General features: G+C 45.5%; 2 protein-coding genes across 2 annotated transcripts; one reads left to right on the top strand and one right to left on the bottom strand.

Moving 5' to 3' along the window:
* Positions 1-941: 941 nt before the first annotated feature.
* On the bottom strand, positions 942-61919 carry SIRT6 (sirtuin 6). Its single transcript, XM_069216174.1, has 8 exons — positions 61743-61919; positions 46929-47056; positions 46573-46755; positions 10962-11021; positions 3292-3387; positions 2809-2889; positions 2393-2516; positions 942-1705 (listed from the first exon to the last, which is right to left on the bottom strand). The coding sequence occupies exons 1-8, from the start codon at positions 61806-61808 to the stop codon at positions 1235-1237; spliced, it is 1209 nt and encodes a 402-aa protein (XP_069072275.1). The 5' UTR covers positions 61809-61919; the 3' UTR covers positions 942-1234.
* A 12340-nt stretch (positions 61920-74259) lies between these two features.
* ANKRD24 (ankyrin repeat domain 24) lies at positions 74260-136840 on the top strand. The gene is made up of 20 exons (XM_069215897.1): positions 74260-74265; positions 78377-78507; positions 81530-81618; positions 82669-82733; positions 89444-89501; positions 90800-90870; positions 90970-91076; positions 92499-92686; positions 95972-96006; positions 99082-99177; positions 101582-101698; positions 101825-101932; positions 104697-104741; positions 104962-105051; positions 107691-107748; positions 108315-108436; positions 110021-111553; positions 111703-111879; positions 116377-116442; positions 135461-136840. The coding sequence occupies exons 1-20, from the start codon at positions 74260-74262 to the stop codon at positions 135536-135538; spliced, it is 3240 nt and encodes a 1079-aa protein (XP_069071998.1). The 3' UTR covers positions 135539-136840.
* Positions 136841-144179: the final 7339 nt, after the last annotated feature.

Here is a 144179-nt window from a genome sequence, read left to right as displayed (position 1 = left end):
TGGGAAACCAATCCTCCACCACTGCGCTGGCTGACAGTGAACACTTGCATCACCCTTGAACAACTGACAATACCAATCAAGCTGTTCATGGGCCAAAGAAATACCAAAGAGCCAGAGGGATCACACCATAGGGTCCCAGAGGCATGATGATGGAATCTAGTTATGGATGCTAACAAGTGATAGTAAATCGTCAACCGGTTTTGGTTTATTTTGGTAGGTTGTGAAAATAGTGAGGGATCGGCCATAATTTCGCTACACATTTATTCAGACATACCACAGGATGGGATCATTAGGGATCGCCCTGATGACAGAACAAAACGCGTTGACTGGGCTGATCTAGTGATTTTTAAATTAAGTCTACGATTCCTAAAATGAGAAGAATTTGTCCTGATTATCGTTTTCGGAATCATACAAGAGGGATCGCTCCAAAGTGAATGATATTGTTGAAAAGGATTGACATGCAATAGTAGTGACACTTATGGTGTGCTTCTTCTACATCTTTGGTATTTGTTTGGTTTATGTGTGCACTTAGCCAACATGACCTTTGGTTGGTTAAACACCCTCAAGTGAATGAATATTCTTATTTGTGCAATGCTATAAGCACAGTTGCCTGGTTTTGTGGTTCAAATTTTATAATCATGGCCCAACTCATATTTTAAAGAGAAAATGAAAAGTAATAGCCTACGCAGGCAATGATATCACATGTAGAAAGCAACTGTCTGCGGAGGACACGCTCAATGGAACGCTATTGATCCCAGTAAACGGATGCTTCTGCATAAGGTGGTTGCCACACGGTTGAGGATTATTCTGAGGTTACAAATCCGTAAAGCATGATATACCAAGAATAGCCTGCCCCAACAGACACATGAAACTGAAATTAGTGTGTGCATGCTCCACACTCAGTTCCACAGCTCCACAAACAAACACAGCCTGGATCTTGCTACGGTTCCATTTTGTGACTTTATTCCATTCATGCAAGTTCTTTTGGGATCACCCAAAAGCAAATACTGGAAAGAGGTTTATAAAATGAGCATGAGTAATACATACGGGAACAGAGATCTGGAGCCCAGGGACAGGAGGTTCAGGGCTGTTCCCCGGAAGATCTCTAGAACCTGACATAAAGTCAAAGAACACAATATTTAAAAGTATAAAAACAGTGGCGTGAAAAATACAGTACAAAGAATGCTCCTCTCGATTGTTCAAAGACCATGAAAAGAAGATTTGACTATTGCCTTCAAGAGGGAGACGGTTGTATCCGTGCTCTCTTTGCCTGACTTTCTGAGTTGTGACAATCAGCTCCCCAGTGGGTTCCATTCTCTTGCTGTACAGGCCCTTCAACACCATTGTGGTGAGCATGGTGTTCAGGATCCCTGAAGGGGTCCTCAGAAAATGTTTTAACAAGCGGTTCAAGCTTTGTGGAATGTAATCTCTCCTCTTTTAATGCTGGTGAGTCGGCCCCGTCTTCTTTCATGTGTGCTCCAGGAAGTGGCATAATTCTTTCGACCCCATTCTTCTCCTCCTCTATCTTTAAATCTTTGGCTGAAGCATCAGTGGGCAGCCCGGTGAGCCCTGGCTTCTCCTCGTCCTTCACCGATGTTCCTCCTGGTAGCCCATCCCACTCCGGGATCTTCAACTGAAGGTGGCTCATAAGCCTGGTCATGACATCATCCACGTATCCGTGGATTCGAAGATCTGCATGCTTGTCCTGATTAAAAATGAGAATGAAATGCAAGTATGAGCTTTCATGCCAGACCAAGTCAACCTTTGCAATCAGAAAATTTCCACAAAACAAAAATACAACCAAAGGGGATTTAATTTAATCCAATCTGCCAAGGAGTACCTCTTTGCAAGAAAATCTCCTGCAAAATAGGGAATGATGAACTATGAGGAGCACTGTACTAAGAATACAGGAATACAAGGCTACGCAAAATCTTTACTTGGATAACAGAAGATGTTCGTCCTAAGATCACCCTCTAGGAGTTCAGCCTACTTTGCTCTACCACAGCTGCCCCAAAGCGCCAAGAAAACTCCTCGCCCCTTCCCTGGATTACTACTGTCCATCTTGCACGCAAGGTGTGCATATAGTGGCACCTATAGAACTGCAACATGTTCCCTTTTCCTGTACAGATCAGAGCATAGGTCAACACATTCCAGCTGCATTTCTCACAAGTAACATGCCCTCCAAGTTTTAAAGGGATAATTTAGTGGTGGGCGTAAATGGGTCAACAGCCAAAAACAATAAATGTCCCATATGCCCGCCACTGTGTTTTCGGTGTGTTGGATTATTCTCATGCACTAAGGTTTGCAGCATTGCTGCCTCCAGCCTCACACTGTAGGATGTTCATCAGTAACCCATAGCCGCACAGGTAAGCATGCAGAGTGTTCAACTCACATGTTTTGTTGGTTGCAGGTTCACAATGACCAACTTCCCTCCTTTTTTTTTGGTCATCACAGGAAGATTACCACTGGGTTTGATTTGCAGGGAGGTTCCCAGGGTGATGGAAAGGTCAGCTTTCCTGATGGAATGAACAATGACATTCACCGCATCAATGCATTGCAAACCAAAAATCACTCCAGCACCCCACCCAGATAATCGCTGCTTGTCCACCCGACGTCTTATTTGGAGACACATCCTGAAACATCACCCACTCTCTCTGATTATTATTGCAGTGGTCCCGCAATACAGGCAACAAGTCTTCCTCTAACATGTGCGCACAACCCCACAACAACTGTATTAATGGACACTTCAAGGGCCCACAAATGCCAAGAGTCCTTAACAGTGTCAATGGGAGACACTAAAAACAATACCTTGAGGCCTCTTCAGCTAAAGTGAGATCCCGGTCTGGCAGCGAGTCTTCCCAATCCAAAATGGTGTCTCTTAACTTTCCTCTAGTAACAAAAAGAAATTACCAAAGTGATGAGTTTTAAAGTGTGCTCTTCAACCCAAGACACAGAATGAACAGCACTGCTCTTAGGCCCCGCCCTCTCGGTGTTATGTGCTGGTTGCCATAATCCTATTTCTTTCCGTGCATGTACCACAAAGTTTTCTCTAGACGTGGCCCCTTAGGTTTCCCCATAACATCCCAACCACTATACCAGACAATAGACCTTAGGTCCAATTACCAGAGGTCAATGTGACCTTTTGGACTCCTTCCCTTGTATCACTGGGCCATTCACAGTTTTAAGTAGGCCTAATTATTCTTAAACTCAATTCAGACTATATCTCTTCAACTACCTCCTAGAATATGCTTTTCTACATCCTATTAGGCACTTGTATTCTCAAATTCATACCTGCAAGCGCGGAGTCCTCTAGTCTTGGGAACATCACAGAGTCTTCCTGTTGGTTTCAGGCCCATGGTCCCCACGACAGTATCCCGCACGTACTGCCTGAAAGATGAGACAGAATTATTTTTGGAAGCATGTGTCGAAGTCAAGGTTCAATACCAGCATGAATGAAAGAAAGGCTGCCTTACAACTAGAGGAAGTAAGGGCCAGATGTAGCAAAGGTTTTTCCCCATTCTGTGTCTATGGGAAAAAGTGTTCGTACATATGGCCCTTAATGTATTTAATAGTTTGATCTGTAGGATTATCAAGTGTTGTAGCTGAGCCTAGTACAGCCTGCACGAGTACGGCTTGATGAGTGAACTACCAGCAGAAGTAATGACAGACACACTTCTCGAGTCTTGGTCTTTGGCTTGCAACAAATGTGGGAGCTTTATGTCCTGACAATTGGGAGGTTTTGACTCCGATAGTTTCATGTACGTCATAATGCTGTGGTACCTGTGGATGGAGCCTGTATACATAATACAGGTGCAGTGTGATGCCTTAGATGAATTATCCTGTACATCACAAGCATTTGGTGCTGAAGCTTCAGATGGATTTTAGTTCTGCCGGCTGGAGTCTCCAGTGTGCCACGAGGGTGGGACGGGAAGGCTTAGATGGGACCTCGTGACATCACAAGGGATCCTCGTGTACTTCTTGATGGTGCCGGACTGTAGAGTTAGATAGTCTCATCTACACTACGATTGTTACCCTAAGCTAGACCCTTATATATTACGTGATTGTGGTGTTATAACCTCAAATGGTCTCAAGTACATCGCGAAGAGTGGATTTGTAGCATCACACGTAGCTTCATAAATATATCATAATGTGTTGTGGCACCCTGAATGTAGTTTCATACAGTCATGCCTGTGGATAGTGGGTCTTTGGAAGGAATCTTGTACACATGATGGGTGTTAGTCTCATGAGTCCTCGTGTACGTTTATTTTTTATATTTTACTTGGCATTTTTATGGAACTCTAACCTAGCAAATAAGAGAGATGTCAGTGTGCTGTACATATTATAAAAAAAACTACTGAGGGGGCAACATAGCTTACGAAGAAGCAGAATTATAAAACTTTCCAGTACCATCAACAAGAAAGCCCATCATGGTTACGAGAACTCACTGAGCCAAAACAAAGATTCAAGCTTGTGTCAGGGTTAAAAAAAAAAAGGTGAGAGAAAGAGATAGATTTCAGAGCATAAGTGGATTTTTAAGATAATGAAGGCCAGTGGAAATTGGAGGGTCAGGAGAGAGCTCAGGGATAGAGGAGTAAGAAAAAACGCATGGAAGCAGAGGAAGAACGACGAATGACAAAGTTCAACAGCATGGAGAGGATGGGATCGCTAATGCCGAAGAAAGAGGCTACGCAGTAGAGCGCAGAATGCCACGCGAGAAGGTAGAGAAAAGCAAAAGATGGAGGTAGAAGAAAAGAAAGACAAAAATAATCAGTGCTTAGCTTTCAAACAGTAAAACATTCGTTACTAGTCCAGAATAGATTTAAACTTGCAGATCTGTATTTTTATGACGTCTTAGCCCAGCCACAAGGGTGTTCCAAAGAGTTAGCCACATCACGTGTTCTGAATTGTTTTGTTTCGACTCTTGGTCCGACTAGCCTTTGCAGATTCTATATACTACTAGACATTCAGATTTTGGTGGTAGCGACTTTAAGGGCGATGCAGGCAAGTTTAAAGTAGATTCTTGGAGAAGCCAATAAATCCTTTACAACTGGGGTCATGTGATCGCATTTTCTAGTACCGGACACAAGGCTGGCGAGGGGCTCTAGAATGACACTGAGGGGATCCAAAGAGGATTCTGAAATTCCCATTCGCAAGGTATTCCATAGGGCAAGTTGTGATAATAACAGAGCCTGAACTATATGGCGAAAGCCATTAGATCGCAAAATATGTTTATGTTTTTATTTTTTTAATGGATGGAGTGAAGATCTTGAGGATGTACTCGAGTGTGCTCAATTTGTGTGGACATGGAAAGGTGTTGGGGGGGACCACAGGCCCACTGATGTAACAAGAATGGGGAAGAAACCATGGATGAGCACTTCTCACAGTAATCCTGAGAAAGGTGGCGCAGAAGAATAACATCTGTTTTAGGGATTGAGTGTGAAAATGGAATTAGACGTAGTGAAGATCAGGAAGGAGGTTTTTTACCATCCATATGTCACAGAACAAGAATATTTTTTAATAGGTCTGAGTATAATCTGCCCCATGCCAACCACAGTGCCCAGTAAATACATGGTGGGTGCTGAGGTTTCAGAGTATGTATGTAGCAAAGGCACAACGAAGAGCTGGAGAATCATGTAAGTCATGAGGGTCGGATGCTAGTTTGAGATAGAAAGATCTCAAGTACATGACAAAGGTGGACTATTGTGGCCTCAGAGGTTGGATCATGCGATAACCTAGGAGTTAATTGGAAAATGGCAAAAAAGTGATACATATGTAGTCGGTATTTCACCTGACGACACTGCACTCAAGTGCCATTTGCAAAAGTGATAGAAACCACAGTGAGCTGGAGTAATGATGCAGACGCGGTAAGGTGGGGCTGAAGAGAGACACAAATCCTAAAGTCTAAAGATATGTTCTGATCATTGTATGACCGTTCACAAAGGAACTGGACAGTCAGGCGCAGAGGAGATGCAGAACTGTGAATAAAAAGGTAATCAATGTATTTACAAAGCCATGGCCCATCATGAACGCATATGGCAAAGGCCCTCCATGTGACCCTCCAATAGGCCTTCTGTGGCACTTCTGAGACCGACTCCTGCATTGTTTACCTCTCGGTGCCTTAAGATTGCACATGTCAATGTTGCGGACCTCATTGGCCACTGAAGTCCGCCATAGCCGTTCTGCAACCCCCCGCTGTGCGAAGGAGCAAACAAGGGTGTTGGAGATGCCCTATATGTCTTAGAATAACTCTGCACCCCGTTATTTGCGCAATGTAGTAGCTCCTTCATTTCAATCCCGGCAATGGGCATTGTTCCTGAGGACGAAGGCTTCCAGGCAATTATGGTGTTTGGTGGGAAGTGGGGGGGGGGGGCACCTATGTTCATGCCAGGGCTCCTGAAGAACGGCTCATACACAGACCCGAGTAGCATATACATCACATACATTCCTTGGAACAGTCAGCATTATCTGACTGCATAAACCCATATATTTCCACTCCAGTGGGGGGGTATCTCGTCCATAGCAGAGATTGGCTTGACTTTTGGAAGAAACTAGAGCTTTCTGTTCTTAATTGGTGGGACGGTGGATTATGCTGGGGAGTTCTTTAACTTTCTTTGAACAGCCACTACCCCAAATCTATACTAAAAAAAAGTTGAAAGCTAAAGATGAAGAAGCCAATAGTTCGGATGAAAAAGTGAGAACCATCAAGTTCAACACAGAGCAGCCTGTGTAATTGTCAACTTGTTTGAAGACAACAGTCCATTTTTTTATTTATCTAATCTTTATATTTTTTACAAATATGCGCCTATGCTTTCCCTAAACTTCATGTTGCTCCCTAATGATAGCTATGCCACTTCCATCCAGAAATTCATTTAAAATGTGCACAAGGGAGGTCGCAGAAAAACCTACATACTACTTGGTCACAGAAAAACCTTAGAAAAGGGATAGGGCATCATCTATAAAAGGGTCTCAAAAACCTGGGTAGAGAAAGGTCACAGAATAACTTGCAGACTGGGGGTAACAGAAAATCTTGTAAAGGGTGTGATGGAAAATCCAGTACACAGGTCATAGAAACACATGCACAGAGGATCATGAAGAACATGTATGCCGAGGGACATGAGAGAACGTGAACACAGCAGGTTATGGACAAACTGGTACACAGTGGCTCATGGAAAAGCTTGGTTTTTGGACATCTTGAGTCACAATGATTTGAGGACTGTCTTTCATCCACTCAAGAAGATTAAAGCATATGGTTTTACAGACGGTGTGATTAGCTACTGCTTTGTGCTGAGTGAAGGTGCAATTTGGGTTGGTCCACAAAGGGTCCTCTCGAGAGAGGGAGGTTTCGTGGGAGGTGATTATCTTGCAGGAAGAGTTTCAGATAGGAGACTTCATGTACCAATAGTATCTACAAAGGTCTGATTAGCCGTGAGTGCAACACTATTGTACAGGACTGAGCAATCAAGTCAACCAATCAAGCAGGAGCAGATATGTCCTTACAGAGGCGCACACTGAGAGCCACCAGCATATTTACTCTTTGAGGGCTCTATTCAGTGCCAGTGTAAGAATCACTCATAGCAGAAAGATAAAATGACACAATTACTCCACTGACTTGAAAACCAGGTACTGGGCAGATGTCACTATTCCCCAGGGTTTGTGGAGGGGGGGGGGGGGTGGAGAAGGTAGGGGAGGGGGTCTAATTTGGACAGAAGAGGCTGAATCTACACTTCAAACCCCCAGTCTTATTTTTCTCTCTGAAGAACCTGCAGACAACTTCCTGGCTCTTACATCCCCTTGAGATCAGCACAATAACCAATGATAATCTACATGTTAAATTTTAGAGACACGCTAGCACTTTTCCAGACCTAATGTGCTGTTTTTTAGAGTCATGAAAGATGATTTTGTGACAAATGAATTAGAAAAGTTAGGAACACAGTGGACAAGGTGACTTGTGAAACACACTGGACAGTCGCCAGAACTAGTAAAAAAATAATAATCCTGGGATCGGTGAGGAGCTGTTCCTGCTAGAAATCAGACTAGGAATACTGATCCCTGGCTGTGGGTTCTCGAGCGCCCCCACTGGCTCCTCTGGTTCTTCCTTTTGTGGACTTATTGCATAGAGATAATGGTGGTACGATAACCTTGGCAACATGTATGTAAACCACGTTTAATGATGCATTCGACTAGCCTGCTGGCTTAGTCTTGAAGATGAAAGAAAACATGGCCAGTCCTCCAACCACTGATGAACTGAACCATTATACCACTGAAAAATCGCATGAGGCGCTACAGAAACTACAATGTCTCAGTTCCGCTGACAAGGTGACGATAACCAAAACGAAACGGTTCTCTGAGGCAGGCGAAAGATGAGGCAGAGCACTCCACGGAACTCCTGAATGAATGAATGAATGCATGAGCTTCTTTGAAATGGTAAAAGAGAGAGTCTACCTGAAGGGCTTGAAGCCTTATACCTGCTTGTTACACAGATCTCTGCAGTGGGCATATTAACGCACCGAGCACCTTTAGAAGCTGATCTGCTCTTTCTCTTCAAGGAGCACCAGATCCAAAGCTGGCATCAAGAACAGCGGCCATGCTGGGCACCTAGGAGATGCCCGAGGCCCACCCTGCGGCGAGGCCGCGCGCTCCGCTGAGCAGCTCCTCGGATATACTTCCGCCTTCATCTACCCAGATTATAAATAGCAGCTTTGTGTCCCCGGGACGGACCTTGAAACTTCTGCAATTAGTGCAGCTAGAGCGCGCCGAATGGCACACACAGCTGTCAGTTACTTCTGTCCTAGCGCGCGGTGATATCCCTCATGCCGTGGAGGCCTCGGGTTGCTTTCAGTGCCTGGGAGCAGCCAGGACACCAGAGACACCATTTAAAGTGAACAGAAGGGAGCACCGTTTGCATTCAGAGCTCTGAATTGTCCAGCCCCGGGGAGCTACCTTCTTCCAGATGTTGGTATCTGTCTAGAAAAGAATGGACGGTTGCTGAAGCCTTTTGCTTGGAAGGAAACGGGAGATCATTATCACTCACATTTTAAAGGATATTTTTAAATTCACTCAGTATGAAGGCAAATCAGTCTTGAAAGAAAATACTGAAACCATTTTTCAAAAACTCAAGCGGGTGCAGCAGGTGCAGGGCAGGGAGACAGACAGTCGTCCTTTGGCCCAGGAAGCCCTGCTTCAGCTGCGCATCTGTTTTTGACCAGTGGGGAGGTGCGCCTCTGTGAAGGTGCCCACATCTTTATCCTCAGGTACCATGCTCAGAACAGCTCACGGACGGGACCAGGGCCTTAGCCCGGAGTCCTGTGCACGTGGCGGCCTCGAGAAGGCTCGTCGCGCACGCCATCCTTTAGAATGGACGGGTATCTTGAGGGAATAGCTGATATGCTATCACCCACTGTGCGCATTTACTACAATGCCACGTCATAGGTACACGCCAAAGCTTTGTTTTCACATTAACAATATACCAACAGTGACAAGATGTTGGGAAAAGCACTTTTCATATTCACGGTATGTCGATAAGAAAATACTACTGTGACAGTACACATACCATACAGTATACATGCGGTCCCAACATCATGCATGGGGTTCATTTCCACTGAAGGATGTCCTGGTGTCACAGATCCTATCATGTTTGTTGAGGCAGCTCCCACCTGTGGAGCCAGCCTCACACTGGTGGGAGAGCCTATGTTTAGCGACTGAAAGCCGGACCAATCCCCTCTGCCAGGATCCCCCATGGCACTAGCTTGGGGGATAAAGTGATAGGAATTTGCCTTAGAGAGGGTCAGAGCTATTGTAGACCAATAATTCTAGACAGGATATGTCAGATGCAAGAAGACCACACCCGCAGTGCCGCATCTAAATCCTGTGGGGAGGGGATCACCCACGCCCTCCATACATGCTCTGACATGACAAAGTCTGTGCATGTACTTGAAACACTTCAGAAGGCGTCAGCTGTGACAGCATAAAACACAGACACAAATGATGAACTTGATATCAAATCTCTTGTCTGAGGAAATCCCAGAGATCCTTTAGGACACTACAATGGCCACCAGAATATCTGATTGGATTACCATATGCCTATGTCTCCGGATCACGAACAAAACTCGAGCCGCCCTGGACAGTGCCGGAAGTAACACATGGGTCGATTAAAGATTCAAGCCTGGTTCCATTCAGCTTAGGTATTCACGCGCCAGTCCTCTTTCAATGCACACATATAATGAGAAGCAGAAGCCTCTGAACTTCTCTGCACAGTTGTCCCAGTGACGGCACAATCTCACCATGCAGTAGAGGTGACTCCCTGCTTCACCGAAGGCCTGCAAGCTTTACAACTTAAATCAACGAGCTGTCCAGTGATGGGAACAATACGTACCCAGCATTGTGCCCGCTTGGGTAGCAGGTGCCAAGCCGCAATCAGACAGCACCGACTTGGGGATGTACTACCACGAGAAAGCGGTCATGTTTCTGGTTGTCCCTTCTTACTGTAGAGAGGGCGCGTTTGTCAGTCGCCATCTACTATGACGGTCGTATGACCGCTGCCCTGGGCACTAGTGCTGTGCTCATGTGGGCCTACTTTCTTTCCTGCCACTTTACTTACGTATGCAACTCCTAGTAAAAACAATGTATGTTCCGCTACTTCGAGCTAGTTGTACAAAATAAAGTTTTTAAAAACCAGTCACATCTGCACAGGCAGAAAGCAGTGAGGGCTGCACGCGCAGCACACCAACTCCCAGACTCTTCAAATTGCATTTTGGAAAAATCAAAAGTAAAATTAAACTTAATACACCGAGCGTCAACAAGGCGGGAGCTGCACGCACGACAGCCAGTTCCTTGGGGGCAGTACCCCTGGTTCTGAGACCCCCTGCGCCAAGAGCTGGTCTACCTCGTCTCAGGAGGACCTAGGAGTCGGCGCTCACTGGCCGAAGCTGAGGAGAGATGAAGCAGGTGCTAAGGTCACTTACTTGCCACATTTGGTGCACTCTTCCACAAACATGTTCCCATGGAGCTCCGACAGTCGCTCCCTGGAGGGAGAAAGGAAACAAAGTGTCAGGTCACCACTCATTTGACATTTTATCCCCGCCACTCAAGCCTCGGACCCCAGCGGTCACCTCCATGGCCGGCCTGGACAGACACACGTATCCCCGCCACTCAAGCATTGGACCCCAGCTGTCACCTCCATGGCCGGCCTGGACAGACACACGTATCCCCGCCACTCAAGCCTCGGACCCCAGCGGTCACCTCCATGGCCGGCCTGGACAGACACACGTATCCCAGCCACTCAAGCCTCGGACCCCAGCGGTCACCTCGATGGCCGGCCTGGACAGACACACGTATCACCGCCACTCAAGCCTCGGACCCCAGCTGTCACCTCCATGGCCGGCCTGGACAGACACACGTATCCCCGCCACTCAAGCATTGGACCCCAGCTGTCACCTCCATGGCCGGCCTGGACAGACACACGTATCCCCGCCACTCAAGCCTCGGACCCCAGCGGTCACCTCCATGGCCGGCCTGGACAGACACACGTATCCCCGCCACTCAAGCATTGGACCCCAGCTGTCACCTCCATGGCCGGCCTGGACAGACACACGTATCCCCGCCACTCAAGCCTCGGACCCCAGCGGTCACCTCGATGGCCGGCCTGGACAGACACACGTATCCCAGCCACTCAAGCCTCCGTCCCCAGCGGTCACCTCGATGGCCGGCCTGGACAGACACACGTATCCCAGCCACTCAAGCCTCGGACCCCAGCGGTCACCTCGATGGCCGGCCTGGACAGACACACGTATCACCGCCACTCAAGCCTCGGACCCCAGCTGTCACCTCCATGGCCGGCCTGGACAGACACACGTATCCCCGCCACTCAAGCATTGGACCCCAGCTGTCACCTCCATGGCCGGCCTGGACAGACACACGTATCCCCGCCACTCAAGCCTCGGACCCCAGCGGTCACCTCCATGGCCGGCCTGGACAGACACACGTATCCCCGCCACTCAAGCATTGGACCCCAGCTGTCACCTCCATGGCCGGCCTGGACAGACACACGTATCCCCGCCACTCAAGCCTCGGACCCCAGCGGTCACCTCGATGGCCGGCCTGGACAGACACACGTATCCCAGCCACTCAAGCCTCCGTCCCCAGCGGTCACCTCGATGGCCGGCCTGGACAGACACACGTATCCCAGCCACTCAAGCATTGGACCCCAGCTGTCACCTCCATGGCCGGCCTGGACAGACACACGTATCCCCGCCACTCAAGCCTCGGACCCCAGCGGTCACCTCGATGGCCGGCCTGGACAGACACACGTATCCCAGCCACTCAAGCCTCCGTCCCCAGCGGTCACCTCGATGGCCGGCCTGGACAGACACACGTATCCCAGCCACTCAAGCCTCGGACCCCAGCGGTCACCTCGATGGCCGGCCTGGACAGACACACGTATCACCGCCACTCAAGCATTGGACCCCAGCTGTCACCTCCATGGCCGGCCTGGACAGGCACACGTATCCCAGCCACTCAAGCATTGGCCGGCCTGGACAGACACACGTACCCCAGCCACTCAAGCCTCGGATCCCAGCGGTCACCTCGGTGGCCGGCCTGGACAGACACACGTACAGTGGACTATGCACGCTCAACAGAATATTCCACAATAGCAGTATTATGCAACCGGCCAAGCCCCACACTTTCTAAATCTTCAACATCTCTAGTGATCTTAGGGGGTGTGGAGCTTGCCTGGGGCCACTATGGCTGCATAGGCCGAGAGCTCCTCCGGCTGAGAAGACGATCCTGAATAATCCTGGCATTAAGGGCGCCCAAATGCGGGAGTGCGCTTCTGGGGACAGTTTAGCTGGACCTGCTGAGCCGGGGCGGAGAGAGGTGGCGCAGGCTGCTCGGCATTGGGCGGACCTGTGGAGTGTGGCGGAGAGCAGCGGGGGCCCTGCGGGCAGAGGAGGGGCCCGGCGGGAAGAGGAGGTGGAACCAGCCTTGCCCTGCGGACGCACCCGGGGGAGAGTGATCCACGCCCAGGTGGCGAGTCGAGTGCAGCGAAGGTGAGCGGACCCGGCGGTCTGACTGGGGGATCTTGGATAAGCGGGCCGGGGCGGCCCTAGGCAGAGGGTAGTGTGCAGTCGCCGGCCCCACGCGCCGGGCAGGATCGACACAAGAGAGTGCTCTGTCCGCGAATCGCCTTTTGGACCTAAGAGGTGGGCGGATAGAGTGACGCCCCATTTCTGGACCTGGAGTATCGGACGGCCTGGGGAACGAGATGCGCAAACGGCTGATGGTCTGGGGGTGGCCGCAGGAGCCTGGAGGAGCATTATTAAGAGACAACCGATAACGCTCCGAGACCAGGGGCTCAGGAGAGGGTAAATTGGCACGAGGCCTACCTGAAAAGAGCCACAGAGAGAAGTAGGACCCGCTTGATGCGAGCTGTGGGGCAGGAGCGGTCCACGGAGACTAGGGTGCCCTGGTTGTTTAAAGTGCATTGCTGTGGCCTCGCAGACAATCAATTCTTCTTGGCCCTATAGAACCGTCGTTCCCCCACATCTGTCTCTGTCCGGGGGAGCCACTGTCCACAAACGGACCGCATCACTATGGGAACCTCAGATATAGTGCAGATCAAACTACAATTCGAGTCGAGGAAGGCTCTCAAGGGACAGAGCGAAGGAGTAACTGCCTTCGAGGGGGCGTTGGAGGGAGCTTCAGAGGAGGCAGCGGACTTGAAGCAAATGTTGATATCTATAAAACAAAGCCTCACATAAATTGATGGGAAGATAGATGCCGTCATGTACCGGATGGATCGAATGTCAGACAGGCTGAATGGGCACGCTGAACGTTTAGACCAGGAGGAGCGAAGAGTGTCGAAGGCAGAAGATGAGAATAATACGCTAGCGACAGCCCAGAAGAAGGTGGATAATCTTCTCCATACCTTGCAAGCAAAAGTAGAAGACATGGAGACTCGGTCTCGTAGGAACAATGTACGCAGAGTGGGTATAGTGGAGTCGACCCGAATTAACAATATGGAGCGTTATGTGGAACAGCTACGGGCCGACCTGCTGGGCCATGAAACTTTCTCAGATATGTTTGAGGTGGAGCAGATGCACCGTTCGTTGGCCCCGCTGCACCCCATCATAACAAGACTATTAAATTACAGGGATAGAGATGCGACGCTTCGGCGGGTCCGAGGTAAAGGAACACTGCACCATGAGGGCACCACAATATCCCTCTTCCCTGACTCCACCCAATATGTGAAGGAATCCAGTCAAAGGTTTTTGCAGGGTAAACTGAAACTCCGAGATCTGAAACAAGACTATAGCATGCTTTATCCTGGGAGAGTCAGGGTGATGGTTGGTGGAAAGGCCCAGATCCTCACTGATCCATAGAAACAGCAGCAAGTTATCGCTAAGAAACTGGTCAAGGGACAACGACGGACCACACAATCAGCGGGCGATGGAGATGCAGAGGAGGAAATGGACGCTGTGGAATGAGACTAGGGGCTATGACCGGGGGATAAGGCTTTTGCTGGTATAACGATGGACTGCTGAGGCTGCCCACTCTGTCGGCCCACTCAGAATTGAGGTTGGATGCCGAGCTCAATTTTCAGGTGGTAGGGGTCTGTCATGTCGTACAAATTGTTAGGTTTCCATGGTCCTTTGCTGCTGACCAAACTGTGTTTTTTGGGAATGATAAGTCAGTGAGAAGGTGCTTTGATTGGGGAGATTGGCTAAAGGTATACTAGGGACTCTCGCAATGCTGGTGGTGGGCATATACGGCCCTAATTATGATTACCCTAATGTGTATTACACCCCTAATGCTAGGCTACGGCAATGGGCTGACATACCGCAGTTATGGGGAGAGGATCTAAATTGTGTGCTAAATCCAGACTGTTCTCCTAGTCCCCCGAGATGTCCCTCATCAGCGGCCTGGGCTCTTACTGAGATTTTAACACAGGAGAGGATGGAGGATGTCTGGGTGCATTGATACCCAATGACTCTGGGGTACACTCATTACTCAACAGTGCATGATATACACACCCACATAGATTACTAGCTATGCTCACAACAGTTAGCCCCCCAAATACAGGCCTGTGAGGTTTTGCCACGTACATATTCAGACCACTCACCGATACTTCTGGGGATTGATTTCACTGTGCCACTCCCACCAGACTTCTCTTGGAGGTTCCCGCCGAATTCGCAACGAGATGAGGCGTTTAGGGCAGAACTGGATTGGGATATAAAAGAATACTTTGCCTTGAATGTGGGGGCGGTAGAAAAATTCCCCACAGTCTGGGAGGCGTTTATGGTCTATATACGCGGCGTCACAATGGCAAAGCACGGGGGAGTCCTGCGGGCACTGCACAGTCAACTTAGTAGGTTGGAAACAGAAATAGCGGACCTGGAAAGCAAACAGTTGGAGGGGAGAGATGATGCGGTTTTGAATGAGACATGCGGCAAACTGACAGAAGTTTAGGAGGTAGCCCAGACTGAGGTGATGCACATGGGAAAGTATGTGGTGGTGTGAGTTTATGGTGAGGGTAAACAGCCGGGGGCCACACTGGCGGCGCTCCTTCACCCCGACTTGAGACTAATGTAATATTGAAAATACGGGATGATACTGGAAGAGTGTGGAGTGATGCTGGGTCTGTGGTGGGGCGGTTCAGTGATTACTATACAGACTTATACAAGTCTCTTGCAGTTTGATGAAGCTGCAGTTATGGACTACCTCACTCACATGGTCGGGCCATGGCTTACGGATGACCATAAGGAATGGTTAATGGCCCCATTGATGCCGGAAGAGGTCAGGGCTGCCCTGAAGGATATGCCGGCGGGCAAAGTGCCCGGCACTGATGGGCTCATGGTAGCCTTTTATAGGGCGTACCAGGCTGTGCTTGTACCACATCTGGTTACACTTTTTGACTAGATGGCAGCTGATGGCTGTATGACTCCCACAATGTGCGAGGCCCTGTCGGTGGTTCTATTAAAGCCAGGTAAAGCAGCTGATCGCTGTTCCTCATATAGGCCGCTGTCCCTCATGAATGTGGATGATAAACTGTATGGCAAGGTCCTGGCGAATAGGCTGGCCCCCCTTTTGCCTCAGGTGGTGGGGTTGGGGCAGACTGGGTTTGTACCGGGCGTAACCTATCATACAATTTACGTACCTTCTTCAACGCAATGCAGCACACAGATCAGAGTGTCAAAGCAGTTGCAGTTTTTCTAGATATCGAAAAGGCATTACATTCAGTGGAGTGGGGATTTATGCAAGCAGTTCTGCCCCGTGACTTGGTGCAGGAGATATATTTATTCAACTGGTCAGGGTGCTGTACACTCGGCCAGTTGCTAGACTGCAGTTGAATGGCATAGTGACTCCCCCTATCCCTGTAGAGTGAGGAACGAGGCAGGGATGCCCCTTTTCTCCCCTATTGTATGCACTTGTTGCCGAGCCATTGGCATGCGCGCTCAGGGAATACCATTCACATAGAGGGTTGCACTTTCCATATTATACCCTGATAGTGTCTGCATATATGGATGACACCTTGCTGTATGTCAGGGACCCAGATTGGAACCTTGCACTGGTGCTGCACAAAGTGGTGCTGTTTGGTTGTCATGCTGGACTCCGCGTAAACTGGGAAAAGTAGCTGGTATTCCCACTTACTTCTAGTACTGCCCGGTGCAAATGGAGTATCTGCTACATTGGGCAGATGATTCTGCCCAGAGTAGGATGGCATACACTGACTCTCCCGTATGATATGGAGGGGGGAGGGGGCTAGGTGCCCCAGATCTAGAAGCGTATTACCAAGTTGCACAGGCACAGTTTGCTCACAACTGGGTACACGGACCGGCAGATCTACCCCATGTTTACTGCGGGGGTGGCAGCACAAGCCAAACTGCCTTGGGTTCTGTTTGACAGACCGAGTCGCGATACGGGATGCAGGACTCACTCAATTCGACTACATTCGCCTGGCAGAAATGAGTGGAAACGCAGGTTTCCTTACTATACTCATCGACCAGGTCTTTGGAGTGATGTGCTTGGCTTCTGCTGTTGAAGGTCACTGTTAAAGCACTTCAGGACTTGGGCATCGCTACTATGGGAGATATGTTTGAGGAAAGTCATTTACGGGGCTGGGAAGAGATGCAACGAGACAAGGTCAATATCACTCCACTGACTAGGTTCTATTAATATAGAGCATGTGCTGCGTTGTGGGAGATACTAGGAGATCTCGGCGAGCCTCTTCCAGTCCTCGCTCTGGTGTCGCTGCAGCAACACTCCGCTCCAGGCCACGTAATATCAAGACTGTATTCTGCGATGCAGGAAGCGCGTAGGTAAGTGGTGTTTAAAGCTCGACTGGCATGGCAGAGGGACTTGGGAACCATTATAGATGATAAGCAAGGGGAATATTGTTGTTCTGTAATTAAAACCATTTCCCTTAATGGGCGCCACAGGCTGATACACTTCAAATACCTTATACCTTAACCAGGTTTATCATACCCTGTCCCGGTTGCACAGGTACGGCCTCCGTGACAACGCAAAGTGCTCTAGATGCTCAGAGGATGAAGCCGGTTTCCTACATGCGGCATGGGCTTGTCCGGGCATACAGCTTTCCTGGCAGGCAGACCTCCAAGAGTTAGGTTTCATCACAGAAGTGTCGGTGGAGCCAAACCCCATGCTGGCGTTGGTAGGCTATGATAAGTGACTACCACCCGCGACTAGACCACTAAAGCTGTGGCTATGCGCTGGGATAGGGGCCCCTTGCCAACGGTGGGGGAAATGGACAAGGGATATGATGTATTGCAGTCTGCAGTCTGATGTATCTGATGAACTCCTTCCAAGCTGCAGTCGCCCAAGGGACATCTGGGTCCCGTTTCAGACTTACTTGGAGACACAGGAGGGGGAGGTGTATTAATCGATCAAGCGAAGGGGACCATAGGGCACTGGGATCCTTAGCTGCAATTTGGTAGTCTGCCGCACCCCCACCACTGGCAAGGGTTTTGATGAGGAGGAGAAAAGGGTTTGTATTTGCAATATGTACTTGGTTATGGACCGGCTGCGCACAAGCTATAACCAAAGATGGCCTGCACTGCTCTGCATGGGTGGGGCACAGGGCAATGACAAAAACAGAGATGTTAGACGTATCATTCATTTAAAGATACAACAGGGGTAGTCCCCTGTCATGGAGCGGGGATGGCCACGAAGGAGTGATGAAAGCAGCATCACTGCAAAAGTATACTATTCATTGATATCTCATGGTTTGGAATGTGTATGCTATTGGCATTATGCTCTAAAAACTCAATAAATAATAATAATTAAAAAAACTCTACTGATCTTTTTCATTACAGAAATCGAGAGGAAGCCACGATCAAACGGGCACATACAACACAGGCAAAATGTCACCAGGAGAAGATTCTAACTGAAAAGGGCAAAATATTCTGTAAATATCCTGCTAATTCCCTGTGTTGTCTGGAGCTTCTTATCTGCACTTGGACTGTAAATCTTTTCAATTAAACCCTTTTGCTTCTAGACCGCAAATCAGAAACTGCTGTAGTCTTTACTGAATTCATGTTATTAAAACCTAGAGTATGCACCCCTGCATAGAATGTCTCATGAACCCGCTCTAGAGCTCAGACTGGTTGGCTGCACATAGTTATGCGTATCTGGTAATCTAAGTAGTTCCTTAGGATCAACCAAACACTGGCCAGTGTTACTGAAAGCGGTGAGTAGGGTGTAATCTGGTTCCGCAGGGAGGTCTTGAAAAGATCTCAGGTCTAACATATGAGGCCCGAAAATATTTCGAAAAAAAACAGGTATTACAATAGGGACCGATCCATGGTTCACCTATTAGGAAGTCTAGGACCAACCAGTTAGTAACCAAATTAATCAACCCATGGTCAGACAATACCCTGTTTCATACTCCTGTCTAATCCTTCCAGGAGTAGTACCTATGTCCCTCAATGGTCATTTACAGCCACTTTCAGTGCACTTGCAGGGTACCTCCCCTTGGATAGAGCCTTCTTTTTTCAGCAAGGTTATGTATTAATTCTGCTTCTTTAGTTGTAGCCTTGAATGATGACAGATGATTAGGCCATCCTCAACAAGGGCAAAGGAAGGGAGCAAAACTGGGGATAAATAATAAACTATCTTACTCTGTCCCACCAGAGACATTAATGTTCACTCCAACCAACTTATCAACCCCCCAGAAATTATGTGTTTAATATGTTCTTTCAGTGATCCCTCGATCTCCAGACGTAATACAATCTGTTCTTACTCAAATTCTGATTGGAGAAAAATGCCAAGAGCTATGTTTGTGCATTATCCAATTATCCCATAGCCACTCCTTAAACATGTGCATTAAGGAGAGGCTTTAGAATCACAGAAGGTCAGGATTCACCAGACACCTTGCACTGTGTGTGAAGAGCTGCAGGAATGGGGCCAATGTCTTTCTCTTGACATCCAATGTCATAGCTGGAGTCACTGCAACTTTACTTATTAAAGACATCCACCAAAATATCACAGCAGACAGGAAAGAGTTATTTCACTTCTTGGATTCTGCGGCAAGGCAGCGTGCCTGTGATCACCAGTGAAGGAGAGAGGGGCCCTCTATGGATCTTGGATTTCCCAAATCTCAAGCATTTTTGCCTTTTCTTCTCAGCCTGCTTTGGGTACTACTGTGGTTAAGGAGCCTGTGTGTACGCAAAGGGATGAATGAAAATCAAAAAGATCAGCAGCAATAAGGTCTCAGGAGTAAGGGTCCGGAAGTCCCCCAGCAGGCTCAGCTTTTTTGGACTATATTTTGAGTGAATCTCAATGGAAGTCCAAGATACAAAACTGTCAGCTTCGAAAGCAGACACTACCACTTTTAAATCAATTTGCTGGGCTTCAGAAAGTCTTGTAATAGTTTTAATCTGAAACTGTCATGGTAAGTGATAATCCACACAAATGAAGTGATGTGGGGGTAACAGCGTGCGGTAAGGAGCTGTGATAATAAGAAGTTAACTTTGCCTTATGGCTCACAAGGGAGGTATATTCCTTACCAGGACTCTTCCAATTTAGACTTCCATTTACCCTGTATGCGCTCTATCGTTACATTTCTCCTCATGCTGGTTTCACTCCACCTGCCAGACCTAGGTTTCATTTCACCCATGTGCCTAGACCTCACCTTAACTAATAATTCCTCAGCCAACACCTATAACTGCTCCTCCTTCTAGCTCTTGTCATGGCATCAAAGCATTCTAGAGCAGCAGAATAGGGATGAATCTGAAGTTGCTTCATAAAGCACACCAGCATGAAAATGCAAAGTTACAAAGTGCCATCAAATACTGTGGTTATACTCTGCCATAGGAAAAAGGCCATTTCCTGGGTGCATTAGATGTTCTTCTGTGAGGTGAAGTATACAGAGACATAATCATCTTCAGGAAGAAGTGTTGCACTGCTTCATGCTGACAACTAGCCAGTGAAAAGGCATAGCAGCTCAGGACCACAGCGATCCTAAAAAATCTCAGATTGGACAACCCAGTGCAGTAACCAGCTAAAAAGAAATACCATAAAGGGATCAGCAGAGCTGTTCAAAGCTAATAGCATAATGAAAACCAGACAACTGTGTGTCCATCTCTTACGTTTCATCACCCGACATACTACTAAGGGCTGTGTCCCATAACATGATAACTGCACCTCGGTGGTCATCACGCACAACATGGAAACACTTTCCACATAGGATTGTTGTGTAGCCATTTTTGGTATAGCTCCATGCACATTACTTTAGCATACAAGGCCTGCCGCTGTGCACTTTAACCTAGATATATTTTATTCAGCTTTGTTTTATTATTCTTATAATAGTCACTTTTGCGGTCTTGTTTTATTTCTTTCTATCTAGCTGTTTTTGCCTAGGCCAGCACTACGTTCTCAAACAAGACATTCTTGCTCACTCTGTGCTGTAGTAAGATAGGTTGCCGGTGAACGTGGTACAAGTTTTGTTTCTGACATTCATAAAAAACACACATCCTTACGTAGGGACATTTTCTCGGAACATCAGCTGTTTTATTATAAAAACGCTTCCCTGTCCCTTTCATGTTAGAGTGAGATTCCAGCCAGAGAACCACAACTGTATGCTTATTGCTGAACGCTTCGCTACAGCTGCTTATGCAGACTTCAGGCCTTTGCTCAGGTATGGGGGGGGGGGATGATGTCTTCCCAGGGGAACCTCAAGGGCTGAATTAGAGCTTAGTACGCAGTGCTCTACTATAGCCTATGGAGGAATTAGTCTATTGACTCTAGTGACAATATAGTAGCGTTATTTCTATGCTTTACTTTCCTTGTCACAATTTTAATCTTGTCATGCTGTATCATCCCGGTTATTGCAGCACATACTTTGCTATCTAAGATGCAGTCGCTTCATTAAAATCTTATTGAAACATATACTGCCTCTGTTTGTCATTGTGTATGTGAGACTAAAGTAATTGAGACAAACGGTTGAGACCTGAGTGACCACGGTTTCCATGAGAAATCAATTATGTCATGCGCTCGGCTGCCCAATCATCCTTGCCCTTGGGAAGAGATGAGGCACTGATAGCTAGCTGGAGTGAAACCCGGACTGGGGAGACAGGTGTCACCTGTAGTGGGTCAGACTCAGTCTCCCACACCGCAGGCGATTCTCCCGCTCAAAATCCAGTAGTCTCATTAGAATAATGAGAGCCTATGTGACAGTATCACAACAAAAACTTCTTTCCAAACACACACCCTACATGGTGCAGCATGCTTCTCATGTAGGCAAGTGCTTCAGTGCCTCACATAGGCCTGTAAGTGCTACATAAATGCTGCAATGCATACAAAACCACCGTCTAGGCTGAGTCTCCCTCTGCCTTTAAGACGCCTGCCTGGATAAAGTGGTGATGGAGGTTTAAGCTGCTGTTTGTCTTGTAATGCTGCTAAATATGGACGCACTCTCTTTTGTGGTGATGGATGTTTCTCCTCTGAAGGGCCACGGAATATCACTCTCTGGTAATTCTATCAGCATCAGGGACTCCACAAAATGCCACGTTGTCCTGTCGGGAAGACGCGCATTTACACCTGCTGGTTATTCATCTAAGTGGAAGCATCTATTCCTTCTTCTTCAGTCACAACATCTGATCTCATACCCTATTTATGATCCATAGTTTCTTGTGTTTGTAAATTATGGTGCGCAGGGAGGGCTTTTGCTACCACTTCACACATGAGCGCACAAACAGATAAATGTGAAAGACAGCCTCAGAGAGAAAGAGCTCCACAAAAACTGGGCCAATCTTACATCCATTCCCCACAGGCAAGAGAAGGATGGAGATAAGTGCCATGAACTCAGCAATATGGATTTCCGAGAGCAGCTTATGCGCTGAATTAACCCAAAAACGAGCAACCTCCGGTTGGGGTTGGAGTCTCTCATGCCACAAGGCTTCCAAAGGAAGCAAAGACGATTACCAGCAAAGTGTGAGGCTGGTCTTGAGAGACAAAGGCAGATCAAAAGGTCTGGGAGATCCGAGTGGCAACAGAGATCGTCTGCTATTTACATATTGTTAGAGGTCTTACTTTGCAGACACTTTCCCAGCTGCGGCTTCAACTTTTCCATTAAGCCAGGTTTAAAAAAAATTCTATAGTGACAAAAGCGCCCGGCAAGCACTGCGTGTCCCACAACAGGGCCTGGCTTGATAGATGCACTTAGCAAGGAGAACATGCTGGGTGGGATTTCTGATGACGAAAAGGGGCAAAGAGTATCAGCAAGATTAAATATACCAGGACCATACCCAGGGCAGGAAAACACTACATTGCCGTAAAGGGTAGCACTGAATCTGATTGCATTGCAGAATAACTCATCCAACCACTGACGTTACCAACAACAATTAATGTTGATTGGTACAAGAAGTCCATAAAATCTATGTTTTTCATATGACCTCTCCCACTGAAGAGTCTTCTACAAAGTGGGTCCAGACCACTGTGGGCGGCATGAGCGGTGAAGTGGTTGAATGATGGGAAAAGGCTGATCCATTATTACCCGAACCAAATCAGTACTGGTGATACCGGAGGGAGTAGGACTGTGATACTGCCAAACTTTGGTTATCAGAAGAAAGGGGAAGCTCCCAGTGGTGTAGAGTTCGTAAATGCTGAAATAGTACATACTTTACGGATTGGAAGCCAGTGGGGAATCCACCGCATCAGGGTGGTCGAAGCACATTACGAGGTCTGTGCAACATTTAGGACCTTTCAGGAAGACTCTTAAAGCCTTATTTATTTTTTAATTAATACTTTTAATCACAAGATATTGCTTCAAATTCCATCAACAGGCTCCCACAGTAGATGTGGTGCTTACCTTTAAAAGTACTTAAGGAAGGATTCATTAAATTAAAAAACAAAAATAAATCTGAATCTGCGAGGGAAAATGAAACAATGAATATTTATTTCATAGTTATGAACAGGAGTGCTGTCCATTTACAATTTCAGAGACAGTTTTAAATTCAATTAGCACTAAAGAAGATTGTTCCAAAAAATATGAGGAACAGGATATTAAAATGATGGAGGGACTCTTGAGTCTCATCATATGTAAATCGAGAAAGGAGAACCTGGCACTTGTGAAGGCACATCATGGTGGAACCCCTAACTGGAGTAGTTTATTGCTTTTTACTAGACCCTCAGGTCCTCACAGACTCGATACTCCAGTTGGAACACACTGAATTAAAGAGAGATGAGCCTATGCTTTATGATCAGAAGTGTTGCATGTGAGTATAATACAGATATAAAGCTGAAAAACTAATGCTACAGGTTAGCAACTGCCAATTTTGCATAAAGGAAAGTGAATTCACATGGGTGGCAGGTTTAAGACACTTGGAGCCAGCTGTGCAAATTATTTAGTTTCAGTATTTTATACTATAATCATCAAAGTAGCTCTACATAAAAGGAACAAATTATTAAAAGCTAAATGGATGAATGCAACAATATGCAGAGCTTTGAAATGTGGGTTTTCCATATCTGGCACGGGATATGGGCTACATATCAAGAGAATAGAAAATTCATATGAAAGTGAACAAAAACAAAGTATGAAAAAACGTTTCAAAATCACAATGTTGGTGAGGAGGTGCCTTGAAGTCTTAAAAACAATACATATTTTGTCTGGCAGTATAGTCCAAAGAGTGGTGCTTAGCAGAGGCATGAAACAGAAGATCACATTGTCACTATTCAGGCATCTACCACTGGGATGCTGCTTAGGAAGGAATGTGCTCCTGGCAAGTTTAGCAAATGCTTGTAGGCTAATTTACAGAACGAGCACATAGCTGCCACAATCCCACTGGACCAAGATCTTCTGACAGTTTGCTTTAGCTTATAGCTGCCTGAAGGTGACAAATAATTGATGAGTACTTCTAATCTCTGCAGACGCGCCGGCCTAGCAATGATCTGTGCATACAGATCGAGTATAACCAGCCAGTCTAGCCACAAATGACGTCTCTCCATGGAATAGATTAAACCACCAACACGAGAATATTTGCATCCAAGTTAGTGAGATGAAGGACTTAACCTCATTGCCTAACCACAGACTGTTACTTTAGTAAGAACCTGACACTCCCGGATAATTAGCCTGCCTATAGCCCACCTAATACTCAAATTATTTAGTGGTCCTGTAGTCGCTCATACTCGAGCCAGGCTGCAAAATAGATGATAATAGCATATAGTCCGGATACACTGACATGAGTCGGGACCACAAGAAGACATATATTGTATCCAACGAGATACTTGTACCAATCAACTGCGACTGTCCAGTGTGTAATATCTGATGCAATCCTTTAAACACTTTTGACCACTGGAGATTTTAACGTAGTCCGCCCTGCATACTGCGACTAACCTACCAGCTATATAGTCTGATCTGCACTAGGAGGGATGATTGTAACGTAGTCTGATCCGATAGATCACTAACTCTAAATCCCCAACTGTGTCAGGACAGGCCCATACGACCCTGGAGAGGGCGACCCAAGCACCACACAGGACTGAGAAGATAAAAGGAGACCGCGACATCATAAAGGAACCTGCAGAGCGGATCACAGCTGTCTGCATCACGAGTACTGCAAGCCATGAAGGGATATCTATCCCTCACACTTCTTCATCCATCACACTGGCAAGCGCCGCACCCACTTACAATAACTACACCTCAATGGTTGTCACACATGACTTCAAAACACTCCCTGCGTAGGATCAAAACAAAGACCACACACTACTATGCACACACCCTGCACGGTATATTGCGCTATCTGTGCAGACAAGCAATTCAGCATGCCACAATGGAGTAATGTGGCTATGTAAATGCTAAAATACGATGTGGCGATATAATAAGCATGTGAGGGCTTCTCTTTATAGGTGTTTGCAGTCTGAAAAAACACAGATCAATCGTTCGGCTAACATGGAAGACAGAAACGGCTTCAGGAAAAAGTTCTAGATATGGGCTTATCACCACTTTAGGGAAAGTCTTGCATGATTAGTCTCCTAATAAAGGTTATAATTCACTAGCTCCACATGTGCAATTTGTTATTCTGGTATAGAGTTCCTACTATGAAAGATGTTTCAGTTCAGAGTGTGCATAAGCTCAAACAGCGAAGAAGTAAGAAAGCTTCTAGGACAATGCAGAATGTTTGTTTTGTGACAACTAAGAGCAACTGTCTGAAAATACCACTTCGCAGGCGGTAAATGCTTCCTGCTTTACTCCACACAGATGTGTAAACGAAAAACATCTGCCACTTAATCTACTGGCTTGCTGCAAAAAAAATGAATACATTTAAAAAGATTTACGAATTCAAATATTGACACTGCACGATGCTAACTTTAGGATATCGGAATCGATCCATCAATCCAGGTCTTGCCATCACCCTGAATAAGAAGTGTCTCAATAGGTTACGTTTACAAACTGATATCTCCAAATGCACATTTAAATGCACGAAATGTGGTTTATTTGCACGCTCAAGCAACTGAGATCACCACAGGTGCACGCTCTTACATAAGAGGAATATTGTGGTGAATTAAGCAGTACACATGAAAGCTGAATGCAGTGGTCTCTACGCTGCCGATCCCCGAATCCCCACCTCCGACGGTACCTAGGGCAGAGCTATAGCATTTGCTGTTTTCACTAATTGCAAAGAGTTCTGACATTAAAACGTCCTCCTTGTAAATACGTGGTCTACTACACTGGGGTGGAATGCCCATTTGTGGCAATCCTGCAGACAGTGACATAAGCTGGCAGCTAACTTGTCTCCTTCTCCAACTTAGAACACCATCCGCAACAATACTTCCCTTCAAACTGCTGAAAGCTACATACAGTACCCTAGATCTCATGATAGTTGACAAGATGGTGTCCCTGATGTCTGCACATCCATTCCAGTAAAAAGGGGCTTTGAAGCATGTCGTGAACAACAAAATTGATTTGAAATTGGCTACTGTGGATAAATTGAACCAGCCGATGTGCAGATTTTTGTCTGCACAATACTTGCAGAAGTGCTTTCCATACCTTAGAATAAGTCAGTTGCTATGGTAACTTATTAAGATTGGTCTCTGGATGCCTAGTGATTTACCAGTTTGTCAGATTCCATCAATAAATGTGTGATTTTTCCTGCTGATCATCCAGGGAGTCATGAAGCAGTTGCATTCTCAAGCTTCCCCAGAGGACAAGGACTCATCAAGCCGAGCAATTTCTTGAAATTGTCCCTGTATAGAATGCTCTTGTGGAATGACAGTGTTAGAGTGGAAATATTATTAATAAAATTGTGTCACTAAAACATAATATGAAATAATGAAATAACATGTGTTTAAAGGCCTAACTGAAAAGAAGTATTTTGGGAAATGTGATTGCCCTGGTGTCAGCCACAATGAAGTCTGACATGAAATAATAATGTCTAATGAAAATGTATTTTGTTTAATTATAATTAAATATACTGACAAAAATGATTATTAATATGTACTAAAAGGAATAATAGTTTAATTTAAAATTAAATGTTTTATTCTTCATGTTTTAGCACTAGTTTAAAAGCCCTCACGTTTTAGTACTTTTCCAGAGGTACCATGTTTAAAAGAGTGTTAACCCTGCAAAATGATGTTTCTTCAAGCATCCTGTGTGAATTGCACACTGTGGAAAAGTTATGTTTTTTGCTTGTTGCGTTTGTTCTTCCTGAGATAATAACGTACAAACTGAACAGACTTCAGTGTCTTCATGTAGCAATATTTTGTACTTGTTCAAGTTTTAGTTTTTGGCAGGAAGCACATGTTATGTTTTTTCATGCTGCTTAAAATGTAATTTTTGTATGGAAACTGGTGACCAGGAGCAAGAGAAGTTGAGCCAATCGTGGGTGCAGAAAATGAAGAAACCATACGCAAAAGTCGCTCCAATGGAAAAGAAACATTAATTAAATTCCACCAGCAACCCTAGAAGAAAAAAAATCAGCTCACTTCTGCTGCCCTCATCTGCCAACCTCTCAACTACAGTGCTAACCACCCAGAACAACACAACTATTACATGCATAATAGACCAATTAGCCCCTATGAAACTGAAAAGAGTAAGAAACACACCGTCTACAGCCTGGTTTAATAATGATCTTAATTCAGAAAGACGACAACTGAGAGCAGCTGAAAGACTCTGGAGATCCGAACAACTCAGAAGAGAACGCAGAAACTACAAAAAACACATAACCAATAAAACAAAATAAAAAAAACACGTTCTTCCGCAATGCACTAGATAGAGCCAGAAACCGCCCAAAGGAGCTTTTCAACATCATCAAAAAACAAACTACCAAATCCCCCCAAAACCTGCCACCAACAACCAAAGACCGCTGTGATAACTTCACTAACTTCTTCAACTAAAAAATCACCAAGATTGAGCTTTCCCTAGAAACGGATACTCTACCAACCAGAGATTGGATCACCCAGTAAAGACAATAATCACTGCTTACTCCTCTTTAACTCCCCGCCTCCCAATCCGCCAATTAGAATTGAGGGTCATCATCCTACCCACAAACAAAAGTCAACTCCCAGAAGCTGGGAGAGCTTCCACCCACTCCTGGAGATGGATATTTCTAAACTACTGTCTACCTCCAAAACATCCTCTCACCTGGTAGACCCCCTCCCCTCCTCCATGGCAAAAAAAAAAAAAAAAAAAAAAAATCAACCAGACCCTCACCCCCCATCTGGTCCAAGATCATCAACAGCTCCCTGCAAACCGGTGTGATTCCTGACTACCTCAAGCTGGGTCAAATCACAACTATGCGAAAGAAACCAGGAGCAGACCCGACCAACCTTAACAACTACAGACCAGTCTACAACCTACCCTTCCTTGCCAAAACTATAGAGAGATGTGTTCTTTATCAACTAATCCAACACATAGATAATAACAACCTTCTTAACCCTCTACAATCTGGTTTCAGAAAAGGTTGTAGCACAGAAACGGCTACTCTAAACATAGTAGATGACCTTCGCAACTCCCTTGATTCTGACCAATGCTGCCTGCTGATTCTCCTAGACCTAACCGCGGCCTTTGACACTGCTGTCCACAAGCTGCTACTGGACTTTCTCCAAAAGAGAATCGGCATGGAAGGTACAGTCCTACGCTGGTTCTCTTCCTTCCTACAGAACCAAACGCAACAAGTAAAAATAAATAAAAGGACCTCCGCCACTTCAATAATCTCCAGAGGAGTTCCCCAAGGATCTGTCGTCTCACCCACACTCTTCAACATCCACATGGACCCGCTTACCACCATTTTCAACCGAGCCAACATCCCCTTCCACCTATAAGCTGACGACACAACTTTACATGGAAATAGCCTCTACAGAGGACATACACTGACTGAATGCCACCCTTAAAGACGCTCAATTTTGGATGTCCCACAACCACCTGAAACTCAACAAGGATAAGACGGAAATACTTCTGATATCAAAAACGAATCAGCTCCCCCAGATGAAAGAATGGCTAAAATCCACTGACGCTCTCAAAAGCAATCTTACCCCTACAAACACGGTCAAGTCGCTTGGAATCACTGTGGACACCAACTTGACTATGCAGGACCATCTCAGGAATAACGCTAACAACGCTTTCCACAGCCTAAAACTGCTGAACAAAATCAAATCATTCATACCCCCAGACGACCTAAAACAGGCCACACAAACACTTGTGCTCTCCAGACTAGACTACGAAGACCTCCATCCTCACCGGCACGGCTAAATCCCAACTTGCCCCCATGAGATCCACCCTACATGCAGCTGCCAGAATGGTGACTGGAATAAAAAAAAATATGACCACATCTCCCCTGCCGTGAAAAGACTAAAATGGCTCCCAATTGAAGCCTGCTGCAATTTTAGAACTGCCTGTCTAACCCACAGAGCCCTTCACACTGGGAAACCAGAATACCTCACCACTAAACTCATGAAAACAGGTAAGACAAGAACACTAAGAAGCTCAACACCTTTCTCCTCATCCCGCCCAAAACCCAGAAAGAAAAAACCCAGACATGCTCCTTCTCGAGCAACGCCCCCAAAATCTGGAATTCCATACCAGTCCACATTAGATTTAACCCCTTTCTCCAGATCTTCAAGAAGCAACTAAAAGAATTCCTCCTCAACCAACCATCATCTCAGAAATCTACATGTGTAACATTCTCTTTGAACTTGTTCTTTTGATTGCCTGTTTTGTTGTAAAGCGCTCTTCTACCCTAGGGTCTTATCAGCGCTATAGAAAACTCTCTAAATAAATAAATAAAAATACTTCTGGAGGGCAAATCAAAGTTTATTGGCTGCACACTAAAACACCCCATAGTCTCAGTAATAGAATCTTAGCTAGTTGCTTTCTAGTATTTCAATATAGCAAAGTTTAGATGATGTAAGTGCAGTTCGATTTCAGTTCTTAGTCTACAGATTCGTTGCTTCTATGCTAGAGATGATGTGTTTCTGTTTCTTAGCACTTTGCCTATGATTGCCAGTTCATTTACAATAAGGTCAAACATTACTAAATTGTTCCCTATTGTGCCATTGTCCAATAAAGAAGACCAGAAGATGCTCCGCTGATGAAGACATCGCTGCTTGCTGGTCCATTTAGGAGAGGTATAACCATGTGCATTGGTTTTTCTTGCAGATTTTTATGTTTTTTCTTTTTAGAAAATCCAACTGCTATTTTATAACAGCGCTATATAGTCGGATGTTTTCCAAATTAATTTTTGTCTTCTTTTTCTTTTTGCATGAAGCCCAAACATGCTTATCGAATTTCAGAAATAGAGATGCCAAGTTCTAAATTTGATTGTTATATATAAATTGACTGTAAATAATTCATCTGCGAGAGCTAAATGTATTCGGTTTCTATATTTTATTTGTTGTTATTGTTATTCTGCATTGTGGTTTTTGAATGTTTAATGATAAAAATGTTGTCTAGATTGATATTCTTTAGACAGTTTGGTCAGCCTGTGTTGTTTTAGTACATTTATAATTTGGTATTGCGCATGGTTTGCGTGAGCTTAGCACTGTTAATCTGAAGGGCAATAAATGTTTGATTTTTATTAAACTTGTGTGGTGATTCATGGCCACATAGGTGATTCATACGTGTGTATAAATTACTGTCTACAAAAAAATTGAATATCGATGTTTATTGATTTTAATATGTTTAATGTTGGCTGTTAGGACGCTCTCACACTCCTGTCTGAGTCAAAAGATTTGGGTCGACCTCTAAGGGTAACGGATGATTACCCTAACGTGTCACCTTATAAATAATAATAAAAGAAATATAAGACTGGACACGCCTACAACAAACAGCATTCGCTTGGCAGATGGTTGAAGCGTTGCTTAATATGCTTTTATTACTAAAAACAATTAAAGTAAACAATACATTCTCTGGGATCCTTTGGTATACTGTGCATATCTCTGTGTCAGGGGATCCCATACCATGGTCCTAATTACAAGTTGTGCAGCAAAACCCAGTTTGGTAATACAGCACTGATAATACTAGTATTTCAGGTTGTGTTAATTTCTATGTGTGTTATTACCACACTCTTAAAACATTTACACTGACAAATGAGGAATCACCTCAGGAATCTCTGTCTATGCACAGATTCCCCTTAGTTTTTCTAAGAAAAACTCAGGATCAGAGAAATATCATAATGGGGGGGGGGGGGTTTGATCACTTAATTTGTAATCTTGATTTGGCTGATAACTACATATCGTAATAGAGCAGGCATACGGTCTTTGTGTGTCACAGAGGAATGCGAAATGCCATTGTGGCAGGCTGAACGGTATAAACCAGACTGAGATTGGGTATTGCGGTAAGTAAGGCTTTTTATTATTGTTCTTTTCTTTTTCTTGTGGTTCAAAAGAGTACAGTTTACTATAGAGTCTTAGGGTTATTTTCTCTTCGTCTAACTCTGTCGTTCTCCTTCCTTTTTGCCTCCTAGATCGGTGGATTCTGGGAACTCGGGGCGGCTCCAGTGGAATACCGGCAAGAGAAACAGAAGAACGACAAGGTAAGTAAAGGGGTATTTCTGGGGTTTCTCTTAAAATAGAAAAGGGGAAAGGTAAGTAGGGAGATAGAGATAGAGTGCAGATACACCCGTGCAATGTATTAAATAAATGTGATGTTTTTTAGTTGACACACGGTGCTCCCGGGTAGGTCAAGATAGTCAGTCTCCCCTTTTGGTTATGGAGCCTGTGCCCCTTCCTTTCCCCCCCCACACCTCCCCAGTTCCCTTCCCCAGTGGCTTTTTAGCTCTACGATCTCTTGTCCCTAGGAGGGACCGTACCTTTGCAAGCCACGACCCTCCGGGGTCGTGGCTGGTTCCTTGGTTCCTTGACTCCGGCGCTCCTTCGTGTGTGGTCTCCCTCTCCTCGTCTCCGATTTCGGCTTCCTCCTTCTCAATCGCGTCACGCTGCTCCGCTCCTCCTGGATTCGTCCTCCTCTCTCCGTCCACTCCTGTCCGTCCTCCGTCGCATACTGCCCCCATTTCACCTCCGGCGGCCCGGAAGTCCTCGAGCGTTTCCCTGGAAACAGGGAAACGCGATAGTGATGCCGAGAGCGTTCCCATAGTAACATGGGAACGCGGATCTGGCGTGTCGGATTCACCCGACACGGAGTCGACTGACGCTTCCGGAGGCGTGATCGGGGCTGCCCGATCACACACCCCATCCCAAGATCGGTCCTGATCGAGGACCGGAGGAGAGCAGGGAAACCGGGACAAGTAATCCGCAGGGCCCTGTTGCGACCCAGGGAAATGGCAGACCTGGAAGGAAAAAGGCTGTAGCTCAAGGAACCAGCGTAAGATCCTAGAGTTGGAATCCTTGTGTGAGGCAAGCCAGGTAAGAGGAGCGTGATCAGTATACAGTATAAAAGGCCTACCCAAAAGATAATACTGCAAGTTCTCCACTGCCCATTTAATGGCCAAACACTCTCTCTCAATGGTGGGGTAATGACATTCTCGGGGAAGAAGTTTTCTGCTGATAAACACAATTGGGTGATCCCTACCCTCTGTGTCAGGCTGAGCGAGCACCGCCCCAAGGCCCACATTAGAAGCATCCGTGTACAGATGAAAAGGTCTAGAGAAATCAGGACCTTGCAAAACAGGCTCCGAGGTAAGAGAGGATCTTAAATGTTCAAAACTAGCCTTTTGACCTTCTGTAAAAGGTACTAACTTGTTAGGGTGATGTTTGGATAACAGATCAGTAAGGGGGGCCGCAATAGTGGAATATCCCGGTATAAATCTACGGTAGTAGCCCACTAAACCAAGGAAAGAACGCAAATCCTTTTTCGTTTTTGGGGTTGGGGCTTTTTTAATGGCTTCAACCTTCGCTATTTGCGGTTGTAGCGTACCATTGCCTATCTTATAGCCTAGATATGATATGTCAGTCTTCCCTAATATGCACTTCTTAGGATTAGCCGTCAATCCGGCTCCTGCCAGTGTGGTCAAAATTTGGTTGAGATGGTGTAGATGGTCTACCCAGGTGTTGCTAAAAATGACGACACCATCGAGATAGGCTGCAGAGAATGTGTGGAAGGGTTTTAATAACCTATCCATTAACCTCTGAAAGGTTGCCGGGGCTCCATGGAGACCAAAGGGTAGCACTGTGAATTGATAAAGACCGGATTGAGTAGAGAAGGCTGTTTTCTCTTTATCTTCGGGGGAAAGGGGAATCTGCCAATAACCTTTAGTGAGGTCCAACGTAGACAAATATTTAGCTCTTCCTAGTTTCTCTAGGACATCATCCACTCGGGGAATAGGATAAGTGTCCAACAGGGATAGTGCATTGAGTTTGCGGAAGTCAATACAAAATCGAACTGATCCATCAGGTTTTGGGACCAGGACTACTGGAGAGCACCCGGGACTGACAGAGGGCTCAATTACTCCTAAGTTTATCATTTTTTCTATTTCTTCTTCTATGATATGTTTCCTAGCCTCGGGAATGCGATAAGGCCGTAGTCGGATAGTTTGACCTGGTGGTGTTCTTATTCTGTGGCAGATCAAGGAAGTTCTTCCGGGTATGTCCGAAAAGACATGTGGGTACTGGTTTAACAGGGAGTACAACTGACCCTTCTCTGACATTGTCAGAGAAGCGTTGACACAGGGCATATTTTCCTTTTGTTGATTTCCAACGGGGAACAGTTCTATATCTAACTCCTTGCTGGGAGATACAAAACGGCCCATCTCTATTGGGCCGCTAACCTCATCCGCTGTTTCCCATTTCTTGAGGAGATTCACATGGTAAATTTGTTTTTTTTTGGGGTTGACACTTAGTTCTATGAGATAGGTGACAGGGGAGACTGCTCTAATAACCCTATAGGGCCCCTGCCATCTAGCCAATAATTTTTGTTCAGACGTGGGTCGCATGATCAAGACTTGATCATTCGGAAGAAATGTACGCAATTTACTTCCCTTATCATAATATTGTTTTTGCGTCTCTTGGGCCTTTTCCAGATGTTGTCGTACATTCTCCCATAGTTCTTGTAAGTGTGATTTAAGCTTTTGGACATACTCTAACAATGGTCGTCCTTCCTCTTCCTCTTCTTCCTCCCAGGTTTCGACGGCCATATCTAAAATAGAACGGGGTTGCCTTCCGAACACCAGTTCGAACGGGCTATGTCCCGTTGAGGCCTGCTCGTGGGTTCTAATGGCATAGAGAACTAAGGGTAGTTTCTGGTCCCAATCCCTCCCCGTCTCATCGACTATCTTCTTTAATAGTGTTTTAATGGTCCGGTTATAGCGTTCAACTAGTCCATCTGTCTGGGGATGATACACTGAAGTTTTGATTTGAGTAATTCCTAGTACCCTACATATCTGTTTCATGAGGTTGGACATGAATGGTGTACCCTGGTCAGTGAGAATCTCTCGGGGAAACCCTGTCCGAGTGAATACCGTTATCATCGCCTGTGCTACCGTTTTAGTCGTCATGCTTGCGAGGGGAATGGCTTCGGGGTACCTTGTAGCATAGTCTACGATAACCAATATATAGGTGTGTCCTTTAGATGAGGGAAGTAGGGGTCCAATTAAATCCATCCCCACCCTGCTAAACGGAATGTCGATGATGGGAAGAGGTAGGAGAGGTGCTTTCCTGGGCCGGCCTGGTTCGGTGAGTTGACATCTAGGGCATTGCAAGCAATATTTCCTAATGTGGGCAAAAACGCCTGGCCAGTAGAACTTCCGGAGGAGATATTCCTCTTTTTTTTCTCTGCCGAAATGACCCCCTCCCGGTTGATTGTGTGCTAGGAGGAGAATATGGTCCCTATAGGTTTCTGGGACTACTAATTGGTGTTTGCGTTCCCCTGTCCGGGTAGTGGTAACCCTATAAAGAAGGTTTCTTTGTACTAGAAAGTAGGGACCCACCTCGTCTGTTTCTTCAGTTTTCGCTGTTCTCCAAGCATGAGTGAGGGTAGGGTCCTCTCTCTGATGTTGGCGGAAGCTGATGTGTGCTCTACAATTCTCTGCTATAACTCTTATGGGGTGGTTGTTCTCTTTGATCACCCAAAACTTCATTCTTTTGTCTCTTTTTTCCCGACGGGAAAGTTTCCTGCGGTATGGGGGTCACTCAATGGGGCTATAAAAAAAAGGAGCCTTGTTCCACCATTCGAGGTTCTCCCTCTGGGTTTGGGTACCATTTAAGAGTTGTTGAAAATGCACGTAGTCTGTGCCGATAATACATTCTTCAATCAGTTGGTCCATAACTCCCACGGGAAGAAAGTCTCTATATTCACCCCACTCCAGCTCTACTATAATAAGAGGGTATTGCTCCTTATCACCGTGTATACAGCAGATGGTGACCCATCGACTGGAGTTCTTATAAACCGGGTCTATTAGATCTTGTCGAACTTGACTACAACCCGAGTCTATGAGGGCTGAGAGGAGGCGTCCATTGATTTTTAGGGTCTGTTTAAATTTGGCATCCCCCCCCCCCAGTACATAGGACTCTGCGTCGGGTTACTCCTATCTCCATAGGCTCAACCCCCTCTGTTTTCCTGGGGCACACACAAGCTATATGTCCCCATTCTCCACAGTTAAAACATTGAGGTCCCTGCATTGGATGACCCTCCCCTTGTTTACGTGGAAACGGGTCTTCTAAAGGATATCTCGGTACGGGTTTTGGTGGTGGTGCGAGGTGTTTTATGTTGGGTCTGGGTTGTAGTGATCTCACATTGGTGGACCTGTGGTAAGCACAGGCCAAGTCTATGGCCAGGTCTGTATCCACATTTGGATGTTGCCTTATCCAATTTTTGGTACTGGTGGGTAGGGAGTCCAAGTATTGTTCGAGGATGATTGTCTTTATAACATCCTCTCTGCTAGTTCATATCGGTCCCAACCATTTTAGTGCCAAATCTTTAACCCTAAAGTAAAAGGTTCGGGGGTCCTCATTCTGTCCCCACTTTACTTTTCGGAACTTTACTCTATAGTACTCGGTATCGTGGCCAACCAGTTCCAAAATGCTCCTTTTTATGTCCTTGTAGGACGTGGTACCGTCCGGATTAGCCGCTTGATAAGCCGCCTGCATGAGTCCTGTGAGTAAGGGAGCGATGTATTGTCCCCATCTTTCTTCCGGCCATTGGGCGGAGGAAGCTACCCGTTCGAAGTTGGTAAAGAAAGAGTCCGGGTCTTCCCCCTCCTGGTATCTTTGTAGAACCGAACTGGGGACATTAGGGTGAACTTTACTGGCGGCTATTGTCTCTGTTAACTTTTTCATCGCCGTTTCATGTACAAGTTGGTTGTTCGCCAAGATAGTGGCTTGACTCTTTAGGGCGGACTGTAAGGCCTCCCTATCTTCCTTGGCCTCTCGCTGGTGAGCTTCCCACACCAACTGTAAATGGCGCTGGCCTTCTGCCAGCTGTTTAATCATGTCCTCCAGAGTAGGACTTTCATTCATTGTCTATACCGTTCCTTAGCCGTCGCGGTCTGATCCCACTTCTGACACCACTGTGGCAGGCTGAACGGTATAAATCAGACTGAGATTGGGTATTGCGGTAAGTAAGGCTTTTTATTATTGTTCTTTTCTTTTTCTTGTGGTTCAAAAGAGTACAGTTTACTATAGAGTCTTAGGGTTATTTTCTCTTCGTCTAACTCTGTCGTTCTCCTTCCTTTTTGCCTCCTAGATCGGTGGATTCTGGGAACTCGGGCGGCTCCAGTGGAATACCGGCAAGAGAAACAGAAGAACGCCAAGGTAAGTAAAGGGGTATTTCTGGGGTTTCTCTTAAAATAGAAAAGGGGAAAGGTAAGTAGGGAGATAGAGATAGAGTGCAGATACACCCGTGCAATGTATTAAATAAATGTGACGTTTTTTAGTTGACACACGGTGCTCCCGGGTAGGTCAAGATAGTCCGTCTCCCTTTTTGGTTATGGAGCCTGCGCCCCTTCCTTTTCCCTCCCCCCTCTCACACCTCCCCAGTTCCCTTTCTCGGTGGCTTTTTAGCTCTACGATCTATTGTCCCTAGGAGGGACCGTACCTTTGCAAGCCACGACCCTCCGGGGTCGTGGCTGGTTCCTTGGCTCCTTGACTCCGGCACTCCTTCGAGTGTGGTCTCCCTCTCCTCGTCTCCGATTTCGGCTTCCTCCTTCTCAATCGCGTCACACTGCTCCGCTCCTCCTGGATTCGTCCTCCTCTCTCCGTCCACTCCTGTCCGTCCTCCGTCGCGTACTGCCCCCATTTCACCTCCGGCGGCCCGGAAGTCCTCGAGCGTTTCCCTGGAAACAGGGAAACACGATAGTGACGCCGAGAGCGTTCCCATAGTAACATGGGAACGCGGATCTGACGTGTCGGATTCACCCGACACGGAGTCGACTGACGCTTCCGGAGGCGTGATCGGGGCTGCCCGATCACAGCCATGTAATGCTATGGTGACATTTGCAAACTGCAAATAATTTTAAATACCAGCCATGGGAGAGGAAATGTGAAAAGTTTAAATAATTTGGTTCAAAACTCCAAAATTTGATATGAGATCTGAAATAACGCAATCCTTTAGAAAACTGAATGAGGTTTAAGATTTAATAGCTTATTCAGCAAATTGTATTCATAGCTAAACAGGATTTCTGAGCTAGAAGAAAATCTTATTAAGATGTTCTGATAGATTTGCCAGGTCATATTCTGATCAAGGCCTTTTTGCTCATGTCTGTGTGTTCAGAATAAGGGAAAACGCTAGTTCCTGAAATGAAACTGACCTATCAAATAATCTCTCCTTTGGATCATACTTTCTTTTGCCCTCTGTGGGACCTGCTGGACTGTATGAGTTTTCTCACTCTTACATTTTTCTTTCTTCCCCCACTCAGTCTTATTGTTCTCTCCCAAGAGCAGAAATGCCTTTGTAGTGCAAGCGGACTGAACTACTGACCCAAAATGTGGATTTTTCTAGTCCAATTGAGGCCTAGCCCACCAAAAGAGGCCTTCACATATGTTTTTAAGGAGCAAAATCTCGATTCGAAATGCAAAATGAAAAGCACAGAGACTGCAAATCTGTAGCAATGGTCATAAAAACAATGTCAATAATGCATAAAACTGGGTCATAACCTAGGTGTAAGCTCTGCACTAACTTACAGTAGTTAATAAGTTAAACCTTTTCTACTAAGTTGACAACCATTGTTCAAGACAGTGAGGATCATTATGTGTCATGCCTAGAGGTATTTCCAACATATGATGCCTAGATTTATCCACTGCAGGAAGGCACCAGGTAAAACCTAATGCATTTCCACTCAAGCACGTGCAGAAAGAGACATAGAGAGCACTAATAACAAACTACAATTTGAAGTACGTAAAGTAGTACTACTTACAAGATATGATTCACAAACCCACGGGTGGAAATTTCCATCAGCTCTTCTTCTGTATCTTCTATGGGGGGGGGTGAGGGGGGGGGATCTTTGAACATTTATGTTTACTACTTAGAAGTAAATGAGGGAGGGAGTGGGGCAAGCGGTGGGAAAATGAACATAGGCCCCAATGAATAGGAAGGGTTAAGGAAGGTATATGAATGGGCTTAGAGGTAGATAAGGGGGAGTTTAGAGAGGTACAAGAAGGAGTGGCATACTAATACACACACACACACTCACCCACAAGAGACTAAGACCATTCCTTTCCACAAACTAAACTTAAAACATTGACAAAACAGTAGTAAAAGTACTCCAGCAAAGCTTTAAAGTAAGTCTAAGACTAACCAAGGCCACTTAAGGGCACTGCAACACACTTCCATAGAAAATAAAAGGATAATTAGGACTGTGTATATTACATATATCTATATATATAAGCCAACAAGAATTGCTGCACTCCCAGAGGTAAAGATTAGTAGATTCCATTTATTCACAGAGCAGCACTTCCAACACCACTACGCATTTCGTCTTTCTCAGGTGGTTTCAGTTGGTAGGAACACATGGTTCTCATATACCTGCCTTATACAGGGAGTGCAGAATTATTAGGCAAGTTGTATTTTTGAGGATTAATTTTATTATTGAACAACAACCATGTTCTCAATGAACCCAAAAAACTCATTAATATCAAATCTGAATATTTTTGGAAGTAGTTTTTAGTTTGTTTTTAGTTTTAGCCATGTTAGGGGGATATCTGTGTGTGCAGGTGACTATTACTGTGCATAATTATTAGGCAACTTAACAAAAAAAAAATATATACCCATTTCAATTATTTATTATTACCAGTGAAACCAATATAACATCTCAACATTCACAAATATACATTTCTGACATTCAAAAACAAAACAAAAACAAATCAGTGACCAATATAGCCACCTTTCTTTGCAAGGACACTCAAAAGCCTGCCATCCATGGATGCTGTCAGTGTTTTGATCTGTTCACCATCAACATTGCGTGCAGCAGCAACCACAGCCTCCCAGACACTGTTCAGAGAGGTGTACTGTTTTCCCTCCTTGTAAATCTCACATTTGATGATGGACCACAGGTTCTCAATGGGGTTCAGATCAGGTGAACAAGGAGGCCATGTCATTAGATTTCCTTCTTTTATACCCTTTCTTGCCAGCCACGCTGTGGAGTACTTGGACGCGTGTGATGGAGCATTGTCCTGCATGAAAATCATGTTTTTCTTGAAGGATGCAGACTTCTTCCTGTACCACTGCTTGAAGAAGGTGTCTTCCAGGAACTGGCAGTAGGACTGGGAGTTGAGCTTGACTCCATCCTCAACCCGAAAAGGCCCCACAAGCTCATCTTTGATGATACCAGCCCAAACCAGTACTCCACCTCCACCTTGCTGGCGTCTGAGTCGGACTGGAGCTCTCTGCCCTTTACCAATCCAGCCACGGGCCCATCCATCTGGCCCATCAAGACTCACTCTCATTTCATCAGTCCATAAAACCTTAGAAAAATCAGTCTTGAGATATTTCTTGGCCCAGTCTTGACGTTTCAGCTTGTGTGTCTTGTTCAGTGGTGGTCGTCTTTCAGCCTTTCTTACCTTGGGCATGTGTCTGAGTATTGCACACCTTGTGCTTTTGGGCACTCCAGTGATGTTGCAGCTCTGAAATATGGCCAAACTGGTGGCAAGTGGCATCGTGGCAGCTGCACGCTTGACTTTTCTCAGTTCATGGGCAGTTATTTTGCGCCTTGGTTTTTCCACACGCTTCTTGCGACCCTGTTGACTATTTTGAATGAAACGCTTGATTGTTCGATGATCACGCTTCAGAAGCTTTGCAATTTTAAGAGTGCTGCATCCCTCTGCAAGTTATCTCACTATTTTTGACTTTTCTGAGCCTGTCAAGTCCTTCTTTTGACCCATTTTGCCAAAGGAAAGGAAGTTGCCTAATAATTATGCACACCTGATATAGGGTGTTGATGTCATTAGACCACACCCCTTCTAATTACAGAGATGCACATCACCTAATATGCTTAATTGGTAGTAGGCTTTCGAGCCTATACAGCTTGGAGTAAGACAACATGCATAAAGAGGATGATGTGGTCAAAATACTCATTTGCCTAATAATTCTGCACTCCCTGTATAGACAAAGGGGCAATCTGGGAGTTACAGTTCAAAGTGCCACTTTCAGAGTCCTTCAGAGCATAAGAGCACTGGGCATAAACAACACAGAGACTGGTATGACTTTTCATAATTCGTTTACTTGTGAAATAAGCAGAACGCAAATAAAGATCAGCAACATTTAAAGAAGGACTCTAAGAGTGGCACTTTGAATTTTAACTCCCAGAATGCCCCTGTGAGCCCTTGGCTTATTCTTCAAGGGTCCTGGTCTCAACCCTATGCTAGCACCGGCAGTCAGAGCGTGCTGCTTTTCGGACCACTTGTTTTGATCGATATCCATATCTATATCTATATATATATATATCTACCGCAGTAGAGTAAATTGCCACCAAGAGTGGGGAAATCTAAGCCTTTGCGTGAAAACTACAATTCTAATTTTACCCTCTTCAATTTGTCTCCATCTCTGGTTTTAGGGGGTGGATACATGGAAGTCTACACTTTGCAGTAAAGTTACACCCAGAAATGGTGAATAGCCAAAAAAAGTAAATTTACATCAAAGTGTAAGACTGAATTTACAGGTGTAGATTTAGCTATGGGAATAGGCCCCAGAATTAAGAACTGCATACAGTAATGGCCCTTGTAAAGGTGGGTCCGGCATGTTACTTCCCATCTGTGATCTGGTGACTGATAGTGGAAGGTAGCTGAGGTAGAGATGCGATCTGTAACTGTGGGCCATTATCTCCTCCACATTTTCCCAGCCAACTGAAAGTTGGCCGAAGTGAGGGCTATTCCTGTTACCACTGTGCAAATAAACTTAACAACAGAAGACAGATCTCTCAGAGCTTTGGTTTGTCTATGACAGGTGAGCAAAGCTGGCTAGGCCCTTCATTCTTGACAGAGCCGCACTACAGCAGAAACTTTGCAGCAGGATAACTTCTGTACCCAACACTGAGTTTGCAGAAAGCGGGGAAATTCTACTGCAAACATGTATACGATGAGCAGATTTTGTCAAACTTTGTAAACTTAGAAAATTCACAACTGGAGAATTTCTACTTGACAAAAGGCATCACATTCCCGTATCAGTTGTTGATGCAACACACGGAATAGCCTGAGCCGGCTGGCTCTACAGGTTCAACGATGGTGTCATCCAGAGGGTATCCACAAATACATACATTATGTCCTTGTACAAAAATGTATGCCTACGCTATAGAAATTTGAGCAAGGCTGCCTGTGGACAAGGGGAGCAAAGCAAATGATTGACAGGCATGTTGCATTGTAGTTAATAGAAAAGCAAGGTAGTGAGCAGGCCCGAGGGATGCTGTGCTGCATCAGAGTTTATAATAATGAGGACCCCAGAGGGGAAGAGAAAAGCAGCTATCGAAGATGTAAAAGAACACAAGCCCTACAGAGAGCTTCTTCGAAGGCATCTCAACGTTTTTTCAAATGGAGAAACCCCTCGGTACATGAATAGAGAATGTTCTTCCGGGTGGAAGCTGAAGGTCATCAAGCATTGCTGCCCTCGGGTAAACTGTGGTGGGAAGCAAACCTCTTGCTTTCCTTTCTAGCTCTCCTTGTAGCCGTTTCCTGATGGTTCTCCTTGCTAACAAGGTCTCTGGCACCCCTGCGGGCAACTTCAGCCTGCAGTACTCATTTGCTTTCTCTTCCATTCACTCCCAGTTCCTCTACCTCCAGACACACAGCTTCCCATTAAACTTCATGCAGAGATGAGATGGAAGAGTGCAGTCAGGGTGTGCCGCACAAGACTGAAACCTTTGAATTAGGATGAACACAAAATATCAGATCTCAAGAGGATGGCATACACCTACATTTCATTAGAAAAGCAATAACCCAATTTTTGCAGCTGTAACAGTACTGCACTTCGGTGCACAAAGCCTTTCTTTTGTCTAATTGCTTAACACCATACTCTTATGGGATGTGGGACACCGTATCTCCTTTCCGACTGACATGCAATTATTAAGCAGCAAGAGATTTCAGTGGAAGTGGAGGGTTCCTCGTACACTGCATTCAAATCTAAGTGGGCATTTTAAAGCCAAGATGTGGGTCCTTCGTAAAACAGGAACATGACTTAATCTATCAATGTCTACATGACCTCAACAGTACTCTGTGGTTTACAAGCGAGGACTATCAGGATTAACTCAAGATGGAAGGACCATGCCCAAGTCCCCATGAACAGGCACCGACACACTCTCATGTGACGATTCACTGATTAACAGCACCTGTGCAAACAACACAAAGCCATGCTTGATACAAAATGTGCCTGTGTGTCATATGCAATTAAATGGCACAGGAGCCAAGCAGAATACCAATATGAATAGGAATTCAAAATGAGCATCAGACCACTCTGTGTACCCAAGGACAACATATTACAGTCCAGTGTTTCGTTCTACAGACTACTGCAAATGGAGAAATTCAGTGCAATTGGTTCAAATGAGATAAACCAGAACTAAATATCCCAGAATGCATTAGGCTGACATTAAATCATGCAACACTGAACCGATCAATGCAACTCAATATCTGAATTACTGTATACAGCAACTACATGACATCATTGTGAACACAACACTGCATGCAGCACAAGAGTTGAGTGTAAGTACATATCCACTTGACCTGGCATTACACTATATGCATCTGCATTTACCTTAACATGAATTTGACTATACCCTGCTGTCATACTTTAGTCACGCTTCCTCCCTCTCGCTGCACAGTGATGAAACGCTCCCAACTCAAAAGTGCTCCCCAACACCACACCATAAAGTTAGGTCACATGTTCCAAATCATCCCATCATAGCATAGAACAGCTATCCTTCACTACGCAGGCAGACAAGATACCAGTGTGAAAGACACACATAGCTTCAAGGGCCTAATACTGATTATAGCTGAGGTATCAAGGAACATTTTAGACAATCAAAAGGCTTTGTTTCAACCTGGGTCTCTCTTTCAATAGAAGCAAAAACCACACAAATATTTCCCAGTAACCCTAATATATTGCACCTGCATCTTACTGACTGCTGAGCCTGACTGCTGGTTTTGAAAATGCATATAACTCTCAATGCACAATTAATCACAATCAAGATGTGATCACAGAGAAGCCGTGGTGTTCAGGGGGCATCGCCATGAAATCAGGCCAAGGCAAGGAGTAAAACATAAAATGAGATTTTTATCTCTAACAGCAAGAAAGGAGGTTGCTAATATTTTGGCAATAATAACCCATGAGGGAACCAATATAATTTCACTAAGGCTATCACCAGAGGTTGTGGTCCTGAACACGTGTGGCACGGTATGTCTGAGGATGGACCTGCACAGAAACCGAAGCATATTTGCGACTCGCCATCCATTACTTAACATAACAAATCATGCAAAACTGAGGAAGTTTAAATATTTTTCAACTTGTGAATAAGCATCAGTTTATCATGTTAAGTTAAATGAAAATTGGTAGCTGATGTGTGTAAATCAATACTAAATGAAGACGACAGTGTAAGGGAAAAAAGAAAGCAATACATTTACAGTTTAAGTTTCAGTATGTCAGAGTGGGAGAGAAGAAATTTGTCAGGCCTTTAAATCACCCAGGGCCATGCTTCGGAGAAAATCTGTAGCATCACTGTTCCAACTTATTTTTTTAATTCAAATTTTACAATTGCTTTCCAGTTGGACACATGCTTTTCTGCCGTACAGCTCTGATGAGCTGCAACTTAATCAATAGCAATCCTGCTTATTTTGTACCACCTGTTCCCTTTAGGATTGTGTCACTATTCGCATGTGTGATCATTTAGCTGCCAAGTGGCCTCTCTTGAACCTCATGTCAGCGAACCTTGTATTTTAGCCTCGGCTCAAAAACCCCAGCATGTAAAGTGCTATTTGAAAGACAGACCAGGGTGAAAGTGTCATACAAGACATGGGTACACTCATCAGATATGTGACCTATAGAATGTAGATGCTTCACAGTGATTCTGACAGCTGTGCAAAACTAGCCATTTATGTAAAGATCGCTTGGCGGCACAATGAGTTCAGTCTCCCTAAGAGAACATTTATTATATCCATATGTGTGAGCAGTGCTTGCACCCTTCAGGTGTAGATTGGCTTTTACTGAAGCATGATATCTGTCACTCCAATGACAATCACTCGTTGCAGACATGCACTGAGTGCAGGTGGAACAGCACTAGAGACGGAACTGAATTTGTCATTTCATTTGTTGTATTCTGACTCCCCCCTTTAGCAAGCCTTTCCCAGCTGGCTACGAACACTACAGTCTTAGAGCCTGGGGCATCATCCTTACAAATGTGCTGATTTCAAACAGAGGGATTCCAGCTACTTTCAGTTGGGTACCAAGTGCACCGGAGCCTGGCCATCATCATCTAAGTGTAAGCTTCACTCACACAGAACATGTAGCATGTGAAGTAGATGGGCATGTACAGCTGATCACCACCGTTAGCAGCTGTCCCTACTCCCCGCACACAAACAAAGTAGGGGTAGAGCTTAACCTCAGGTCTGCAAGATGTTCTAGCACAGAACAGGCAAAGCTAGCAAATGGACCCATACCGCATGACAACTTTACTATGGTCCTATAGCCACCAATGCTCTTATTCTGTGACTTTCTCTAATAACACTCCAAGCATGGGCTCAAATCCCAGGAGCCAAACTGCTGGCTAAAAAAACAGAAATGGCTGAAAATGTCACACACCACTTGTTGTATGTGAACAATTCACCTGTACAAGACTTTTGGAAACCAAAAATCTTCTCTTTACGGTTCTCCAGCAAGAAAATAATTTATTGGGAAGGTGACAGGAGGTAGGGGTGTGGTTAATGCCTTCTTGTGTCCCGAGGGGATTGTGACCCGTGGCTGAATGATGGACTAGGTGCTTTGTGGTACCTTGTGCAGGATTAAGGGACTAAGGTTCTGTGTCCTGGGTTTTGTGAAATTGCTACATTCCAGGAGCCACAGGACTGCTAAGCAGCTGCTGAAGAATGTTGCTGCCAGATTCAAGGAGGCTGGGTACTGATGAATAGTTGATATTTTAACACATCTTGATGTTCAACTGCTGAAGAATTCCAACCCAGACACTGCTTGGCAGCAGACGCAGGTATGGAGGGCTGCATCATAGGCTAGTGCACAAACTGTGGTTCAAAAACAATGCGCTAGGCTGCTTTTCCTCAGAACCAGGGGAGCAGGGTTTGCTTGCAGAAGCAGTGGATGCAGTCTCTCAAAGTACTGCTGAGAGGTCTTGGGGTCAGAGATTGTGGTATTAATTTTCCTGTTCTACAAGATCTTGGTTGCAGATGAATGGTTCACTTACTGGTCTGTGGCTAAGTAAGGCTAAGGGTGCTACTGTCAGGCCTTGGGTGCAGGCTGTCAATGTGCTGAAAGTACACACGCGATTGAGTCTGTGATCCATACTGCAGCTGGGGAAAGTTATAGTACATTTTACGGAGGCAGAGATGTCTGAGGCACCTCTCTTCTGCAGTGATTGGCTGATGGCATGCACTAGTGGCCAATGATTGGCCATACGTTGCAGAGCTGGCTTGCCCACTAACCCCCAATGCAGTGTGTCTGCGATTAGCATTTTCTAGCAACCTAGACAGAATCTTATTCAATTATATTAAACATGGGGAGACAGGAAGGCCCTGCGCAAGGGAATGGGAAAAATCCTCCCAAGTGCCTAAAGCATGGTGCCTGGCAGAGAGACAGCTTTAGCTTTTTTCTCTTTATACGGAGCAACATACAACCCAACCGACACTCTGAAAATGCTCACCTCAAATGCCTGCTTTTCTAGCAGAGTTTTTAACTACAGGATTAGCATAGTGCCACTCACACAGAGCTAGAAAGCTACAAAGGCTTTTACCATTTTTACAGCTGCTTTGAGGCAGTCAACCAATACATTACAGACCGGCTACTATATTCAGTTACTTAATGTGAGTACTGAGTGCATACATTACCCACAGCCTTCAATCATGGACGGTCAAGCACAATTAGTGGCGTATACCAGTGTAAGCACAAGGTACAGCAGTGCATCGTTAGCAGCTGGAGTGACCTAGGTTAGAGGCAGGGACCTGTGTTTGCAGAAGATGCAGCAATGTATTATAGAAATGGAAGAATAGTAGGTTCAATGCAGTGACCAAGCATTCCCAGCACAAGCAGCTTCATACCGTGGGAAACCAGAGCGCACATGCAATCCGTCGACATTCTGGCTGACCAAGAACTTTAGGATGCCGACTCTCTCCAGCTGCAGCAAGGCCATGTGAGTTTTCGAGGGACGTGCGTTTTCAAAGGTGGTGTCAAACTTGGGGTTCAAGCCCTTCTCCTCCATCGTCCATACGCCTGTTGGTCCCCTGAAAATAAAGAAAAAACCTCATTACCCTGAAAGGACAGGATGTAGAATGTGGAAGAACACCATTTATGGGTCAAAAGAAGATAAAAGAAACCTACTGAGAAATAGCAAATCCGTGCTTTCAAATGCCAAGGCTCAGCACAACTAGTCACCCCACGCTGAATGTACACTCACCTGAAATCAGGTATGCCTGAAGCTGTGCTGATGCCTGCACCGGTGTGGAAAACAGTGTAAGAGGAATTCTTGACCAGTTCTGCAAGCTCCTGGACTTTTCTTTCTAGTTCATCTTGGGGATCAAACACCTGACAATTGAATTACAATGAAGGGAGTAAAAAAACAAAGAACAGCTGACATAAATATGGGCAGCACATGCCTCTGAGCAGAACAAAACAAAACATCAGTGAAACAAACTGCTTCCCCACTCTCTCTCAGAAACCACAAAGCTCCTACATGCAACTCGTGAAATTTCAGATTTGTTCTGGAATGGCAGCAACTTATTACATCATACAGGGTCACACTACGCTGAGACCCCATTAAGTTCACAACAAGATTAAGAGCCCTATGCTTATTCTCCAGGTCAGTCCGATAGGCCATAAAGAACCAATGCTAACTCTAGAAAGTGGTTTGGAGGTCTATAAATACCTAATCTGCCACACCAGACACCTTATAAGCCACAACCTTTTGCTCATTTACTGGCAAAAGTACAAAAAGTTGAGGCAGCAACAGCAATAGCACGAAGGATGCCCCAAGGACAGCTATAATGGTGCTGCCCCCATGCTCCTCTTTCACTGAGGCAATCATGAAGAAACTTGTGACATACTTAACTTCAGATTCAGTGAAGACTGCAGGCCTCTGCCCTGACGCCATTGCTGAGTTACACATGGAGGTACTAGAAACTCAACAAAAAAAAGGCGAGAAAAGTACCCACAGTGCAGAAGCGCACCCTGATATACCCTCCTCAAACAACAACCCTGAACCCCACAGATTCAAACAATTGCAACCCAAATGCAGGACACCCATAGTTCCCACAAATAATGGCGAATGTAGTCACTGCTCGACGTTAAGTCCATGTAGAATCAGGTCTTGAAAAATCATTAAAATGTTACTAGGCCTGCAGGTCGAGTAACTTATATAATCTACTCGACCTAACTGTAATGTGCTTGACCCATAAACGGGTCTCAAATTGTGTGATCCTAGGCAAATAGTTTGCAGTTGCCTTTTTTTTTTTTTTAAGTCTCACATATGATTGCACCTTCAAATATGTGAGCTCAGCATTTCTGCAGTACAAAAAACCTCCTTTGCTTGATTAAGTAGACTAAAGTTTGCTGCCTGCATCATAAGAATCTAGCCCACATACCCATGAGGTATAGCCTACATAACCTAGGACTTCTTTTAGTTTACTAACAACATTGCAATCAGGGCAGGAGTGTTTCTCAGTTTGTTTAAACACTCAATTTTAATAAATATATTACTAAACCATGATGCGGGCACTTTTGTCATCTACACACAGTAACTTTCCAAGAAATGTCCAAAAACCTCTCCACTAACTTGCAGCTTTACTGATAAAACTATATAGTGTATTCACAATCTGTGAATATTGGGTTTCAGAAAACACATCCTTTGCACATCAACATGTAAAGTATTATGATTTGTTTTCATCCTAATAAAATATGTTTTCATCACACAGAAATATAAAAAAGGGCTTTCACAGCTGCTGAGATATATTTTGAAGTGTTTGCACAGTTGACTTAGTCATTTAAATGTTGTGTGTTAGGAAAAACCGGACACCCTGTAGCCTTTTATGTTACATTCTAAGCAGCAGGTCACACAGTTCAACTTACAAATTCCTGGAACTCTGCAGTCAGCAGGAAAATTAATTGTACGAAAAACTGACTTTTGACTTCTGTCTGTGAGCACAGAGCAAATAAGACACAAGAACAAGATTTCAAGGATTCTTTTATTGCCCCTCCACTTTTCAAATGAACAGAACACCTGTTCAGTGCCAACTCAGAAGAAGGGACGAGTAATTATTAAAAATAGCTCGACCTGATCAAATAAGACTCACCAATGCAAGTGGTTGAGTGGATTTTTTGAGCCCTGAGAAACTTTATTCAGGCCCTGGAAAAGATATGCTGCAGTATGTATGATGCCCTTAAAAGGTTCGGGTGTGTAGTCTGAAGGCCATGAATCAGGGAGTTCTCACCATAAAGATGCAAGAGTACAGTGGGTCTGAAGTTGCTTTATGGAAGAAGCAGGTTCAATTTACTTTAAAAAGAGAGCTGGTACCAGGTTGTCTTTGTCTTTTTTATTTGTGGCAACGTGTTACTTAAGGGAGAGGTTGGTGTCCAGGGTGAACCCAAGTGACTAAGCATCTAATGAAAGTTTGTGATCTAAGCTGTCAAGGTTCAATTCATTGAGGCAGTTTTGTACTGTGTCTTATTTTTAGTAAATAACAGGAATTCTGTTTTGTTTTAGTAGTACTTCATGTAGGAACTGAACATTCAGTTTTAGATGATGTGCAGGCAATGCTTGAGGCATTGTATGTCTGAAATAGAGGAGACTTTCAAGAAAAGTGGTGTCTAATCTGCATATTGGTAAATCTTGATGCTGTTACCTATGATTATAACAACAAACTGCTTCATGTAGAGGTAGAAGCTGGCGGGTACAGTATGGAACCCTGAGGGGACTCTAAAGGTGAACTTGAACTTTGTTACCAGGAGGTGCCCAGGTGAATACACTGTTATAATTTGGACAGGCAGGAGAACCAGTGAAGGACACTGACATTACATTTGGGACCGCAGAGTGCATATCACAGTGGGATGGTCGACTGTGCTGAATGCAGCTGCGAGGATAAGCAGTATCATGGAACATATTCATTTGTGGTCAAGAAGGCATTGTCCACAATGTATTATGTAGCAGTCTCCATGCTGCATCTTCATCAAAATACGCTTTATTCCATTTTTATATAAAAATTGTAAAAGCATACAGTTCATAATGCAATACCATATACAAGTTAAAATCAGACACACAAATATATTTAAAAAACATAAAGTTACCAGAAATAGAATTGCAATATAATAAGCAAATGCAAGCAGTACAATAATAATCATTTAAAAAGGGTAGCTTGGTCAAAATAGAGAAAACAAAAGTTTCCCCAGACGGCTAACTGGCCGTGAATGGTCCACGCTCAAAATAGTACAATAAATAAATGCAGTTTACAGAGTTTGCTAGGGCAGATAGACCAGGCGACACTGTGCAAATTTTGATTCTTTTGAGACATGTACTTGAAAAACTCTTACTCAAGTCATTCTTCATCGTCTTCATGTAAATAGATATTGTCACAGACATATACAGTCGCAGAATAAAAATACAAAACCATAATCCCAGAACCACCCTTTTTCCCCACTGCTCTCCCGAGACGCCCACTGCAGAAATACATTTGTAAATCATCAAACAGATGTACTCTGTTTGTAAAAGCTGCAGGTGAAATAGGACTGGTCTGCATTGCCGGATATTTAAAAACTTCAGCAAGGTCAATAAAAATTGTTTCCTCAGGATGACAAAGTTTGCAAAAAAACATGAAATGTAAAAGAGACTAAGCAGTCATTGAGTCACGTGGATAAGGCTCTAAACAGGAAACATGAAAAGCACAGCTGGGATAAGCTACCAATAAGTGCGCGATTCCAAATCTAAACTTAATTAGATAAAAACTCTGGGTATGAGATAATGGAAACAGAAGATATGGCTCCAAAGTATGTGTGGTGACCAAGGGGAGATAGCTCGCCACTTGTACGTCTAGACTGTTCTCCCATGGCAAAAGAGTCATCTCTTAGTTGTTTTTTGGAGATGATGATCAGCGACAAAGGATTATGATAACAATCCTCACGCCCTAAGAGGGAAAGCTGCCCCTTCAAGTAGCTCGACCATTTAAATTTGGAAGCCACGTTGGAGGACTTGGCATCATTAATTATGGACTGGTTGAGCAGAGTTTCCTGCTTAATCCAGATTGCTCTCCATAACAACAGAGGGGCTAATTTAATGTGGTCCTGTAGCGGAACCAACCCCAGTTCAGAGTGGCATACTGTGATAGGGAAGCTATTTGGAACTGAGAGAAGCTTCCTTAGAAAATTATTTTCAGCCACTTGCAAGTTTTCACAATAACCCCAAACTCCTGCTCCAAATGTAGCCAGTGACATACATTTTGCATGATAATTATTCAACATTGCACCCAGTGGTTTACTGCCCAATTTCTGAGCAAATCTAAAAAGGGCTGCTGTAGCCTGATCAGCTTTCAGCATTCTACACCTAATCAGATGGGTCCAAAAACGATTTGAATCAAACGGGATGCCTAGGTATGTGAAGGTGCTTCCCCCCCGATCTAAAAAAACAGGGATTACGTATTAGAAGAAGACCCAATAACCATAACGTGGGATTTGTACATATTTGTTTTTAAGCTCAAACCATTCACAAACAAAAAGAACCCATTTAAACAGTTTTTGTAGGCCTACACCCATTTAAGATATTAATACAGAGTCATCAGCATACAGCAGAGCAGGGAATTTCGATCTGCCTCCACTGCATGAAGATGCTTTTCTAAGTCATTTATATAAAGACAAAATAAGAACAGGACAAAAATGCAGCCTTGCCTAACGCCACGTAAGTATCAGTAAACTCCCCATTTTTCCCATACCTTACCCTTGCCAGTAACCCATCGAGCATCTGAGCCAAAAAATAAACTGAGACCAAATCAAAACTGATATCAAGCATGATGGATCACAGCTTCCTTCTGTCCACCGAATCAAAGGCTGCTGAAAAAACCATAAAGCCTAGATGAATGCTCACTCTGCTGCCCATGGTGTACATGCTGCATCATATTTAGAAGCCAGTCTAGCAGTTGTGTGGGAGATGGTTAGAATTAATAGGACCTAGGAATTGAACACAGAATGCTTCTTCAATGATCTTGCATATGAATGGTAGGTAAGTGTTGGGCCAGTAGTTGGGAGAAATCATCAGGATCTAGTGTAGGATTTTATTTAGAAGTGCAGGGATTTAGCCTGTCTTGCAAGCTTCTAGACGGATACCTGGATGTCAGAGGCATTGTCAATGGTGGTTAGGGGTCATAGAGGGTAGTGTTACAAGCAAAAGGGCTGACCAGTAGCACTGAGCTAGTGCTCCAGCCTCCAAGTTCGTAATCCTGCATGATCCTGTTGTCCCTGGGCCCCGCAACCGCAAGAACATGTGCAGCTGTAGAGGAGAGTGAGGTGTGGCCCCCCTGAGGAGAGAGGAGTGGCAATCGGAGTCCTACCAGCAACTCCAATAGAGACAGGACGGAAGGGGAGAGCAGCGGAGGCCTGACCCACAGGATGGGCCCCAAAAGTGAGTGGAGGTACCATTGTGAAGCTGAGGGGCTACTGCGGAGGAGGTAGCAGTGGTGAGAGAGGCCTAAAGTGGCAGATTGCAGGGCCCGACCTGGGGACTGGACTCTGCCCTCCCCAGTCTGTTTTTACCATTTGGCAGTGGGAGTGGAGGCTGGTGGGAGGAGGGGTGGTGGAGGTGAGAGTGAGGCGGGGGGCCCCCTATGGCTGGGAAGTTGGCACTCCTCAAAGGAAGACGCCGCTGGACAGTGAGTGCAGGAGTGCAAATAGGAGCCGCTGGATAGCTGCTGCGGGTGGGGCTCGGTTGTCCCAGCCCCCCATCCTGCACCTCTTGGTTCTCAGAGGAGTTCGGACGTGACTAGGAGCAGGCCGCGACGGAGGTGCGGGCTTTGTGAGTGACTCTACTGGGCCTAGTACCGTTTGATGCCAGAAGGTACACACAAATCCTGGGATACTTACCTGTTGACCACTTATTCATAGTGCAGCTCCCAGGCGCGCCACGCCACGGTGGACACAATGGGCAAGGAAAGGGGGAAAAAAGGTGTGCAGCAAAGTAAGATGGACCAATTCACAACACAGCAGTCAGGAGAAGAGTTACAGCGCACTACTGGTGGATTGCCAGGAGAAGTGAGCGAGACTTCTGGGGCACAGATCCCGGCAGCCATAGAGGCATCTGGGCAAGCCGTACAGACACAGATTGCACCAATTGCAATAGATGTTAACTTGTTGAGGACAGATCTGCGTGCTGCAGGCGAGAGGTCTGTGGCCACGGAGCACCAGGTGAGCACCATACGGACAGAGCTAGATGACTTGAAGGCTACTGTGGCTATTCTAGAGACCAAGACGTGAAAGTTGGAGATGAAAGCGGAGGATGCAGAAGGACGGTCCTGAAGATGTAACCTGAGGGTAGTGGGCTTCCCGGAGGGCACGGAAGGGGCCGCCCCAGAAGCATTTTTGGAGGACTGGATTAGGAAGGCGCTACCTGAGCCCCCAGGTCAGCTGTGTTTGTAGTAGAGTGGGCGCATAGAGCCTTAGCCTCTCGGCCACCCCGGAGGCCTCCCCCCCCCCCCCCCCCCGGGACAATTATTGCTAAGATACTAATCTATAAATATCGGGACACTATCTTGCAGGAAGTAAACAGGAAGGAAGGAAACACAATGACCCGACCTTTGAGAATCATACCATACGATTCTTTCCTGACTATACGAGACATGTTCAGCTCCAACGACAATCATTCAGCGGCATTAGGCAAAAACTGAAGTCACTCGGCTACATGTACATGCTGCTATTTCCTGCAAAGCTGGAAGTTCTGCATGCTGGCCGCTCACATTTTTTCCAAACGCTGGAGGTGGCATGGGACTGGCTGGAACTCGGAGGGGGTGGGGGGCCTCGATGAACCCTTTCGCTGGAGGGGGCCGAGGGGATGTCAGGAGGGCTGGTGACTCTATGGCCACCACACGAAGAAAAGTAGGCGACGCAGCGCTGAGGTCAGAGTGATAGTGCGCCTAGATGGTTCCTTGAGTTTGGAGCAGCGGCAGCTGGAGAGAGAGGAGGCCAGGATGCTGGTGGAGACAGTTACCTCTGCAGCATCTTCGCGCACTGGGTCTCTGCAGGGAGAAGAGGGCTCAGCCTTAGACCTGGACGAGGGCTGCACCTGAAGGGGATGCACACATGTGGAGTCAGCTGGGACAGACGGAGTGCGCCTCGTAGCACCTGAAAGTATGTTGTGCATAACAGTCAATGCGTGAAGGTTAAAAACAGGAAAAGAGGAGAGGGAAGAGGGAAAAAGTGAAAATGCTACTCTGTTGGTGTGGTGTTGGGCTGGTCCCCCCCCCCCATCCTATATGTGGGCAGAAATTGCAGTATTTGCTCCCACTCCTTTTTCCTTCCTGGCTCCTCTCTTGTTTGGAGTGACCAAGGGGCGCAGGGCACCAATAACAAGAGGGGGCTAGCACTACAAGGAGAATTCCCCTCGACTAGCTTCCTTGGTTCTTCTTTGTTTGTTTTTCATTTGCTTTATAATTTTTTCTCTTTTTTGGTATATTTGCTGTTATCTGTGGGGAGTGTGAGTGTGAATCGAGTATTGGTGGAGGTAGACTTGATGCACGCTATCCTAGGACACCTTGAGCTTCCTTGTGGTGCGGTGGGAGTTTCTCTTGTGTTGCTTTCTGTCGAGGTGTAGGCGGCAGAGAAGTGCAGGATACACAAGTTGTTTAGAGGTGATTACCCAGGGAGGGATAGGTGTTAAAGGGGATTGCTTATTGTTGCAATGGAGTTTCTTGTCACAGAAGTGGTGGATCAGTTGCACTAACACTATGAAAGATGCTACATTGTGCGAAGTGAGAACGATGTACAAGCAGGCTCGTGGGACAGGTGGGGCTCGGGGGGAGGAGACTGCTATGATTGTGTATTGAAATAGATCCCAATGAGTGATTCAGTGTGCTTTCTTACGTGGAATGAGCGGGGTCTGAACTCATTTGTAAAACAGCATAAGGTCCACTCATACCTCAGACGAGTTGGTGTTCACACTGCTCTCCTACAGGAGACGCATTTGATGGACCCACAGGTGCAAAAACTACAGAGAAAGTGGAGGGGCCAGCTTTACTCCTCCACGTATTCATCTTATGCAAGAGGGGTTTCGATATGGGTGGCTCCTGGTGTACCGCTCCAGCTGAGGGGGCCAGGTGGCGGATGTGACGGGTAGATACGTCCTCCTGCACGCGAATCTAGATGGGCGTGAATGTTGTATATTAAATATGTATGCACCGAATACAGATGATGATGAGTTTTTAGGACCCTCGAACAGGAACTTCTACCCTATGTTGGAATGCCTATTCTGTGGGCTGGTGATTTTAATTGCATGCTAGATGGCACACTGGATAGATGTCTGCTGCGAAGGGGCACTAAACCCTGCATGAATACTAGACTTCAGGGAATCATGACAGAGCTGCACCTGGTGGACATCTAGAGAGAACTTCACCCTATGTCCAAAGCGTAATCATGTTATACACCGGCTCATAAAGCATATAGTAGGCTGGACCGTATCCTGCTAACTAATGATGGCTCACTGACTGCGTGGCGGGGCAGCATATCAGGTGCGATTTCTGTCAGATCACGCCCCACTGGTGCTGGAGTGTGAGACTACCACCCCTAGACCGGCTGTCCCCCTATGGAGTCTGTGCGGAGACGCTCGGGGACTTCGACTATAGCGTAGATGTGCTGGCTGCACTGCAGGGCTACATCAGGGAGAACTGAAACACAGCCCGGACCCGCGGAATGGAATGGGAGGCCTTAAAGGTAGTTGTGAGGGGAGTGAGCATTGGGAAAGTGTATGGTATACAGAGGAAGCTGGAAAGGTAGCTCACACAGCAGGAGGGGGCCCTGGAGATACTGCAGAGTTGAGAAGGAGATGGTGCTGTGAATGCACCAGGGATCTTGGAGGTGCATAGATGGATAGGGGTCGCGTGGAACACATTGGATAATCTGGTGCGCTGGGATTACAGACAGCGGTTGCATCGGGAGGGCACCCGGTCGGGGCGCATGTTAGCATGGTTACTAGAGGGTGAGAGGCCTCCATTGGTGATTTTATCCCTTTGTGGGCCAGCTGAAGTTATGATAGGGGGAAAGCAACGGGTCAACTCTCTATGGCACGACCACTTGAGGGGGGTATATGCACCTTGATAGATGGGTTCTTGGCAGACCTCCAGCTTCTAGGGCTGACGGAGGCTCAGGCAGGGGAACTGGAGGGAGACATACAATTGGAAGAGTTGCAGGAGGCGTTGCTGGATATGCCAAGCGGTAAAGCACCAGGCCCCGGCGGTTTTCCGGTTAAATTCTTTCAGATATACTCAGCCACACTTCTCCCTAGACTATTAGAGATGCTGGGCGAGCTGCATAGGAGAGGGGCATTGCCTGTACATATGAGAGAGGCGACAATAGTCATGATACCAAAACAGGGCAGGGATCAGACTGGCCCCAGTTCCTATCGACCATTGTCGATGTTACTTCTTGATGTAAAATTGTTTGCTTAAGTACTGGCGCTGCGATTGCGATGAGTGATTACGCACTTGGTGCACGAAGACCAAGGCAGATTTGTGCCTGGGAGGGCGTAACATATGAATTTGCAGAGACTTTCCCGCGTGATGCAGGAAAATAGAGGCTCTGAGTTGCAAGCTGCACTTGTGGCCTTGGACATTGAAAAGGCGTTTGATACTCTGTCGTGGGAGTACTTATGGGAGGTGATGTGCCGAATGGTGATTGGGCCGAGCTTCCTGTCATGGGTTCGCCTGTTGTATGTGGCGCCGCAAACGAGGGTGCACACAGGGATGATGGTGTCTGACCCCTACTTATAAAGCGAGGTACAAGGCAGGGTTGTCCACTGTCCCCATTCCTGTTCTTGTTAGTGATGGAGCCGCTGGCTGTACAACTTCGGGAGAGGCTCCAAGCTTGGGGTACAAAGGTGGGGACCAGGGTGCATACTAATTAATTGTATGCAGATGATGCTTTGGTGTTTGTAACGGACCAGGAGTGCTTGGTCCCTCTCCTGGTAAGCCTTATTGACTACTTTGGAGCGGTTTTGGGCCTCTGTGTTAAAAGGCACAAGATGGTACTCTACCCAATGGCATCCCTGGTTGATTTAGAGGTGACAGAGCTCCCGCAGGTGGGTCTGACATGAGAGAAAGAGGCATTTCAATATCTAGGTATATGGGTGACTCACTCCCCTTGGCTACAGTATAGTATGAACATGGGCAGATTGGTGGATGGACTTAGCTCCTCTGTCCAAATTTGGACCACACTCCCATTGTCAGATATGGGTCAGGTCTCCCTTAGTAAAATGGCACTCCTCCCTTGATGCTTATATGTCATGCAGAACTCTTTCTGTGACCTTCCGCTGACATTGTTCCGCCAGATAGACAGGCTATTGGTGTCCCTGATCTGGGTAGGTAAGAGGAGTAGGGTCCACCTCGAGGTACTGAAGCTTGATCTGGTGGATGGTGGATTTGGTGTGCCGGATCGTCATTTATATTACTTGGTCGGTCTGTTGCAATATGCGGCCCTCTGGTGTGACTATGGGCCTAACTGGGAGAAAACACTGCTGGATAGGACAGTACTAATAGCGGAGCTCCAGACACTCCTTATGAATGGTGCTGGGCTCCCCATGGGTGCTCTGTTCGTGGTCTCACAGGTGGCTTGGATGTGGCAGCGGGCGGTCACATGGGTGATCCGACGAGTGCCTTATGCACGCCTGTTACCATTATGGTAGCTGCGCCCCTTTGTGTGTATAGCAGAGGCAATGGACTTCACGGATTGGTGAGCAAGCAGCTGCAATAATGCAGGGGATTTGTATCACAATGTTTGCTACATGGGAGGAGGCTGAGACACACTTCCGAGTTGGGCGGGGACAGTGTTTGCGGTATGCTAGTATATCGAGCACGGCTCAGGAGATATGGACTTCCTTCCCAGAGGAACCCTCACAATTTCACTTCATGCAAGTATTGTTAGATCCGGGCTCGGCCCAGGGGGCTTCTCTCACGGATGAATGTTGCCCTAAATAGGGATAGACATATAGATATCTTGGGTGCGTGCACTGCGGGATGCTCATCTAGAGCTACCATTAGAGGACGGGGACTGGGCCAGGGAATGTGCATAAGTGCAGGAAGGATCCAGTAATGCCAGATTTAAATGGGCGCAGTTTTATTATTTGCATAGGGCGTATCTGACGCCACAGCAACTGCATAGAATATTTCCTGCACAAACTGACAAGTGCAGCCGCTGCAGTGCTTCTCCTACCACTTTTGCCCATGTTACTTGGCTATGTGGGTCCCTGCAGTCGTTTTGGTGTGAGATAGTGAGACCACGTTTTGGTGGAGGTGTCACCATAGTTAAAACAGACATGACGATGCGACACTGTTTGTTGAGATTGATCACTCTCTCCAAAAAAAGAGCGGAAAATTACCTATTGGGTTGCACAGCAGGGGTTCATACTAGCAAAGCACTACATTGCTATTCATTGGGCTAGCCCAACTTCCCCGTCCTGTGAAAAATGGATGGCTGATTTGGTGGAATGGGCAATAGCTGAGGAGTACAGACTCCGAAAGGTTCGGACGGATGAGAATGCTGAGCGAGATCCAGAAGCTTGGAGCTCTATGATTGAGTGTCTGGGAGCTGAGCCTAAGGAGGGAGATATGGACGGGCAAACAACTGGGACCTCGTGTGACTCTGATGACCAGGAACAGTGGCCAGGTACTGTAGCACAAAGCTCTGAGTGACTGGCGTTCTCGGGGAGGATGCCCGAAGGGGGGCAGAGGAAGGGGGGGTTGAGGAGTGGTGATGATTGTGGACTATTGGAGTTAAGTTTAGTCGCTATTCGGGGACCCTGTCAGAGAGAGGGGTCCAGATTTGCGATATATAGGGAATTGAAGTAGATGGGGCTCGTATGCATGAACCTGTTCGATCACCCCACTGGCTGATTGGTGATGAGGCGACAGCTGGAGGGAGATGCCAGAGTTTGAGGTGCGGACACCCTGGCGCTCTCTTCTCTCTCTCCCGCCCCCTTTTTTGCCCGGCTCCCCCCGATGACATTTTATGTGCTCTCTCACCCGCTGATGGTGTCTAGATTAATGTTGAATTAAAAGAACACTGGTTATTGCACTGGATAAAATGTGGTTATATGGTGTGAACTGCTACTCTGCCATGCTGTTTGTTTTGTTTATTGTATTATGCAATGTTGCTGTATTGCTTGTTGCAAAAACTGAATAAATACATCTAAAAAATAAAAATAAAAAGTCGGGCGGAGGAGCATCCCCAAAGAGAACTTTGAGGAATGATGAGGGTAAGAAATTATTTTAAAAAGAAGTGACTTTGAAAGAGTTGAGTATATCGGCAAGGTCTGTGAGAAACAGGGCTTTGAAGGAAGCATGTCCATTCTTCCACTCTCAGATGAGTCCAATACCATGGAACACATCAAATTTCTGCATCACATCCAATATGTTTCACACATCTCGGACTGCACCCTTAAATGGTTCTGATAATTCCTTGCAAAACATGCTCGAAAAGGTCAAGCTAGAGGACCTCAAGGCCTTGCTAAGCACAGACTCTTAGCCCAAAAAAGGTACCCTTTACCACTCACTCCAATATCTACAAACCACATACAGACCCCCTCAGAAACCATAATTCATCTTCCACTCCTTCATCATCACACAAATCTATTTACTTGCTACATGAGACAAAGACCAATTCTCAGACAGCGATTAAAGACATGGCCTGCTAATGCAGGAATGCCGGACAGGAATGATGCCAATCCGCAGTCACATCATCAAGCAATAGATGTTACTCAAACTGCATAAAATGGGCACAAAAAAACTACAAGACAAAAAATGTCAACTACAACCTAATCATCTGTCTTGGCCATTATCTTTGTAAGTTGTATTGCTGCAGTTGCTCACAAAAACAAGAGTGGAAAGATACAATGCACCCGAAAGATCAATGCTCGATAAAATGCCTAGTAATAATTAAGCAATGAAGCACACACTATACAATAAACATGTCTGGCATTCTGGTGTCTCTGCAACACTAGAAGGCCTGACGCTGCACCAGCATGCCCAACATTTCTCTCTGTACCCATTCAAGGAAGCACTGACTAGTCTCATTCTTTCCGCACAAAAACTCCCTATATGCTTCACCCTTTGAAGCCCTTTTTTCACATACCATAGATCAGATGTCCCTCCCGCCCATAACTAAGGTGGGTAACCATTCTGTCTTTTGCCACGTTTGTCCCACATTTAGATGGTCTGCCCCACTGCCTACAATCAGCAGGTGCAGAACGCCAAATGCCCTGCATTTTGCTGCTCACTAATTGATGGCACATGTTTCATTTTTCAGCCTGTGAGCTATGAAAAGATGCCCGGAAGGAGCTGCAGCACAGAGTCCTGCACAATGCACAGCAGCACGTTCGCATTTAGAGATGCTAATAGTGAAAGTATAAACCTGCAGTTAAACAACCCTGGATGTGTGAGGGGCAACCATGCTGGAGTCCTCTATTGAGAATATGCATTTGATATTTATTTCTTCCATTAAGCCTCGTCCAAAGTTCACACATACAGGCAGATCAGGAGCTAGACCTATATGAAGAGTATGATTTGCCCGAGAACAAACTGTTTGGTAAAGTTGGAGACCCGAGACTGTAAAGCAAAGCTGCTTATTCCAAAGGGAATTACTTTACCCCCATATTACATTTTGGAGTGTAGACTGTGATACCGAGGATTGTAAACCAGCCCATCCATGAGGTTATATCGAATCCCTTTTTTAACCTCAAACTTTCTAGCAGCTTTCAGACTGAATAAAAATACTTCCAATATTGAACAAACAAATGCGGAGAGTATGTTTAATGCCGCACAACACACAAGTTTGGCCAAATGCAGAGGCCAGGAATAAAAATCATGTCTCCTTATTTCACAGATTTCAACTAGCTCAATGGACCACAACGCGGCGGAGAAAACCTGCCCTTTCTGTGTAAATGTCACTGTGCTGTAGGGACTGCGCAGATTTACAATACATTAATTCCAGCATATCTAGGTGCAATGGTAAAGTCACAATTAAATGTAGGAGTCCGGCCACCCCAGAGAATTACGTACGTTGGTAGGGATCTGTCAAGGTATTTAATTAAAAAAAAATGTATACGCTTCCTTTATGGAGCCTGTTTCTAAGCTCCTCCATTAGATTCTTATAATGGAAAAAAGGCATCAGTACATAGTGGGACTTTTTTTTTTAGTTCCGGAGCAGTTGGTGGTTACTGGGCAGCATCCGTTGTAAATACTGTTGTTTACTATCAGGGCTTCATGGCTTAAATCTATTTCATTCAATTTGAATAACAACTACTCCGTTTTTAAAGTTGACTCTTCTAAGGTGCCACAAGCGAGCAGCCAACGAAGCCCCTCTAACTTCAACACATGGCTCGCGTCAGGGGGCTGTGATGGACTGAAGCTAAAATAGAGTGACCCAGTGATCACTCTCAATATATTCAAAATACGGCAGTTGAATATTTTAAAATGGACTACTTCAGACGAGAGGTTCTCGAATGAAGTCCCAAAAATGTGTTCTGCGGGTATAATACTCCCACTCCTCAACAAACATCTTCTGATGTCTCCACAAGAGCAAAATGTCTAGACGCACACAAAGTGTCCTGCACAGTGATGCTAGAAAGGGGGGACATCTTCCCCACATTAACCTCCCCTAACCACCGAGACAAGGTTCTGTGCCCGAATGTATAGTGTCGCCACCACAGGTCTCCCTGCACCCCTATAATAGATACCCACTCCCTCGGGGCTCTCCAATGCCTGCACCCCTGGACCAGCTGGTCGGTTGTGTCTCACACTGGCATTACTCTCTCGCCAGGAATCCCGTGGTCTCCCTCCCAAAGGTGTCACAACCGGGCCCCCGGCTCCCTTCAGCCACCCCTCGCCCTCCGCACCCCTGAGCAGGACTGCTAGCTTCCCAGGAGGGGCCCTCCCTGCACCCTTCTCTTTCAGCCCCGCCTCCCACCCATCATGTGTCCTCTCCAGGCCACCCACTTCTGCTTACTCCCCCTTTGTCTCCATTCCCAATACTCCCTCACCTCGGGCAGGCCGCACTTCCCCTTGTCGGGGTAGGAGGAGAGCCCAGCCGCGTAGTTGACAGACATGGTGATCCAAGGATCCCCGCTTCACTCTTCGGGGCTCCACTTCCGGCCCCCCCGAGGCCGAGCATCACCCACTTCCGGCAGAGCTGTATGCGTTCCTGTTTGAGAGAAAACAGAGTGATCCAGGTACGCGGAAAAAAGCCCAAACCAAGACCCGCCCACAAAGGGATGTGAATAGCTTACAAAAATGGTAAAAGGCCATTCAAAAATAGAGAATCATGGAATGTAAAGCTGAAAAAAAAAACATTTACCTATGCTGATTTCGCAGAATCCGCATTTTTTCATTAATTTATTTATGTATTTTATTTATTTATTCGTGTATTTACTCATTCGTTCATTTATGTATTTATTTAGTGATGGGTAGTACTAAATGTGTGCCTACTTCAACACTGCTCAAATACTGGTAGCTTTCCTATAGCGCTGTCCAACTTCTTTTCGAAGTGTTCAAAGCTTGTTCCAGCAGTCAGGTGAGTAACTACTGCTTTTGTGGTACAATAATGAGAGGGTGTTGGTAGAAGTTACATTTATGAGTTCTGGTGCTGTGTGTGGGTCCCAGCAGGTGTGCATCAGACATGGCACAGCTGCATGAATGTGCAGCTGATTGTTGTAGTTGTAAAGAAAGGTGTGCAAAACTATAAGTGTAAGCAGTACACATGAACCACTCAACAGTCATGGCATGGCACTTGTCAGAGCCACTGATTTAGACTGTAGACTACTTCTTAGCAGTGCTACAGCCTACCGTTACCTCAGCCTTCATTAAAAATTAAACTGTCTTAAGATCAAATGTACAGCATCCATTTTAGGACATCCTCGTTCCTCACTCCTCATCCCTACTTCTCATCCATAATCCCTACTTCTCATCCATCATACATCACCCCTGCTTCTCTTCCATCATCCCTACTTCTCATCCATCATACATCATTCCCACTTCTCATCCATCATCCCTACTTCTAATCCATCATACATCATCCCTACTTCTCATCCATCATCCCTATTTATCTTCCATCATCCCTACTTCTCATTGCTGCGTCTTATCCCTGCTTGTCATCTATCATCCCTACTTCTCATCCATCATCCCTACTTCTCATCCATCATACATCATCCCCACTTTTCATCCATCATCCCTGCTTCTCTTCCATCATCCCTGCTTCTCTTGCATCACCCCTACTTCTCATCCATCATCCCTGCTTCTCATCCATCATACATCATCCCTACTTCTCATCGATCATCCCTGGTTCTCTTCCATCATCCCTGCTTCTCATCCATCATACATCATCCCTACTTCTCTTCCATCATTCCTACTTCTCATCCCTCATCCCTGCTTCTCATCTATACTTCTCATCCATCATTCCTACTTCTCATGCCTCAGCCATCATCCCTACTCCTCATCCATCATCCCTACTCCTCATTCCTCATCCCTCAGTCATACCAACACATGTTTAGTTGAAATTGGAATTTGAAAGGCCTGCATAAATTTGTAGTTTGTGACTCAAGTCCGGTTTCCCTACTGGGAGGGGAATTGCTGTGCAAGACGAGATGTTCAATTACCTCTCCAAATGATGGGATTACCATACCGACAAATAGTGATGATGAGGATGACCAGCCTGAGATGACTGATAGTAATTCAGTAAATGAGGACTACTCATTGATCAGTTTTTTACAATAGGGGTGGCCACTGGTTGAGGGTGGTGCCGCATGGAACTCTTGAATGCCTGGCATGGTTAGAAAACAAAGTCAGAAATCCACCATAAAAAAACAGTTGAAGTTCAGTAATGGTTCTGAATTAAAACTGAAAAACTCCTGAAATTTACAAGATGTGGTTAGGACTACAATCCATAACTTGCAGAACCGGCATGAAAACCATAACTTGCAAATAACAACGCCCAAAAAACAAATGTAATTGAAGTATGTCAAATCAAATTATCATGTGATATGATGTAATTAAAGTGCATCAGATATAATTAAAGTACATCACTACCAAATTTATGATTCTACATTCATAGTGATCTCTAACAAGGTGGTAAGGTTGATCTTTCTGTTGATTTACATTTGTAACTGCATTTGTTTAATTAATGGTGAGGTCGTGTGTGTTTTTATTTTTAATATTTTGGAAACCACTGGGCTGGCGAGGCAGCGAAAACACTGTCTTGGGATATATACATAAATACTTATAGGGAATCTAGGTCAGTCCTCTTCATTCACTGGTCTGTTCAGTTGCCATTTTGCCCACCACAGGAATGGGTCAGCCCACTTCAGCTATTAATCACATAGGTGAAGCTGCTTGAAGAGGAGTGCACCCCAGTGCCTGGCTGCCTGGTCACTCCTTTATTCGTATATTTTGTATACCTTTGCCAAAAACGTATTGCATGTTTCATATTTTTGCAAAAAATACATTTAAAAAATCACGCTTGCCAAGCCCAGCTTTGTTAGGTTTCACAGTGCTTGTTTCACTTGAAGCAGCTCCCGCCATGAAACTGAAAGCCAATTTTTGGGGAAAATTGTAAGCCACAATGGTGACAGCCCTGCTGCTGACTATGTGGGAGAGACATCTCCAAAGACTACAGTACGGGGCAGTGCAGCATAGATTTCTCAGCCAGGCACGGAATATGGTCCTGGCCTTCATTAGGGAATCAGAAAGCTATGGAAGTGGCCTATGTTTGCAAATCAGTGCAGTTTTGAACTTGTACAGATACTCTGTTTAAGTGTTTTGCAAAGTATGGAAGGCTGCATGTGTTTTCATGTGTTTGTGCTCGCTAGAGGCAATATTTGTGGATCAATGAAATGAACAGTAAAAACTGGTCCATGAGACCATAAAATAGGCCAACTAACAGGCAAAAGCTGGCCCACATACTGACCTGTCTTGCCAGCCATACTGGCACTACCATATTGCCCGAATAGGCAGGGCAATTGGGATTATGCAATTCAATAGCCATAGCATTTTCCATATCATTATGGATTTGCTGTTTTTTGCGGCATAATCTATAATCTGCGTCAGTGGCGGCCGGTAATTTTAGCAGGGAGGGGGGCGGGCGGGACACACAGGCACACATGCACACCCACTCACAACGCTCATCAAGTATTCAAATATGCACGCACGAAACATTCACTTAAAAAACACACACACTTACCTTCAGCTCTGCTTCAGAGGTCTCAGGAGGGACCTTAGGTCAGCCAGTGAGGGAAGGCAGCAGTTCCAACTCATCTCAGAGTGGGATGGGGTCAGTGAGACTGCTGACCCCACCCCACTCTGTGACGAGGTGTCACTGATTGACATTCGGCCCTGGGCGCCTCAGGGCTTAAAGCTGAAGCGCCCTGGTCTGAAGCAATCAGTGACGTTCCCCCTCGTCATGAGGGGGAGGGCCTTGAGGCACCTTTGCTAGGCTGAAGAGTTCACGCCCACAGTGCTGTGGCTTCTTCAGCCAGCAAAGTTCAGCTCAGGCAGCCGGGAGTCTGCACAAATAGCGCATGTCTCGCTCCTGGCTGCCTGACCTGAAAATGAAGAGTGTCTGTCAGGCTGACCTTTGCTCAGCCTGACAGACACTCTTCTTGAGGTACAAAAGGTGGGGGGTTGTGGCCCCTTAGCCTAAAAGGACGGGCTGCGGCTAATCTGCAGATTTTACCACAAATGTTTGTGCAAACAGATCAAAAGTTACTGCAAACATTCCAACACGTGTTGCTGTGCAGTGGAATGCCCTTCCCAAAGGTTGACTGGTCATCTTTAAGTTGCTTATTGCTGTATTTGGGCATTAAAGTGGTACTAATAAGGTGAAATCTTTTCCCAGACAGTATTACCATGTCTAAAAATGACACACTAATGAAGTAATACTATCACAAAATGTGCCGCATGAGACCGCATAAATTGCCTTTTCTTGCTGCGTAATTTAGTCAACCCTGCCGCGTAATTTGGTCCTTTCCTGACACTTAATTGTAGTGCCCCTCCCTGTCAATGGGCCTGACGGATGGTGCCCCCTTCCTGCCCAGCCGTGGGCAGTAGTAACTGCACTTCTATGTTTCCATTTAAAGCACTGGACACACCTCTATGGGAAGTCGGGTCAGTTTCCCTGTCCTGCGACCTCTCAGATGCCCCTGTCTCGGGGTTGTGGAAACATGAACCTATCTCATCTCAGGAGAGTCGGACCGGCCTCATCCCGGTGGGCAGTCAGGCGAGCAGGAAGGCCTCTGCCGGCTGGAGGCGCGGGAAATGTGATCCCTGCTCACTGAGCCACCTGGTGCTGCGCCAGGACAGGGCCCATTGGATGCTGCGCTGGGACGGTCAGGCCTGGCCCCCAGATCAAGTGACGGGAGCCTGAAAGCCATGGGGGGGGGGGGGGAGGGCACGAGAGGGAGAGCTCTGTTCATCATAAGAGTACACCGGACAGTGAGGGTTTTTAGAGAGGGACAACACTGCCAAGGAGGACGTGGGAGCCGTAAGACAGCTCGAAAATCAGGGTCAGAGTGCGAGTGGGTCGTCGGAGAACTGAAAACGGGGCCCTGGAGTATGAGGGAGACATCGGAGAACTCAGTGCACTGCATCGGAGTGCGAGGGAGTCGTCAGAGAGATTGATACAGTGCATTAGAGTGTGAGGGAGTCACCCGAGAACTCAACACATTACACAGGAGAACGAGGGAGTCATCAGAGACTCAAAACATCACACAAGAGAGTGAGGGGATCATCCGAGAACTCAACACATCACACAGGAGAACGAGGGAGTTCATCGGAGACTCAAAACAGCACACACGAGAGTGAGGGGATCATCCGAGAACTCAACACATCACACAGGAGAACGAGGGAGTTCATCGGAGACTCAAAACAGCACACACGAGAGTGAGGGGATCATCCGAGAACTCAACACATCACACAGGAGAAAGAGAGGATCTTCCCAGAACTCATCACATCACAGAGAAGAGTGAGGGGATCTTCACAGAACTCAACACATCACACAGGACAAAGAGCGCGCATTAGAGAGTTCAGCACATCACACAGGAGAGTGAGGGTGTCCTGAGAGCTGCAGGTGACATTGAGGAAGTCACAAGAGTGTTCATCACACTGCACAGGAGAGCCAAGCGGTCACCAGAGAGTGCAGCACACCGCGTCACCAGGTAGGTGGGACTAGAATCCAGGTCACTGGTGCTCAGGGAGCAGCGAAGTGTCCAGAGAAAAGTGCACGCAGAGGGTGTTTGACCCCTAGTGCAGGCGGCATCTTCTGCAAGGGACAGAGGGGAGGCAAGGAGGGGACAGAGGAGAGTCAGGAATGGGACAGAGGAGAGGCATGAAGGGGACACAAGAGAGGGGGAAAGGGACAGAGAGGAGGCAGGAAGGGGACAGAGGGGAGGCAGATAGGGAACAGAGGAGGGGCAAGAAGGGGACAGAGGGGCGGCAGGTAAGGGACAGAGGGGAGGCAGGAAGGGGACAGAGAAGAGGGGAAAGGGACAGAGGGGAGGCAGGAAGGGGATAGAGGAGGGGCATGAAGGGGACAGAGGAGGGGCAAGAAGGGGACACAGGGGAGGCTGAAGGGGACAGGGGGAGGCAAGAAGGGGACAGAGGAGAGGCATGAAGTGGACAGAGAGGAGGGGGAAGGGGACAGAGGAGGGGCAAGAAGGGAACACATGGGAGGCTGAAGGGGGCAGAGGAGAGGCAAGAAGGGGACAGCGGAGAGGCATGAAGGGGACAGAGGGGAGGGGGAAGGGGACAGAGGAGGGGGAAGGGGACAGAGGAGGGGCAAGAAGGGGACACATGGGAGGCTGAAGGGTACAGGGGAGAGGCAAGAAGGGGACAGAGGAGATGCATGAAGGGAACAGAGGGGAGGGGGAAGGGGACAGAGGAAGGGCAAGAAGGGGACAGAGGAGAGGCAGGAAGGGAACAGAAGGGAAGGGGACAGGGGAGAGGCAAGAAGGGGACAGAGGAGAGACAGAAAGGGAACAGAGGGGAAGGCGAAGGGGAGAAAGGGGAGGGGGAAGGGGATAGAGGAGGGGGGAACAGAAGAGAGGCAGGAAGGGAGCAGAGAGGAGGGGGAAGGGGACAGAGGAGAGGGGGAAGGGGTCAAAAGAGAGGCAGGAAGGGGACAGGCAGGGAACAGAGGGGAGCGGAAAGGGGACAGAGGGGAGGCAAGAAGGGGACAGAGGAGAGACAGAAAGGGAACAGAGGGGAAGGGGACAAAGGGGAGGGGGGAGGGGATAGAGGAGGGGGGACAGAAGAGAGGCAGGAAGGGAACAGAGGGGAGGGGGAAGGGGACAGAGGAGAGGGGGAAGGGGATCAGAAGAGAGGCAGGAAGGGGACAGAGGGGAGGCAGGAAGGGAACAGAGGGGAGGGGAAAGGGGACAGAGGGGAGGCAGGAAGGGGACAGAGGGGAGGCAGGCAGGGAATAGAGGAGAGGCAGGAAGGGGACAGAGGAGAGGTATGAAGGGGACAGAGGAGCGTTGGTAAGGGGACAGAGGAGAGTGAGGAAGGGAACAGGGGCGGGAAGAGGACAGAGTAAAGATGTGAAGGGGACAGAGGAGCGGGAAGGGGACACTGGAGAGGGAGGAAGGGGAATGAGGAGAGGCAGGAAGGGGACAGAAAAGAGGTGGGAAGGGTACAGAGGAGAGGCAGGAAGGGGACAGAGGAGAGGCAAGGAGGGGACAGAAGGGAGGCAGGAAGGGGACAGAGGAGAGGTAGGGAGGGTACAGAGGAGGGGCAGGAAGGGGACAGAGGAGAGGCATGAAGGGGACAGAGGAGGGGCAAGAAGGGGACTCAGGGGAGGTTGAAGGGGACAGGGGGGAGGCAAGAAGGGGACAGAGGAGAGGCATGAAGGGGCCAGAGGGGAGGGGGAAGGGGACAGAGGAGGGGCAAGAAGGGGACACATGGGAGGCTGAAGGGGACAGAGGAGAGGCAAGAAGGGGACAGCGGAGAGGCATGAAGGGGACAGAGGGGAGGGGGAAGGGGACAGAGTAGGGGCAAGAAGGGGACACATGGGAGGCTTAAGGGGACAGGGGAGAGGCAAGAAGGGGACAGAGGAGATGCATGAAGGGAACAGAGGGGAGGGGGAAGGGGACAGAGGAGGGGCAAGAAGGGGACAGAGGAGAGGCAGGAAGGGAACAGAGGGGAAGGGGACAGGGGAGAGGCAAGAAGGGGACAGAGGAGAGACAGAAAGGGAACAGAGGGGAAGTGGAAGGGGACAAAGGGGAGGGGGGAGGGGGTAGAGGAGGGGGGACAGAAGAGAGGCAGGAAGGGAACAGAGGGGAGGGGGGAGGGGGAAGGGATCAGAAGAGAGGCAGGAAGGGGACAGAGGGGAGGCAGGAAGGGAACAGAGGGGAGGGGACAGAGGGGAGGCAGGAAGGGGACAGATGGGAGGCAGGCAGGGAATAGAGGAGAGGCAGGAAGGGGACAGAGGAGAGGTATGAAGGGGACAGAGGAGAGGTATGAAGGGGACAGAGGAGCGGTGGGAAGGGGACAGAGGAGAGTCAGGAAGGGGACAGGGGCGGGAAGAGGACAGAGTAAAGATGTGAAGGGGACAGAGGAGCGGGAAGGGGACACTGGAGAGGGAGGAAGGGGAGTGAGGAGAGGCAGGAAGGGGACAGGAAAGAGGTGGGAAGGGTACAGAGGAGAGGCTGGAAGAGGACAGAGGAGAGGCATGAAGGGGATGGGGCAGGGAGGAGACAGAGGAGCGGTGAGAAGGGGATGGGGCTGGGAGGGGATAAAGGGGAGGCACGAAGGGGACAGTGGAGAGGCATGAAAGGAATAGGAGAGGCAGGAAGGGGACAGATGGGAAGGGGAAGGGGACAGAAGACAGGCAGGAAGGGGACAGAGGGGAGGCATGAAGGGAACAGAGGAGAGGCTGAAGGGGCAGAGGAGAGGCAGGAAGGGGACAGAGGAGAGGCAGGAAGGGGACAGAAGAGAGGCAGGAAGGGAACAGAGGAGAGGCTGAAGGGTACAGGGGAGAGGCAGGAAGGGGACAGAGGAGAGACAGGAAGGGGACAGAGGAAAGGCAAGAAGGGAACAGAGGAGAGGCAGAAAGGGGACGGGGAGGCGGGAAGGGGTAAGAGAAAAGGCAGGAAGAGGACAGAGGAGAGGCAAGAAGGGGACACAGGGGAGGCATTAAGGGGACAGAGTAGAAGCAGGAAGGGAACAGAGAAAAGGCTGAAGGGTACGGGGAGAGGCAGGAAGGGGACAGAGGAGAGGCAAGAAGGGAACAGAGGAGAGGCAGGAAGGAGACAGGGGGGGTGGCGGGAAAGGGTAAGAGAAAAGGCATGAAGAGGATAGAAGAGAGGCAAGAAGGGCACACAGGGGAGGCCTGAAGGGGACAGAGGAGAGGCAGGAAGGGGACAGTGGAGAGGCGTGAAGGGAACAGAGGAGAGACTGAAGGGTACAGGGGAGAGGCAGGAAGGGGACTGAGGAGAGGCAGGAGGGGGACAGAGGAGAGGCGGGAAGGGAATGGGGACAGGGAGGGGACAGAGGGGAGACAGCTGCACCAGGAGCACGTGGCCCTCAAAATGCCTGTGGCCTGGAGAACAATCCCCCCAATCCCCACCCTTCTGATGGCCTTGTGCTGAGAGCAGGGTTTGGAAAGAGGTATCAGCAGGCAGAGGTGTGAAGAGTTGTGTGGATCACAGTAGGTTGACCTCATCTCTTGTTTTATGTTTCAGGCCCCCAACACATGAATGTTGTTGATGTGCTTCTCGTGGTTTATGATTTGAGGAGAGGATGAAGGCATAGTATCGAGGGAGTCCTGATATTGCAAGAACCAGCGAGCTCTGGGTCCTCCACCATGAAGAGCCTCAAGTCGAAGTTCAAGAAAGCGGAGGCAAGTTCATTAACACCCTCTTTATGCCCTCTCTGCACCAACCCCTTACTCATTCAGCAGACTCTTCAAACATTTCAAGCAGTTCTTAATTTGAGCTAGTGGTTTCAGGTGCTTGGCACCAGCCCTTAACTGTCAAACTGGCACTATGGCAGTCTACCACGTGGTGGTGCTGTTTGTCTAAACTAGAGAACAATACAGCAACAGTTGTTTATTAATGCAATATACATAAAAATAACTAATTCCTGCTTCCTAAGCCATTTTTTTTTAGCTTTGGGGGTCTGGAATAGTCTGAATTGTTACATCTGTAGGGTGTGATGGTGAGTAGGTGTGTTGGTTCTGTCTTTGGCATGTCTGGCAGGGGCAGTGGGTGGTGGAATTTGCAGTGGCCCCCTGGCGAGGGCCCTGCCACTTATTTCTTTTTTACAAATTAAACACAGAGTTCAAGCTCATTCTTATTTATTTGACACCCCAAATTGTTATGCTTTAACTTTAGAAGTTTGTGCTTTCTGCATATCGAGGCTAAGAATATTGTGATACAAGAATACTGTGAACAAAATATTGAAGACCAAAATATCGAAAAAGGTAAGTAAATATAGAGGAAATATAGGTTTTAATATTGTAACTCTATATCTACATACCTTGAAGATATATATATATATATATATGTATATATATCATTAAGGTACCTATATGTAAAGTTACGTATAGAAAATCTATACTTATCTTTCGATATTCTGGATTCAATATTTTGTTATCAATATTTGCATATCTCGATATTCAACTTTGATTTTCAGGGGGCGTACCATTTGGGAAGGCACATTGAATGATTTGTACTCTGAGCTGTCAGGAAAGTAAAAGGCAAAATGTCATGTGATGACTGAAAAAGGGAACTATGGAATGAACGTTATTCTGAAGCATCAGCAGAGTGCAGGCATTCTCACCTTATCGAAGATCTTTGGAGGTTCAAAAGTCTTACGATGATCATAATATCAGATGAGTCCAATGATACAATCTATGCCTACAGAAGACTGATAAACAGAAAATGTAACATATTCATGTCAGGAATGAGTTTTATCTGAAAAGTGTCTGTGGGCAAGGGATTTGCTGCAGTGATGAAAGAAAAGGTTTGAGGGTGGTTGTTAGAAACTGGGTCTCCAATTGGCAGGGGTCTACACCCTTGTCCACGTAGGGACCACAATCCCAGTCAGGCTAAGTCACAACACAACCCAAATGATCCTTTGCTTACCCTCTGGTAGCTTGGCACAGAGCAGGCAAGCTTAACTTAGAAGGCAACGTGTAAAGTATTTGTTCAATAACTCATACAGTAACACAGTGGAAACACCACAAAATATACCATAGATGTTTAGAAAAATAGATAATATTTTTCTGAATAAAATAAGGTCAAAACAACAAAAATCAAATAAGCACAAGCTGAAATATCACTTTTTAAAGAGTTAAATGAGTCTCAATCCTTAGAAATCAGTGTTTGTATCTTTGAAACACACAGTACCTGGAATGTGTCAGAAATAACGATGCACAGGGGCTGCAGGGGAGGAGATGTGTTAAAAAATAAGGTGTTGTGTCGGATTTTCCGGCGTGGCACTAACAATACTTCTTTTCTTTCCACTCTGCAAGGAGATGCCTCAAATTTCAGGGGTGCAACCTTGTTCTCCACTGCAATGCAGTGATATTTTGGCGCCCAGGGATGATACAGGAAAATCTTTGACGCACTGGTAGAAAGTAGCAGGTGCTGCGTTGAACCGGTAGGCATTGCGGTGACATTTCAGCTGTGAGGCAGGTGCTGCATCGGATTTCCAGCCATGAAGCCGGCACTAGTGATTCCGTTATTCCGTTCAGCTGTGTGGCGATTTTCCAACCGTGATGCAGGTGCTGCATCATTTTCTAGAGGTATTGCGCCAATTTTCTGACGCACGAGGATTTCCTGAAGGGGTGAAGTCTTTGTTAGCCCTGAGACTTCAGAAACAGGAGGCAAGCTCAATCCAAGCCCTTGGAGAGCACTTTAGGAGGAAGGCAGAGTCAGGATCAGCAGTTAGCAGGGCAACAAGCAGGAAAGCAGTCCTTCAGCAAAGCAGTCCAGATGAGTACTTTGGGCAGCCAGGCAGTCTCGCTGACAGAGTCCAGGTGTAGGTCCAGAAGTGTCTGATCTGGTGGGGTCAGAGACCCAGTATATATGCCCAAAAATGCCTTTGAAGTGGGGGAAACTTCAAACAGTAGTTTTGAAGTGCACAAGTTCCCCTTTTAACCCAGCCCTGTCTGCCAGGATCCCTGTGGGGGGGGGTTACCAGTCCTTCGTGTGAGGGCAGGCCACTGGCCTTTGAAATGTAAGAGAGAGCCCCTCCACCCTTCCTGCCCAGGGAGACCCATTCAGTATGCAGATGAATGTAGATGTAACTGAGGGCCTGATTACGACCTTGGCAGAGGGGATTACTCAGTCCCAAATGTGACAGATATCCTGTCCGCTGTGTTACAAGTTCCATAGGATTTAATGGAACTTGTAATAACGCAGGCAGGATATCCCTGCCAAGGTCGTAATCAGGCCCTGAATGTTCTGTGTTTATGGCTGTCTGGGTGCACAAGGGTGGCTGTCAGCCAACACAGACCAGACCTGGATTGGAAACAGGCTGTAAGGCATAGACGGCAGTAAGTGCAGAGAAATACCCACTTTCTAAAAGTGCCATTTCTCAGATAGTAATATTAAATCCAACTTCACCAGAAAGCTGGAATTTCTGTTACCATTCTGGCCATACTAAACATGACAGGGCTACTCCTTCCAGATCAGAATCTACCACTTAAAATTATATTAGGGCAGGTCTAACGCTGGTCCACGAGAGGAGCAGGGTTCACAGTAGTGGAGAACAATTTTTTATGTTTTTCACTACCAGGACAGATAGAGCACATACATACATTGCCTGCCTTTTACGTACATAGCACCCTGCCCTATGGGTTACCTAGGGCCTACCTCAGGGGTGACTTATATGTAGAAAAAGGGGAGTCTAATGTGTGGCGAGTAGTTGTAAATGCCAAGTCGAGGTGGCGGTGAAGACTGCACACACAGGCCTTACAATGGCAGGTCTGAGGCATGGTTAAGGGGTTACTTATGTGGGTGGCACAATCAGTGCTGCAGACCCACTTGTAGCATTTAATTTACAGGCCCTGGGCAGATGTAGTGCACTTTACTAGGGATTTACAAATAAATTAAATATGCCAATTCGGAATAAGCCAATGTTATCATGTTTTTAGGGAGGGAACACATGCACTTTAGCACTGGTTAGTAGTGGTAACGTTTCTAGAGTCCTAAAGCCAACATAAATGAGGTCAGAAAAAGAGGAGTAGGAAGGCAAAAAGTTTGGGGTGACCCTTCAGAGAGGGACATTTTCCAACACAGGTGTAGCCAGGTGTATATCACACTGTAACTGTACTCCAGGAAGCCTGGTAAGGGCATGGAGAGGGAGGAGGTCTGAGCCTCACTGTGTCATTATTTTTGCAATGTGTAAAGAGGTAGGACTCAGACCTGGTGGTGGCATAGAGCGGAAGTGTGTCGTTTTAGCATAGCCCATATTCAGAGTATGAGTGGACAGTGATAGGTTGAATCATCATGTTCGTAGGGTAAGAAGGTTGAAACTGTAGACAAAGTTTACAAGGCATCAGTGGTGATGGAGGTAGGTAGGGGAGCAGGTATGGTGCCACAGAGTGACAACGTTTTTGTCAATTTGTTTTAATTTCAAAATATATTATTAATCTACTGCCTCAAATTTTAGCATCCTGAGACAGATGGGAATGGTTGGGCATTGTGGCTAGTGATGCACACACTGGGTAGGTGTCTTGAAGGCAGGGCTCGCATCTTGAGAGAGTTGGGATGGTGGTCTCTGACACATACATAGGGATGCATGGAGGGACCAGGATTGTGCAAGGATGGAGGGGGATGCACTTGTTGGCAGCTGGACCATACACTAGCCTGGTGCAGATGTGCAATGTTTGTGAGCCTCTTACTGTCAGAGACATCTTTGGTTCAGCCCTTTTCAACCATTGGTTCGATTGCTTGTCATTCACATTTTGGTTCTGCCCACCACAGCTTGCAACTTGGGGCAGTTAGCCACCACAGCCATTGGCTCTCTTGGGACCTGATTGCATATTTTCATGATCACAAGTGCACATCTGCCAAAAACAATTTCACTTAAGTGCCGAGCCTGATGGGTTAGTAGTTTATGTCTCCTCTGCTTTTCTTTTCCTTTCTATTTTAATCCCGTTTTAGGCATCCTTGTATGTTCAAACTATGTCTTGAGGATGCAGTAATTTAACGTCAACATTAGATTGTCTTTGTGTCAATAGGAATCACATTTTCTTGTGTTGTGCATAAAAACTAAAAAGGGTTTCTATGAGTGTTCTAAGTGCCGGCATGCTAGGAAGCCCTCAAGCTGTTCTGTTTGAATTATATGTGAGAGTCATTTTTTTATTTGACATTTTTATAGTAGGCGAATGATCGATATGTTTAGCAGTCTCATGTTTACTTTTAGTCTTTTTTTTTATTTCTGTGGCTCACGCTTACAATAACAAATACAAAAATAACCATTGCACCAGCGTGCCAAGACTAGACCTATTTGCTTTGACAATGCTTGCCAACATGACAAAGGCCTTCGTCTGCTGTACTAATCATTTGAGAATAGCGTACACAGCTCTTAGTAGATTTCAAGAATTTAGTCCTGAACTTGCTGTTCTAAGTTTATATTTCAAAAATCAAAAATACTTTATTTATTTTCCCAATATTTTAAGGAGGCATGTGAGTGAAATACTGTCCAGACAACAACTTGTGACATAAAGATGAGAACAGTGGAACATGCTCCAAAAGCAGCCACAAAGCTGCTTCCTCGTGCATAATTTACCAGCAGGTGACAGACAGACTGAGCTGCTGGTGCGTCTGCTCTGGAGGAAACAGGAGACTGTCAGAGGCGCCTCAGAACCCCCTTGAGGGAAGCACTCCACAAACATTGGTTGGGTTAGTTCAATCAATCAATCAATCAGGGATCTGTAGAGCGTGGCTATTCACCCGTGAGGGTCTCAAGGCGCTGGATGCTAGTTAGCACGCCATGGGAACTCCTTGTTTCTAGCCTAGGCTTTTGTCTCCCAGACCAATGCATTCTGGGAACTGGAATCTTGGGCTGGTCCAATGAAATCCGCCCGACTCTCATGTCTGAAAACGCACAAAAATATTGACTTGTATAAGGAAAGTCATGGCCAGAAAAGTTGTGTCCTTGTGACATGGAGGCTCCTAGGAACCTATTTCCAAACATATTGAGACTCGAACACAAATTGTATACACTCGTGGTTTGCACCTGCTGTTACCACCCCTGTTTTGCAAAAGGTAAAGAATATAGGACCAGATGTATCAAAGGGTTTTACCCATTCTGTGTCTATGGGAAAATGTGTTCGTACATATGGCCCATAATGTATTATATCCAAAATAATGCAGGCCTTGCAGCCGCTAAAACACCTGCACACAGTCTCCCTGCTGTTTACTGCGGTGTGTAAATGGGTGCAACATTGCCCCAGGCGCTCTTGAGACATTCTTTGCTCTTTGGATGTTTTTGCACAGGTGAGATGCACTGTTTATAAAATGACCGTGTAAGTCTCTTGGGATCAGGATATTATTTTTAATTCTGTGTTGTCGCCCCACACTTCTAAAATCCCCCAATCCTTACTGTTGGCTACAATTATTTGTCTCTAAAACCTCCGTGTCTGGCTTCATCTATTCATCTCCCCATTGCTTAATTTGTGATAAAAAAAACACATAAATAAATAAACACATACATAGACAAATAAATACATAACTAAATAAAGGAGACCAAAGTTCTCTTAGGAGCCTGCAGTATAGACTGCTAAATGTGGGGTTGCCCAATACCAACTGGACTATTCTTAATTCACGAAAGACTGAAAAAATGAGACTACAAAAATAGTGCATTCACACTGCTGTGCCAACTGTGCACAATACAACCAGCACATTACGCGTATAACAACATACAATGTATTACTCTCAACTGCCATGCAAACTTCATACCCTTTATAGGTTCAATAACCCCCAAAGATGTGTCATCCTTAAACAATCGAATAAGACACACTTCCTCATTCCAAACACACAATGTGACATGAGAAGTAAGATCTCAATATTCATTGACACATTTCGGTGGCATGTCTTGTTGTTAACTGCCTTCTTCAGGACAATTGTTTAGTAGTCTTCCACACACAACTCACATATGGTAAATCATATAATAACAAGCTAAAAACATGCCTCAAACTGCTATTCTTCTAGCAATATTTTTCTATTTTCTATATTGTACCCACACCCAACTTTCTGTTTTCCCAAAAATCATTTTTTCTCGTCAGTTACAAGGCTCCATTTGTTGAGTGAGAGGCGCCCAAGGGTGAGATACAGTTGTCAATGCCAGCCCAGAACCACGTTTGATATACATGTGTTAATACAGGCCCCGTCCAGCTGGCAATAAAGAGGTCTGTGATCTGTGCCACCCGTCGATTGGGATGCTCCATTTACTGAGTCTGAGCTGTACCAGGCTTCATGTATACTTCTTAATAGGGTTCATGAGAACGTGCTAATACACACACTTTACAACTGACAGCCTTGATTCCACCTCCTGCCTCATTCTTCCACCCCCTACACTTCCTGTCTCTTTATCTCATGAATTCCGAGGCTGCCTGGTCTTGATTCCCTCTCATGCCTCATTCTTCCACCCTCTACACTTCCTGTCTCTTTATCTCATGAATACCAAGGCTCTGGGGTCTTGATTCCATCTCATGCCTCTTTCTTCCATCCTCTACACTTCCTGTCTCTTTATCTCATGAATACTGAGGCTGCCTGGTCTTGATTCCATCGCATGCCTCTTTCTTCCATCCTCTACACTTCCTGTCTCTTTATCTCATGAATACTGAGGCTGCCTGGTCTTGATTCCATCGCATGCCTCTTTCTTCCATCCCCTACACTTCCTGTCTCCTTACATCATGAATATCGAAGTGACTAGTCTTAATTAAACCCCAGGTTTCTATCTTCCACCCGTACACTTCTTGTCTCTTTATCTCATGAATACAGAGGCTGGCTGGTGTTGGTACAACCTCATGCTTGTTTCTTCCACCCCCTGCACTTCCTGTCTCTTTACCTCATGAACACAGAGGCTGGTTAGTCTTGACTCCACCTCATGCCTCTTTCTTCCAACACCCCACACCTCCTGATTCTTTGTCTCACTCTTGAAAGCTCTTTTCCATCCCTGCTTTCTTGCTTTGTCACTTGGGTTCCTATCATTCTGTTCCCTTTCTATTACCATGGATCAAAGTCTGAGGATGAAAAATAAGCTGTGGATCCCAAAAATGAGAGCCAGAAAGCAGTCAGTTGGAGTTGCAAATCTGAAACAAAACATAGCACTAGGAACCCTGGTTCTTTCTAAACTATACAGCTGGACTCCTTTTTCCTGGAAATGTTGCTGTCCTCAGAACTGTTCCGTTGTTTCTTCTTTCTCTCTAGCTCCCAACCCACCCACCAAACTTTCATACAGCGTTTCCCACCTGGTCTCACTTTTCTGGACAAACATTATATGTGTTTGTTTTTTCCCATCATTTTGCTGTGTGCCCCGACAGACCGTTTCTCCTCCCTCCTTCTCTCTCTCCTGTCAGCTTTGTGACTCTTCTCTTCCTTCTCAGCGCTTTACATTTTCCTTCATCCACTTGAGAGGGTGACTTATATTTTTGAGTCTCTCTTTGGGATTACAGAGCCAGGACTGGACCAAGTATGATGAGAAGCTCCTGCAGGCCGTGGACTACAACGACCCCGCCCGAGTGGCATCTCTACTTCGCAAGAAGAGCCTGGTGCCTACCAAGCTGGACTTTGAAGGAAAAGCTGCGTAAGTTCACTTCCCTTAGCACAGAAGTGGTAAAAGTCAACATGTTCTCAACAACAAGCACGTCTACCAAAATGTAGAAGTATTCTTGATCTGTCCCTTCAGCCCTCCCCGAAATGACTTCTACAGAGAGGCAAAAACTTTCCACTCCACTCTGGAAAGCAGCTTTCCTTGTAGAACTTCTTCAGAAGTAGTAGATGCTTCTACTCTTTATCCGTTTGTCACATCTCTGTTGTAACTTCTGAAAAAGAAGTTAAAGTCATCTCTATCTGCCTTTTCATCTGTCCCCAAGAATCATTTCTACTGAACAGGTAAAAGGCTTAATTGTTCGCCTGTTTTTTGCTCTCCTGGTACAACTTCTACCGAAGAGATGCAAGCTTTCTTTCTTCTCCCCTTTTATGGTCTCCTGATTCAGCTTCTACTGACAGGTAAAAACCTTCTTCCTTCACATGTTTATTGCTCTCCTGGTACAGCTTCTACTGAAGAGGTAAGAGCAACCTTCCTACTTGTCTTTATTGGTTTCCTGGTACAGCTTCTACTGACAGGTATAAACCTTCTTCCTTCACATGTTTATTGCTCTCCTGCTCCAGCTTCTACTAAGAGGTATAAACCTCTTTCCTTCATATGTTTATTGGTCTCCTGGTACAGCTTCTACCGAGAGGTATAAAGCTTCTTCCTTCAGATGTTCATTGCTCTCCTGGTGTAACTCTCCTGGTGTTACTTGTACTGAAGGCGTTGAAGCCTTCTTCCCCTTATAGTTCTCCTGGTATAACTTCTTCTGAAGAGGCAGAAGTGCCGGAGAGCCATGAAAGGGATTGGGAGGGAAGCTTTACCTCTTCCGTAGATTGGCTCAAGATTTTCATGGTCGGGTTCCGTAAATCTCTGCAGTAACGTCTAAAAGGCTGGGTCTCCTACACAGTATTTTTTTACTACAGGAAGGCAAAGATATGGTGGAAGGGACTGTAAGAGATCAGCTGTGTCTACGGAAACCTGAGGAGTAAATGCAGTCAGCTCTACATTTGATACCAAATTAATGTACAAGTCTGAGTGAGCGCCAAATCGAAAGTTCGAGAAACATGCGGCTACGGTTATTGAAAATGAAGTATTATAAAATACTTGTGTGGTGTAGGAGCGGGGTTATCAGGAGGTGTTCAAGTGCATTGGAACCTGGCAATGGGTCTGTGGTTGTGTTGTCTGATGGTGTCCTGGTCTGTGACACAGGTGGGCTGTGTATAACATATTCCGGAAGTCGATGATCAGCCTGCAACTACTGGCATCAATTCTGTTAGTGGGACCCTGTAACCCCAAATGAGATAAATATGTCCTATCCTGTGCACATGTGTATGTGTGCATGTTTTTGTGTATTTGTGTGTGTGTTTGCATGTGTGTGCATGTGTGAGTGTATGTGCCTGCTCGTGTGTATATGTGTGTGCATGTGTGTGTATGTGTGTGCATATGTGAGTGTATGTGCATGCTTGTGTGTGTGTATGTGTGTGTGTGTGTGTGTGTGTGTACGTGTGTGTGTCTTTGTGTGCGTGTGTGGGTGGGTGTGGGTGCGCACGCGGGTGTGTGTGTGTGTGTGATGAGCATGTGGACATGGGCTTATGCTTAGCCAGGCTCAAAGACATGAAGGACCTTTCTTGATGTCTCAGAATAAACCTCTTTGCCTGTTGTCTTGACTGTTCATATGCTTTTGGAAGACAGGAGAATCTCCCACACAGTTGCCCTCTTTGAAGGCATTCTTGTCTTTTTATACTATTACTTCTGTTAGAAGAGAAAAGATCTACAGCATTACATCTCCACCAAACTAATATCAGCATGAAAACGAGCATGAGAAAGCTGCAAGAGTGAGCTGAAGGGGCAGGGAGTGGCTGTAAATGGATTAAAGAGACTAGAGAAGGCTCACACATTTAAATGCAGCAGACGTGTCTTTCTAAAGAGAGGTTTAGGCTCCAGCACATTTTTATTTATAGGTCATATGCATGTATTGTTTATACTCTGTGAAAATGATAAACAAAGCTTACAAAAAATCTAGAGGAAAAATGAACTAATACATTTATGGCCCAATATGTATTTGACATACCACAGCTTTCTAGAAATCACCCTTCCCACACTGTGTTTGAATGGTCGGTGCCTTTATTTTTAACCAGTTGGAAATTAATTAATGTCTGAAAAATCTGTTTCTTCTATAATCCCTTTTCCACCAAGGTCCTCATTGCTGTACTTTTTCTCTGAGTTTTCCATCTTTGTTTGTCTAAACTTCAACAATACACTGTCCAACCGCTTGCGAGGTCCACAGATTTGGCCAGCGTACTCAGTGTATCCTGACCACCCATCACCACCAAGCTGGCTGACTCAAAGCAGTCAACGTGTTCCTTCAGCTTCTTCCTCAAAGTAACCAAGATGCAAAACATTGGCCCCTGCAGCTGCTCTGATGTAGGAGGTCCCATCCTTTAGAAGAACCCCACTTGTCGCAAGGTGACGTGACCGTCTAAGCGATGTTCCACTTGAGCTCTATCATTGTCTTAACCTAGCAACCACACACGCCACAAACCTTCTCCATCCACACTCCAGTTGTCCCTTCATCGTCAACCCTGCCACCATCTCACCCCCACCAATTCCTCACACCTCCACCCGATCCAAAAGGAAGGCCATTCCCCTCCCAGCACTGCTTCACTAAAATTCACTTGTCACCTCCCCTGATCTGAGGTCTCACCCCCCCCACAATTCATTCAAACAGGAGCTGAAAGAAATCCACCCCTGGCTTGTATCTACACTAATGCTGCCCCAGATGTCCCCGCAGGATCTTTCTTGAGCCATTAACCAAGATAAGGCACACTTTTCCTATAATTGAGGACTTGAATTGTTGCACCACCCATCCTCTACCACCAGCATTGGTTGGCACCACCAACCATCATCGCCCTGTGCAGCTGTCATTTGTATACCCTGTGCATGAGGGTCCTTCAATGGTGGATGAGCATGAAAAAGGAGACCCTGTTGATTTTTGCCATTTTTATTCTTCTAGGCTGCACTTGGCTGCTATGAGAGGGAACGTGGAGTGCCTAGAGGTGATGATAGCCAATGGGGCGGATGTGATGGCTAAAGATAGCTCAGGTAACGCAGCCAAGGTACCACCTAAAGTCTGAAGAATGACTACTGGATTTAAGTATTTATGAGGTAGCAGCAAGGCTGTAGTCTACTCATACAAACATCCCAAGCACGAGTTACCGCATATACATATAGCAATTAACCAGGTCACTCATCAAACTTTACAAACCTTAAAATCATTTTGGGCCTGATTTCTAGTTTAACAGATGGGTCTCCGTCTATCAGGTGGAGGAGGACATTGCCACTGCTATCCCGATGGGTTACCATCCGTGAAATGTAAAGATGAACGAAAGCCCAATGTACAAAAGGTTTACTAGCTGCCGCCTTTGGTTTTGATGGCCATTCACCAAACTTTTCAAAAGTTTTTGTTTTTCAGAAACAAAATCCCAAATCAGAAGTTTGATTCTGAAAAAGAAGAAACTAATGGCCCCCACACCCTGGGAGGTTTCTCCGAAAGTGTACGGGTCATTCGTCTTTTGTTTTCTGTCCCTCATTGCAAGCCTTTTCCTGATGGTAATGGCCAGAAACAAAGACATTACATCACCCACCCAATATAGAATGGGCAGTGTAATGCCATCCCTCCAACAGCCACTATGGTTTAGTCATTGTGGGAGACTTTCTATCAACAGGGCTAGCATGGGCTCCAACCTTATGATACACCTGTCTCTACATGAGGCAGTGGCCTGAAGGTTTACAGGACAAGGCACTCCTTCACGCTTGCAACAGAATACCCTATCCACCAAAGTCTAAGTTTAAGGACGATTAATGCCTTTTGAATCCTCTTTTGAGAATATAAATGAGCCATAACACTGTAGTATTTTGATCAAGATGTACATCTTGAACTTCCTACTCACCTAAAGAACTGATCTTGGGAGTGTGAGGTCAAAGGTTGCATTCAAATGTAGATTGAATATTATTTTCACCCTCAGAGAAAAGATCACTAACGAGACCATAGGAATGAATGACAGTAAAGATGGAAGGCACCTCATGTCTAATGGTGCATTATAAAAAGACAGAAAATAACATTCTTGACTTTCTGTCCTGTGTTTTTCTTAGGGTACACAGCACTACACCTTGCAGCAAGATATGGCCACCCTCAGTGTGTCATCAGACTGCTACAGGTAGGTGGAGGGAGATGGGGTATTACTTTGAGTATAAAAATGCCTAAAAGTAGAGATTATTCTTGGGGCATTGAGTTATATGAAAATTTATACTAAGTGAACTCAAAGAAAAAACACAAATTGGTGAATTCTAGAGTACCTGTCAACTTTAATAAATTCAAGCTGAGAATAAGTGAAATTGTGATTTTGTCAAAACAAATTGAAATTGTGAAATTTCATAAAACAATGCACAGGCCCAATAGCAACTACCAGGCCCACACTGAAAAATGAAATTAAAAGTTGGAAAACGTTACTGCACACAAAAAAATTTAAGAAATAGGAATATAGATTACTTAGGAGAAAAGTGTGACAAGCACAGTTGCCATGGGCATAATAAAAGAATAGGAGAACCCATGGTGTACGGCCAGAAGCAGGGGTGTGTTCTCGCCTCATTACCTTTTAATTTATGCGCTGCTGACCTGGAGTGATAGGTGCCTGGTTCCTTCATCACTTGGCCATTCCAAACTTCACATTCTTCAATATGCAGACAATATCGTCATCTTGGACCACTCAAAAACAGGTCTCCAGCGGGCCCTCCAGGTATTCAGCGAGGCACATTTCCTTACCATCAATCTGGATATAACCAAAGTTCTTATATTTGGCAGCTACAAAAAGAAACATCTTCAAACGTGGCATATGGGGGCCATGACCATAAAAACTACCAAGAAATACAGTTATCTGGGGGAATGGTTCCACAAGTCTTCAAGCCCCAAGGCCCATTTAGCTGCCCTGTGGAAAAAAGCTGGTGCTTTTGAACACAGCCTAACACACCTCAGTAAGTCCTTGCACAGTGCTTTAGCAGCTCTCATCTTGAAGGTCTTGCAGGCCACGCTCCTCTCAGCAGTTCACTATGGGCAACTGGCTTTTCTTGGGGTATATGCCCCCATTCTTTAAAACATCCAATTCACGGCCTATCAAAGAGTATTTGATCTGCCAAGATATGTAAGGAGGGCCAGACTACATCTGGAATTTGCCCACTCAAGACAATCCCTTACATGTGAGGCCGATACTTTGAAATTTTACATAAGGGTTCTCAAAGCCCCTTTAAACTCTTGCTTGCTTAAAAGAGACGTTTGAGACCAGAGGGAAACCCTGACACCGACAAGTGCAAAGGGCGCTAACATCCCTGCAAATAGAACGCTTTGCACTGAAGTTGGAGGACTTGGGATACTCTGTCGCAAATGTGACGGATATTCTACCAGCCGTTTTACAAGTTCCATAGGATATAAGTCTTTAGTCTGGAAAAGGGCTATCAACAGGCAGCTGACTTCAACCACTTATTTATTGGGCTTCTGCACTTTAAAGTCTTCATCTTTGTTCTCTTCACTGTACAATTCATGTCTTGAGGGGAAACCACAACCATACCTATTTGATGCCTTAAATAGACGAGCTCGCAATAACATCCTATTTTTGCGACTACTGGATCTTCAGGTGGCGGATTTCAACTCCTGGGTCCGCCCAGATGAGCAGAGGGGCCTGCAGACTTTGCAACTACAAAAACAAATCCTGGTTACATCTTCTCTGCTGTTGTCCTGGTGTTCACGCTTCCAGGAGATCCCTCCTGAGACCGGTATATCTACAGAAGGGAATGTGTTCTTGCTTGGAGGCCTCCTCGCTGTGCTTTTCCCACACAGATACAAGATCTTTGATGAGGTGCAGCAAAGATGTCAGACTGCTTGAACACCGTCTTCGACCCCATATAGTAGTGCCCAAATCGAACATTTTCTCTCAAAAACTGATAACGGAGTACTTTAGGGTCAATGACAGCACTATGCCTAGACATCCTAAGGCCACTTCTGGTTCAGCCTGGCACCCCAGCTGTGGAAGTAGTCTCTTTGCATCATGCTTGCGTCCAGCCCCATTATATTATGTTCTGCCAAACTGAGCTCGGCGTGTACCCATCACTTTCATACTACCCTGGGGGTGTCACAATGGCCTACACATTTTTAAATTGTTTTAACCTTTTTAGGAGCATAAGGGTTCCCCAGTTGTTATTAGAACTTTGTTTTTTCCCCTTTTTTTCATTTTTAAATGTAACATTGTTATGGGTTTAATTAACTGCACAATAAATGTATTCATTCATTCATTAAAGGTGTACCGTACTGCGAAAGGTTTTTACAAGATCTTTGCAAAGTACTGAGAAAAACTTTGCTAATTAAGAAAAGCTGCTACTTTTTTGCTTGTGCCTTTTTGCAGCAATTGATGTCACACACATCCCAATTTTGCTCTAAGATAATGCTTATGCATAAAATATACTCAGAAGAAAACAACAAGGGCAGCACTTAGCCCTTGGAGAATGGGCCAGTTATAAATTATATGGCTCTCCTCGCCTGGCTGATCTAGCAGTCCTGTGGCAGGTGGCCTTGCTGCTGAGAGTCACTGTCAGAAACCAAGCAGTTCCCCATCTCTAAATGAGGCAGAGGAATCACAACTGGGGGGAAGGGAAATAACCTGATGTTTGGCAGATGTTCCATTATGTCTCTCCTCTAAATATACCCCTAGAGCCCGATGACCAGTTCAACAGTAACATTTCGGGCCCCGGTGTAAACTGGAGTTTTCATCGGGATCAAAATTACAAGTTGTGTGATAAATTTCAAACACTCACAGTGTTTCCCTAATAGACTGGGGTGAATTAAATCAACTGAAATTTATCAGGAGAAAAGGCCAGTGTAAAGGCAAAACAGGTGGAATTTGGTGTGTTAAAAACTGATTCTGGATGTTATGCATCATTTCCGAGTTGAAAACTCAGAATAGGAGGTACTTACGACAGAAAATACTTCACCTGATGAAATATTAATTTCCTGTTTGGTTAAAAGAATCTTGCAGTGCAAAAAAAATCAGCTGCACTGTTGAAGTCAAACCAGGAAACCTTGCAACCTTCATGAGGGCTGAAGCTTTGGGAACTTCACAATACTGTGCCAGCAAAAAAACACCTTTGCTCACACCTAGTTGTGAACCTGCATGAGGGTCATTAAGGAAGCTTGCAGGAGGAGCATTGACGAAGCTTGCAGAAGGGGCATTGAAGAAGCTTGCAGAAGGGGCATTGAAGAACCTTGCAGGAGGGACATTGAAGAACCTTGCAGGAGGGACATTGAGAAGCTTGCAGGAGGGGCATTTAAGAAGCTTGCAGGAGGGGCATTTAAGAAGCTTGCAGGAGGGGCATTGAAGAAGCGTGCAGGAGGGGCATTGAGAAGCTTGCAGGAGGGGCATTGGAAAAGCTTTCAGGAGGGGGCATTGAAGAAGCTTGCAAGAGGGACATTGAGAAGCTTGCAGGAGGGGCATTGAAGACGCTTGCAGGAGGGACATTGAGAAGCTTGTAAGAGGAGTATTGAAGAAGCTTGCAGGAGGGGCATTGAAGAAGCTTGCAGGAAGAGCATTGAAGAAGCTTGCAGCAGGGACATTGCGAAGCTTGCAGGAGGGGCACTGAAGAAGCTTGCAGAAGGGGCATTGAAGGAGACCAAATAGGGGAGCCTGGGAAAGGAAATGTTAAAGACAAACAGGGAAGTAGTGGTCCGAACGCCAGCACCACCATGTTGCCACTGGTTGACAGCCTGGCGATGCCTGCCGTCTTAATCCACCATGGCAGTGCTGCAAACAGCACTGCCCTGGGGATTACGAGTCCCCTCTGCCGCCTTTTGCATGGCGGTTTCACTGCCATGCAAAGGCTGGTGGAGACAGGGTGCCGGGTAGCATGGGCAGTGCAGGAGCCCCCATGGACAGCCCCATCGCGCTTTTCAGTGCCTGAATTACAGGCAGTGAAAAGCGCAATGGGTGTGGCCACACCCGACGCACCACAACATTGCAGCCAGCTCGATTACGAGCCCCGTCAACGTTGTGGCCTGTTTCCCGCTGGGCCAGTGTGAAACTTGCAATAGGGCCAGCAGGCAGAAAACCGGAGTGGTGGAATGAGGGCCTGAGTGTCAGTAGACCTCACCTGCAACCACAGGCACAAACTGAGCACCGAGTGTAAGTTAGCCATGAAAAGTAAATAAGACAATTACTTTTTATCTTGAAAGTCATTGGCGTGATTGGATTCACAAATTTGGAAAATTCCAGTCACTTCTAATATTTTCATACCGATGGTCATTATAGTAACTATTGTTAGTTGACTCTTGGAAACAAGAAAACATGACTTGAGATGCCCAGTGCACCCCAAGGTGCAAAACATGGTAGCAAGCAAGCGCAATAGCTCAGAAATGAAGTGTCCAGTGTAGACGGATATTCTGAGAACGAACAATGCCAAACGTGCGTGCTCTACTCCGCGGATGTATAGGGAGAGCAGAAAAAACAAAGGCTGAGTTCTGACCTCAGCGAGATGCCTTCTTGCTTTCTATGCCTTGGAGTGCTACCTTGAGCTACATTCAGCGGCGATCCCCCATGATATCCTGTGTAAGAAGTGGAGAGGAGTGGTGAGGTGGTACAAGGTTTTTGCCGGAAGAGGGTGATGTGGCTGTAGACTCCAATACTGTGTGGCACAGGTAGCTGGTGATTGCTGCTTTGACTCCCCTTGGTGCCAGGCTACATTGCCAATACTTCCACACCAGACGTGTACGAGCTCATGTCTGGTGTTCCTCACACCAGCGTGCCCTCAACTAGCCAACATGCTCTGAAACTAAAGTGGCAATCGCCTAAAGCAATAAATAGTACTGGAAGGAAAGGAACATCAAGCATGAGTCGATGGACAACATAGATAAAAAGTCAACAGAATCAACAGAGGTCAACAGAGGATAAAAAAAGAAACAAGGACCATGAGCCAGCCACCCATGCTCTAGAAACAGAGCTCTGAAAGATAGTGGGACTGAATGCAACCAAGAAAGGTTGATAGCAAGCACCATAGACCTCACTTCTTCTTAGCCTAAACACCCAAACTTCATGCAGTTCCACAATGAAGTAGCCCATAGCCTGCAGATTCAGAGGTCCATTTTTCGACTTTTTGGTTTGTAACCCTTGTCCTGATGCCCTTGATAATATAGAAACATCTATCAATGGAAGGGAGATACTTGATGTGCATCCTGGGCTAAACACACTGAAAAGTGGGTGCTGCAATGCAAGTATCCTTTAAGCACTGTGTTGTCTCAGTGCAATTATTTCAGGAGAACATATCTGCCATAAAAAATTCAGGTTCTAAACTGAAAGCAGATGGTCTCACTATATATGTGTCATGGATGGGTTGAACTACCTCAACGAATGTTGTACAGAGATAGAGTCAGTCTCAGCCACCTCAGAAAGACTGGTTATGCTTCCTGTAGTGGTAAGTTCAGATATAAACCCCAGGCATAATCCTCCTGATTGGGACTCTTATAACCATGTATTCAATGTATGATGCTTTGCTTTCCCTGTCAGCGACTGTAAAAGCCAATACACTGGCGTTGGTCCAAAATGGAGAAGTTCTGAAGGCACAAAAAACACTCCTGCCTGTTATTGCTAGGTGGCGAATGGCATGATGGAGCCTATTTCAAGGCCATCCCAAGGAACACAAGCTTATCATTGTTCTCCAGTTATGATACCACCTCCTCAGGACCATTGAATCCTGGAAGACCTTCGAAGGTACAAAACCTGATAAGGAATCCCACCATGGAATTTCAGGGTAGGCGATCACCGCCCATGAGAGATCCCCCGTAAGTAATCAATATAACTTAAATGGTTTAAGCAAGATCCAGGAAAGAGGTAACCAAAAACAAGTAGAAACAAACTGGAGAAGTGCAGTTAAACTCTAAAATGATGAAACCTTAGAAGCCACGTCGAGGACTAAGAATAGAGTTGACGCTGAGGATAAAATGCAGAGAAGTGTAAATAAGAAGTGACAAGTCAAGATGAAACTGTTGGGTTCTGCTTCTACAAGTCTCAGTTTATGTCTTGGCTTTAAAGGAGGGAGGTGTTTTGGCATCCAATTCTTTTGTGCCCGGAACAGCCCACTGCTGCTGCCCAGCCTACGAAATAAGTTTGTGGATACTAGGCACAACATCTTGTGTATGGGCAACAGAAATGGGAATGTTTAACCAGAGGCAATTTGTACCGTTTTTTATGGTAATTCAATTTTTAAAAGAACAGGTGCATTTTGTGTTGCAGTTAATGTTTATATTTTGTATGTAACATGTTTTAAATTCTTGCAGGTGGTTCATGCAACAGTTTAATTGTTAAACGAGCCTATGTTGCATTGTTTAAGTTTAGTAATTAAATCAATATATAAATACATAATTAAATAAATCAATAAAACATATGCAGTAGACATTGTAAATTCTCATAGCACTTCTTTGTAGCTATATAGCCACGATGACAGAGTCCATTTCAGCTTTAGAGAAAGCTACTTTTGGTTGAAATTGGTTCCATTTGGTGCAATACCACACGTGGATATCCTGAAAGCCTGTCATGGATTTGCCCCACCATGACCTAAACTGAAATGTTCAGTACTAACATCAACCTAACACTGTGTAAAAGCAGAATAAACAAACAAGATCTTTACTCCTAACATGCTTTGACTATCATCTAATGCCAAGCATCTACAGGCACAGAATCCACAATCTGGAGATTAGGTGAAATCAGTATTACAGCTGCCATTATTTTCTGGGGAACTGATGTCTCCCTACTAGATTGGCACGTTTACTAACTTGACCATATCTCAACAGTAATTCCTAACCAAACATTGGAGGTCTTTGCTTCTTGCTTCACAGGAACCTTGCCCTGTAGACGCCGCTGACAGCAATGGTCGGACAGCTTTGCACCATGCAGGTAATTATGCAATGTGCCACTTTTAGGGGATATATAGTATAAATTAAAAAAACAGATTCCTTTACACAGTTTTGCATTGCTAACAATCACCAACAATCAGCATTTTACAATATTCCTCACTTTGATGTGTCATCTGGTGTGTTGAGACACATCATGACATCATTCACAGATCACAGAATGGCCACATTCAATCACATCCCAACAAAGCTTGAGTGGTAACTTCAGAGTCTGCTTGAGAACGATGGCCTGATTTACAAAAAGGTTTTCCTTACTTAGACAGTGTTAAGATTGCCTTAAGCCAGAATATACAGTGTAAAGTCTGTCTTAAACCATGAAGGGTAGCTTTAAGACTGCTTTAGCAATTCTTAAGATAAAGCCATTTGTAAATCAGGATCATAGGGGACTGCCTTGAGCCAAGAAACAACGTATTTAACCATGCCCTCCAACAAAACAATGTACATAGTGATTTGAAGTAACCCATTTGCCCACACTATCTACATTTCTCACTCCACGCAGAACTGTTTGTGGGTGGTAATGTGGTGAGCATTAATCAAAGACACATGAACAGAGTTCTGGCCCTCTTTCCTTCAGCTCTAAACACTGTCTTTGCTCCATGTTCATTGTCTTAGCCCATTCTCCATAATTTCCGACTACCTTGAACATTCCTCTTTTGCTTTTAATTTTCCATTACATTATTTTGCTTTTCTTTCATTTGACTTCTTTCAGTCTGTCTCTTTGGTGATGTTTCTCACTTTTTTAATCCCTTTTATTTAAATTAGTTACTTCTGTAACAATGAGTAGCACAATTCTATTATAAAGGATCATCTACATATATCATGTGTCCATGTTAGTCACAAAAAGTAATACCAACATTTTAAAGTTCATTCACCAAAATAAAAAAACACTCTTAGGTTAGACTCTGTGGAAGAGTGCCCGGGCACATTTTTCCCTCTCTTATTCTGGGATGGCATCCTGACACCAAGTGCATCATCTAAAGTGTGGAGGAATCTGAAAATCTGCCAAGTTAGGGAGGAAATTTAAATACGGAGTACAATCTAGAGGCGGAAATTCCTCTTTGATGCAATTCCAAAGGTGGAGGAAATTCAGCCAGAAGATCTTACTTCGTACTCTCCTCCAGACATCTAAATACTAAATGAAGCCTTTGTCTTCCTCTTTCTTTTCTCTTCTTTACATTATTCTTATGATATTTCTCTCGTGTTGGTCTCAAAATCAGCCTCAATAATCTCTTCACATCTCAGCCTCAGATGTTCACTCTGTCTACCTCTCTTTCCCATCAGCAGTAAGCGGCTGCATGTCCTGCACAGACACCCTTTGTGAATTCAAGGCTCCGCTCAATGCCAAAGACCGGGTAAGGCCGCGCTGCCCTGATCTGATAAATGACCAATTGTTGACGCCCCTTGGTAGTAAGTCTTGTTTGTCCCTCACCCTTCTCTCTTTTCATCCTTAGGAAGGTTCCACTGCTTTGATCCTTGCAGCTCAAATGAGCCACTCGGAGCTGTGCCAGTACCTGCTGCATCGAGGCGCTAGCGTCAATGCGAGAGACCTGCAGGGACGGTGGGTCTGCTGTTCCACGTCACTTAGTCAAACATTGGTCTACCATGTCATCGCGCAGTTAATTCTGCTATGGTATATCACTTCCAGTCAAGACAAATTCTAAGGAAAGGGAGCTCTACAAGGGTTTGGCAGTCATGTATTGCTTTGATGACTTTTGTTATTGGTGCAAAGAACACTTTAGAATTTGAAACTCACTTTGGCACTGTGGCCTTCTATTGACTATTGACAACCTATTGGTTATTCCTAAGGTTTAAGGATCACTATATTTTTGGTGTTCCAGCAAAAAATATGCGATGATTTAGTAATCAGTCCACAGTAGTTTCTTTCCAATGCACTTCAGGGCCCTGATATTCACTATCGATCTGATAACAAAGTAACTGGACCCACTGAGAATTGCAAGGACCCAGGTAAATCTGCAGACCTGGTACATTTTACCCTGGGATTTTGGATGCTGAAAGCAGCTGACATTGCTGAGTAAAGCTACATTGCGAAATGAGGAAATAGGGTAATCAGACAGAATATAACAGAATCCCTCGGCGATTCTTAATTTTTTAGAGGAACTTCAGGGTTCTTCCTGTGATTTCCCGTTAACTCCACTCCCAGGAGTTATGATTACCTCTAGTATTGGTAACTCCATGGGCAGACTCAATGGGGCTACCATTGGGTATCTTGTAATGAAGCCCTCTGTCTGTTGGCTATGTCAGTAGAAAGTTCCATAAGGATCTCTCCACAAACCCTTAATGAGACTGGTAAATATTGCTATCTATCTATCTATCTATCTATCTATCTATCTATCTATCTATCTATCTATCTATCTATCTATCTATCTATCTATCTGTATCACCTATGCTCTCATCCTGACTTCTCCTTGTCCTATGTTTCCTACGTGTTTATTTATCTACATTACTTCTTTCTTCATTGTCCTCCTAACTAATTTGTTTCATATTCAGAAATAATCCTCTATACTTGTCTTGCTCTCACCGACGTATATTTATTTCCCTTGTGGGAATAGAGAACTTGGTTGCTCCCTTGGAGACCTTTAATTATTTCTCCAAGAATGTTTACATCCCCATCTCTTCAAGGTTGGTAGCAGCACCCGCTGAATCACTCTTTCAGGTTCACTGTCTCTTCACATTTTTCTGGCTATGTTGTCTCATATCCTCAAGTATCCTTTGCCTGGACTTTATCACCACCTCATCTTGTCATCTCCATGCTGTCCTGTTTATTGTTATTAGACTTCCTGTCGCCTCTTCTCTGATTTTCCTCTGTTTCAGTCTCGTCAGCCAACCTCTGACACTAACATCTTTGTCCTATCCTCTCTTTCTAATTGACAAACTCCTTTTTGTTTTCCCATATTTTTTCTGCTTTTCGCTGTCTCACTCTACCCAACCACCCAAGTCTCATATTTTATGCTCTCTGTAGGACTGCCCTGATGTTGGCTTGTGAGAATGACAGCGTGGAGACCGTAGAGGTTCTGGTGCACGGTGGTGCCACGGTGAGCATCGTGGATGGCCTGGGACATGATGCTGTGCACTACAGCATGGCCACAGGAAACTCCCTCATCCAGCATTTCCTGCAGGAAGCTTCCCAGCGCCGCTCTTGGGCCAGTGGTAAGCAGCACGGCAGGATACAAATGCCTGTTTTTCTTCAGACCATAGTCAGTGGTCTCTCAATATAAGTGGATATGTGATCACTAATTAAATATTAAGACAGCTTAATATGACATTCCTCAATGTTGTACAATCATTATTATAATCTCAGTGATTTGTGTTCTCATCAAAATTGCTGATAGTCATTTTCTCCTCTGCTGCACTAAATATAAGGTATTACATTAAATGTATTCAGGATCATTAATCTTCTTGTCCCACCCTTCATTGTTCCATTCCTACAGATGATTTACTATTGACATTGGTTCATGAGGCACTGACCAAATGTAATTTTGACTTTTTGTGCTTGTATCTGCCTTTGTCCTTTTTGCCCATTATGATTTTTGCTTCCTACTTGGTATCACAAATAATAATTCACTATAGGCTAGTGCTCATGAATCATAAATGACCCAACAGGACTCTAACAATTTTATTATTGGCCTGAAGAATTTTCAAAAGAACACAACCTTTAATTTTCGAGGAATTAAAAAAACTTTATTCTCCTATATGTGCAAACTACATGGATGTGCATTGAAGAATACGTTCATTCTATTCTGTATGACATGGATCTATAAATAACTGGTATCACTAGATTGTGCAGTGGGAGAACACATTATCACATTCTCTTTCATATTCAGATATAACCTTCTTACTATGTAGAAGGTTATGGGTTATGTAAATGATTGATGGATACAGGACGTTTGCCAAATATTGGTGGCTGCCCTGTCCACCCTATTTAGAATGTATGATCATGCCAGTTAATGCCACCCATGTATAAAGTCTAACTAGGGTGAAAGGGACATCTGCCAATTTTTGGCAGATGTTCTGCATCAGCCGAACTCCAAGAAGCCCCCAAAGTTTTCAATCAATTCTTAAATCTAAAATTTGGCATGTTTTACCTAAGCTCTCTGAACTTGAAGGGCACCCAAGATTTTATTTTCATTCTGCATACTCTGTGATTCTAAATGAAATCCAAACTCTCGAGTTAAGATAATTGTGTAGCCTAGATTTATTCTGAAAGCATATACAATCGGATCAGATCTTCTTTTTTAGATTGTAAAATCCCCTCAACCAATTATCCGACTTCTTGTGCTAGAAAATTCCTTTAAACAGAATCTCTTTTTGAACTTGAGCAAATTCACTATGAACTTAAGTGTTGGGCAATTGATGTTTTGCATTGCACACGAGTAGGCACCACACTACTACATTGAGGACATCAACAATGTAACTCTGAATACTCAGCCCTAACAATCAATGTCACAATCCATGACAGTGAAAGGACTAGTTAAAGGACGGTCTACTTAATGTTTTTGAAAGTCTGACCTGGAAGGGATTTTGTTACAAAACAAAAACCCCTGTCATATCAGTCCTCCTACTTTTGCCAAGAGAACATCTATGATGAGAGTCCCAGGTCCCAGTATCTCTCTCTATTTGTGGTCCTCAATGTTGCCTTTAAAATCTATTTTGAACTTACGTAACCTCACCTAAATTTTGACTTGTGAGTACAGCTGTGATTTACACATATAAGTTGTTGTGATAAAGGTCAACTTACATGAAGTTTAGAGTAGACTTTGGGCCAGATTTAGAGTTTGGCAGATGGAGTTACTCTATCACAAATGTGACAGATATCCCGATCGCCTTATTACAATTTAATTCTAACCTATGGAACTTGTAATACGGTGGACGGGATACCTGTCACGCTTGTGACGGAGTAACCCCTCCACTAAACTCTAAATAAGGCCCTTTGTCATTAATGAGCACAATGTCTCTTTTTTACAAAATTAGTATTTTGTGGATTATTGATGGCAACCTCTTAATGACTGGGGCTTTATTTGAGTACTTAGGGGGTCATTCTGACCCCGGCCGTCAAGGACCGCCGGGGCCAGGGTCGGCGGGAGCACCGCCAACAGGCTGGCAGTGCCCCGCAGGGCATTCTGACCGCGGCGGTTTGGCCGCGGTCAGAAATGGAAAACCGGCGGTCTCCCGCCGGTTTTCCGCTGCCCAAAGGAATCCTCCATGGGGGCGCAGCTTGCTGCGCCGCCATGGAGGATTCTGACACCCCATACCGCCATCCTGTTCCTGGCCAGGAACAGGATGGCGGTATGGGGTGTCGTGGGGCCAATGGCATGGGCACTGCAGGGGTCCCCGTAAGAGGGCCCCACAAAGAATTTCTGAGCAGACACTGAAATTTGCGACGGGTGCAACTGTACCCGTCGCACATCCTCCACTCCGCCGGCTCCATTCGGAGCCGGCATCCTCATGGAGGGTTGTTTCCCACTGGGCTGGCGGGCGGCCCAGTGGGAAACCCAGAATCACCGCGGCGGTCTCCTGACCGCGGAGCGGTGTTCTGGAGGGGGGAACTCTGGCGGGCGGCCTCCGCCGCCCGCCAGAGTTAGAATCACCCCCTTAGTCCTGCAGAGAACCAATGATTGTGCTCATCCAGAGGGCACATTTGAGATTTGCTTGAAACAATTTGTTAAAAGTAATTTATTATCCACACTTTTAGAACACGGGTGCAGTTTAACAAACTGAGTTATTAGCACATGGTGTACATTTAGGGGGTCATTCTAACTCTGACGGGCGGTGGAGGCCGCCCGCCAGAGTTCCCCCCTCCAGAACACCGCTCCGCGGTCGTCAGACCGCTGCGGTGATTCTGGGATTTCCACTGGGCTGGCGGGCGACCGCCAAAAGGCCGCCCGCCAGCCCAGTGGAAATCAACCTTCCCACGAGGACGCCGGCTCTGAATGGAGCCGGCGGAGTGGGAAGGTGCGACCTGCAAAGCAAAGGTGCAAAGCAGACACTGAAATACAAAGTGGGGCCCTCTTACGGGGGCCCCTGCAGTGCCCATGGCATGGGCACTGCAGGGGCCCCCAGGGGCCCTACGACACCCCATACCGCAACAGGATGGCGGTATGGGGTGTCAGAATCCCCATGGCGGCGCAGCGAGCTGCGCCGCCATGGAGGATTCTTATGGGCAGCGGAAAACCGACGGGAGACCGCCGGTTTTCCTCTTCTGACCGCGGCCAAAGCGCCGAGGTCAGAATGCCCTGCGGGGCACCGCCAGCCTGTTGGCAGTGCTCCCGGACCGCCGGGGTCAGAATCACCCCCTTAGATCCTTCTAGTGTCTTGAAAGTGTCTTGACATTTGATTGTCGTGTTTAGGCACACTGTTAGACCCTCTGATCAACTGAAGTATAATTTGCAAATAATTCTTTAACACAGCATTTTTGTCTCTTTTGGACATACACAGTGGAGGAAGATGAGAAACAGGAGATAGCTGCTCAGGTAAGTTCCCCCCGCAGTGATTGGGCTCAAAGTCTGGGCAGTGATACTAGAGTAGGTGGCACCCTCAGGGAGTAACTCATTACCAAATATCCCAGAGCGTCCAATATCAGGTGTGAGTATGTCAGGCTCAAAAAAAGTCACAGCGAGGAGGGCATTCAGATAACCGCACATCCCCCTTGTCCCATGTGTATAGCACCACCAAAGTCCTACTATGTGCACACAGCCACGTTTTTTTTTATTGCTGTCCGCATTTTGTGAGATCACCTCAGTTATCTGGTTCTACAGAACGCAGACTTCAGAAGTAAGACAATTGCAATACACCAATAGTAGACGTGTTAACGATTTCAACGTCCAGGTCCGTATCAACTGGTGAATTGCTTTGATATTCACTTAAATTAAGTAATTACGACCATTCATTCTATGCTCTGTGATAACACTAACAAAGGTGTCATTCTTAATGATGCAATAACCTTGATCAATTGTGGCCAGGTGGACCAGCCATTATGATGTGTACCGAGCACATGTATGCAGTTTGAATTGAATTGTCGACCCATGATAAGAAACAATACATTTTGTACAATATTTGATACTAAATTTTGAGTGCCCTGATGAAGTTCACAGGAGGTGAATGAAACGTGTTGGCTGTCTCGTTTTGTGTCATCAAAGAAAATAAAGATTGATTTGGGATACATATCATCTTGATTGGACCTTTGTTCTAATGGATTATAATTTCTTGGTGCACTGCCACTTATAAAGAGTGAGTATATCAGGCTGCCCTTGCTGTTCTTCTGGAAAGTGTAATTTTGTTTTTCCCTTGTAAACACAAGACATTGAAGAAAACATCAAACTAGGTTTATCAGTTACATCTGGCAGATGGCAATCTAGAGAATTGCTTCTGATGCTGCTTGGATACACATTGAGGATAATTGGTCCAGTGTGAAAGGCGATTAAGTGCTTTGGCATAACGGGGAAAGAGGGCATGGAAGGGAAATGGACGACATAGGGATACACGGTTTAAGGAAGGATGGGGCTGGGAGGGAGGAATGGCATTGTTAAGGACAACATTGGAATGGACGGCATGGTGACATGTGGAAGGGTACCAAGAAGAAGGTGTCATGGTTTTTTGGATCAAGGGTCAATCTTTACCATTCCTGGCTGATTTCCCTTGACCCTTAGTCAAGCACAGTTCTACCAATCTGAGTGGGGAAAATGCACAGGTGGTGGCTCACGAGTCTCCACTGAACTTACCCACAGGGAGTTTGGGGTTTCAACATCACAGAAATAAACCAGCACCTGCCAGACACAGGGTTTTAGTGGGTTCACTTTCTCCTTTCCCTATACAGCACACACAAAAAGCATGAAGCATTGCTTGGAACCAATTTAATGCATAACATCCGTAAAACTACTATAGTAGTCAATACAATACCTGTAATGATAATAGATGAGCAAACAGTAAATATTATGAATGCAGATAACATAATACATTAAATTAATTTCCTTTGCATTAAACCTTCACTAAAGACAATTAGCATTGAAAATGTTTGCCATTGCAAAGGGTGCACATCACTTGTCGCATACCTGGATGCGAGAACTAACAGCCTGTACTGCCTGCAAGGACAGTTTGGGGGTCATTACGACCCTGGCGGGACCCTGGCCATTTTAGCCCCGGCGGTGATAATCCGCCAGGGCAGCGCTGCAAGCAGCGCTGCCCTGGGGATTATGACTCCCCTACCGCCAGCCTGTTTCTGGCGTTTTGCACCGCCAGGAAGAGGCTGGCGGTAAGGGGAGTCCTGGGGCCCCGTGCAGCTTTTCACTGTCTGCATAGCAGACAGTGAAAAGCGCGATGGGTGCTACTGCACCCGTCGTACGGCCGCAACATCGCTGGCTCCATTAGGAGCCGGCTCCTATGTTGCGGCCGCATCCCGCTGGGCCTAGTGTCCTAGTAAACCTAGTTTACGCCCGCCGGCCCAGCGGGATGTTGTAATGGGGACCGCGGGAGTGTGGCTGCATTGGCGGCCGCACAGCGGTTACAGCTTAGCGGGCGGCGGTAGCCGCCCGCCAATGTTGTAATGACCCCCTTTATGTTTTTGGGATCCAGGATATTTTCAATCTGTGGCTTTAGTAGAAAAACTGCAGATTCTTCAGAAGTCAATATGTTCCTCCCTCCCCAAGAGGACTGAAAGCACTGCTCCTATATTGCTTTCTAAACCATTGTCAGAAAACTATCAACATTACCTGTGATGTAGGATGATAGAACACCAATGTTCATTATTCCACCATTTTACAAATGCAGGCTCTCTATATTAGTATTAAAACACTATCCAACAGGTGAGTCTATGAATAGGAAAAGTAAAACACATTGTCAAAACTCATCATGAGTACAGAACGTAGTTAGCGGTGTGCGAATTTTGTGTAATTTGCTTTTGCTTAATTATACAAAATTACAGAAAATGTGGAGTAATTAAGTGAAATTGAAAATCCGCGTTTGGTTTTATATTTTAGAGTGAACTGCGCCTTTGTGTCTATTTTGGACCCAAGGGCGCATTTTGTGCTAAAAAAAGCTCACGCGCCGTAAACAGGTCCTGTGCGCTTACACTAGATTTGTGCTGTGAACAGCATGTAATTGTGCAACATGCTCATCTTAGGAACTTTGTGTAGCAAGCATAATGTGAAATTATCAAAATTACACAAGATTGTGCCCGTGTAATGCAGATTTTGCCAGGGCCTAAGTGTTATGCAATTATAATCACAATAAAGATAAATATGGAAGTGATAAGCCTATGAGGCCTTTAGTGTGTAAAGAATGATTGGCAGATGCACAATATTAATGGAATTGGCAAAATCAATACAGAACACATCACAGTGTGGAAAGGATGGCATATGGGGGAATGACAGCTGTAGGTGAAGGAGAGAGGAAGACATGGAGAAGGGCTTTATGAGGCAGAATGGCTTAGGGAAGTATGGAAGGGGGAAGGATGGCATGCGGAGGGGGACGTGAGGAAAGGATGTCACGGAGAATGGACCTGAAGGAGAAGCATCACATGCCAACCCTTTACTGAATTTGTTGTTTTGTAGTTGCCTGCACCCAGTCCTCCACCACCCTCCAACCAAGAGACGAGCACCACCCCACGAAAGAGAAGAGCGCCTCCACCGCCCAGTGCCCCGGGACTGGTAAGGTGCCACCACTCCACTGTGAGACTGATGGTTCAACAGACTTACACCAGAGAGCTACAGCATAGCTTCTGCCAATAAAGGCAGTCACAAACTACCTACACCCTACTCTGTTTAGTGTATTGTTCGGTAAACAAAACAAATTTCACAGACAAAGATGACCTTGCACGGTTAACCTTGGGAGAACCTGGCTGGAAACTGTCATGTCATGTTGGTGTACTTATAGCTAGTGGTCAAAGTGGGCAGGATCGGAGGGGCCCGACGTGCCCATACTTTTATGATTTATGAAACACCATTCCCCTACTTTTTCTTAAAAGACAACCATCCCGGGACGGCTAATTCTGACAGTTTGAATGCTTCAGCTATTCAGTGACTCTCCTGTGCAGTGAAACCAGCGCCGGGCAGGCATCTAAACAAGCTATCCTGCCAGGGTGCCTGCTTGCCTGAAAGAAATGCAAATCTGAGCTACAAGTTAATCTGCAAGTGTAAAGCATGCCCTGGAGCCGGTACTGGCTTTAATTGACCTAATCACTCAAAGCTTTGTGTGACAAAGATTTATTATTTTTTAGTGGTAGTATAAAGAGTTAACAACTGGGCTGTGAAGCGTGTGCTTTTAATTACAAACGTATTTATATCGTGCGTACTACACGAGGAGATGTTAAAGGGACAGTAATGTTAAAATAATTCCACTACGTACACACTGGGTATTACTAAAATCTATTTTTTGGAAGAACCATTTTATTGTAAACATTTTGCACATTGCTGTGTGTAATGCAAGTTTAAAATGATGTATTACATATTTGCGCTGCTTTCTGTCACAGGCTGTGACCTCGTAGCACTAAAAATACACGTCACTCCACTGCACCAACCAAGACTCAATTCTGTGGCTCTCTGGTTACACACAAACCTCTGCAATGCATTAACTAATTTTAAGCTGCATGTTATTTTATATGTAGCTACCTGAGGGTGAAAGACCAAAAAATGTTACAGAATATTTTCTTTTTTTAGCCACACCTTTGACCCCCGTCCTGATGCTCACTGACTTGGTCCCCACTGCATGCAGCATCACAGTTTCTATACTTTTTTAATGCATAGCATAGTGCTCTTTCTTCTCCTACAGCACAAAAAATGTATGATGGGGAAGAACAAATAGTAGAAAAAGAGTGCACAAGGACAGGATCTTAGTTTCATTTGAAATATTCAGTTGTTTCTGAAAAGTTTTAGTTACAGGCAAGTGGAGCAGCAAATTAGAACACCTGAATGCACGGCGAACCCTGGGGCTGCCATACACGTAAAGGTGCCGAACCCTAAGATATGCACGGGTACCCTTACATTTTTGTGTACGTTTTATAAGCTATAGATTTGTGGGGGAGGTGCCTGATATGTAATTTGATATCCTTGGCCGTGAGTAATGTAGAATTTGAAGTGAGGGTCCTCGATTAGTAAGAATCACATTGTAATACTGCTTATCCAAAAGTTAAGTAATTCCAATATTATATATTACAAATAATTGCAGAAAAGAGAGGATTCGGAGGTCTGCAGCCAACACGTGTTTCGCCCTGTCATTGCTTGCAGGCCTAGGCCTTTTTCAGGGCTTGAAATGACAGTGAGTTCTAAATACAAATACATCAGGGGACTATTAGACATCACAGGACTTTAAGACCAGGCTGTTTAAAAACATGAATCCTCTAAAGTCTGGCAGAGCAGCCATGGTGGCATGTTCTGAACATGTGCCCCTGGCTTGCCCTTGAAGGTTGAGTGGTAGGGTTCTTTTCTTCCCTCCCTGACCTTGCCAAAGACTGGATTAGTATATTTAACACATACAATACCTCTTTCCCTAAGGCAGGAAGGCACAGTTTCACTTTCACTAAAGCAAGGCCTTCTAAATGCTGTGAGGCTTAGAGCAGCACTGCAGATACATATTGCCCTGGCACTTATATGCCCAATTTTATCACTCACCACACTCACACTTCACTTTATGCCTACACCAAACACAACACACAAATCCTTTACCACATGCTTACACACACAATGTCATTTCAGATCATACTCGCAGTTGCACCACACATGCAAAACTACACAAGTCACCTCATCAAAAAGTTATCACAAGGTACACACACTTTCTTAACTCGCCCGGGCTCTCACCTACTGTTCACTCTTTCAGGAATTTACCAAATGGTGTGACTCCTATCTTCCCCAAAACACCTAGAATACATTTTTATCCTGTACCACTCTCACATTTTAACAATGCATGACCAACTTTACAACACTGTCACCAAACTTACATTTCTGCATTTGATACTTAAATTACATATTACTATCTCTTTAAAAAGATTCCTGCAGGGAGGCACTTCCTGGCACCCTCATGAGTTTTATTTGACACCTTTTGTTTTCTGATTTTCAGAGCAGACCCCAGACTCCAACACAAGCTCCTGCTCCATCCCTGGCACCTGCACCGACTCCAGTTAAGAGTAGCTCCAAACCCAACAAGCGTAAAGGAGATGCTAAGAAGTCTGCGAAGGTAATACCTGCTTCTGGAGGCAGAATATGCCAATAGAGGATTATTCCCGAGCATTCTAAGGGCTAAGGTACGCCGATATCACTAACAAATCTGCGCCATCATCAATCTTTCTTTCACCCGTTGCAGGAGGACAAGGATGTGAATGAAGAAATTGTGCGCCTAAGGCAAGAACGCACAGACCTTCTGCAGAAGATCCAGAACCAAGAGCAGATGCTGAAGAAACAGAAGAAGGAAGTGAGTCTGAAAATGACAGAGTGCGTAGATAAGGGGGTAGTCACCATCTGAGATATAAATTATAGAGAGGGGGGTCAGTCATCAACAGGATGTTTCTCATTGACAGGAGTGCAATCAACATCCAGGAAATCATAGAGATCATAGAGTAGGGACTAATCACCATTGAGAGAGGGGCAAAAATTATCTAGGGCACAGATCGTAGAAAGAAGAGCAGTCAAAATGCAAGCAGTCATAGAAGTCACAGAGTAGGGACTAATCACCATAGACAGAGGGGCAAGAAATATTTAGGACATAGATCATAGAGAAGAGAACAATCAATATCCAAGAGTTCATAGAGGTTATCAAGTAGCAACTTATCATCATAGAGAGAGGGCCAGAATGTATCTAGGGCACAGATCATAGAGAGGAGAGCAGTTAAAATGTGAGAGGTCATAGAAATCACAAAGCAGGGACTAATTACCATAGAGAGAGGGGCAAACACCATTTAGGAGACAGATCATAGAGATGGGAGCAGTCATCATTGAAGATAGAGATCATAGAGTAGGGTCTAATTACCATCTACGAGACAGCTCATAGAGAGCGGAGCAAACACTATCTAGGATATAGATCATAAGAGAGCAATCAACATCTGATATAGAAATCATAGAGTAGGGACTAGTCACCATGTACAATTCAGAACATAGGGGGTCATTCTGACCCCGGCGGAAACCGCCAAAAGACCGCACCGCAGTCAAATGACCGCGGCGGTCATTCTAACTTTCCCGCTGGGCCGGCGGGCGATCCCCAAAAGATCGCCTGCGGCCCAGCGGGAAAGCCCCTGCAAAGAGGAAGCCGGCTCCGAATGGAGCCGGCGGATTTGCAGGGGTGCGACGGGTGCAGTGGCACCCGTCGCGATTTTCAGTGTCTGCAAAGCAGACAGTGAAAATCATTGTGGGGCCCTGTTAGGGGGCCCCTGCACTGCCCATGCCAGTGGCATGGGCAGTGCAGGGGCCCCGAGGGGCCCCACGACACCCGTTCCCGCCAGCCTGGTTCTGGCGGTGTAAACCGCCAGAAACAAGCTGGCGGGAAGGGGGTCGGAATCCCCATGGCGGCGCTGAAAGCAGCGCCGCCATGGAGGATTCCCTGGGCCAGGGGTAAACCGGCGGGAAACCGCCGGTTCCCCTTTTCTGACCGCGGCTTTACCGCCAGCCTGTTGGCGGTGCTTCCTCTGCCCTCCACCCTGGCGGTTTCAAACCGCCAGGGTCGGAATGAGGGCCATAGAGAGTGAAACAACCACTATCTAGGACCATGATCATAAAGACAAAATAAGTCATCATCCAAGATAGAGAATTTAGAGTGGGGACTAATTACTAATTACTATACATCCCATAGAGTGGAGCAAACACTATCTAGGGCACAGATCATAGAGAGGAGGGCAATCAACATCCAAGATGGAGCTCAGTTACCACAGAGAATACATATTGTGGAGAAGAGAGTAATCAGAACAAGATCATTGAGTGGGGAGTGATCACCATGTACTTTACAGATTATAGAAGGTGGAGCAAACACTATCTGGGTCACAGGTCATAGAGAGGGGAGCAATCATCATCTAAGATACAGATCATAGAGGGGGTGACTGCACCTATATAGAATACAGACCAATCAAAGGAGAGGAATCACTGTGCAAGGTACATATCATAGAGAATGGAGCAATTACCGTCTAGAATACAGACCATAGAGAAAGGAGCAGTTACAGACCAGTAAATAACTCATAAACATGAATAAAATCTGTCATTCAGACGGTGGACTGTAGAGAGAGAGCACAATCACTAACCATAAAGCACTTTGTAGAAGTGAAAGAGCAGCGAATTCACCACCTGGATCAATTTGAATGACATTTCACTAAATTTCACAGAACAAATACACAATTTCTCACCACTCTAGAAAATATCTATATTTGAGAATAGACCGTCGCACTCTGGGTGGTCTACCACCCAACACATATACCACAGAGACAGGGTGCTGTTGAGCGTCCCGAAGAAGAGTCGTGGGCTTGGTAAGATCATTTCCCCGTGGCCGAGTCATGGAAGCACTGGACTTGACAACCTACACAGGACCAGTACATGAAATGTTAACAGAACACGAAAAGGACTGTGCTTAACATGAGTGCACTAAGCACGTCAGTTGGAGAGAATACAATAAACTCAATATCTGCTAAAAAAAACTGTGAGGTGTATGAGGAATCCAGTACTGTCTGACTTGAAATGAAGATATTTATAATGAAAAGGAAAACAAATGGCCCTGGAAGGGGAATAACCACATCAAAGACACTTGATGGAAACAAATGCAATTATTTGCTTTTGCGCCTAGACGCAAGGATAATGGAGGGCTCTGCATGGCTATTTCTAGACATGTGTCATGCGTAGAGTTGACAAACACAAGAATCATCCATAACACTCATACCACTTAAACTATGTTGTATGAACATACTTCTCTTGAATTATTGATTGTTGTGTGCTCTTCATCGTCAATCGGGTATTGCAATAATCAGTTTGATCCATTGGTGAAGGATGTAGTATACCCTTGCTCTCTCTGGGGTCTGTGCCTCCTTTGGTGATCAGAAAAGTGTGTTGTTACATATTTTGGAATGCAGCAGTATTTTGGTTTGCTCATAAGCATTTGGATGATTTGATGGTAAGTTTTGTTTTGTTTTGATGAGTCTGGTCTACAGTCAATCATTCTAGCCTCTTCATAAATTATCACCTTTCTCTTTCCCCCGCAACAGAGATCTAATTTGGAAGAAAGCACCATCCACTCCTGTGAAGAACAGGTGAATACTTTCTCATCTCCAGCTGGTGGACTTGGGGTGGTAGTATTTCCAAACACCAGATCCACAATGCCCTGAATGAAACATTCATGTGGTTGTTTCACCTCTTGCGGAGCTGTGTGACTGTAGAGTGCGTGGATGAGGAAAGGCATTCTTGTACCACGGAAGGGTCTGTTAAAGTGGAACCTTGTATAATAAGTCTCTACATCTCCTCGACCAACAGATACGTGTTCTCCAACAGCAGCTGGCAGAGAAAGACCTAGAAAAAGATCAACTCAGACAGGGGATGGAGGCTCTGCGTAGTCAACTTAAGGTACAGTAGATATTGTCTGTTTGTTCAGTCGGAGGTCGTAACAAAAGGGCAGGAGTGAAATCAGAAAGATTTGCCACTAATCCACACATCCATTTAAGTTGAGGTGTACATATTTTCAGACTTTGGAGACCCTTGATTGTAATGTGTCTGGTCAATGTGAATCTGCTTAGTTCATAAATATTATGGAGGTTGTAGCCCAGGGATGATATTTTCATTTCCTCCAAGGATTGAACAAATGGAGTATACCTTTAAACTCTGATTGAAAGCTCAAGTGTTCTGTAGTTGATTAAATGCCAGGTTTAGGGGAGTGTGGGATAGGGATGTCTGCCAAAAATCAACTGAAGTTCCATCTGTCTTCCATAATATGAATGGACTGGAAGGCATACAACCCAATGGCAGAGACTTCTTCTCCAGCATCAGGCCCGTCACGAGCTGAGGCTGAACTTTTACAAACGATCAATTAACAGTCACCTTCTCAAAGGCGACTTGCCCCCTCAAGGACAAGGGATTACAAATTGCCACAGACATTAAGGGCCTGATTCTGACCCTGGCGGTAAAAACCGCTAGGGCCGTGGTCCGCCAACAGGCTGGCGGTGCTCCTTTGGGCATTCTGCCCGCGGCGGTACAGCCGCGGCCAGAAACGGAAAGTCGCCGACTTTCCGCTGCCCAGGGGAATCCTCCATGGCGGCGCAGCTTGCTGCGCCGCCATGGGGATTCCGACCCCCATACCGCCATCCTGTTCCTGGCGGTTTCGGCCGCCAGGAACAGGATGGCGGTATGGGGTGTCGTGGGGCCCCTGGGGGCCCCTGCAGTGCCCATGCCAATGGCATGGGCACTGCAGGGGCCCCCGTAAGAGAGCCCCACTTTGAATTTCAGTGTCTGCTTAGCAGACACTGAAATTCGCGACCCGTCGCACCCCTTCCACTCCGCCGGCTCCATTCGGAGCCGGCTTCCTCGTGGAAGGGTGTTTCCCGCTGGGCTGGCGGGCGGCCTTTTGGCGGTCACCCGCCAGCCCAGCGGGAAACCCAGAATAACCGCGGCAGTCTTTTGACCGCGCAGCGGTATTCTGGCGGTCCCAGCCAGGCCGGCGGCGTCCGCCGCCGGCCAGGGTCAGGATGACCCCCTAAATTCCATAGGCAAATTTAAAGCAATGTCTGTTCCAGGAAGTAAGGAAGAAAAATCTCTCCACGGCAATAAACCATAGTAGAAAATATCTAGTTGAGAAGGTAGTTTTTGTATAGACCCCAATTTCCTGAACATCTCTTGCATTAAGACTCAACAGAAATTCCATTCTGTTGCTGACGATTACTTCTCCTAGTTATCAGACAGTCTCAAAGATGGAGAAGTCTTCAAGAGGCTTGGCAGATGGAGATCTGGATTATATTTCTGGCATAGACACCTGACACTTGTGTGATTTTGGGAAGATCACTTCATTGCTCTATGCCTCCAGTAGGACATATGCCTGTAAATAAGCAGAAAGTTTGCTGATTGATCCTGGTCTGTGGCAGACTTCACATACCTTCCTATTCCAGTTACTGCATCCTCTGTCCTGCTAACAATGAATCTGCCAGAGCACCTAATAGATTGTTGCAGTCAGGGTAAAGACTGGAACCCAATGTACTAAGTGGGTTTGCATTGAGACTCAAAGGTGAGCAAAATCACAGCCATCATGAGACAATTCTCAGTGTACCACTGGAACGCTGCAGTGCAACTCATCGCAGTTCAGATGGGGGAGGTTGCATGCAAAGGGCATTCCCCTCTGGATTGCAATGCTATCTATCAATAGCTTGCCCTGACAACTACGACTGTAAACCATGGATTGGATACTGACATACAAAAGTGTCCACTGGCGAAGAGAAAGCGGTTTATGTGGGGTGTCAGTAGTGGGAGAACAGACAGCTTTGTAAGTCAGATCTGCTCTAGACTGATCCAAATAAGGGATCTTTCAGAACTGGGAAGGAATTACACGTTGAGAAAACAGCGAGGAAATGACAACCTTAGCATCCAGGAAGGAAGTCACATATCAAGTCTAAGATAGACCTGGTACTTATGAGACTTCTTGAAAATATTTGGAAGCATACAATTAAATGTAGTCACCTTTGGGAGTGTACATAGCCGATCATTTTGGTTGCTTCATGTAAATTCTCCTAATATTTAAAATAGTTGATTTTCGGGTGTGTTGCTGTGCATTGTTTTGTATTGAAATTTAATTTTGCTTTGAGGTATCACAGAAGGAATTCATAAATGATACTAGAAAGAAGAAGAACAGCAGGCATTCCTGTTATAATTTTGCAGCTAATAAAATGCCAATCGTTCAACATAGATAACTAGAAAAATAAAATGCAAGGGAAAAGTTGTAGACCACCAAGGGACTCCATAAATAGCAAACAGCAAATTAACACTTTAGCTGGTGGCACTACTCTGTTGAAAAACTGTATGATTCTAGGATGCTTTCCATGTAGAAGAGTAATGGAAATGTATATACTGTGAGGCTTGGGTGAAAAACAAAGAAGCCAAGGTCCAGTTTGCGGGGGTCTGGGGCACATAAATTCAAGCTGTATGTGAACTAGTCCACACAGAAAGAAGACAAGAAGGTCAAGAACCCTAAAAAGACCAATCCTTTCTGTTTCACTCTCTAGAATGAAAACCAAAATTCTGGGGATCATGGTGGTGAAGAAGAGCTGCTGGATTTCCCAGGTAAGTTTCAGTATATCATTATGTTCCTAAAGTGCGTTTTTTGCATGTCCATCCATATCCCTTTCACCTCCCCATTGATCCCAGACATCCGCATCTGAAACTTCATGCATGCCCACCTCCATCATTTCCCTCTCATGTACATCACGTCTATATCCTCATCAACATCTCACCATCTTCATATTCATCCGCACCCAGATCCCCATCCTCGTGTCTATCGCCCCATAAACCCCCAACCTTCTACATCCCCTTCTCTATAATCTCTCACTATGTACATCTCCATCTCTGGAGCCATTTGCACCCATTCCCTCCAACACATGTTCAGTATCCAGACCGGTCCTCAAGTCATTGTCCCTTTTGAAGAGCCTCTGTTATACTGATATTTGAGAGCGCTCTCTAAGGGGATAGGCAGAGCAGAGTTAACCAAGGGGAGTGGTGGTACCAATGGCTTCCAATTGCATCCAAGTGTTGTAGACATTTTTCTAGTTCTGGGTGGACGCCTGCAGGGAGTAGTTGGTGATGGCCTTATTGCTGCTGTTGAGATTTCACCTCAGCTTTCCTGATTTCAGGGGCAGAGATGCTGCTGTCAAAGAAGATGCTGACTGGGACCTCCGAAGAGCTGCTGGGTGTGCTCCAGAGTCAGGTGGAGACCCTCACTGCTGAAAATAAAGATCTTCAGGAAAAGATTCAGGTATTGCCCACTTGAGGTGGTACAGGCCATCCACCACTTTTGACCAGCACATGGCTATCCGTTGTTCAGAGGCTGAGAGCGGAGGGGTGTTGGTCCAAATGGAAATCACTAAAATTGTTGGAATGCTGGTGTGCGCAGATGGCCACCAGAGCAGGGACAAACTCAGTCACATGTCTGGCTGGCATCACTGTTACCAACCTTTTTAAAAGCATTACAGTAGGAGAAACAAGCTATCTATTGGACACTCAACAGAACACAAACACTGCCAGTTACCTCTGCTTCTTCGACAGACCTGAAATAGACAAACAATAGACGGTTCTGCCTTTCAGAACACTCAGACTCCCCCCAATCACCAATCAAACACGCTCATCATCTAACCCTCATCAAATATCAAGGACAGAACCATGACAAATGTTGCCTGAGTTATTTTAACTTCAAATTAAAGTAAACATACACTGTGGACAACAACAATATACATATCTTTCTGAAGGAAGGATGAAGCTTTTATCCTACAGATACCCTAGGACAGGTCACGTGCTCTACTAAAGTGTTACATAGATTTATATATGAATTAGGGAAATCCTGCCACAAGCATTATGGATGAGAATGTCTCACTAAGGTCATGACCTCCAAACCGAGGGATCTTCATGAAATGCATGTCTTGATCTACCTCTGTCCACGTCTCCCTCTCTCCAAACTGTGCACCATAATGGGTTTAGCATCTTCTCTAGGGATTTGTATCTAATCTGAAGGTCACCTTGAGTGCCGTCAACAGGATCTTTTTAGATTTTCAGCATTCAAAGATCCATAAAATAAGTTAGCTTTGGTTAAGCAATAATGAACTCTATAATATTCAGCATTTCATATTATTGGTATTATTTGCTGCTATGGTTTACTCAAAAAGGTCATTGTTGAACCCCCACCCCTCCTTTTCCCGACACTGTAACTAATTCACAAAAAAATTTATCCCAACTTAAATTTACCACCAAAACATTTGTAATGCGTGCATGTGCAAAATATGCTTTCTTCTCAGTGCTGAATTGTTTTAAGTTTCGATGAGGGCAACTCTGCCTTGCACTTGTATATTTTTTAATGGGCAATATGCACTTGAGCACAATTAGGTGGGCAGAGATAGCGCAGAAAAGTCGAGTGACCAATTTTTACATGAACATTGGTAGTCCCGGAGGAAGGTTCTTGGGAATGGAAATGGAGCAAACTTCTGCAAATGCAAAAAAATACATGATTCATAATACTTGACCAAAGGATTTGTTCAAGTTTTCCTTAACACAAAAGCTTTTCTGTAGAATAGTTTAGTCTGCACAAGATATAAAATACTAAGTTACTGGGGCAAAAAATATATTGTGTTTCTAAGTCAGAAAAATGTAAATGGGAGCTGTGTCCCTCTGTAGATTGCATCATGCTTACATTATAATACTCCCATGCACAAAACACAAATGTTATCGACTTCTTAAGGATTTCCATGTTCATGATGCAGATGAAAAATGCTACTGTACATCTTGTGCATCTTGTGCAATCTTATAAAGAGCACATCACGAGCATTTCAATCTATTTTTATCTCAACAGATTTTGGAGGGTTATGAGAAGGATGACACCGACATGGAAGCCTCAGCTGACTTTATTCCCATCATCCTCTACGATTCCCTCAAGACCGAGTTTGACCGGCTGAAGGAGCAGTATGCTGAGGCGCAAGCTGCGACCAAGGCACTGGAGAGTGAGGGGGACGCTTCCTGCAAACTGGTACCCGCTGAAGCGTACGAGCAGCTGAAAGCTGAATATGAAGAGAAGATCCGTGCATTGGAAGAAGCCCATGCACGGTCATTAGCTGAACATTCAACTGAAGGCAGAAAGGAATCCACTGCTTCAGAAATACTCAAAGAAAAAGCAGATATTAGTGTGGGAAAGGAGGAAGAACTTACCAGAAACATGGCTGACCTCCAAGCAAAATATGCAGATGCTTTGGCAGAGGTTGGCCGCCTGCAAGAGCAGATACAGCTGGGTATACTCTCGGTGGAGGAGAAGGAGGGCTTGGAGAGCAACCAGGCTGAACTAGAGAAGGTTAAAGGGGATTTGCAAAAGGCCGTAGAGGATCTGAGACAAAAAGAAGAAAGAATAAAGGAACAAGAGAGCAGGACAACATCGGATGAAGGGGATACTGCTGGGCATCTCTCCCTTGACGAGCAGGAGAAATTAAGGGTCTCGCTCAGCAAATCCTTGGAAGAAGTCTCCAAAGAGAAGGCTTCACTGCTTGAGAAGTACAGGAAGACAAAGGAGGAGCTGAGGAACCTTCAGAGGTCAGTGAAGGAAAAGGCTGCTGGATCTCCAGAAGGTTCAACTGAAATTCAAGTTGGAACAGAAGAGCTTCAGGAGGTCCAGGCACAACTGAGGGAGCTGAGGGACCAAAATGCGACAGTCGAAGAACAGCATAAGCAGCTACAAGTGGACTATGAAAAGGCTCAGGAGGAGTTGAGCAATCTGAAGGAGCAGCTGAGCTCCTCCTCTTCCAAAGAGGACCATGAAGAGGCAGTGGAGAACCTCAAAGGGTCCCTAGCTGAGGCCAAAAAGAAGCTGCTCGAGCTTGAGGAAATGTACAGCCGGGCAAAGCAGGAAGTGAGCTTGCTGCAAAGAACTTCCAGTACGTACAAAGAGGAAGTTACTCAGCTTTCAGAGCAAGTAAGGGCAAAAGAATCTGTGGAGGCTGCACTTCAAGAGATGAAAGCCAGGGTGAAAGAGGTGGAGCAGAAGTTAGCAGCTAAGGACCAGGACGTGCAGCGGCTTCAAAAGCAACTGGAAGCCAACAGTCGAAGGACGGAGGCTGAGCTAGAGCACGAGCAGATCCGTTGCACCCTGGAAGCCGAGGTCAATACGTTAAACCTGAAGTTGAATGACCTGATGGTAAAGCACGAGAAGACCTGTACGGAGGTGTTCCAGGTGCAGAGGGAGGCACTCTTCATGAAGAGTGAGCGCCAATCTGCCGAAGCGCAGCTGGCCACAGTCCAGAAGCAGCTAGAAACCCTCAAGTCAGAGTCACAAAGAGTCCAAGAGCTGCATGGTCACATCGAGGCCTCAGCCAATGTGGTTAAGGAAAAGGACCGAAAGGTGAGGATATTCCACCATCTGTAACCGTAGTCCTTTTTTTGACTGTGCTTCTTTCTCTCCCATCCTCGCCCCCAAACATGAAATTCCTCCAACTGTTTCCTCAGAGCACTTGAACTTGTAATCAAATTTATTCTTTAAACTCCTTGCAGATCACAGAGTTATCCAAGGAAGTCTTTAAACTGAAGGAGGCCCTCAACAGCCTTTCACAGCTTTCCAGCCAGGGAGGGGTCCTCCCCAAACCAGGCCAGTACCAGAAGCAACACCAAACCCAGCAGGAGCTAGAGACACTGCAAAGCAAGCTGAAGGCCATGCAGCAACAACTGACAGTAAGTAGCTGCTACTTCAGCTTCTCCGTTGTGTAGATTACATTATTTACTAGTGAAATCACCAGAACTCTTTATAGGAGGACGTCGATGAAGAACTTAGAATAAAAATGTATTGATCATATGCAGGGCAATATAACTATAGTCATGAACGTGTAATCAGGGAAGGTTAATTAGCGTATAGAGTTTGCAATATCATTACAGTAAAAGTTGTAGCAAATGATGTTGCAGCCCTCACAACCTTTTAAATGACATTGACAACTCACCCATTCACCCTGCAGATGTCGATGAAATGACCACCAGATTAGCCTGGAAAAAAATTAAAACTGGATCCCAAAATGTCCTATATGTTTCCATGTATATGGTGCAAAAATAATAAATCTTATGAATATTAAAGAGTGAGATACTTTCTACACCATGAAAATTTGACATATTTATCAGAGATATCTTAACTCAAGTCAAAGCACAAAAGCTGATCCCTTATCATACTGGAGGCATTCTCAGGTGTTTGATGTCACCGGGGTCCCTCTTCAGACAATGACATCAGAGCTCCAATGAAGGGCACACACATCTTCCTTCCTCTACTCTGTCCTGGCTAACACAGATAGTTTTCCCATCTCTAATAAACAGCATAGCAATATAGTCCATATGGTCTACTATTAGCTTAAAATCATGTCTCATTAAACGTCAACAAAACATCTATTGTTCTAAAATTATTTCTGGGATCGGAGCGAAAAACACATACATCGTTAAAACAAATCCTAGGCTTTGTACAATGGTTGATGTTGACAGATGCAGATACCACCGCCAGCTCTGAACTTTCTATGGCCATCCCGGAAGGCTATGATATCCACAGTCATGACCGAGTTGGCAGGAAAGGCTGTGGTATCGCATTTATTTATAAAAAGGAATTTAATACCCGTTGTATCCCTATTATCACTTTGCTTTGCGAGGCTTTAATTTTTAGCATCGAAATTGCCAAAAATCAAACCTTTAACAGCTTATTAGTTTATCGCCCACTAGGCCCTTGCTCAGCATTTGCACAGGATATAAGCAAGCTACTAGAAGCTAATATTCAATAAAAAAGACTTCACTCATTTAGGAAATCTCAATTTTAATTCAGATCTTATTTCTGATGCAGACTCAGCAACTCTGCTGCAAACTTTAGTTGCTTTGGGGTCTCTCAGTTAGTTGTTGGCCCTACCCATACAGCTGGACACACATTGGATGTCATTTTTTCCAGCAACTCTTGATTATTCGATGTTAGTAATCTTTCGTCAGTGTGCAGTGATCACAGTGCTGTATTTTTTAATCTCAAACTGTTGTCACTCAACACTGAACTTTTAGCTCACCCAGCTCTGATTTCCTCACGCGCCTGGCATAAAATTCGGATCGAGGAGTTCGCCTCACTTTTAGCTGACTCTCGTCCTACCTTTGCTGAGGATTCAGACATTGCTGCACAACAGTATACTTGCTGGCTTGACAAAGCTGCATTAAAGCTAGTTCCAGTAAAGAGTTTTTAGAATCAAAAGACAGAGAAAGTCTGCACCCTGCTTTTCTGATGAGCTTAGAATGGCCACACAGAATTGAAGAAGGCAGAAAAGGAGATGGAGAGTAGATTACTCCCCCTTGGAAAAGATACTTATAAAAAATACTTAGCTAATTATAAATCATTTATTTTTTTCTACAAAATCTGCCTATTTTACTGATCAAATAAATTCCGCTGCTAACTCATCCAAGGAGTTATTTATTACGGTCAAAATCTGGCTTCAGATATTTCTAACACCATCAACAACTTTACTCAGTCCTTCTGTAACATAGTAGCGGATGCTTTCCGCCAAGCGTTAGAAGATGTTTACTCTTAGTTTGCCACTACACCTCCTACTACTCAACCAACAGATAACAATATTCACAATAGGCTTCTTATGGCCAGATGTAGGAAGGCATTTGCGCCTCGCAAACGGCGAAAAACGCCGTTTGCGAGGCGTAAATGCCCTCACGCGATGCAGAAACACATATTGCGAGTCGGTACCGACTCGCAAAATGTGTTTCCGACTCGCAAATAGGAAGGGGTGTGCCCTTCCTATTTGCGAGTCGCACCACGATGTAGAGTTGATTTGTGACCGCGAAAGCGGTCGCAAATCAACTTGCAGTTACCATCCACTTGAAGTGGATGGTAACTCATTCGCAAACGGGAAGGGGTCCCCAGGGGACCCCTTCCCCTTTGTGAATGGTCACAAAATTATTTTTTCAGAGCAGGCAGTGGTCCCATGGACCACTGCCTGCTCTGAAAAAAACCGAAACAAAAAGGTTTCGGTATTTTTTCTTTTGCAGCTCGTTTTCCTTTAAGGAACACGGGCTGCAGATAGAAAAGAAAACTGCTTTATTTAAAAGCAGTCACGGACATGGTGGTCTGCTGTCTCCAGCAGGCCACCATCCCCGTGAGTGCCTAGACTCGCTATGGGGTCGCAAACTGCGACCCACCTCATAAATATTTATGAGGTGGGTCTTTGCGACCCCATAGCGAGCTGCAGAAGGTGTCTGAGACACCGTTCTGCATCGCAAATTGCGAGTTGCAATTTGCCACTTACCTACATCTGGCTCTTAGTACCTTGAATCGGTTTGTTCCTCCCTCCGCTGATGAGGTTTTCTCTGCACTTAGAATGGCAAAATCGGGTTCTCCTAATGATCCCTATCAACCTATAGTGACATCTAAGGTGGTGGAGTCGCTTACCCCTGCCCTTATGGATATTTTTCACACTATGTGTAATTTGGGCATGTTTCTATCTGTTTGGAAGAAGGCATCTGTCCTGCCTTTTTTTGAGAAACCCTCCCTGGATCCACTTGATTCCATCAGCTACCGTCTCATATCCTGGCTACCCCTGCCAGCCAAAGTCATTGAGAAAGCGACAAATAAAGAACTGATGTCTCATGTACATTCCATTAGCCTTTAGATAACAACCAATTTGGCTTTCGAGCCGAGCATAGTACTGAGACAGCCCTCCTTAAGGCTACTGAGGAAATAGGTTCTTCCCTTGATCAGGGCGGCAGATCAACACTCATTCTACTTGATCTATCAGCAGCCTTTGACACGGTTGGTCATGGGCTGCTGATGGAGCGACTTGACAGGGTTAGCGTGACAGGAAGTGTCTGGAGACTACTGTGCTCCTTTTTGAGCAACCGAATGGGTGAGGTTGCATCCAACCTTACAGTTTGCCATGCGGGGTCCCTCAGGGGTCCTCACTCAGTCCAACATTGTTTAACATCTATGTCACACCACTGACTGAACTGATTAGATCTTTTGGGTTTTCACATCCAGGATGGCAGGCAACAGCCTTACGTTGAACTCTGCTAAGACAGAAGTCCTGCTGTTTGGCCCTAAACCATCTTTCTGGTCCCCCGTTTGGTGGCCCTCTGATCTAGGTGCACTTCCTGCACTGTCAGAACTGCCAGGAATCTAGGAGTCAACATAAATAACAAACTTTCCCTCCATGACCAAGTCAATGCAGTTCCATCACCTGCTTACTTATTGTGAGACTGATTAAGAAAATGTTTCAGTTCCTTCCAATCAGTGCTCGAAAAACTGTTGTTTCTGCCTTGGTTCTATCTAGAATCGATCATGCAAATGCACGCTACTTAAACGCTCATCAACATGTTTTGAACAAACTTCAAAGATTGCAGCACGTGGCAGCAAGAACTCTGGCCAAGATTTCAAAATATCAGCCTGCTTCTTCTGCCATTTGGAACATGCATTGGCTCTTAATTAGGAAGCATATTCTATTTAAGGCTCTTTGTATCGCCTAATAGGTGCTACGCAGTCAGGGTCTTGCCTTTTTTAAGCAGAAATGTGTTTCTCCTATCGCCTTACCATCTCACATCTCAGCAAACCACTTATGTAGCTGAGCCCTGAGGAACTACTTGTGCCACCTGATTATTTCCCACCTGTGTGGACCTCATTGGTACTTGAGTCATGGGTTTCTTATATCTGCCATATCATCCCACATCTTGGTGAACCTCTACATGTTTTAGAGCTCTGAGTAATTGCCTGCTCCCTCCATCATGCCACACTTGCGTGAATTTACAGGAATCTAAGTCCTGATATACTGCCTCATCAGCTCATACCTGGTTGGACCTCTCTGATTACTTGAAGCCTCAAGAACTTTGACTCAATGCTAATTATTTATTGTTGCTTTGGTGGAGCCATCTTTGAGATTACTTCTTTCTGCCCTGATGTGCAATGCACTACTTTGATAAATAGGCCTCATCCATCAACCCATTGTCCAATTCTAAACCCAGAATAGCTGTAATGAGCTGCATTTTGATAGGAGTGAAATGTCATGTTCATCATTGGCCATCATCATTGCCCCCAAATGGTCTATATTTATCTGTTCATGCAGCAATCAGTACTACTTAGTGATTTGTCAGTTCTGTCCTGTTCAGAGATTGGTTGATGCTTCCCTGGCCTCTGATTGGTTAATAATAATTTGCTTGTTTTTGTAGGACACAGAAAGACAGCACCGTTCACGCATTGCATTGTACCGGACCCATCTACTAAGCACCATCCAGGTCAGTCTTTGATCAGATGCCTTTCTTCAGGTACAAGGTCAGGATTAGAAAGGGATGGGTCAGCCAATCAGTGATCTATATAGCGCTGCTTATCACCAATGGAGTCTCAAGGTGCTGTCGTAAGGGTGCTGATCAGTCGAAGAGCCAGGTCTTGAGGTCCTTGTTGAACTGATTCAATGAGGGGACCTGCCTGAGGTGGGCAGGTAGCATGTTCCAGGTCTGCGCTTCTAGGTAGAAGAAGGATCTGCCTCCTACTGTGCACTTTCTGATTTTAGGGGGGGCGGCGAGGGCAAGTTGAGAAGATCGGAGTAGCCTGGCAGGGGTGTAGAAAGGTAGGTGGTGGTTGAGGTAGGCCGGTCTGCAGGGCCTTGTAGGCGTGTGTCAGGAGCTCAAAGGTGATACGTTTGTTGATGGGGAGCCAGTACAGATCTCTAAGGTGGGCGGAGATGTGGCTGTGGCAGGGGATGTCTAGGAAGAATCTGGCTGCTGCTTTCTGAATTCTCTGGAGTCTTGCTTGGAGCTTGTTTGTGATTCCAGTGTAGAGAGCGTTGCCGTAGTCGAGTCTGCCGCTGACAAGTGCGTGGGTGACTGTGCTTCTTGCCTCAGTGGGGATCCACTTGAAGACCTTCTGGAGGAATCAGAGAGTGTGGAAGCATGACGATGAGACAGCGTTGACTTGGTGGGTCATGGACAGCATGGAGTCCAGGATGATGCCTAGGTTGCCTGTGTGGTCGGTAGGTGGTGAGGGCACTTCCAAGGGCAGCTGGCCACCAGGAGTCATCCCAGGTGGAGGGAGTGGGACCCAGGATGTGGATCTCTGTCTTGTCCAAGTTGAGCTTGTGGCAGCTGTTTTTCATCCAGTCGGCGACTGCTCTCATTTTGTTGTGGAAATTGCTCTTGGCTGTTGATGGTTCGTCGGTGAGGGAGAGAATTAGCTGTGTGTTATCGGCGTAGGATACTATTGTATTGTATTGTAGTAGTGTTGATATAGCACTTACTACCCCTGATGAGGCGTTGAAGCGCTTTTCGGTGAACAGCACGCTACTCTGGAACCCAACAAGAATTAGTGATGGATTAGTATCGGGAAATATGAGTACAGTTTTAGTATTATTATGAGTTAATTTGAGCCGCGGATATGAGAGTTTGTTAGTTAGATTGACTGGAGTAATGGATGGGTGGAGGAGGAAAGAAATTCAGAAGTGTTAATTCGGAGTATATCCTTCATTTACTCAACCCAAAGGCTTGGGATGAGTAAAGGGGGATGGAGGAGGGAAGAGTCTGTGGAAGGGTTAGGGAGAGCATAGTAGCAGGGTGAGATAAATGAGGGAGAATTTAGTAGGGTTGTGTGGGAGGTCATGGTAGTAGAGTGAGGTTTGGTGAGTTAGATGTGGAAGCGGAGGGAAGAGCTTAGGCAGAGTTATTTAGGAGATGAAAGTAGTAGAAAGGATTTGGGATGAGTGAGAGTGGGAATGGAGGATAGTTTGATAGAGACATGACATATGATGATGGGTAGATAAGTGTGATAAGATGAGAGCAGGAATTCATAGATATCTAGTATAACAACCCACCCAGGAGCCATGCAATGACCCACGAACATGCCAAGCACAGAAACAACATATACACATACATACATACATATATATATATATATAATCATACACACATACACACACACATACAAACACACATGAATACACACACATATGCACATACAATATATAATTAGAACCATGGGTAAATATACTTAGTCAAACAGGTTTAAAGAGTGTGTGTGTATTTTATTGTTATGACATAGTAGCGATAGATATTTTCTAAAGAACTATACATAACTAGAAATAGACACATAATCAGAAAAAATATTTATCAACATAGGCATATGCAGTCCATAGTTGTTTGAATATGGTGGTTATGAAGGAAAGAGCCAACTCTTGAGTAGTTTTCTGAAGACAAGAAAGTTATCTGTGGCTCTTATAGTTGGGGGTAATGAATTCCATAGTTTAACTGCTTGAACGGAGAAGGATGTACCACCTATAGTCTTTTTCTTGTATGGTGGTGTTCTAAGGTGGGGTGCCAATCTTGAGCGGAGGTTTCTTTGTGGGATGTATTTGGTTATTTTGTTTCTGATAAAAAGCGGTCCTGTTCCATGTATAGCTTTGTGGGTGATACAACGCAGCTTGAAAGTGCATCTTCTGGCAATGGGTAACCAGTGTAGTGCTCTCAAGGCAGGGGAGATGTGGGCTTGCGGCTTTACATGTAATAGTAGCCTGGCTGTGGAATTTTGGATATGTTGCAGTTTTTTCATAATAGATAGAGATGATCCATGGTAGAGGTAATTGGCATAATCCAGTTTGGATAGTACAAGCGAGATAGTAGCTTGCACCTTGTATGGGAATCCGAGGTGGGGGAAGATGCGTCGTAAAGTCTTCAAGGTGATGAAGCTTGTTCGTGCTAATTTGTCCACTTGGGCATTCATAGTTAACTTGGAATCCATGGTGATTTCAAGGTTTTTAACTTCCTTGGATAATTGAGGAGGTGGTCCGAGATCGTCAGGCCAGACGCACAGAGGGTCATAACTTTTCCAGTCACCACATATTTCTGTTTTGGAGGTATTTAGTTTGAGATGGCGCCAGGTCATCCACTGATCAACGGCTCTGAGGCAACTGAAGATTTGTGAGTTTTCAATGTTTTTGGGGCATTCTAATTTAAGTAGTATTTGTGTGTCATCTGCATAGTTGTAGCATGTGAGATGGAAATCATTGATCAGTTCTGGTAAAGATATCATGTAGATGTTGAAAAGCAAAGGTGAGATGATTGATCCTTGGGGGACCCCTGATTTTGTGAGGTAGGGTTTGGAAGAGAAGGGGGGCGAGTAGATGATATCAGATCTTTTTTGAAGATAGGAAGTAATCCAGTCAAGAGCAGTCCCTGGTATTCCGGCTTCGTGGAGTCTTTGAATTAAGGTGTCATGGTCAACCGTATCAAAGGCAGCCGAGAGGTCCAAGAGAAGTAGTGCAGCAACTCCATTGCGGTCGACTGTGTTTTTAAGATCATCCCAGATTGCTATGAGTGCCGATTCAGTGCTTCTTCCTGGGCGGAATCCAGTTTGGAAGTCTGAAAGTATAGAATTGTCTTCAATGAATTGTCACATCTGGGCGAATGCTGCTCTTTCTATCAATTTGCCCAGGAAAGGTCCATTTGTGATTGGTCTGTAGTTGTTGGGGTCTTGCGGGTCTAGGTTTGTTTTCTTTAATAACAGTCATATGTATTCCTTTACAAAAGTTCCTGTAGTTAAAGAGTTGTTGATGATTCTTCTTACAGGTGTGGCAGCAGACGTAGATAGAAGAATGCTCTTGAAGATTTGTGGTGGGCAAGGGTCAGAAGGGCAACCGGAAGGTCTGCTTGCTTTGACCAAATCCATAAAATCATCCTGGGATATTTGTTTGAAGGACTGTAGAGGTTGGGTTGGTTTATTCTTAGAGGGTATTGTAGGAAAGGGGTTGGTGCTGATGGTTTTCTTCTGTTTTAAATAGGAGTCCAATGTGTCTGTCTTGGTTGTGTAGTGAGTTGCCAATTTGTTTGTGAAATCTTGAGTAGTGGGATGACTTCCTTCCATACATGTAGGTTTTCGAAATTCATTGAGAATTTTATTAAATTCCTTGGTTGTAGATTGAGCATTTTGAATTCTGTCTGATTAGTACCTTTTTTTAACTTTTTTGATTGATGATTTGTATATTCTGTTAAGTTTGTGTAGCTGCAGTTTATCTTGACTGTTGTTTGTTTTGAGCCAGGTCCACTGCAACTTTCTGATTTGTTGCTTTATCTTTTTAAGTTCGGTGTTTCTCCAAGGTGTTGGTTTTCTTTTGTCGTGTTTAGTTTTTCTGAGTGGTATTAGGATATCAAAAGCTTCCTGTAGCCACTCATAACGTTTTGGCACAGAATTAATTGTATCTAGATCTATGTTGGCCGTTAGTTGTGTTTCCAAGTCTTCCAAATTGAGTTTGCTCCATGGTCGATAGGTGCATGTATGTAAGTAGTTGTGGGTGTGTTGATTTGTGGAGTTGTATGTCGGAAAGTTATCAAATGGTGGTCTGACCAAGTGATTGGCATGATGCTATGAATAGTAACTAGTTCAGGCTTGGCAAAAATGACATCTAGGATGTGTCCAGCGATGTGTGTGGGATTGTGTACAATCTGATGTAGGTTCATTGCGACTAAGCCAATGGTGATGGCTTTTGGATGGGGCATATTGGTTTGTAAAACCAAATGTTTAGATCCCCAAGAATGCATAGGTTGGAGTATAGTGTAATAAGGTTTGAGACTGTGTCTAGAAAAGCATCTGGGAATGTGGAGTTGTTAGATGGAGGTCTGTAAAGGAGGAGAAAGTTACAGGAGGAAGTTGGAGTAGGGTGGCATCTGGTAAGGAGGGCTTCACAACCTTGTATGGAGATGTTGTCTGTTTTACTGAGGTTCAATGCCTGTTTGAATATAATAGCTAGTCCACCTCCTCTCTTGCCTATACGGTTTTGTGTGATGGTTTGATAGCCTGGAGGAACGGCTTCGTGCAACACTGGGGCCATGACATCTCCCAACCAGGATTCAGTTATGAATAGTAAGGCAGGTTGTGTGTCTGTGAGCAGGTCGTAGATGTGGTGCTTGTTTTTTTAGAGTGATCCAGCATTTATGAGCTGGCAGTTTAGAAAAGCTGTGTTAGTGGTAGTGTTGTTTTGTTTAGGAGAAGAGTAAGTAGTATGATATGAGCTTGAAGCAGGAGTGTTGCTAGTTGTGATAACTGTTTGAGGCTCACAATATTCTTGCTTTTTAATATAGTGTTCCTCTTCCAGCAGGTTAAGGAGGCATTTTGTTGGGTCTGTGTGTGTGGGTGGTGGACTTGGTGACTGAGAGAGCCATGAAGAGTGTACTGTTTTTTGTAGGGTAGTCTTATTATGTAATAGACAAGGGGATGCGAGGTTGCTAAGAGTGGCATGTTTTTTATTTTGTTTGCGTTTGTTTAGTGTGGATGGAGTATGGGTTAGGGGTGGTGGAGGAGCACATGGATCATGATGTAAGGCTCTAAAGTGTGCAATGGAGGAGAGGCGAGGAGAGGCGAGTGAATGAAAGTTGCTGGGTTGGGGTGCTTGTGGTAGGTGTTTGTGAAGAGTGAGAAAGTAGGGGTGAAGATAGGATGGAATTTGTATTCTTTGTGTAGTCCTGAGGGTGGGAGTGGGTATGACGATAAGTGTAATGTAAGTTTGTGTTGATTTGATGTGCTGATGTGTGTGGTCTGTATTGTTTTTGTGGAATAGTGAGAGGGGATATTGGTGTAGTTGTTTTTGGTGAGGGATTTGTATGTGAGTTAGTGCTGGTGAGTTGAATTTGAGTGTTAGATGGGGTGTTAATGTGTTTTGGAGATGAATGTACGAGGTGTGTAAGAGGCGATGGATGTGTGTCAGGGGAGTTAGTGCTAGTTGTGATGACTGGAAGAGGTAACATGTGTGGTGGAGTGAAGTATGGGGATTGTATGGTTGTGTGTAATTGGTGAAGAGAGGGGAAGAGTGTTTGTAGATGGTGTGTTTGAAGGCAGGGTTTGGGCATTGTTATGATGACAGGTGGTCTGTGTGGAGCAAACAGCGGATAGTGTTGTTGGTTAGTATGAGCAGAGAGTGTGTATCTGGAAGGCTGAGACTGAGAGAAATGTATACTGTAGTTTTGTGTTGTGTGGGTGATGGCAGGTTGTGTGAGTGGGAGTGGACAGAGTAGTGTTTGCTGTGAGAATGCAGGTGTTTGACTGTTGTAGTTGAGGAGGATATGTGTATATGTGTTGTATAAAGGGTATTGTGTTGGGTGATGGGACATTGCAATCTGTCTGTGGTCAGTTTGTGATGCATGATTTGGATGTCTTTGTAGAATATGTGTTTGCATGTTGAGGGATGTGTAGGAGCTAAAACCATTCCTGGTCAGTTGAGAATTGGGCAGCATTTCTGGCCGTAGTCCCTACCTGTCCCAAACAGGCCCAAACAGGCAACTGCCCTTATCCTCTCCGCCCTTTGCCTCAATGCCCGGGCTGAGACGCCCTGAATCCTAGGATTAAATAGCCCTACTGGCCAATAAGAAGCTGGTCCTAACCCTAGCCAATCCAATTTCTAGCCCTGATTCAAACAACTAATGGGAGACCCAGCCTTAATCACCAATCATAGCCCTATTCCTGACCACCAATCACAGCCCCAGCCCTAATACCAGCAACCAATCAGAATCCCAGCCCTATTCGCCAATCACAGCCCTAGAACCAACAGACAATCCGAATCTCAGCTCCACCAATCACCACCCTAGAACCAACAGCCAATCAGAATCTCAGCCCTATCCACCAATCACAGCCCTAGAACCATCAGCCAATCAGAATCTCAGCCCTATCCACCAATCACAGCCCTAGAATCGTCAGCCAATCAGAATCTCAGCCCTATCCGCCAATCACAGCCCTAGAACCAACAGCAAATCAGAATCTCAGCCCTATCCACCAATCACAGCCCTAGAAACCAACAGCCAATCAGACACAGCCCTAGAACCAACAGACAATCAGATTCTCAGCCCTATCCACCAATCATAACCCCAGCCTGGGAGCCAGCAACCAATGGAAAGACCATCTCCCAACAACCTATCAAAACAACATATGCAACAACCAATAGGACCTTATATAAGGAGCAAGTTAACTGTAGTCCAGTCCCTGTGGGCAGGGAGAAAGGCAGCTGCTGCTCTATTCAGAATCTCCTTGGTTACAGACAGGCTGAAACCACACTTCTAAGCTAGCAGAGTCTACTTTCCAGGTAAGGGAGAGGTTGTTTAAAAAACAAACACTGGAATACTGCTGGGCGCGCACTCTGAAATTGGGCTTTTTTAAAGGCAAAAAACAGGGGGGCAGACAGTTTTTAAACGCAATTTAAATCACAGATACAGATTAAAACAGTCTCCCAAAAACACACTCTGCAAGATGTATGTAGCCTTTTTACTTAGAAGAAAAAAAGGGGGGTGGGGGGTTATGTGCCACAAACTAGCAAGGCAATTCACACAGTCACGGCAAAAACAAATAAAGAAAAAACACCACTTTAAAAGAGGCCAGGCTATGTTGAGGTTGTGCTGTCTGAGGCAACTGAAGATTTGTGAGTTTTCAATGTTTTTGGGGCATTCTAATTTAAGTAGTATTTGTGTGTCATCTGCATAGTTGTAGCATGTGAGATGGAAATCATTGATCAGTTCTGGTAAAGATATCATGTAGATGTTGAAAAGCAAAGGTGAGATGATTGATCCTTGGGGGACCCCTGATTTTGTGAGGTAGGGTTTGGAAGAGAAGGGGGGCGAGTAGATGATATCAGATCTTTTTTGAAGATAGGAAGTAATCCAGTCAAGAGCAGTCCCTGGTATTCCGGCTTCGTGGAGTCTTTGAATTAAGGTGTCATGGTCAACCGTATCAAAGGCAGCCGAGAGGTCCAAGAGAAGTAGTGCAGCAACTCCATTGCGGTCGACTGTGTTTTTAAGATCATCCCAGATTGCTATGAGTGCCGATTCAGTGCTTCTTCCTGGGCGGAATCCAGTTTGGAAGTCTGAAAGTATAGAATTGTCTTCAATGAATTGTCACATCTGGGCGAATGCTGCTCTTTCTATCAATTTGCCCAGGAAAGGTCCATTTGTGATTGGTCTGTAGTTGTTGGGGTCTTGCGGGTCTAGGTTTGTTTTCTTTAATAACAGTCATATGTATTCCTTTACAAAAGTTCCTGTAGTTAAAGAGTTGTTGATGATTCTTCTTACAGGTGTGGCAGCAGACGTAGATAGAAGAATGCTCTTGAAGATTTGTGGTGGGCAAGGGTCAGAAGGGCAACCGGAAGGTCTGCTTGCTTTGACCAAATCCATAAAATCATCCTGGGATATTTGTTTGAAGTACTGTAGAGGTTGGGTTGGTTTATTCTTAGAGGGTATTGTAGGAAAGGGGTTGGTGCTGATGGTTTTCTTCTTTTTTAAATAGGAGTCCAATGTGTCTGTCTTGGTTGTGTAGTGAGTTGCCAATTTGTTTGTGAAATCTTGAGTAGTGGGATGACTTCCTTCCATACATGTAGGTTTTCGAAATTCATTGAGAATTTATTAAATTCCTTGGTTGTAGATTGAGCATTTTGAATTCTGTCTGATTAGTACCTTTTTTTAACTTTTTTGATTGATGATTTGTATATTCTGTTAAGTTTGTGTAGCTGCAGTTTATCTTGACTGTTGTTTGTTTTGAGCCAGGTCCACTGCAACTTTCTGATTTGTTGCTTTATCTTTTTAAGTTCGGTGTTTCTCCAAGGTGTTGGTTTTCTTTTGTCGTGTTTAGTTTTTCTGAGTGGTATTAGGATATCAAAAGCTTCCTGTAGCCACTCATAACGTTTTGGCACAGAATTAATTGTATCTAGATCTATGTTGGCCGTTAGTTGTGTTTCCAAGTCTTCCAAATTGAGTTTGCTCCATGGTCGATAGGTGCATGTATGTAAGTAGTTGTGGGTGTGTTGATTTGTGGAGTTGTATGTCGGCAAGTTATCAAATGGTGGTCTGACCAAGTGATTGGCATGATGCTATGAATAGTAACTAGTTCAGGCTTGGCAAAAATGACATCTAGGATGTGTCCAGCGATGTGTGTGGGATTGTGTACAATCTGATGTAGGTTCATTGCGACTAGGCCAATGGTGATGGCTTTTGGATGGGGCATATTGGTTTGTAAAACCAAATGTTTAGATCCCCAAGAATGCATAGGTTGGAGTATAGTGTAATAAGGTTTGAGACTGTGTCTAGAAAAGCATCTGGGAATGTGGAGTTGTTAGATGGAGGTCTGTAAAGGAGGAGAAAGTTACAGGAGGAAGTTGGAGTAGGGTGGCATCTGGTAAGGAGGGCTTCACAACCTTGTATGGAGATGTTGTCTGTTTTACCGAGGTTCAATGCCTGTTTGAATATAATAGCTAGTCCACCTCCTCTCTTGCCTATACGGTTTTGTGTGATGGTTTGATAGCCTGGAGGAACGGCTTCGTGCAACACTGGGGCCATGACATCTCCCAACCAGGATTCAGTTATGAATAGTAAGGCAGGTTGTGTGTCTGTGAGCAGGTCGTAGATGTGGTGCTTGTTTTTTTAGAGTGATCCAGCATTTATGAGCTGGCAGTTTAGAAAAGCTGTGTTAGTGGTAGTGTTGTTTTGTTTAGGAGAAGAGTAAGTAGTATGATATGAGCTTGAAGCAGGAGTGTTGCTAGTTGTGATAACTGTTTGAGGCTCACAATAGTCTTGCTTTTTAATATAGTGTTCCTCTTCCAGCAGGTTAAGGAGGCATTTTGTTGGGTCTGTGTGTGTGGGTGGTGGACTTGGTGACTGAGAGAGCCATGAAGAGTGTACTGTTTTTTGTAGGGTAGTCTTATTATGTAATAGACAAGGGGATGCGAGGTTGCTAAGAGTGGCATGTTTTTTATTTTGTTTGCGTTTGTTTAGTGTGGATGGAGTATGGGTTAGGGGTGGTGGAGGAGCACATGGATCATGATGTAAGGCTCTAAAGTGTGCAATGGAATAGAGGCGAGGAGAGGCGAGTGAATGAAAGTTGCTGGGTTGGGGTGCTTGTGGTAGGTGTTTGTGAAGAGTGAGAAAGTAGGGGTGAAGATAGGATGGAATTTGTATTCTTTGTGTAGTCCTGAGGGTGGGAGTGGGTATGACGATAAGTGTAATGTAAGTTTGTGTTGATTTGATGTGCTGATGTGTGTGGTCTGTATTGTTTTTGTGGAATAGTGAGAGGGGATATTGGTGTAGTTGTTTTTGGTGAGGGATTTGTATGTGAGTTAGTGCTGGTGAGTTGAATTTGAGTGTTAGATGGGGTGTTAATGTGTTTTGGAGATGAATGTACGAGGTGTGTAAGAGGCGATGGATGTGTGTCAGGGGAGTTAGTGCTAGTTGTGATGACTGGAAGAGGTAACATGTGTGGTGGAGTGAAGTATGGGGATTGTATGGTTGTGTGTAATTGGTGAAGAGAGGGGAAGAGTGTTTGTAGATGGTGTGTTTGAAGGCAGGGTTTGGGCATTGTTATGATGACAGGTGGTCTGTGTGGAGCAAACAGCGGATAGTGTTGTTGGTTAGTATGAGCAGAGAGTGTGTATCTGGAAGGCTGAGACTGAGAGAAATGTATACTGTAGTTTTGTGTTGTGTGGGTGATGGCAGGTTGTGTGAGTGGGAGTGGACAGAGTAGTGTTTGCTGTGAGAATGCAGGTGTTTGACTGTTGTAGTTGAGGAGGATATGTGTATATGTGTTGTATAAAGGGTATTGTGTTGGGTGATGGGACATTGCAATCTGTCTGTGGTCAGTTTGTGATGCATGATTTGGATGTCTTTGTAGAATATGTGTTTGCATGTTGAGGGATGTGTAGGAGCTAAAACCATTCCTGGTCAGTTGAGAATTGGGCAGCATTTCTGGCCGTAGTCCCTACCTGTCCCAAACAGGCCCAAACAGGCAACTGCCCTTATCCTCTCCGCACTTTGCCTCAATGCCCGGGCTGAGACGCCCTGAATCCTAGGATTAAATAGCCCTACTGGCCAATAAGAAGCTGGTCCTAACCCTAGCCAATCCAATTTCTAGCCCTGATTCAAACAACTAATGGGAGACCCAGCCTTAATCACCAATCATAGCCCTATTCCTGACCACCAATCACAGCCCCAGCCCTAATACCAGCAACCAATCAGAATCCCAGCCCTATTCGCCAATCACAGCCCTAGAACCAACAGACAATCCGAATCTCAGCTCCACCAATCACAACCCTAGAACCAACAGCCAATCAGAATCTCAGCCCTATCCACCAATCACAGCCCTAGAACCATCAGCCAATCAGAATCTCAGCCCTATCCACCAATCACAGCCCTAGAATCATCAGCCAATCAGAATCTCAGCCCTATCCGCCAATCACAGCCCTAGAACCAACAGCAAATCAGAATCTCAGCCCTATCCACCAATCACAGCCCTAGAAACCAACAGCCAATCAGACACAGCCCTAGAACCAACAGACAATCAGATTCTCAGCCCTATCCACCAATCATAACCCCAGCCTGGGAGCCAGCAACCAATGGAAAGACCATCTCCCAACAACCTATCACAACAACATATGCAACAACCAATAGGACCTTATATAAGGAGCAAGTTAACTGTAGTCCAGTCCCTGTGGGCAGGGAGAAAGGCAGCTGCTGCTCTATTCAGAATCTCCTTGGTTACAGACAGGCTGAAACCACACTTCTAAGCTAGCAGAGTCTACTTTCCAGGTAAGGGAGAGGTTGTTTAAAAAACAAACACTGGAATACTGCTGGGCGCGCACTCTGAAATTGGGCTTTTTTAAAGGCAAAAAACAGGGGGGCAGACAGTTTTTAAACGCAATTTAAATCACAGATACAGATTAAAACAGTCTCCCAAAAACACACTCTGCAAGATGTATGTAGCCTTTTTACTTAGAAGAAAAAAAGGGGGGTGGGGGGTTATGTGCCACAAACTAGCAAGGCAATTCACACAGTCACGGCAAAAACAAATTAAAAAAAAACACCACTTTAAAAGAGGCCAGGCTATGTTGAGGTTGTGCTGTCTGAGGCAACTGAAGATTTGTGAGTTTTCAATGTTTTTGGGGCATTCTAATTTAAGTAGTATTTGTGTGTCATCTGCATAGTTGTAGCGTGTGAGATGGAAATCATTGATCAGTTCTGGTAAAGATATCATGTAGATGTTGAAAAGCAAAGGTGAGATGATTGATCCTTGGGGGACCCCTGATTTTGTGAGGTAGGGTTTGGAAGAGAAGGGGGGCGAGTAGATGATATCAGATCTTTTTTGAAGATAGGAAGTAATCCAGTCAAGAGCAGTCCCTGGTATTCCGGCTTCGTGGAGTCTTTGAATTAAGGTGTCATGGTCAACCGTATCAAAGGCAGCCGAGAGGTCCAAGAGAAGTAGTGCAGCAACTCCATTGCGGTCGACTGTGTTTTTAAGATCATCCCAGATTGCTATGAGTGCTGATTCAGTGCTTCTTCCTGGGCGGAATCCAGTTTGGAAGTCTGAAAGTATAGAATTGTCTTCAATGAATTGTCACATCTGGGCGAATGCTGCTCTTTCTATCAATTTGCCCAGGAAAGGTCCATTTGTGATTGGTCTGTAGTTGTTGGGGTCTTGCTGGTCTAGGTTTGTTTTCTTTAATAACAGTCATATGTATTCCTTTACAAAAGTTCCTGTAGTTAAAGAGTTGTTGATGATTCTTCTTACAGGTGTGGCAGCAGACGTAGATAGAAGAATGCTCTTGAAGATTTGTGGTGGGCAAGGGTCAGAAGGGCAACCGGAAGGTCTGCTTGCTTTGACCAAATCCATAAAATCATCCTGGGATATTTGTTTGAAGGACTGTAGAGGTTGGGTTGGTTTATTCTTAGAGGGTATTGTAGGAAAGGGGTTGGTGCTGATGGTTTTCTTCTGTTTTAAATAGGAGTCCAATGTGTCTGTCTTGGTTGTGTAGTGAGTTGCCAGTTTGTTTGTGAAATCTTGAGTAGTGGGATGACTTCCTTCCATACATGTAGGTTTTCGAAATTCATTGAGAATTTTATTAAATTCCTTGGTTGTAGATTGAGCATTTTGAATTCTGTCTGATTAGTACCTTTTTTTAACTTTTTTGATTGATGATTTGTATATTCTGTTAAGTTTGTGTAGCTGCAGTTTATCTTGACTGTTGTTTGTTTTGAGCCAGGTCCACTGCAACTTTCTGATTTGTTGCTTTATCTTTTTAAGTTCGGTGTTTCTCCAAGGTGTTGGTTTTCTTTTGTCGTGTTTAGTTTTTCTGAGTGGTATTAGGATATCAAAAGCTTCCTGTAGCCACTCATAACGTTTTGGCACAGAATTAATTGTATCTAGATCTATGTTGGCCGTTAGTTGTGTTTCCAAGTCTTCCAAATTGAGTTTGCTCCATGGTCGATAGGTGCATGTATGTAAGTAGTTGTGGGTGTGTTGATTTGTGGAGTTGTATGTCGGAAAGTTATCAAATGGTGGTCTGACCAAGTGATTGGCATGATGCTATGAATAGTAACTAGTTCAGGCTTGGCAAAAATGACATCTAGGATGTGTCCAGCGATGTGTGTGGGATTGTGTACAATCTGATGTAGGTTCATTGCGACTAGGCCAATGGTGATGGCTTTTGGATGGGGCATATTGGTTTGTAAAACCAAATGTTTAGATCCCCAAGAATGCATAGGTTGGAGTATAGTGTAATAAGGTTTGAGACTGTGTCTAGAAAAGCATCTGGGAATGTGGAGTTGTTAGATGGAGGTCTGTAAAGGAGGAGAAAGTTACAGGAGGAAGTTGGAGTAGGGTGGCATCTGGTAAGGAGGGCTTCACAACCTTGTATGGAGATGTTGTCTGTTTTACTGAGGTTCAATGCCTGTTTGAATATAATAGCTAGTCCACCTCCTCTCTTGCCTATACGGTTTTGTGTGATGGTTTGATAGCCTGGAGGAACGGCTTCGTGCAACACTGGGGCCATGACATCTCCCAACCAGGATTCAGTTATGAATAGTAAGTCAGGTTGTGTGTCTGTGAGCAGGTCGTAGATGTGGTGCTTGTTTTTTTAGAGTGATCCAGCATTTATGAGCTGGCAGTTTAGAAAAGCTGTGTTAGTGGTAGTGTTGTTTTGTTTAGGAGAAGAGTAAGTAGTATGATATGAGCTTGAAGCAGGAGTGTTGCTAGTTGTGATAACTGTTTGAGGCTCACAATAGTCTTGCTTTTTAATATAGTGTTCCTCTTCCAGCAGGTTAAGGAGGCATTTTGTTGGGTCTGTGTGTGTGGGTGGTGGACTTGGTGACTGAGAGAGCCATGAAGAGTGTACTGTTTTTTGTAGGGTAGTCTTATTATGTAATAGACAAGGGGATGCGAGGTTGCTAAGAGTGGCATGTTTTTTATTTTGTTTGCGTTTGTTTAGTGTGGATGGAGTATGGGTTAGGGGTGGTGGAGGAGCACATGGATCATGATGTAAGGCTCTAAAGTGTGCAATGGAGGAGAGGCGAGGAGAGGCGAGTGAATGAAAGTTGCTGGGTTGGGGTGCTTGTGGTAGGTGTTTGTGAAGAGTGAGAAAGTAGGGGTGAAGATAGGATGGAATTTGTATTCTTTGTGTAGTCCTGAGGGTGGGAGTTTGTATGACGATAAGTGTAATGTAAGTTTGTGTTGATTTGATGTGCTGATGTGTGTGGTCTGTATTGTTTTTGTGGAATAGTGAGAGGGGATATTGGTGTAGTTGTTTTTGGTGAGGGATTTGTATGTGAGTTAGTGCTGGTGAGTTGAATTTGAGTGTTAGATGGGGTGTTAATGTGTTTTGGAGATGAATGTACGAGGTGTGTAAGAGGCGATGGATGTGTGTCAGGGGAGTTAGTGCTAGTTGTGATGACTGGAAGAGGTAACATGTGTGGTGGAGTGAAGTATGGGGATTGTATGGTTGTGTGTAATTGGTGAAGAGAGGGGAAGAGTGTTTGTAGATGGTGTGTTTGAAGGCAGGGTTTGGGCATTGTTATGATGACAGGTGGTCTCTGTGGAGCAAACAGCGGATAGTGTTGTTGGTTAGTATGAGCAGAGAGTGTGTATCTGGAAGGCTGAGACTGAGAGAAATGTATACTGTAGTTTTGTGTTGTGTGGGTGATGGCAGGTTGTGTGAGTGGGAGTGGACAGAGTAGTGTTTGCTGTGAGAATGCAGGTGTTTGACTGTTGTAGTTGAGGAGGATATGTGTATATGTGTTGTATAAAGAGTATTGTGTTCGGTGATGGGACATTGCAATCTGTCTGTGGTCAGTTTGTGATGCATGATTTGGATGTCTTTGTAGAATATGTGTTTGCATGTTGAGGGATGTGTAGGAGCTAAAACCATTCCTGGTCAGTTGAGAATTGGGCAGCATTTCTGGCCGTAGTCCCTACCTGTCCCAAACAGGCCCAAACAGGCAACTGCCCTTATCCTCTCCGCCCTTTGCCTCAATGCCCGGGCTGAGACGCCCTGAATCCTAGGATTAAATAGCCCTACTGGCCAATAAGAAGCTGGTCCTAACCCTAGCCAATCCAATTTCTAGCCCTGATTCAAACAACTAATGGGAGACCCAGCCTTAATCACCAATCATAGCCCTATTCCTGACCACCAATCACAGCCCCAGCCCTAATACCAGCAACCAATCAGAATCCCAGCCCTATTCGCCAATCACAGCCCTAGAACCAACAGACAATCCGAATCTCAGCTCCACCAATCACAACCCTAGAACCAACAGCCAATCAGAATCTCAGCCCTATCCACCAATCACAGCCCTAGAACCATCAGCCAATCAGAATCTCAGCCCTATCCACCAATCACAGCCCTAGAATCATCAGCCAATCAGAATCTCAGCCCTATCCGCCAATCACAGCCCTAGAACCAACAGCAAATCAGAATCTCAGCCCTATCCACCAATCACAGCCCTAGAAACCAACAGCCAATCAGACACAGCCCTAGAACCAACAGACAATCAGATTCTCAGCCCTATCCACCAATCATAACCCCAGCCTGGGAGCCAGCAACCAATGGAAAGACCATCTCCCAACAACCTATCACAACAACATATGCAACAACCAATAGGACCTTATATAAGGAGCAAGTTAACTGTAGTCCAGTCCCTGTGGGCAGGGAGAAAGGCAGCTGCTGCTCTATTCAGAATCTCCTTGGTTACAGACAGGCTGAAACCACACTTCTAAGCTAGCAGAGTCTACTTTCCAGGTAAGGGAGAGGTTGTTTAAAAAACAAACACTGGAATACTGCTGGGCGCGCACTCTGAAATTGGGCTTTTTTAAAGGCAAAAAACAGGGGGGCAGACAGTTTTTAAACGCAATTTAAATCACAGATACAGATTAAAACAGTCTCCCAAAAACACACTCTGCAAGATGTATGTAGCCTTTTTACTTAGAAGAAAAAAAGGGGGGTGGGGGGTTATGTGCCACAAACTAGCAAGGCAATTCACACAGTCACGGCAAAAACAAATTTTTAAAAAACACCACTTTAAAAGAGGCCAGGCTATGTTGAGGTTGTGCTGTCTGGCGATTTTGGAAAGCAGAGCCATATAAATATTGAAGAGGTATAGGCTCAGGGAGGATTCCTGGGGTACTTCACAGTAGGTTCTGTTGGTTACTCTCTGGGTCCTTCCGGTGAGGAAGAAGTGGATCCACTCCAGGGCCTTGCCGTGTTTACTGGTGTCGTGAAGTCTGGTGCATAGGGTGGTGTGGGATACAGTGTCAAAAGTGGCAGAGAGGTCGAGAAGGATGAGGGCAGCCGTGCCTCCGTGGTCCAGTATGATGTCATCTGTGGCAGCAAGGAGGTAAGTTTTGGTGCTGTGGTTGCTCCTGAAACCGGATTGGGAGGGGTCCAGGGTGTAGTTTGACTTGAGGAATTCTGTGAGCTGCCTGTTGATGACTTTTTCAGTTAGCTTAGCTGGGAAGGAATGAAGAGAGCTGGGTCTGTAGTTTTTCATAGCTCTAGGATCAGTGGAGGGTTTCTTTAGTAGCAGTTTGATCTCTGCGTGCTTCCAGTTCGGGGTGATGGTGGTGCTGGCTTGGTTCAAGATGTGGAGTTGGCACAGGTCCGAAGGTGCCCCTGAGTGGATAGAGTTCATGAGCTTTTGGGTGCCCTCTTGGAGATGGGAGTCTATTGGCTCAGCATTGTCTGGGGGATGGGGTCCCTGGTGGTGCTGGGGAGCAATGGAGGTGGGATTTGGCTCTCGAACCCTTTGTATATATTCTAGATTCTCTGGTGGAAAAAGGTGGTGAGGTTGTTTCAAAGGTCATGAGGGGGGAGGATGTCTGTTGTGTCCGTGCTGAGGTTTGTGAATTCCTTGACTATGTTAAAAAGCTCCTTGCTGATGTGCATATTGGAGCTGATGTGTTTCTGGATGGGGGCCTTTCTGGAGGATCTGATGTGTTGGTGGTGCGTGGTGACTGTGTCTTTGTATGCTGTGCGGTCTGCCATGTTTTTGCTGTTCCTCCATTTGCGTTCGAGTCATCTGCAGATGTGTGTAGAATCTTGGCGATCGGTTGTGAACCAGCTGGGTTTCTTGCAGTGCTGGTTTCCGCACCGGGGCTACGGTGTTTGCGCAGTCGGAGATCCAGCGGTGGAGGTTGCGAGCCAAGTCATTTGCGTCCGAGGTCTCCTGTGGAAGGGAGAGGCTGAGTGCGTCGGTGAGCTGGGCTTCGGTGACCTTGCTCCAGTTCCTGCAGGGGGTGTGGGGGCATGGTGGCGTATGGTGGTCTTAGTGAATGTGAAGTGGATGCAGTGGTGGTCAGTCCGGAGGTGTTCGGAGGTGTAAGAGGATGATGTTGTTTCCTGCTGGGAAGATGGGGTCAAGGGTATCTCCTGCTGAGTGAGTGGGGAGGTTGACCAGTTGCTTGAGTCCGAGAGTGGCAAGTTTGTCCAGGAGGGATGTGGTGTTTGAGTCATTGCGTTTTTTGAGGTGAAAGTTAAGGTAGCCGAGGAGGATGTAGTCGGTAGAGGCAGGGGTATGGGGGGCGATGAGGTCGACAATGGCTTTGCTGACCTGGGAGCAGGGTTCAAGAGGTCCGGAGATGAGGATGTCACGGAGAGAGGTGTTTGGGTTGGTCTGGATTTGGAAGTGTAGGTGTTCAGTGGCAGTTGTCTGGGCCTGGGCCTCAGTGATGTTCATAAGGCGGACAGTGTTCCTGTAGATGATGGCGATGCCTGCTCCTTGTCGGTTGACGCAGTCTTTGTAGATCATTTTGTTGCTGTCTTGGATGGCAGTGGCGATGTCCGGGGCTGAGGTGGGGGTTATCCAGGTCTCTGTGAGGAAGGTGATGTCAGAGGCGCTTGAGTCGAGGGGGTCCATACTTCTACTGCATGTTTGACAGGGAGGGGGTGTTGAGGAGTATGCGTCTGAGATGTCCGGTTGGGCTCGAAGTGGGGCGTTGTGGCATGCAAAGGTAGGTGAAGGCGCAGTTGCAGCAGGTGAAAGGGCCATGTGTGTCCTTCGGAGAGGCGTGGTGGCGTGCAGTGGAGCCTACTGTGTTGAGGGTGTGCAGGGTGCTGGCATCGTACCAGTGGATGGTGTCGGGACTAGGGTCTGTGATGCTGGGTGTGGTTCAGGCATGGATGGGCACAGATTGTCTTGCCTTTGGCGTGCCAGCGGCGCACCCGCTGCACCCAGCCACACAGTGGCCACCATTAAGAAGGGGATGGAGGTGGGAGAAGTTGGTCAGCCGGGCGGCGGGAGGGTGGAAAAGCGTGTCACAAAGAGGGTGGTGGGGCCACAGAGGCAGCAGTGGTAGGGAACAGGCACAGGATGTGGGAAAAAAATAACTAAAAGAAAGGAAATTAGCCAAAAGCAGTAACGGGTGGTGCTGCGCTGGGGGAGTGGCACAAACGCTGACCAAGGTCATTGTAATCTGATTCTTGAGTTACCTTTGCTGAATGAGCCGGTGTTTAGAGGTTCTCTGCTTGAGAACAGGTTCAATGTCTTTATTTGATGTATGATGTAAGGTCTATTGATTGTGTGTGAACACGAGTGTATTTGCATGCCCCTGGAATATATGCGTCTACACATTCTGGTTTCTTTTCTCATGATATGTGCATCATAAAGTATATGTCTCTGGTTGTGGGTATTGTGAAGAAATGTTTGTGTTCCTAGAAGCTATTCTTTGTACCTAATGAAGGTGTGTCCACCTCAAGTAGTTTTTGTTGTATAATTGTGTTTCTATGCACAGGTGCCTGTGTTCTGTGCCAGCTCTTATGCTTCTATCAGAATGTGTTGTAGTGTAAAAGCACACACTGTAGACACTACTGAGTGCTCCTGATACAAAGAGGAATGACTGGGCCAAAGAGAATAGAAACATGTGCACGAGTACATGTGTCTGCTTATGTTTGTTCCTATGTGCATGTTTATGCACGGCCATGCAGTTGTGCTGACACTTTTCCCTGCCCCCAGTTTGTGTTGACCATGGTCTGTGTTCCCACAGGGATACATGGATGAAGATGTACAGAATGTGCTGATGCAGATTTTGAAGATGCGCCGGCTTCAGGAAAACAGGCGGTGAGCGCTCTTTACTGCCACACAGCTTGGATCTCGCTGAATGAAGCCAACATCTTACACCCAGTGATAACTCCTACCAAAGACTGCTCTTGCAAAGTTCCAGAAATCCTGATGCTCCAAACCCGATATGGCAGGGAGTCACCACAAGGCCTTTGATTGGGTGAAGGGGCTTGACTGGCACAGGCGGAGCACGGTGTGTCTGGAGATCCCATGTCTTAATCATCTGCGTAGTGGTATATGCAGAGGCACACTCTTCACAGTACACGCACCTGTGGGAAATGTTCTGCATTCAGGATCAACGTTGTGTACTATGTAGACAAGAGTTGTACCACACTTGTTGGAAATGACACTAAATCAAGGTTTGCTCTCACTCATTGTATTGTATTGTATTGTAATCGTATTTATATAGCGCTTACTACCCCTGACGAGGCGTCGAAGCGCTTTTCGATGAGTAGCACGCTACTCCGGAACCCAACAAGAATTAGTGATGGATTAGTATCGTTAAATAATGAGTACAGTTTTAGTATTATTATGAGTTAATTTGAGCCGCGGATATGAGAGTTTGTTGGTTAGACTGGAGTAATGGAGGGGTGGAGGAGGAAATAAATCCAGAGGTGTTAATTGGGAGTATATCCTTCATTTACTCAACCCAAAGGCTTGGGATGAGTAAAGGGGGGTGGAGGGGGAAGAGTATGTGGAAGGGTTAGGGAGAGCATAGTAGCAGGGTGAGATGAATGCAGGAGAATTTAGTAGGGTTGTGTGGGAGGTCACAGAGGTAGAGTGAGGTTTGGTGAGTTAGATGTGGAGGGAAGAGCTTAGGCAGAGATATTTAGGAGATGAAAGTGGTAGAAGGGATTTGGGATGAGTCAGAGTGAGAATGGAGGATAGTTTGATAGAGACATGACATAAGAGTGATGAGTAGATAAGTGTGATAAGATGAGAGCAGGAATTCGTAGATATCTAGTATAACAACCCAAAAAAAAAAAAAATTCATGTCTTTGTCTGTAATATCTACCAGGTTTAAAGATTCCCTCCTAATTTTTCCAAATCATTTTTCCAAAAGTGCGCCTGCTAGAGTGGCGGATTCACTTTTGGCAAAACTGAATCCCTTGCAGAGTGCCATGTTTTTGCAGTCCACGGGATATGTTTTTTCTTCCTCAGAGCAATCAAACAAGAGGTTTAAATGCCGCGGGAGTGTTTTAAACATCATTTGGCGTACTTGAGCATACAAGCGAGCAAGTGATATAGGAAATGTGCTGTTATCAACTTTTCCATCAATGTCATACTTCATAGTTGTTTATATGCATTATCAAATAAGCCTTTTAGAGCGATAGTCGTGCTCCTCTAAGGCAGATAATGCTCATATTTGAATCTGGATTGAAGTGAATGAAAACAGTGTTTAAATGCCGCGGGCAATGTTCCTCTGTTTTCTCTAACTGGGGTGTAGGTGGCACTTAACAGGTCATGTCCTTGGGGTGTGCAACCAGGTCACAAAACTGCCTTGATGCCCTATTGCATGGAGCAATGATATCCCTTTTTTGCTTTAGTGGTATGGAGAGGCTAATGCCAAAGATCTTGGCTAGTTATGCGCTGCGCGCGCGAGAATGGTCAATTTCTTGGCGCACGTATCCTTGGCTGCAGCGCACAGAGACTGCACACTGCCGCACACAGTGGAAAAAAATTTGAGGGAACATTGGCTATGAGTGAGCTTTGATATTGTCCAGGATGGTCAATGTTTTGGTGTGGTGAGTTTCAAGATCAATAGATACCTTGTCAAAGTGGTGGGCCAGAATACTGAAGAAATATTGAGCGCTCATGCGTCCAGCAGTGCTTGCATCTAGTTTGTTAAACTCAGACAGAATCTTCAAAAGTTCCTTAGGCAGTTAGTAAGATTAGCAATACTTTTTCTTTGTATTCCAGGTTGATTTTCAGTTTAGTGTGGTTAACCAATTGTATAACAGTTTACAGCTTCAAAGCTGTTTTTCAACTCATGTTCCTGCATGTGATTATTCAATTGCAGTATTTATAGTCCTTTTCTAAATTATTTATGGCCTCCAAGAGAAATTCAGTTTCACAGATATTCGTGCGGTATCAAGAAGTCAAAGGCATTTGAGGTCCAATAGCTGAATTTTAAGACTATGGGGGTCATTCCAAGCTTGGCGGGCGGCGGGAGCCGCCCGCCAAGCGGGAACCGCCAGAAGACCGTACCGCTGTCAAAAGACCGCGGCGGTCATTCTGGGTTTCCCACTGGGCTGGCGGGCGACCGCCAAAAGGCCGCCCGCCAGCCCAGTGGGAAACACCCTTCTACGAGGAAGCCGGCTCCGAATGGAGCCGGCGGAGTGGAAGGTGTGCGACGGGTGCAGTAGCACCCGTCGCGAATTTCAGTGTCTGCTAAGCAGACACTGAAATTCAAAGTGGGGCCCTCTTACGGGGGCCCCTGCAGTGCCCATGCCATTGGCATGGGCACTGCAGGGGCCCCCAGGGGCCCCACGACACCCCTCACCGCCATCCTGTTCCTGGCGGTCGAAACCGCCAGGAACAGGATGGCGGTGAGGGGGTCGGAATCCCCCATGGCGGCGCAGCAAGCTGCGCCGCCATGGGGGATTCCTCAGGGCAGCGGAAAACCGGTGGGACACCGCCGGTTTTCCGTTTCTGACCGCGGCCATACCGCCGCGGTCAGAATGCCCTTAGGAGCACCGCCAGCCTGTTGGCGGTGCTCCCGCCGACCCCGGCCCTGGCGGTCAAGGACCGCCGGGGTCGGAATCACCCCCTATGTGATCTACTGAGACAAACACTTGCAAAGGCAGTGAAAAATAATCAAGAGTAGTTCTAGGCTGGAGTAGAGTGTTTATGAGCATCAGGGAAGCTACCAGTGGGATTATTGCTGCATTAATCTTATCTTGTAGATATCAGAATTTCCAGTTATAGGGCGTAAATGTAAGTCTGAAGATGCTTGAAGGGATAATGGGTAATTAAGCCCTGATGCTGGCGGAAGATGGCATTTGGGCTAGATTTGAGTTTTCAGAGCTCCAAAGATGCATTGACGGAAGTCAAGGGATTCTAGAAAGGCAAGGATAGATCTAGTTTTGCTAGAGCCTGGGACATCAAACCTGGTGTATTCATTTCCAAGTACGATCATCGAGGAGTGGTCGAGAACTACAGATATATAGTCACAGAAAGAGTAAGGTAATGCAGAATTAGAAATGGGGGAAATAATTTAGGAAGAGTACTGAGGAAGAAATAGCACCTTTGAAGGAAGGATTCACATTTAAAGTTGAATTTGCTGGAAATTAGTTTTTACTAGATCATGCATCAAGTTTAAGACGGACGTTAGTGAACAAAAGGCTCAATTTAGGAGTAATGGGGAAGTGTGGAATGGTATTCGAGGGTGGTGATGAAGGGAGGGGTAAAGTGTAGGGAGTTGGGCGATCAACATACTTAATAGGGTTTTGATGGGTTCAGAAAGCAAGGGCAAAGTGGGGGTGGTGAACAGGTGAAACCTCAAATAAGGTGCAGGGATTTCAGGGCTTTGCGTGTCAGAGAATTGGAGAGGTGGGGCTCGCCCTTCTGAAGTCAAGTTGAAGTGTTAGGCAAAGAAAGTTGCTCAAACCCAGCCATGGTAGGTCTGAGGAAGTGATGTACCGGGAAGGTTCGGGATGGAGATAGCAGTTGGAGTTGATGCTGGAGGGTGGTAACGAGTGACGGATGGGGATCAGCAAGAAATGATGTGGGTGAGGGATGAAACGAGGAAGTGCATTGCTTAAGGTGGAGGAGTGCAGGTGTGAGTGGTCATGAGTTAGAGGGGGGCAAAAAAGCACAAATTTGCCTTTAAGGAAGGAGAATAAATAACTAGCTGAATTTCAACAAGAAGGAGGCCCAGCCATAATCCAGTGGCATAAATGAAACACACTATTGTTTATGCTCTGTCGGCACTGGATTTTGCATTCGGGAATCACTTTGGCCTGTACTTTGTGCTCCTTCTCCCCTCAAATGCATCATTCAAAGACAGCTAGCTAGAGAGACTCAGAGGGTTCAAATTGGCAGTAAAAAATAACAATTTTCAGGAAAAGGACAGGGGTTATGGCAAAGAGGGCCTACTTGAAAATTCCCGACAACAAATGTCTATGAGAGAAAGCTGCAAGAGTTGGGTCACATGAAGGGTCAGCGCCACTCAAAAGTAGGAGAAAATTGTTGTGATCCAAATGTTGGAAAACCTGGATTCTGAACCGTAAAACCACTATGACTGGACTGAATCTTATTGTAATTTGGTTCTCTTGGCAGTCCATCAGCAAAGATTTAGATTAGCAGTGGATTTACTCAACAAGATGTAATAATGACCAGATTAACAACTTGTTTCTCTTTCACGTCATCTCATTGTCATGTGTCTTATTATCGCTGTGTGCTTCTTTGATATTTTAAATTAAATATGTTTTGTTCATACCGAAAGGAAACGTCCTATTGGTGTGTTGATCTTTTGATATAAAGGCTGATGTCTGTTTTGTAAAATGAGTAACAGAGCGAGTTGGATTTTAAGGTTTTGTATCTTTGACAGCATAGATATTGATTTAACAAATGTTTCAGTACATGCTCAAATCAGAAAAGAGTAATTTTGGTGACCTCTGCCTATGGCTTAAGGACTGTCTCTTGAGGGGCACTGTATTCCCAAACTAAAAATCATAATGTAAATCTTGATGCACCAATCCACAGGTATATTGTGATTTTTATTATAATCAATATTTCATAGGATTATGTGTCGCTGGCGTGTTTGGCTTCATCAGGTCCGATCCATGTAAATCAAGCAATTGTCATTGGTCATCACCAGTTATAACCATCATGTAGTGGTTCAGTCAATGACGCGTCTGTGATAAGCGTTTTCTTCAGCGTTCTCTCGTTGGGGATTTCCATGTATAGCCATAAGCACTAAATAGTCCCGCCCACGTGCGGGGACCACAGATCACTTCTTAAAAAGTATCTTCCTAAGTGGGAGTTTTCGCCTTTCGTCGTGAAGGCCTGCAAAGTCACTTAAGAAGTGGACACATTATGCAGCCTGTGTACATAGGCTACGCTGGCTGATCTTTCCATTTTAAAATCAAGGCAAAAGCCAGCACATTGTCATTTGACAATAATTTGTTAACAGAATGAATCTCCCTCACAAACCCATTTTTGAATGATAGAGATAAAGGAGATGAGGACAGAGTAGCCCCATAGGCTGCCATTATATGGCTAAAAAAGAGTCTGTGTCTTTAAGAACTCAGAGACTACCAGTATCCCATCATGCACAGCTGGTGGCAGTTGCTTCAGTTCTTTTTTCCGGCTCCTGCTGACAGGATCCTGGAGCATTGAGCTCAACCAACATTTTAGTTTTTTTTTCTGAGAAAAATTCATCTGAATTTCAGTAACAACTTTTTCACTTGACATTTCTGTTCTTTCCCCACCTTTTTCTGCCATTTCCTAACAGAAAATTATATTTTTTATTATCAAAAATGCAACCTCTTTTTGATAAACGACCAAACTGTGAGAGGAAAAAAAGCCAAAACTGAACCTCCCAGAGTGTGTATTCTATATCTTCCAGATATTCACATTCCTGACACCTGCAAGATTTGTAAAACCTTTTTCTGGCGCACCCTACGTGACAGGGAGAAGATTCGCCTTCAAGGTTGGATGAGAGGAGAAAGCAGAAGACCCAATCTACAGGTTGACCTCAGAGTGAGGAGAGGAACAGTCCTCCGTTAGGGATCTGCCATCGGCCTCTGGAGGACACTCCAGTCAAATAAAGGCCTGAAAAACACCATAGGTACCGTTTGGCATCGAGAACATCGACGTCAAGATGAGGTGCAGTGCCGACCTGTTCACTGTCTCTCCATGGGTTGACGTCGAACAGATGCTGCATATCGACATCCAGGCAAAGAAGACATCGTCGCACTGAAGACCATCTATGTTGAGGAGCCCGTTGACATCGAGACACTCTCATTCGGTTGCCGTCAAGTCATTATTGATGTTGACTCATCACGGTCAGTCGCCGTCAAAATCAGGGTCAACATTAGCAAGACACACTCTGACAGTGAGATGTCGACGTCGTAGGATGCCAAGAAGTAGGTCGACATCAAGGGGGAGAGGAAACTCAAGGTCTGTCACAATTTCAGACTCCTCACCTCAACAATTGCACAGAAGGCGGAGGCAAAGCTATAGCTCTCCAGACTCTAACTACTCCAACATCTATTCTTCATAAAGAGAGGCGCAACGGGCTCCTACGCCAATACCATCGACATCTCCTCCACCACAGCCAACTCCTCCTCTATTACCAACAACAGAACCACCACCGATAATCTGTCCTGTGAGAACCAGATCCCGTTCTACATCAAGACCTCATTCTAGACATCACTCTAGACATCATCAAAGGACTTGTCCACATTCAAAGTTCCAAGTCACTCACATCATCGACGTTGTTATACAAGATCTCGATCTAAACACACTACAGAGTCCTCCTCATCTGGTACAGGGAGATATTCTCCAACTCTCTCCGATTCTCCCCCACCACATTTCTCTCCAGTAGATGACGTGTCAACATTTCAGGAAGTACTCATTAGAAAGGCAAGCAAATGAAATATTCCTCTATCTGCGCCAACACCAACAACATCTACTATCTTTGAAACTTTGCAACAGAGGTCAGCCTCACCTCCTCTATTACCTATGGTTCTAGGTCTATTGGAACCTGCAATGGACCCGTTCTTGTCTCCGTCTTCCATCAAAGCCACACCTTTCAGGCTTCAAAAAAAAATTTGACCGCCCAAACAAGATCCAGCCTTCCTGTGATGTGACCCAACACCATATTCAGTGTTGGTAGTAGCCGCTAAAAAACAGCATGTCAGAGCTCCCACTTCTATAGTGCCACCTGATAAGGAGAGGCGTAAACTGGACTCAGTAGGAAGAAAAGTGTGTAACACGGCAGCAATATCAATGAAGGCAGCAAGCGCCACAGCCTTGTTAGGCTGTTATGATAGGGCCCTATGGGAGTCTCTACAGCAATTTATAGAACATCTCCCCGGAGACAAAAGAGAGGACTTTAAAGAAATTCTAATTGAAGGCCTAATAGATTCAAATCAAATCATTAGTGCAGCTGCAGAATCCTCTATATTAGCAGCTCATGAGTACTGCCACAGAGTTTCCCTCCGAAGAAATTCATGGCTTCGCCTCACTTTGTTAAAACCAGAATCTCAGCAGAGGATTCTCAGTTTACCTTTCTCTGGCACCACCCTTTTCGGATCTCATACAGATGATGAAATGGCGAGAATGAAAGCAGAATTAGAGACATTAAGAGCTGTTGATTGTAGGAGGCTGGACTGGCTTGTAGTGAATACCAAGGGGTACTTGCACCTTGCACCAGGCCCAGTTATCCCTTATTAGTGTATAGGGTGTCTAGCAGCTTAGGCTGATAGATAATGGTAGCTTAGCAGAGCAGCTCAGGCTGAACTAGGAGACGTGTGAAGCTACTACAGTACCACTTAGTGTCATATGCACAATATCATAAGAAAACACAATACACAGTTATACTAAAAATAAAGGTACTTTATTTTTATGACAATATGCCAAAGTATCTTAGAGTGTACCCTCAGTGAGAGGATAGGAAATATTCACAAGATATATATACACAATAGCAAAAATATGCAGTATAGTCTTAGAAAACAGTGCAAACAATGTATAGTTACAATAGGATGCAATGGGGAAACATAGGGATAGGGGCAACACAAACCATATACTCCAAAAGTGGAATGCGAACCACGAATGGACCCCAAACCTATGTGACCTTGTAGAGGGTCGCTGGGACTATTAGAAAATAGTGAGAGTTAGAAAAATAACCCTCCCCAAGACCCTGAAAAGTGAGTGCAAAGTGCACTAAAGTTCCCCTAAGGACAAAGAAGTCGTGTTAGAGGAATAATGCAGGAAAGACACAAACCAACAATGCAACAACTGTGGATTTCCAATCTAGGGTACCTGTGGAACAAGGGGACCAAGTCCAAAAGTCACAAGCAAGTCGGAGATGGGCAGATGCCCAGGAAATGCCAGCTGCGGGTGCAAAGAAGCTTCTACTGGACAGAAGAAGCTGAGGTTTTTTCAGGAACGAAAAGGGCTAGAGACTTCCCCTTTGGTGGACGGATCCCTCTCGCTGTGGAGAATCGTGCAGAAGTGTTTTTCCGCCGAAAGAACGCCAACAAGCCTTGCCAGCTGCAAATCGTGCGGTTAGCGTTTTTGGATGCTGCTGTGGCCCAGGAGGGACCAGGAGGTCGCAAATTGGACCAGGAGGTAGAGGGGACGTCGAGCAAGACAAGAAGCCCTCTTTGCAGCAGGTAGCACCCAGAGAAGTGCCAGAAACAGGCACTACGAGGATGCGTGAAACGGTGCTCACCCGAAGTCGCACAGAGAAGTCCCACGTCGCCGGAGAACAACTTAGGAGGTCGTGCAATGCAGGTTAGAGTGCCGTGGACCCAGGCTGGACTGTACACAAAGGATTTCCGCCGGAAGTGCACGGAGGCCGGAGTAGCTGCAAAAGTCGCGGTTCCCAGCAATGCAGTCTAGCGAGGTGAGGCAAGGACTTACCTCCACCAAACTTGGACTGAAGAGTCACTGGACTGTGGGAGTCACTTGGA

This window comes from Pleurodeles waltl, chromosome 12 (genome assembly GCF_031143425.1).
Source record: "Pleurodeles waltl isolate 20211129_DDA chromosome 12, aPleWal1.hap1.20221129, whole genome shotgun sequence".
NCBI lineage: Eukaryota > Metazoa > Chordata > Amphibia > Caudata > Salamandridae > Pleurodeles > Pleurodeles waltl.
The sequence above is the reverse complement of the archived record's forward strand: the minus strand, read 5'-3'. Positions and strand labels throughout refer to the sequence as shown.

What these genes read in the sequence shown, in the direction of transcription:
- SIRT6 (XM_069216174.1), bottom strand. Translation starts at nt 61,808, where the DNA reads ATGTCTGTCAACTACGCGGCTGGGCTCTCCTCCTACCCCGACAAGGGG. An exon ending in AGAGGACTCCGCGCTTGCAG is followed by an intron (nt 2,890 to 3,291) that starts GTATGAATTTGA and finishes TTTTGTTACTAG; the next exon opens with AGGAAAGTTAAGAGACACCA. An exon ending in ACCTGCAACCAACAAAACAT is followed by an intron (nt 1,706 to 2,392) that starts GTGAGTTGAACA and finishes ATTTTTAATCAG; the next exon opens with GACAAGCATGCAGATCTTCG.
- ANKRD24 (XM_069215897.1), top strand. An exon ending in AACAGGAGATAGCTGCTCAG is followed by an intron (nt 96,007 to 99,081) that starts GTAAGTTCCCCC and finishes GTTGTTTTGTAG; the next exon opens with TTGCCTGCACCCAGTCCTCC. An exon ending in AGAGCTGCTGGATTTCCCAG is followed by an intron (nt 107,749 to 108,314) that starts GTAAGTTTCAGT and finishes TCCTGATTTCAG; the next exon opens with GGGCAGAGATGCTGCTGTCA.